This window comes from Phoenix dactylifera, chromosome 5 (assembly GCF_051530095.1).
Source record: "Phoenix dactylifera cultivar Ajwa chromosome 5, Ajwa_hap1_PhDact_Kaust_v1.1, whole genome shotgun sequence".
NCBI lineage: Eukaryota > Viridiplantae > Streptophyta > Magnoliopsida > Arecales > Arecaceae > Phoenix > Phoenix dactylifera.
In genome coordinates this window covers 30,783,977-30,927,569 of record NC_143194.1, presented here as the reverse complement: position 1 = coordinate 30,927,569, position 143,593 = coordinate 30,783,977, and the positions used below count along the sequence as shown (strand labels likewise).

Genomic DNA, 143,593 nt, shown 5'->3' with positions numbered 1-143,593 from the left:
GAGAGTGATGTCTCTTTCTCCTGCCATAATAGCTTGTCCCCATACTACATAGCCATCATCTCTTCTAACACAAATCATATAGGCTTAGCTTAATTTTAAATACATGCTCGATTGCACTATAAACACTGTTTCAGTCAATCATTGTTCTTGACTATAGATATCACTCCCATGAATCTTCTACTTCCATTTCTATTGCATTCTAACACCATTTCTATTCTATAACTATTGGAGCTAGTTGTAATGACTTAATTTTATTAAAAGCATGAAGTACATATATTTTACGGTGCACCAATAAAGGAATATTATAGCTATAAACTCTTGTGATTTTCCTTCAATAAAGGAATTACCACAAAAAAATAAGTAACTCCAATTAGTCGCAGGTCCCGAGCCTCTTCCTCAACCTTTTCCCCCACAGTCATCGACCCTGGTGGTTGTTCCTCTTTTTCTATTCAGAAAAAAAAAAAAGCAAGCTCACTGTCATCATTGCATTGCTAAGAGTATAGGCTGGGGACGATGTAAGACTGGCTCTTGTACCAACCCCAGAGCAATTTGTTCTCTAGCAATTGGGAACTTTCTTCACCATGATGCATCTCGTTCAATTAAAAATACCCCATCTCCCTCTCTTTCCATGGCATGAATGCCTTCCCTTCTCCATGACCATAGGTTTTACAATACGTTCATCCATTTGGACCAAACCTACTGGACCCATGAACTCAGCACAAGGCAGTGGTTCATGAGTTGACTTCGTTAAACCTTGCTTAGAATCAACGGGGAAATGATTGCTAAAGCCTGCCTCGCTTGTCTCATTGAGAAGATCCATCCGCCGAAAGTGCTCAAACTCCCCACCAATCACCTACTGTAACACTTCCCTTCTTTTAATCAGTGTCAAGCTCTACACTCTCAAGAGCTGTGCATGAACAAACACATGAGATATCTTTGAGAAACCATGCAAAAACAATAGTCAAATTTTCTTTTTTAACATGTCATAATTTTTCCCCCCCAGTAGCTAGCTATTCGTCGTAGTTTGGATATACTTTTCAATGTTTCAGAAATAAAATTTCCTGAGAAACATTTATTCGAGGGAAAAATCGATTTTTGAGAACTCGACGATGCTTATATTTGCTGAACAACAAATTTCAACCGACGAGCAACTGACATGCAGCTGAATTTTAGGATGGTAAGCCTATGTGCATGCATATTGATCAGTTTACCCATGATGCATACGTATGGTATACATGCATAAGAAACACACTTGAAACATAAGAGCTCAGGCTGGAGTCGAGGATGTAGCTCCTGTTAACTCATGCCTGGGACAAAGCAGGATGAGTTGGCGGGCAGCTTGTGTCAAGCAAAAGAATGAATTCCGGCATGGTGGCTCCACTCATCGGCATGCAATCTGCCATGTTCGCTGAAAGAGATGCATGATAGTGATTTGATGTGACATGGCTGTTGATGGATTTTATATGGAGTTTTTTCATGAGTCCTTTTTGCCTTTAGTTGCATGTTTAAATTTTTTAGACACCTTGGATTGGTACCAAAAAAAATTCATAGATGCTGCTTGCTTATTTGTGGTCTTGTGACCATTGATGGTGTTCAATGCCTCTTCCTTACCTCTAATATGTCGACATAAGTTTAATTAACCATCAAATTTTTATGGGTTTGTATGCGTAGATTTTTCCCTTTATCTTATGCTATTGCTTCAAAATCTACGATCGTAATCGGACTTGTTTTATATCAATGGTAACGAAGGACTTCTAATACACGCCATGCCGCGGACATCGAACTATATTAGGATAATGTTGATCACTTGAACTCTGGCCCTCCATTTCTTATGCAGATTAGTTCAGTGATGCACTGTTTCTGTGTCAAGGGTTCTTAAAAATTAATTGGCGTCGTAACAAAGTTGTTGTCAGATATCTCCTTCTATGTTAGCAAAACTTTCTTTAGTGTTTTGGACATCCAGAAAAAAATTAAACGTAAATAAAGCAAAGAAGAGAGCCTGACGCTTGAGGTTGGGTTTGTGCAACTCCTTACACAGGAATGGAACTGGACCTGGCGTTTTGGAACCTGTTCAACTTGGGCTTGGGATTGTTTTGACAATGGAGTGAGGCCCTGGTTCATGACTTCATGGTAGCAAGCCGGGCAAGACAACGGGGAGCTATGATCTGTTGTTACTATTTAGGCGTGATTTCTTTGGTTGCAATTTCAATTGCTATTATAAGCTCGTGCAATCTAACAACTTCCAAAAAGAAATTTTAGGCGTGTTTGATTAGCGACCGGAATTGGAATAAAAATCAGACTTCTTCCGATCAAATAGCTGGAAGAGAGTCACTTATTTTTGTTTTTATTCTAGAGTCCAACTTCTTCCAACCAAATATATCTTTACATAAGATTTTTCTCATTGAAATGTATCAAACTATAAGTAGACAACAGGGTCGGCTAGCTGGTGTGACACGTGGAATTATTTTGGATGTTTGATTGCCTCGTGGCCCAAAATGGTCTGAAATGAGTTCCCACCATGGAAAGAATGGGGCTCAAAAAAGTTGAGGCGATTTGAAGCTGGTGAGAGGATGAACTCACTTTAGCAAAGTAGATTCCCTCTCACTCACTTACAATTAACCAAACATACCATACGATACTAAATTTGAAGAAATTATAAATAAATATCGATACAAGGAGCCATAGATAATTTTCTTATTCTTTTATGGAATCCCTCTCCTGTAGACCTTTGCAATTTTTTTTGTCTAACTAGCTTGGCCCTTGATTTTGGACTTGACTCAAGCTGGCAAAAAAATCAGGCAGGTGAATCCAAAATTTAATAAATATACAAAAAAATATTACCTTTTCTTATTTATACATATCCTCTCCTCCCTCTTCTACCATTGTTTAAAATAACAATGCCCGTAACTCTATATTGGCCATTGTAACAGTTATCATGGAAATCATTATTTTAATATTTAATAATTTTTGTGACGGCCGTAGCTAATTACCATCATAAATTGAGTATAACGAGGCGGTTGCTTGCCCAGTTGCTCGATTCAATCCGTTTTCAATCGGGCCGGACCACTCCTGGGCCGAAACATATCAGCCTGGGTCGAGGAGGCCGGGCGGCCCGTCGGGTTTGATATATCCCGGCCTGGATGCCTCCCCCGTTAGTTCCGTTGTCCCTTCCACCCTACCCCCCCGCTCCTCCTGACCTCCCCGGCGGCCGCCGTCTCCGCCCCTGCAGCGTCCAGCTCCAGCAACCGAGCACCGTCGGCGCTCAACCCACTCCTCTCTCAAGTGAGAAACCTGTTCTTCTTGGTCCTCCTCCGCTTCTTCGCCTTCTTGCTCTTCTTGAATCCATTGCGATCACCGCTCGCTCCAAACTCTCTGTCATCTCCGAGCCTAGGACTTCGTCTCTACGTTGTATCGGATAAACCAATCCGAACCCGAACCCTTACTGCCCTTCGCCTCATAAGCCCTAACCCTCTCGCAAGAACCCAATTCCGGGGGAGGACCTCAATCTCCCCAGCAGAAAACTCGCAATTGGTTTTCCTAGACAAGCAATATAGAGCGGTTTGATGATGGAGTAGCAGAAATCTGCTAACTTGGCTCGGTTCCGCGCAGTTGAAGAGCGGTCTTCTCCTTCGAACCTAGAAATCACTTATTGCCTATGACTAGGTTGCAAGATTTTGGCCCTTTTTTTTCAGCCTATCTCCTTGTTGATAGGAACCCTGCCTCAATTCATTGTTAATGTTTTTTTCCCCTGCAATTACGAGATTTATGGTTCTTGTTCTTTTTTTTTTTTTTGTAAAACTAGGATATTTCCACGTCTTTCTTTTGTTTGAATCTTGTAAGTATTAAACCATATTATGCCACATATATGTTGGTGTGAATTTGTAACATCCGACGTCCAGTTGTGAATTCCGGATTGATTGGTAGCAAATTTTTACTGATGTGACCTAAATCTTACGCGCTATTTGTTTTTCAAGCCAATCAATCATATAATGGAGTCACTAAGAGCTTGGGGACATGTGAATGATTTTTGCTGGACATATTCCATATGGAGATAACAGGCAATTTGCACCATCTTTACCTGTCTCGTATAAGAATCTGTAAACTAATGAAGCTCGACTTGAGGATCTAAGCAGTTTGCTGGCCGCAGCACATTTCTTTGTTCGTTATTTCGCTGCTTAAAAGATCATGTTCTTTCCCGTTTTCTTTTGAATTAACAAAATAAGATTTTTGCAGATAAAAAATGGGACAATTTTTACTTCATGGATGGAAGCTGATCTCAAGGGGTTTTTCTTCTTTGACTCCACACCCTCTCCGTGTCTGCATTGTTGGTAGTGGCCCTGCTGGGTTTTACACTGCTGAAAAGGTATTTGAAATGCTTATTGTTAGCTAATTTGGATTCAAACTGTGGAAGTTGGATTCTTGTTCTTGGTTATGTGTAGTAGCATTGTGTACAAAATTCTTGCAAGTTTAGACACTCCGTAGGTTGAGACAAAATTTTCACCTTTACACCAATCTACAACAATTAGCCTTTTCAAATATACCAATTGCACAAGACAGAATTACTTTGATAATGGTTTAACTAACATTTGTTTCAAAAAAGTACAGATCTCATAAAATTCTATGTTTAATTAAATCTAATATATATATATAATTGTTCTTATTTATTTATGCTAGATGTTGAAGGCTCATGAAGGAGCGGAGGTTGATATCCTAGACCGGTTGCCAACACCATTTGGATTAGTTCGTTCAGGTGTGGCACCAGATCATCCAGAAACAAAGGTGAGAGGCAGATTCTCAGTTCAGGAATCCACCCTGTTAGATACTTTGATTTAACATCTTGTTATTTTGAATTTACATGATCCATTGACTATGATCTTTGTGGATTTTGATTAAGAATAACTAACTGAAAAACATGAACAATGAAGGGTGATGTTTCCTCCTCTTTAATTAATGTGAGGAAAGAGAGGTAATGTTTATCTTCTTCCTTTCTTCCTGAAAATGAAGGTTATGCTGGATCTTTCGTGTGGAAGGGATGCGCCATGTGAAGGGGCTACAAATGAAGTATAAGAGGACTGAGAGCTTTTGGTTTTTAGCTGAGAGTTCTGGTACATCTTTGCGATGGGACGTCAAGATGGGATTGGAGAGGGGACGCACAGTCAAATTTAGAAAATTTTGGAACTAAGGGAGAGTTCTGAACTAGTGTTTGACTCAATCTAAAGAGGCAAGTTGGGCCACCAGATTTGCAAATCGTTGCTCTTATCATTGTTGTTCTGGGTGGTCATGTGGGTTAGGTGATTGACAGGCCTCAGAATGCTGGGTTGCCTAGACCATTGCTGTATGGTGATTGCCTGATTTTAGGGCTGTACTGTTAGGTGGTTGGTTAACACCTAGGCTGCAATTTTTTCACCAAAAGGTTGCCTGTTTTTACACATACAGTCATATATCTTTGAATGCATATAGAGACACGCTTATTCAGAGACTCACGTACATGTAATGCCATCTGGTTTACTTTAAGGTCTCAACCTATGCATCTTACTTTACAGCCTTTCTTAATATATATAGAGAAATGGTTGCTAATGTGAAATAGGTACACAATACATTCTTTGAAAGGCTTAAAACTGTCTTTTGTATCATAATAATTTATTTCTAGCACAGAATTGATTATCAAGCCAAATGATTAGGATAAAGCTTGCTGATTCTGCTTGTGCATATTTTTGGTAAATTGTGTTCAATTGTTGTATGCTTATTTCTGAATGTTTCTTAGTAATCTGACTTACCAGAAACTTGGAAACAGATAGTAGTAAACCAATTCTCTCGCGTTGCTGCAAATGAGAGGTGCTCATTCTTTGGAAATGTAAAACTTGGAACTACTGTTTCTCTCTCTGATCTTCGTGAGATGTATGATGTGGTAAGCTTCCAAACTGCAAGCATGAGCACTCCAACCTCCTTATAACTTTATTGTTTGATTTTTTTTTTGAGTCTTTAGTTTGACTGATGTATGTATTCACGAGCAGACCGTGCTTGCTTATGGTGCTGAAAGTGACAGATATCTTGGTGTGCCAGGAGAAGTAAGTTGTCTCAGTTACTTCCATTGCTGTTTCTTGTGATAGACTTTTTAAATGTTGATATGTAGATGTCCTCAGATTGCTTACATCTAATAACAATTTATATATTAACTTAAGGTTGAGTTGTTATCTTAGCTTTCTTTTGTTTGGAATCAAGACCATCACGACAAACATACACAGACTCTGAAAATATAAGAATTTGTCTACTAAATGCTGGATGGAGAGCAGCCCAAAATTTTAAACTTACTGAGACCAGACTTAAGGTCAATTTTTTTTGTTACTGGATTTATTATTACTAGCTATTTGGGAATTAATTTCTGTATTATTTTGGAAAGTTATATTCAAATCAAGAGTTGAGCTGTTCACAACCTAGAGGCAGAAAATTAAAATCTCAACCTTGAAGAGGGGAAAGGGATAAAAGAAACATCCAGTAGCCCAGCTTACAAAATTAAAACGGGTCAAACTGGAGTTATTGCTCGAGTTTTTTAATCTTTTACCCTTAATCCGGTTTTAGGATCATTATCTTTGCGGTTGAGGCTATTGCACCAGTGCATTAGAAATTTTAAATTCTTCAATTATGATTGCTTGGGCAGTCTTGGAGAACCAGTGGTTACCTTTTAGATTCTTTTCTCGTGTTTCATCAGGTATAGGAAAATCTGTTTCTTATCTATTCTGTGCCTTCTTCCTTCTATGTAGGATTTGGGAGGGATATACTCAGCTAGAGAGTTCGTATGGTGGTATAATGGGCATCCGGACTGCTCTAACATGGCACCTGACTTGAAAAGCACAGATACAGCTGTAGTCCTCGGTCAGGTATGTTCATAAGATATATTTGGAAGGATCCACTGAACATATATAGACTTGATAACATTGGTTGCAATGCTAGTTTCAAGAGGATGTCATAATTTTCCATACTTATTTCTTTTTATGAGAATATTGAAGCTGTACTTCTTTTGCTTGATTATATTCTTAGTTTCTCACGCTTTATTTTCAACATATAGTATCAAATCTATATTATTATATAATGATGTTGCTTAATTTGATGCATTTCCGCTTATATTCAAGCCACTTAAAAACTTCGCCTTTATGTAATTGGGTGTAATTCAGATCACTGAAAGAAAAAAATCATGCTGCAATTCTTGACCTGCCACTAACTTGGAGCAGATGATTTTTTTCTCCTATATATCAATTTGCTGCTTTGTTTGTAAGTGACTATGTCAACCATGGACAGCTTTCATCCGTTAAACCAGGCTATTTATCAAAGTAAATCCTTTTATGTATTTTACCTGTATGTGTGCTGATGAAAAAGTTTGCCATGAGTCCACGACAGTGGTTCGGACACTACAGTATGGAGGCTGCTAATGTCTTATCCGTGTTTCCTAGATCTCATGTATTTGTATGTGTTTTGGAAGAACTACCTTATTTTGCATCATTTTTTTTTCCATATAGAAGGAATCTCATATGGCACGTATTTAATAGGACTTTTGAACTCCGAGTCCATGGTTTACCGTTACTCTGATACCTATGACTTACAGGATACCTTCTTATCATTGCACCTACTATGTAAACTACTGAACTGTCAAACAGCTTCATAGATCATAGTACTTAATTTTCTGGTTGATTATGCCTTGCGGTGAACAAAATGAAGCACATGAAGTCAACTTTCTTTGACTTTCTATGTTCGTATTTACTACCACATTTTGTCATAGAGTTATATATAAGCTTCTGAACCTATTCATAGGGTAATCTGGGTAGGAAACCGTGAAATTTGACTAACCTAAATATGTCCTTCCTAGTGGACTGTTGTAAAGTATTTTGTTAATTAACCATCAACTGAAAGTTGATTTTTATTGTTGTAGTGAATAGAAAAGGTCTTAATAAATATTCACTAGAAAGATAGTTTTTTACTTTTCTAATTTCAGCATCTAGCTTTCTTTTCCTTAACCAATGTTACCATTATAGTGAAGTTACAATAGTTTCCAAATAAAGTCACCTTCAGGGTAATGCAGCTATTTTTATTGTTGTAGTGAATAGAAAAGGTCTTAATAAATATTCACTAGAAAGATAGTTTTTCACTTTTCTAATTTCAGCATCTAGCTTTTTTTTCCTTAACCAATGTTACCATTATAATGAAGTTACAACAGTTTCCAAATAAAGTCACCTTCAGGGTAATGCAGCTATTTTTATTGTTGTAGTGAATAGAAAAGGTCTTAATAAGTATTCACTAGAAAGATAGTTTTTTACTTTTCTAATTTCAGCATCTAGCTTTCTTTTCCTTAACCAATGTTACCATTATAATGAAGTTACAACAGTTTCCAAATAAAGTCACCTTCAGGGTAATGTAGCTCTTGATGTTGCTCGTATTCTTTTGCGACCTATAAACGAACTGGAAACAACAGATATCGCTGAGCATGCTTTAACTTCCCTTCGTGAGAGCACCATAAGGTTTGTTGTTTAAACTAGCTAACAATGATTAAATTAGTTTTGTTAATTCTTAGTTCTGCTTTGCTTCTAAAGCACGTCATTTCGATGGTATTTTGATTCTGTTTGTTCTGGCTAAAGGAAGGTGTACTTGGTTGGGAGAAGAGGCCCAGTGCAGGCAGCTTGCACTGCAAAGGAACTTCGTGAAATTCTTGGTATGACTCAACCTGCAGGACTTACTATCATGAAAAAGTATAATTTGAATCCTCTTTTTCGTGATTCAATAACACATCCTGAAAGCATGTATTCTTATTGAAGTTATGTATTGATACTGCCGGGAGTTTCCTTTAAGTATTTTTTTCCACCTACATGAATGTTATTGTCTGATTTATTCAGGTGTCAAAGATCTGCATATTCACATCCAGAAAGCTGACCTAGCGACATCGCCGGCTGATGAGGTTCGTTTATGTTATACTAGGACAATGAAACAAATGTTGTATTTGAGTGAGATTTCAGTTGATTTTTCATTTCACAACATATGTAGTGACGTTTTATTGCTCAATCAGATATGCCAGCCTGTCAACCAACACATTTGTTTGTATTTGGTGATACCATTCTTGTACTCCCAAATGGCTTTATCTGTCAGATTTAATTTCACTTTTCCAGTTTTACTTATTCCATAAATGTCCGGCTTATTAACTCTTCCATCTAAACCAGAATATCATGAAAAAGAATTTTCAACCTTGATTGCTAAATCATTTTCATTGCTCCATTCAAGTATTTTTCTACAATATTTGCTGTCAATGTTGCCAGTTTTCCATCTTATTCGTAACATACATTCCTTAAGATCTTCCATCTAGTTGTTGAAATTGTCAATTTTACAATACCAATGCTTCCCTTCCATTACCAATCACTACTAAACACAGTATTACATGAACTTGCTTTTAATTTTCTCCTCTACTTTGATTTTTTTTTACACTACTTCGAATTGTTTTTGCTAATTCTAGGAAGAATTAAAGAAAAGTAGAATACAACGAAGAGTTTATGAGTTACTCTCCAAAGCAGCAACTTCCCATCAACAACATGATATTGTTGGCCAGCGAGAACTCCACTTCATGTTCTTCAGAAAACCTGACAGATTTTTGCCTTCAGAGAGTGGTGACACTGTTAGCGGTGTGCGCCTTGAGAAGACATGTTTGAAAGGTTGGATCTGCAGAACTAATACGTGGAGCTTTTAATATTTTGTTATGCTTATTTTTGGTGAGAATTTGTTACACTCTTTAAATTGGCTGCTGAGCTCAGTTTCTTTAACAATTTTTGGTGATGCAGAAAATGGTGCTTCTGGCAAACAGGTGGCAGTAGGAACGGGACAGTTTGAAGATCTCAAATGTGGGTGGGTATTTCCCATTCTGTGTGCTGTCATTTTAAGCATGCTACTACCACATCAGCTTTTGTAATTTTGGCTCTCAGTGCCTGTGTTTCTTTTGGCTAACTTCAGGTTTTTAGCTAACTTAACATTCTTAATGTGTTTAGGCTGGTGTTGAAAAGCATTGGTTACAAGTCAGTACCAGTTGATGGATTACCTTTTGATGAATATAGGGGTCAGCTGCAAATTTAAACACTACCGAACCCAGTCAATATTATATCCTACATTAAGCTATCTAACTGAAGTGATTGTTTCATTAATGGCTTTTAACAGGTGTAGTTCCTAACATGAAAGGCAGGGTTCTAAGCTGGGATCAGGCAGGGCATGCAATTGTTGAGCAAGGCTTGTATGTTGCTGGTTGGTTGAAAAGAGGACCAACAGGGATCATTGCTACAAATCTATACTGTGCTGAAGAAACTGTAAGTAATACTGATATGATTCAATCACTCGTGGGTCACCAGAAGTACATAGTAGCAACATTCAGAAAGACTAGAATTTCTACAAGTTAAAAATATACACATGGAATTTTGTGCGTGTGAAATTCTTGGGAGCAGTAAGTTTGCAGCTTTTCATAATGAAAACTGACCTAGATTGACTGACACAATCCATAATAGAAAGTGTCATGGTCATACTATAAGCTCCATTACTGGAAACATCATACAAATGGGAGGCAAAACAAAATTATAACAAAATATGTGTACATGCAAATCCCAGAGCAGAAATTGTTACACACAGAATGATTTGGGTCTTTCTCTTGGGTACAGACCTATAGAGAAGTATTGTGCTTAAATTTTTCATTTATTATTTGGATGGAGAATAGGAATTATTATATAGTACGATTTGACTTTTGTTGCCACAAGTAAAATTACAATAAAAGATGTGATATGCGTATTGGTATATTGGCATGTACATAATAATTACTACTACCTTTTCTATTATTTCTACTACCAAGAAGAATCCGTGGATTCCTTTTTGAACAATCGAAGCGTGCTAAAAAAAAAGGAAATTTTATAGTACTTCTGATTAGTCTTTTATCTCATAAGGAGCAGATTCAATTCCTAATCCATTTATTCTTTTTTACCCAATCTCCTAAGATCAAGGACTTAATGTTTGCTTCTGAAAATTGAATTGGTGGGAAGATTTCGCTGGGTTTTCCTGTTGTGGTCCAACATTTTGACCTGGCATAACTGATATCTGGTGCTAACATGGTAGGTTGCAAGCATCTTGGAAGATTTCAAGAATGGGTTATTGACGCCGGCTTCAGGCTCACCCAAACCAGGAAGACGGGGGCTCCTCCAGGCTCTAGAACATAAGAATGTCAGATTTGTGCCGTTCAGTGGATGGGAAAAGATAGACTCGAAAGAAAGGATGGAGGGTGAACTGAGAAACAAACCGAGAAAGAAGATCACAACATGGGAAGAGCTGCTTCCGGCTGTGGATGGATGACGGGAAGAGAGATATCGAATCGATTTTTTTTCAAGGGTTTCGAAACGAAGCACATGCTGCAGAATACTGGCTGAAACACATGGGCCTCAGCACAAAGCCGGAAAAAAGAATCAAATTTTTATAGTAGGCCGTTTGTTAAAGTTTTTTTGATCCCCCCCCCCCCCCTTCCTTAATTTTTTGGTTTGATGGCCTACACAGTAGGGAGTCATCCCTGGACGAGAGGTTACATAAGTTGGGCAAATAAGCCGAACGTAAAGGCTATTTACTCAAGGTTCATCGATATTTGCTTCATTTATCAGGTGACCTCAAAGTACTAGAGATTGATTCTTGTAGAATTAATAGAATATTGAATGCTTGTTCATTTGACCTTAATTTAATCTTAAATTCCTCAGATTGCATGAGTGCTTTTCATTAGATGATAGTCAAGATTAGTTTTTTTTGTGTGAAAATTATTAGGGAACAATCCAGTGGGAAAACAGATGTAATGGCATGGTATCATAACGGAATTTGCAAGCTAATATGAAATAGATCACACTGTGAAAATTTGGATGCATTTTATTTTCCTCAAAGAAAATATGAAATAGATCACATTATGAAAATTTTGATGCATTTTATGGGCTGAGAGTGCTCAGAGTGAGCTGTTCATATGCCACTCAGTTCCTGGTCCTTTTTCTGGATAGGATTTGTCATCACTAACTAGATGGGGAATGAATAATCAAGCCAGAAATGTAGATGTTTTTTTTCTTCTACAGGGATGTTGTGTTTTTTAGGTATTTTAGATCCTAATTTCTCAATTTAGTACTCAGCCTTGTGGTGTTTTTTTTCCAAAAAATGGAGGAGAAAAAAAAAAGACAGGAACCTACTTGAACAAAATAATACATTTTGGAGACCTTTGATTAACGGAAGTTTAGTCCCTAATAGGGTATAACTATGCCTACTTGTATTGAAGAATGGATTGCTTACACGATACACGGTAACACAGAAAGCAAGCTATGACAAGTATTTTACGGCACATTATGGCAGTGGACGGCACATCTTGATGCAAGCAAGAAATGAGATAAAAATTAGATAAGCCACAGCTTTGAAGGGATGACATGATTTTTTGTTACATTGGCATATATCTTAATGGATATGTTCTTCAGAAATGGATCATTGGAAGATTGGCTTTGGATGAATTTTGTGATATGAAAAGCAGGAATATGGAATTCTCTCACAATAGCAAGTTGTTGTGTCCACTCATGTATTAGCTTTCAAGGATAACTCACCACCATTACTTGGAGATTGAGCGCAATTGAAATAATAATAACAATAATCATGTAAATAGTTGGCATGATTCAAAGTAGGAGTATTAGCATAATTTTAGGGATCACGTAACAACCTACATCATCCATAATTTTTTTTTTATTAGCGTGGCCCTGTATTAACCTATATTAATTTTTTTTTTCTTATGCAAATATTTTAATAAGGGAGGTAAGGATGGAAGTTGTCTTGATAATGCAAACAGCCTTGTCCCTTCACAAGATACTTGAACCTTCCTATTGAACTGAATCTTGTTCTTCTATCAAAAAAAAAAAAAGAAGAAAGAAAAACTATTTTTCTTTTTATTGGAGTTATGTTACAGAAGTTGCAGCAGTCTTTTGTATTTACGAGCTGTATGCTAGCTAACAGAAGTTGCATCATGTTGATGAACTAATTGTTTACAGGCCTAAATTACACACACTCTCCAAGTGGAAGGCCTGCGAGGCATAGTAGCAAACCCCGCCAAATTGGAATCCACCACACCTGTTCTCTGTCATGGAGTTGATATTTTTTTCACCATGAGTGCCCTGTCAAGAACCTATGTGATTCGCTTACAGAAGATTTTAGCTACGCACTTCTGCTCGTCACAGTTATTGCATTGGTTGTTGCTATTTTTATAACATGGATCGATCTTTTCTGAGAAAAAAGGGAGCTGAGATAAAAATGGAGGTGAACGTATCCTCCTATATTTACTGCGATAGAGCTTTGTGTTTCTTGCCAACAGGCCTCTTTCTTGTATCCATCTGTGCCACTACATTCCTGTGAAAGTCTCAATAGAGATCTTGTTTCATTAATTAGATGGCACTGCAACCCACAGATCTTGTCTCACCCCTCTCTTAGCTCCTTTACAGCTCATGAAGAGAATCCGGCAATGACTGCCGCCAGAGAGCACGGAGCAGCTATGACTCACGGGCGGCGACAGGAAGGTGCCCTCTAAATTTGTCTCTCCAGTGTTGCCCTTGGAAGCGCTCTCAGAGTCAGCGTTTCTACCAGATGCTGCTATCAAACTTTGAAAGCCCCAACGCAACCACTCGCCTGCAGTAGTGGCCTGCGCAGCTCTGGAGCTTCTTTGGAGGGTACCCGTTGGAAGTCGGCATCTTTTCCTCGTCTGGCGGACCTACATGCATGCCCCACCGTCACAAACCGGAACGCCGATGACTCGGGTTTCATGGAAGCTGCGGTGGCGCCTCATTTACCATCCCCTCATTCCATCCAGGACATCTACAGAAGCTTTGCCGGCCAGCTGAAATCCCAACCACGGTGCAACACGCCTGTTATGGAAGCAGATGTGAGTTGGCCGCAACCGAGAGGAAAGAAAAGTACTTCAAACCCAATTATAGATTCGGGGGTCAAGTAGTCTCTCGGTGCTCTGCTGCTTTGCTTCTAAATTCTAATCAATGCAGGCAGGCCATTCATAGGAACACCATGCATGGAGGTCTGCCACTTCGCATTCCTCTGCAAGCCATGTGGTATGATGGTGCTTCCACCTCTTTGGAGATATATAACCATGTCCATGCCTACGTGCGGTCCTCATTCGATCCCACCCAACTAATGTGGATCAAACTTTTTTTTTCCTCTCTCTCTCTCTCTCGCTCTCACTCTCACTCACTCGCTTTTCAGTTTTGGATAAATTTAGGAATAGAATACTGGCTGTCATTATGACCCCTATAATGGATGATGATCCTTGAAATAAACCAACTCTCCCAACAGTAGGCCCTCCCCAGCTGCGGTAAAGGCCGTGTGCTGTGAGCCGATCGCAGCTGCTAGTGCTGCTGCCAACTGGGGTCGCCAAAATTCCCCGTGGGCACCGCCGGAAGTCGAGACATCCCAACTTCCGGCACGGTGTCAGAAATTTGACAAGCTTTCGTATTCTTATTCAGAAACAGGCTGACGGCTGCTGTATTCCCAATGTTAGCTTCCAGTGTGACGGTACATTAGCTGGTGAGTGGCGACAAATCGGGCCTTCTTTGCATTATTCAGCCCTGTAGAGTTTATTAACAGTAGCAACCTGTAACAAAAGAACAAGAACATGATGCAGTCCTCCGTAGGCAAATGATTGTCTGCGATGCCGTCAAAAAGTTGGTGAGTCCCTCATCTTAGTACAACTATACTTGCAGAATACCGGTATATACTTACTCATATACATATTTTAGTGTTAACTGGTACCTATAAAATTTACGTGTCTCGTTCTTTTTCCAAGTTTATCTTAAGTGCTAATTATCACCATGACTCATGTAGAGCATAATTGGCAGGCAGGAAGCTAAGTAGAAGTTGGATCTCGCTGCGTCTTTGAGGAGTTTGCGTAAATGACAACAACTTTTCCTTCTCTCCTATGGGAGCTGCAGCGCCCTTTATGTCTACTGGGGCTGGAGTGTGAAGGCGAAAGCGAACTGAATGCCAAAAAAATGTACAATCGGCTGTTGGAAGCCGAAGGAGACACGACCGCACAGCCCTGCCCCTTCGGTTCAATGTATATGTACTGATAATGAACACTACTACAAAAACAGAGTCTTTGGCCCGCCTTTATATCGTCGACCACGAGGAAGAAATAAAGATCCCTCTGCTCTTGGTCCCAAGAGAGCGCCCACTGCTACTACGGCATGGGCTCCAATTTGACTCCAAACGAAAACAGAGGGAGACTACGTGGACTGCTCATCAGTTTTGTTCTGCAGGACCACCTACAAGAAGGCCCCTTCCACCTAAGTCTCACTAGCCAAGTTGGTCCACTTCTCGGATCGCCAAACAAATAGTATAACTCACCATCCCGTACGTTGGATCGAAAAAATCATCCATCGAGTGAATACCCCGTGCTGCATTGTGCTACATGTCTGTCCTTTACATCACGGCCATTTCTCTGCTCAACTTTTTTTTTTATATACCAAGTTGGCTTATAAGCCTCATTAGTTTTAAAGCATATTAAAATTGTCAGCAACAATATGAGCATTGAAAATCAACTTGCCGTTCCTTTGGATTCCGCTGGATCACCTCTTAAATGGTGCTTCTATACTAAGTCAATAATGGCATGTTTCTATAGATATCATGCCTCCCTCTGGTTCTTTTTTTTGGTGCATTGAACTGAAACTCTGAAACGGGAAACCGAGACCGGAAAACGAAGAGAGTCAGAGACTGAAAACAACGAAACAGAACTAATCAGCCATGAGTCTGGGCTCCCTGGTCAACCAAATAAACGTTAACAGGGGCAGGTGGTTTGGACTCCCATCCCATGAAATAAAATAAAATAATGCTATCCATCCGGGAACTGACCGGGCGGTGACGGGATCTCGACTCACGTGGATGTCATGCAGACTTCGCGAAATGACGAAAATACCCTCCCAGCAAACGCCACCGGTCAGGATCCGCCAGCTCAGCTCGTACGATTCTGCGGGCTCAATAATTCGACCCCGCGGCGAATCATGGATGGCATGCCCCGTAATTTTTAAGAAATCCATGGGCATATGACAACAAGTAGCTTCCACCACCCTCCTCCACCCATGTGGGGGCGTTGCGGGATGGCAGATTCGTTGCAGAAAGAGAGAGGCCGAGATGCGGAGGGCTATCGGGTGGGGCCCGGTGTATGGTGGGTTGGGGGGCAGGGGTGGGCCCACGGAGCATCACCCGGGAACAAAAGACGAGCACGGGGGAGCGCGGCCGGGCCCACCCGCCATAACGCCGCACTGGGGCCCACCGTTCTTCCGTGATGGGCCTGCTGGGCCCCGCGGCCACCTCCCCCTCCGTAACTCCCCCTTTTCATCGAGCTGTCGAGGCGTCATCCCACCCAAGCAGCCAAGCTTGGGGTTTTGCGCGCAGCCTAGTGGAGGCACCTACTTAACTCACACTCGTACTTTGTCTCCCCCCTCGGCGCGAAGTAAAGTGGAAATGGATAAATAAGTACTTGGAGATTAGCACTGTCACGTGTTCGAGCTGTGCTGTACGCTCGGGTTTGTCGAACCAACCTCGCTGTGTCAGATCGCATGCAAGTCAAAAATTTATTCACGTACTTTACTGTAAGTTAGGTTTTACCATTCTATTAACTTGCATGAAAGAGTTGATGGAGTTTTTTCTTTTTTAATCCGAAATCCATGTTCAAATCCTATCTTTTCAAAGATTTGGAGAAGATGTCTATGCACAAACTAAATGAACTAGCTATGCTCATTTTATGCTGATCTTGATGTCCCTGGGATGCTTGGATCAATAACAACTTTTTTTTTTTTTCACTGTACTTCAGCAGTTCAGTTTTGAATATTGCACTTGTTATCAATGTTTATAAGGCTGTCTAGTTGTTTGCACGATACCTAAACATTCTCAATGTATTTTAAAAGAAAAAGATTCAAAAACTCTTTTCATCATCTTGTTTGTTAATGGTTTTACTATAAATTTTGCTTATTAAAAACTCATTTTATATATTTTATATCGCAAGGTTGCTTAGAGGCCCTGGTAATGATTCCTTGGAATTATCTATTCATGGTGATGGGTGTGAAGAACAAGTGATCCTTGTGACGGTCGGAAGATCCGAAGAGGTAGAAAATTTTTTATTTATGAATAATTTGATTTTTTTAATCTTGAAAAGAGACTATCATAAATCAAGTTTCAAGTGGAAATGCATAACCTCTATTTTCTCAGGCTCATTTTCATCGAACTTTTCTTCCGAATCAACTTTTTTTTTTTTCTCTCTCTTAAGTTTTCGTTCTGACTGGTAGAATTTAGGACGCATTTTCGGACATCTAAACAGGACGTCATATCATATCACATGCAAGTTTTATTTTAAAGACAGGCACCAAATATCCAATTGGATTGACAGACCCAAAAGAGCTGTTTTGGCACTTGACAATTGACCACAAGACTTTTCTTTTATTTTTTTCCTCTAAGGAGGACGGACTTAGCAACTTCCAATGTCGCCAGCCAAGATCATAAAGTACATGCCCCTGGCCCATTCTGATGCTGCACCCCTCCGATCGTTGCGTCCCGTACATCTCAGCCGCTTGATTGGATATATGTACTAGAGCTAAGCGACATTCCTTAGCTTTAATCGAGGTTATGTTGGGTGTAAAGCGGAGCTTTTTTTTATGACATCTCTCGTGTTATGCACCCTTCATCAAAATGCTCAGATCCAAGGAATTATAAAATATACAATCCACTCCAATTCAAAAGGCTCATGGAATCTATGATTTCACGGCGTGGTGGTGCCCGGGCTCCGTGCGATCGAAACCATACTAAAATGACAAATATAGCTGGTTCGCATGTTACTTAAATTAAATCAATATTCCCTTAGCCCAACTAGGCTTCAATTAAGCTTTTAAGCACCATTTGGTTTTCCTGCGTGCATCTCTAACCCTTCAAATATGATCGACCCGTTCTCGCCGCTTGCGGATCCTTGGACCCATGAGAATATGGGGTGCGCAATTGGGTTTTATTAAGTTTCAGGTCTCTTCTCCCCAGGAAAAAGAGAAGGCTCAGGGGCTTTGCTGCCGCAGTAGTGCCGCCAGCTAGCAGGCGGACGCCGCGGGGCCCACGGATTTTATCAGACCAAATGCACCGCGACTTTAACCCAGCGGGGGACCCACTGCCGTCCGCCTCCAGTCCGGCCAGGCGACGCGATTGCCGTGGCCGCGGGCGACTCCCGCGAACCCCTTGACTCCCACACGTGGGTCGCACGTGCACATTCCCCCAGCTCGCCAATGGAGACCGCATTTATTAACGAATACGTAGAATTTTTCTTTAAACTCTTTTGGGGAAAAAAAAAGGTGAGAAAACGGGCCGGTCGCAGTCTATGTCGGTAGTATAGGGCGACAGGTGCCGGTGGCTGGCTGCCGTCCGGCCGGTCGCTGTCGCGGCGGCGACAGGCCGTAGCCGGTGGCGTGGCGGTCACGATACCAGGTGGCCTGGGTTTGTCTCCCGAACAGCCCGGACGCATGGCGCGGGATCAGGGTCGTCCGTTTCGTGGTCCCACTCAAGGACAGGAACAGTGGATATTTTGGAGAGAAAGGGCGACGTGGCGATTTGTGGATGGAGTACTTGGTGCGCGGATCAGGAGCCGTTTGATTTGGTGGTTCCGCTGTCCGGTAGCGTTCCAAATGACCGGTGGAGGAGGGAACAAAAACATGATATTAAAAAAAAATGTTTTGATTTCTACTATTAAAAGATAAATTGGAAAAAAGAAAAAAAATTTATGGTGCCAATGTACAATTTTTGGACCATCGGGTCTTTAATTTCGCCATCCTTTGCGTTTTTATAACCTTATCGGGAATGTCCTAAATGACCAGTGGTGAAGGCATGATTGAAATAAAGGAGGTGGGAGAAACAATAATATAATATAAAAAAAATCTCTTTATTCTCTTATTAAAAGATAAATAATTTTCCTTTTTCATAGTGCTAAATTTCAATTTTTATACCTTCACGGGAGAGATTTAATTTTATAGTACTTTCTCCTTTTATAGCTTGATATGAAATTAAATTTTTGATTGGAGTGGGCTGTTTAAATGAGGCTAGCTTTTCCTTTCCCCTTGCCATATATATTGGGGATCAGAATAAAGTAACTTTTTAGCATTGAAAGAGAACAAGGCAACAAGCCATATATATATATATATATATATATATATATATATATATATATATATATATATATATATATATATATATATATATATATATATATATATATATATATATATATATAACCCAAGCTTCTCTAGTATTCCTCTTTAGTCGAATTTCTTGTCGGCTTTCACTAGAACGTGCATCAATGAACAAGCATGGTGCCATTGTATTATGGCAATTGCTTCTTATTCTTTTCATTTTATGAAATTTATAAAAAATAAAAAACATGAATCATAAATTATATGATTTTCTAAACATATTATTATAATTTTATATCAAAATTTTTTATTAATCGAGCTCAAAGTAGTTTTCTAAATTTACATCAAAATGAATAGATTTTAACTCATGACGCGCGTATTACTATTAGAAAGTAGCTCTATAGATGTAACATTTATATATATATATATACAATGGCCTCTCACAAATATTGTAAACCTTTAGTATGATATTCTCTCTTATCAGAGTTTTAATGTATACATAGAGATAATTCTTTTATCCTCATTGTCATATCCAAACTATCGCTCCATAATTTTCGAAAATACCAAGATATATGCAAAGTAACTAAAAAAATAAAAAAGTATATTTTTGTTTTAGCAGACATCTAACTCGTTTCATATTTCTTGACTAAGGACATCAAGCGTAAAGTTGTAAAAATAGCTTTACCACTATGAAAAACTTAAATACATAATGTAGAAAAGAGGAAATATAATAAAGATGTTGTTCATCCCATGAAAAAATATAATAATTATTCTAATATTTATTCCGGTCACGTTTTGATTGTTTAATAATAAAGTGACATCATATAAAAAAATTTTAACATAGTATATGCATTTTCTCTGCTTGTAATTATATCTTGAAACGCATGCCTTCTGAAAATAATAGATTGTGATAGTTATTGAAGTGGAAGTCGTGAAGGCTTGTTTCAACCTATTCAATACCAAAAGTTCGTGATTTAAAAGTTTTGTTTCCTTCCTGAACATCCTACCTCCAAGTACTTTTACTTCTTATGAATATGTTTGTCAAGAAGTTACTCTGACGTAAACAAGTAGTGTTTGACATATAATAACCCCCCCAAAAAAATATTTTGTGGCATATAATCCATTGCCGTATCCCAACCCGGATAACTCGGCAAGACAAATCCCATTGAATATTAGGTTGGGTCTCAGATCTCCTCCCCTTCCCTGCTTCCTCCACAGATATTCCATCCTTTACAACCTTTTTCATCACCTCTCTCTCTCTCTCTCTCTCTCTCCCCTCGCCCCGTGCAAGCTTACAGCGCATGTTATCCCCCACTGAACTTTAAAAAGAAAGAAGGAAATGTATATAAAATAAACAAATTTGGGATACGTTATCCGGGACAGTGCCGGTACTCTCTGTGTCACCTGTCGGCGTCGAGTTCGGCCTTTATCGCATAAAAAAGTAATTCTTCTTTTTTCCCATTTTCTCTTTCTTGACCTTTCTATTTTATTCTCTTTTCAACTCCAGCGGTCCACTCTTTTTTCTCCTCTTCAAAACTAAATATCCTTCATTATCTGCAAAACTTGGAAAGAAACAAAGGTTTGGAGAGAGTGAGGTGAAGGTGAAGCCTTTGTTGTTGTTACTGTGTGCTATTTTAAAAAATAAAGAAAAGAGAGAGGCTTCTCTTCGTCAAAGCCCAACCCAAAGGTCTCTCTTTTTTTTTTTTTTTTTTGTCCTAGAGCTTTTTTTCTCCCTTTGGATTTTTTTTTTATTCCTCTCTTCTTCCCTATTTCTCTTCTTCTCTTCATCTCTCAGGGAGTCGCTTCTTAATGTTAGCTGGGGTTTCATAGAGAGAGGGGTTAATGTCACCGCCTCTGGAGCATGACTACATAGGTCTATCGGAGATCTCCACCATGGAAAGCTCCGACAAGTTCTCGTCGTCCGCCTCCTCCTCCGCCACCGTTGCTGAGGACGCCGACGACCGCCGCCGGCAGGCGCTGAACCTCAAGGAGACCGAGCTCAGGCTCGGGCTCCCAGGCTCCGAGTCTCCCGACCGGAAGGAGAAGGTTGGTCTCACGCTCGGGCTTCTCCCGAAGAGCTTCGTGTCCGGCGCCAAGAGGGGGTTCTCGGACACGATCGATGGGCGTGCCGGCGAGTGGGGCTTCGCTGGAGGGGCTGGATCGGAGGGGGAATTGGGGAAAGGCGGGGTCTCGTTCTCGCCCAGAGGGGAAGGCGGCGCCGGAGGGCAGCATTCGGGCCAGGGGAGTGCCGGGAAGGATGCCGTGGCGAAGGCCGCTGGGCAGGAGAAGAAGGCCCCTGCCCCGGCCCAGGCTTCAGGTGGGAGCGACCGTGGGATCGCGCCCGCTGCCAAGTAAGTGCGTCAAAGTGTCTTTTTGGAGAATTTCTGAGGAGAAAGTTATGATTTTGATTTTTATTTTTTTCCCCATCTTTTTGGCAACTCTACGTCTTTGTTTGGATGCTTACAGTTTCCCACAATTTTCTTCCTCCTTTTTCTTGTTTCAAGAGAGTAGTTCTGTTTTGTTCTTAACTGCTGTTGCTTTGGACAAAGGAGAGAAGTTTTTGGTTTGGCCGCTTGAGTCAAAAGCGAACTTACAATGGTGTCTGTGTTTTTGGTTGCTTTATCCGAGTCTCATAATATTTTTTATGCTGCATTTATCTTTCCTAAAAGAAGAGAAAGTTTGATGATATTATTGGGCGAAAAGAGGGTTTTCTTGCAATTTTAGAATTTTCTTGTTCTTTTTGATTGATTTCTGCATGGCTGAAGGAATGAGACCAGAATGTGACTTCCTGGAGTAAGTTTGGTATTGATGCAATTTTGTTGCTTTACTGAAGCTTTTGATGGTTTCGAGTTTGTTATCTGGTGTTACACCTCTTCTCTTCTTTGTGGTGTTTTACTGATCATGTTTTTTTTTTTTCCCCTTCTTGGTACATGGAGCTTAGATAGTTTATCATTTGTCAGTGCTCTGATGTTTCCCATTTATGTTTTTTAGTTGTTTGTTTTTGATTGTCTGAGTCTGGTTTGAACTGTATCTTATTTTCTCATAGTCCAATCTCCATAGTACTCCCATGAGGAGAGGAGAAGAAGAAAAATAGATAATTTTCCTTTTCTCCAATGCTTTGTACCAGTTTACGGTTTATACATTTTGTGGGATGGCATGTACCTTTTATTTTGCTTGCGGAATCCAGGGTCCGATCATGAAACAAGATATCCCTTTTCAATTGCTCTATACTTGTTTATAAATTATGGATTTTGTGATATTGCTTTTTGTCTGTTTTTGAAATCCAGGGATCGGTCATCTTAGTGCCTTTCTCTGTTCTTAGTGATATTTCATTGTTCTATAAGCTAAGGAATGTTTCTTTCCAATTTTTGGCTAGAGTTTCCTGGATTGTTCAGTCATCTTCTCCACGCCAGTAATATCCTTCTGTTAGCTAGTTAGCTTGGAGTTCATGTAACCGAGGCAGAATTTTCACATTGGTGATGCAATCATAAATAGACTAGTTTTTGCATAAATTTGAAAGGAATCCTAATCATGATCATACATGTAATTATGTAACAGGGCACAGGTGGTAGGTTGGCCACCAATCCGTAGTTATCGGAAGAACACGATGGCTACTAACCCATTGAAGAACAAAGAAGATGCTGAAGGGAAACATGGATTTGGTTGTCTGTATGTCAAGGTTAGCATGGATGGAGCCCCGTACCTCAGGAAAGTTGACCTGAAAACGTACAACAACTATAAGGAGCTGTCTTCAGCACTTGAGAAGATGTTCAGCTGCTTTACAATTGGTAGCCTCAGGCCTTTTCCCCATCTCTTGTTGATTTTTTTCTAGATGAAGTTGATTTGAATGCTATTCTTTTGTTTTCTTCATCGAATTATATCCATGGTTTTGAGATATGTTCTGTGCTTGGCATAATTGAGGAAAGCCCTTCTCTTCAGAAACACAATTAATTTATTTCTTATACAACCTGGGCTGAATGATAGATTTTGATGCATGGTGGTTGAAAACATATTTGCTGCACTGGATGCATTTCTTATTACTTTAATATGCCTAGAAGAATTTTTAGAGTACTTTTGACAATACTGTAGTTTCTATGTTATTTTTTTCCCTTTTTCTTTGAAAATTTTGCTGGTTTTATCAGAACTAGTAGAAGGGGACTACTTCTATAATCTTATTAGAATTGCCTATCTTACGGTCTTACAGGAGTTTAGAAACACATCCTTCCATAATTTTTGAACACTGGAAAGAAATATTATGGCAGAGTGCACCTATGTTGCATTAGTTTTATTTGGTTATTTCAGAAATGGAGATCAAGTTGGAAAACTCTGGCTTTTATTTGGAATGTTTTTCAGCTTCTCCTATTATTAGAAATATCAGAAAAAATATTTCACAAGAACATGCATGGCAATATGCTTTTCTGTTCGAAATTAGTAGTGAAGAAGTGTCATGCGAACCAAAAGCATTTTTTTTCTCTGTAATCCCCCGTTTAGTTGATATTTTCATAGCTTCTAATGCTGTGCTAGCATGAGGAGGAGTTTATTTGTTTTTGTGATCTGTGGCATTTCAGGCCAATGTGGTTCTCACGGAATACCAGGCAGAGATGGATTATCTGAGAGCCGGTTGATGGATCTTCTGAATGGATCTGAATTTGTGCTCACTTATGAAGACAAAGATGGAGATTGGATGCTTGTTGGTGATGTTCCATGGGAGTAAGTTCACTATCCAGTAATTCTAATGTGAATGTTGTGGATGTAGTCAAGAAGGAAAGAACCCAAAGATGCATAATAGGCTTATATGAACCCTTAATATGGTATAAATGTATATGAGATTGCACTATTGGTAACAATCAACAGACTAGAAAGAACATTTAATGGATGCTAATTTAGGCACATTTATACCAATTACCTAGTCCCTACATTCCAATCCTCCCGTGGTTCACAGAAGTTTGACTTCATTTCATCTGCAAGTTATTTGCAAACGAACAAACTCTAAGTTTATTGTAAACCATTATTTATCAATTATCTTTTTGCAGGCAGTACCTTTGCCTAGCTCAAATTGTTTTTTTTGTTATTCATTTTGTTTTGGCATCATCATTTGTGTCGTGGACGGTAAATTTTGTTATCGTTCCACTTTTGGCATATTGCATAGCTGGAATGCCACTTGACAACTGGCAATTCGTGTTGTTTTTATTTTTTGGTACGGTAATTGATGTTCTTTGATTGCAGGATGTTCACTGACTCTTGCAGGAGGCTAAGGATCATGAAGGGTTCAGATGCAATTGGCCTTGGTAAGTACAAGTTAGCAAAAGAAACTGTGGCATGACTTGTTAATATTTTGACTTTTAAGATACCCAAGTCTGGGAACCTGAAATGTTTTGATCAATTGACTTAATACAACATTATTTATTCTTTCATTGTTGAGATCCTGATTTTGTCCCTTGCCTTGCTATGTTGTCCAACTTGACAGTAACCTAGTGCATTCGTTTGTTTGCCTACCTCACCAACACACAGTTGCAGGTAAAGGCTCATAGTTCTGTTTGACACTTTGATGGATCTTGTTGAAGTTCACCTCTCATGAATAGAGTAGTAATAGTTCACTCTATGAAGCAAAAACATCTCTTATGTGGCTGATCATCCATTCCACGTCCGGAGTCCTTGCAGTATATTTAACATATCTTGTTTCTTATTCTTAATATTTGTTTATTCTCCCTGAACTGACAGATAGACTTTGTATGGCCTAGCCTATAAAGACCACCATCTTTGTGAATAAGAATATGTTAGGTGGTAAAAGTTCAGCACTGTCGAAGTATTTATACCCCCTGTCTGCATATTGCCTCTAATAGATGTCGTACCCAATACCTAAGCATACCATTTATTTTATTAGACATGTGCTTGCCGCAACAATTATATAGAGTTTCATTATATTTTTTATCTCAGACTTACAGAAATTCGTCGATCTGTTTTCTTGCAGCTCCAACGGCCATGGAGAAATGCAAGAACCGTAGTTAGTCCTTTGCCAAGAAGCCTCAGTGAAAGCACCAGTGAATCAGATGGCTGCAAGGGCCCCTCTCAAAACCAAAAGATTAAAGGGTTATATCTGGAAACTGTTATATATCTATTATATCCTGTGGTTTGCTGCTTCAAATGAACTAAGACTTTCTATTAGCCTCGTAAGATCCCCCAGGGACATAAGCTTTGTTAGATTGTGCCGTCAGTCTTTGTATGCCTGTCATGTTATTCCTATTTGTGTAAATGGTTGGTCTGCTGTTTGCAGCTGTTGTGTTTCGGGCACTGTTCCCTGCTTGCAAATGTTATTTACAAATTCCCTCGTCTCTTGATGGTGTTCATACTGTCTCTGTTTCAATGTTTTTCCAGCATGGAAATCACCTGAGTCCATGGCTTCTAGTGATCAGGGACAAACGATCTACCAGGCCTCCATGGCACGGTAGTAGCCTCAAGGTCAAAAGCTTCTGAATGGTTTGTAGATCATGCGTGTCTTTTGTTGTGTACCCTTCTGATGGTTTTGGGCACCTGATGGGGTGTCCCATGATGGAATGGTGGCCATTAGCACTGTTGCTTTTTTGCTGGAGTTTCGATCTTGTGGTCAGGTCGAGACCATTGCCCTTCATATGAATAATTTTGATATCCAGAACTTGACCCCGTCAACAAGCCAGGTTACTGCTGCATGGTTTCTCCCCGAAGTACATTGTTCCTCCGTTTGATTGCTAGTGTCTTCTTCTTCCAGGAGGCGTGGTTGTGGTAGGTGAATCCATGTCCCTATTCACCTGAAAAACCCCTCATGAATAAATCCTACGTTTCAGACTCTTAAATTGTAGTGATCCTTCCATGCAGGCTTTTTTTTCTTTCAGTACTGGACATGCATGGTAAACCCTGCTCTATAGCCAGCTTTTCCTGTGAAAGCTTGGTGAGAGTGGGGACCTTCACTGCCTAACATTACTTTTTGAGGGCTATGATTTGTTGTCTACAGAAGGGTTCAAAGGCCTTTTCCATCATCATTTCACCTAGAATAAACAAGTATCGAGCAATGGAAATGGGGGGGGGGATTTGTGTTTCCCTGGAAATGATGCTCCGCTTCTCCCTTTCCTTTCTATTCTAACGATGCCTGCCGGTTGGTGTGCATGTGAAACCGGCATTATGACATCGAACTTATTGATTGAAATGCACGGAACTTGGTTGTTCATCGATTCGTATTTTTCTTTTCTCCTCTCCGGTCTGTCTGTCCTGATTCATTGAAAATACTTCGAACGGCGAAATTTATTACTCCGAAATTGCAATAATGCTGATGCCTGTCGGTCAGGGTGGCATTGTTTTTAAATGGATGGCAACGTTTCAGTGGTCCCTCGCTGTGATGTCATATGCTCCAATGTTGATCTGCTCTTTCTTCCCTCGAGCCAAAAAATAACTTCAACCAGTGGTGCAGTTCCTTTGTTAATATCGTTTTTTTTTGTTTGTTTTTGTGGGTTCGCTGTGCATAGCAATCTTCTTTCCTGTACTTCAACCATTAGTTTAATTTTTTAAATCCACACCGGCTGGTCTTATGCCTGAAAGCTCGAGTCACTTTATGGCTAACTTCGGCTTTTCCTTGGAAGTTTTTACGTGGAAAGTGCGGGAGATAATAATACACAGAGGCATCAGTGAATTTTTCATGGAACGACTGGTTGATGCATGAATGTAGTAATGATTCTGCGAGCTCATCCTTCAACGATTGAATCTTTTAAGCCCCACATGATGCAAGTATGAGATAATCTAATTAGCGTTCGGCAACGTTGCTGCATGATGCTCGAAAACTAGTTGCTCGTCAAGGATTTTAGTACGTAGCAAGATGAAAAAATTTTCTGCTAAGAATAATGCCGTTGTAATTGTTCGTGCGACGAAGCTTCTCATTTTCTTCAGATTACAAATACAGAACACACACTGCCATGCTAATTAATTAACTAGCATGATGATGGGGGTTATATTTTATATATATCTGAACGGTGGGGACGAAAGGAATCAATTCGAAAGAGCGTACGAAGCTAAAGAATAAGAATGGATGGTGGAATCGGTGAGAAGAACGTGTGGGAGATCTGCTTTCTGTGGGAATTGGAGGTGGTTGGGGAGACACCCGGCGTTTTGATTTAGATAGACCTGTGGGCGAACAAAGTACATCCCCCCTGTGGCCATGTCGACAGCCCCAATTATACGTTCGGCTGCCTGCAGCTAGTCTTCTAACCCAAGCCAAAGATTGGAACCCGGGATCCATGGGACTTGTCCTCCTACCAAGCCATATGCCTTGTGCCCCAACATTTTCCTTGTGGATTTCTTCAAGCAATTAATCCACCTTTGACGCAGCCACCTCGTTTGGTTGAGTCCTCCTTAAAGAGTTGTAGCCCTGTAGAGGCTTTCATTGTGGTGCCATTTGTATATCATTTCGTTATAAGAAAAAAAAAAGAGAATGAATGGTTTGAGTGTATTATTATTATTATTTGAAAATTTCGGCCTACACAACTAGGATATCTTGAGCGGATAGGACCAAATTATTGATTCTCATGCAACCATCACCATTTGTCTATTTCTTTTGTCCGCATCAATAATGGCATCATGAAAATTTGCTCCGACAAACTTTCTCTCAGTACTTAAGAAATTATATCCTACACAGCATGCATGCACCAGGTCGCCGTGCATGCTGCAGATGATATTCAGTTGTTTCTAAAAAATTATCTATCAAAAGCTTCTCTCGGCACACCATTATGAAAACAAGCAATTGTGATTTATCGTATGCACGAGGTGCATGCCGTGTGGTATATACAACTTCTACCTCTCCTTTAGATAACTTTGATCAGGGGTGAAGGGGTGAGAGGCATGATCATTTAAGTGCTTGGGGGTGTACACAGTACACTCGGCCTAGAACTGCAGTCCGCTGGGTTACACCTCCTTTCTTGGAGCCTTAAGAGAGGATAGTTCTCATAAGATTCAAAAATATACTTCTTCCCTTTTAGAAAAACAGTATTATTTGATCCTTTTTCCGAAAAAAGTGCAAGGAAAACATAACATATTTCAACAGGATCAATTATGATACATCAGCAAAATTTAGTTATTAATACAGAGAATAAGACCTAGGGTGGTTATCTTAAATGCTGACAAAATAATTCTAACAATCTTCAACAACTCCGGCGACAGTTTGACAAAACCAATCTTAATTTATAGGCTGAACAACTGTTGTTATTACTCTCCCAAAATATGTATCCACAAGCCATTGATCGTTTTCATATTTGCCAAAGTTGGCCACTTATTTTGTTTTCATACTCAAACGGTCCATTCTGAATTCTATTGAATCAATATATCCTTATTCTTGTAATAAAAAAATGCATACATTTATTTGATGCAAACGTAATATATGTTGCTATGTAGAAAGAAGAAACCATTTTTGGAATCAATAAGGGAGAAATCAGAAGATAGTATCTCAAAAAGAAAACATAAATGAGAGAGAGAGGGCTTCAAAATGGCCGATGCAGTTGGGTAATTATTTTAGAGATAAGCATAGCGTCATGATTCGCTGAAAACTAACCAAATTGCAAGTTGATTCGAGATAGAGATAGGTGCATAAATAGGGTTCACTTTTATGTGTTTTTGTATCGTTTCTATAACCTATATTTGCAACGCAAGATAGACGTACGTTAGGGTGCATAATGAACAGAGATGTTTTTGTATCATTTCTATATAACCTATATTTGCAACGCTGAAATCTAACCAAATTGCAAGTTGAGCCCCGTTCCCACCCACGGTGGATTCTCAAATAAAAACGACAAGGGCTACAAAACAAGAACGAGGCTTGCGTTTCCTTTGAGGCAATCCTGCTTGGATCCGCTGCCAATGCCTGCCTTGCCTTCCCCAGTCTTTTATTTTTCCTTTTATTATTATTATTATCGTACACCACTTGATTTGATGTCCACCGTCATCAGTGTACTCGCAGCAGCATAAAGGCTAGCTACCTCCCCATTGGCACTCTCAGCACCTGTCAGTCATGGGCAAGTCTACACTGTCCCTCCCGTCAGCTCGGGCGAGCCCAAACCCAAACCCTAATCTCGCGTTAAAGAAGACAAGCAAAATCCTCGTCTCCCACCAATCTTCTAGGTCTCAACGCCTGGTGCTCTCCGATGAGTGGCTGGTCTCGAACTCGTCGAGGCATCGCAGCGGAAAACTGGAGTCAAACGATAATCTCACCCAAAATCTCGACCTATCAGCGAGAGCTTGGAGCTGCTAGAAGCACGCCTTGGCCATGGCAGGGAGAAGCCAGAGAACGCGTATATCATAAGATTAGATTATCAAATAGTATATCATTGATAACTTGAAAGAAAGAAAGAAATACATTGGTATCAGACATGTATATCATTGGCATCTAATAAAGAATACTCGCAAGGCGTTTGGAAGATTAATAAATGTTGATGCTTCTCAGCATAGTGTAAGAGTCGTGAGAACAATAATTCAATCTCATTTACACTTAAATACGTTTAGAGGAATTTTGGCCGAAAACAAAAAGGGATTTTCTATTGTATTCCAGGATTGCCGTTATTCAGATGGACATGATTGGGCTTACGCCTTTAGACTTGCTGCCGAGCAAGAATGCTAAAACTAGCATCACTGCTTACCCTGGAGTTCGGGTCCCCGATGAAAAAACTCGCATCTTTCCTCATGCCTCTATCCAAAACAGACCCATCAAAGTTGATCTTGAGAAAGCTTGGGGGTGTGGGCTCTTAGGTAAAAAATACCGTACGGGGTGCTGCCTGAGCAGAATGGGAATCCCAGATATTCCAAACTGTCAAAGGCTCTTCTGAGAAGGAAACATGACTAATCTCTGCCGCTTATACCTAGGCGCTCTTTACCATGAGCTTCGGTGACATGCTGTGCTCACCAAAAGTTCGAACATTCCTTGCCAGCCAGATCTGATATACTGTGTAAGTCGCTCTAATAGCCTTCTGGCGTGTCAGTGGGTTGCCCGACCACCAGCGGATGATCCGTAAAACCCGCTCTCTCTGACTCCAAGCCTCCCGTAGAATCCCTGCCAACTATCAAGTCACTTTTGCCCACGAACACTCAAATAGCGCATGGTCCACCGTCTCGTCGACACCGCAGACCTCGCACTCTAAAGGAATTGTAACAACTCAGGACCTCACCCAAAGTGGCTAGCCGGAAGGTATTATTTGGGTTCCTTGATCATGTATAAGTACCCAAGATCTACCCAGCAAATAACCGATGTGGGACTAAACACACGCCCCGCACGGGTCCTCACATATTTCCCCCGTTCAAGCCCTGACGTCCTCGTCAGGCTAAGGATTCATATCTATTCAAATCTAATCACAAACACCACGATTGGCCCGTGGTCAGTCCCAATAGATCCGTGCTGTAGTGTCCCCTAGTCCACATAGGTTATGGGCCGGGTACCATTTGTAACAACCCAGGACCTCACCCAAAGTGGCTAGCCGGAAGGTATTATTTGGGTTCCTTGATCCTGTATAAGTACCCAAGATCTACCCAGCGAATAACCGATGTGGGACTAAACACACGCCCGCACGGGTCCTCACAGGAATCCTCAAACCTCGTCCGCTAAATATGGCTCTCATTGGCAGCCGATCCCAGACCACCTTCCATAAAAACAGTGCTACCTTTAGGTGAAGGCCCAAGTGCTAGATTTAAGTACACTCTGGTCCTGCCTCATGCTCCCGTCGGAAAACACAGGAGAGATCCCCCACCCTGACACCGGTTCTGCACGAGGTGCTCCAAATCCGGATATCTGGTCCCGCACACCCTGGTACTGGAAGAGACCGAACCCTCTTAGCAAGACGTATTCCGAAAACTTGACCTAACCTGGCATTGTCCCATGTTGCCCCTCCAGGGTCGAAGATGTCGCATACCTGTAGTCCCTCCACTACCTCGACATTAACCGTAGTTGGCCAGAGCTTCAAGGAGAAGCCATCCACCCATGGGTCGCTGATCACATTGATGCTCCGCCTATCACCTATCAGTCATCTATATTAGCTGAAGCAATTGGCAGATACCTCACGATCTCTCGCAACATGAAGAAACATCTGCGCCTACTTCGGGCCACCTTCTCAGAGCCCTCTCGGCCACTAGCATCTATAATCTAGCCGTCAATAATTTTCTTTCGGCTATTTCTCTGCTGCCATGGATTTACAAGCTCAAAGAAGAAAGTTTATCGTACCCATCCGCCGTTTGGGAGAGGGATGTCAATCAGCTGAGGTAAGGCTGGTTGGCACCTCGGTTTCACCGGTTGGATACCATAAAAATGACACCACTTTACACCACCAACAGACCAAATAATTCAATGCTCCGTCAAATAAGAGGCTTCATCGGTTATTCGCTGGGTAGATCTTGGGTATTTATATAAGATCAAGAAACCCAAACAATACCTTCCGGCTAGTCATTTTGGGTAAGGTCCTGGGTTGTTACAATTGGTATCAAAGCCATGAGGTCTCGAGTTCGAGACCCAGGCATCACGCTGAGGAGAGGGGGGGAATTGTTGGCGGAGGCCTGAAGGGCCGAGTCAGTCTAGCCGCCTGCCAGCGTGGATGCCTGGTGTCTCTGGCGTGTGGATCACACGTGGCGGAGGCCAGTTGGGTGTCGGTCGAGTCGACTCGAGGCGCTTCGTGCTACAAGGGCCCCTGGACGGTTGAGGTATTAGAGTAGTGTGCCTTCACTAATAGTAATTGCTTTTGGTATAATGGTAAGCACTCGTTCCTTAGATTTTTCTTCCATGGAGATCATCTTCTAAGAAAAGGAAAACGAAATAAGAGGCTGATTTGCGACGCACTCACTATAAATAACCTCACTATATTAAATGGAACAAGTAGCAGCACAGCAACTAAACTTGACAATGATCTTAGAAATGTAGCTCACTCATTTCCTCAATCTTAACAAATTTAAAAAAAAAGAACGGGATCTCCAATATAACAACATAACATTCTGCTGTCACGATCGAACACCATGCCGATAAATTGCCCTTGGTGCTCCAAGCCCATAATTGGTGCTACCAATTACATTCAGGTGAATATTTTTGTTCATCTTCTCTGCTCTGATGGCATATAGAATAGAATGCCTCTCTGTGCTACCCTAACTTTTTTCTGATCCTGCCTATCTACTATTCATGTTCACCATTTACCCCTTTCATCTCATTTTAACAGTTGGATACCATTATACTGTCACCATTTTGGACCACACCATGTCCAAATAAACAGAATGATCATCAAAGGTATATATATCATAACAAGCAGAAAAACAACCCTACTTGTCAAAGACAGAGAGGCGTCATTGCTTCCATTAAGACTGTTCATTTGCTAATGACAGGAAATGAAATAGAAGTCTGCAGTCTAGCTGATATCAACACTCTCCTCAATTTCATTTCCTTGCTATGTCAATATTTAAAGTTCAAACATACATTGTGGTACACCACCTCGTAACATGAAACGCCACTAGAGTATACACAAAACAAACAGTAATAAATTAATCAAACTTAAAGTCTGACCTCATAAATGCAGCTTAATCATTGCTTTAATCTTAACCATCAAACAATATCAAATTACCAACTAAAAATAAATTCTTCCTCAAATTTCACAGAAGCCAACAACCATGCATCTGATAGAAAACGAATTACTAGTATGCTGGAAAAAAAAAATGAGGATAGAAATCCAATTACCAGACAAAAGCCTGTTAACTTGCTCACCTTTTGTAAGGAATCTGGAAATGATTGTGGAAGCATATATCTACAGTTGATTTGAACAAATTTTTTTACAGTTACTCAAGAGTAAAGAGATAGGGGCAGATATCTAGATTGAACAAATCTTTGATCCCACTTGCACCTGCATATCCAGCAGAAAAGAAGATATGTACAGTTGATTGGAACAAAATTTTCTACTGTTACTCAACAGTCAAGAGTCGGGATATCTGAAGATAGACCATCTGAGTGTATCCATTGAATACAGCACATTCAAGCCTTGTTAGACCGGGCTTTCGGAACAAGTCAAACCTGCCATCTTCGATGATTGGATCTGGAGCACGGGCAGGGTCATATCTTGTTTGATGAGTGAGTGAGGGACCAGCCACTGGTGGGAGCTCCCAATAGACATCTAATACCGACTCCACAAACATGTTGTTCCGAACATGTTCATAATATGATATGGCCTCGCTGCTGCGATTAAAATCATCATGCATGTGCCCTCTGATGCCCCACCATGCATCACCCGTCCCACATAGATCATCTATGTCTACGGCCTTCTTCCAAAAAAATTTCCTTCTCTCTCTAATCCTTGCTTCATCACAATACCTAGAGCAGCAGTGCCCCCCACCTGGACAAGAGGAAATAGCAGCTGAAATAGGTTATCATAATAACAAAAGAAGCTTCAAGTGGAGATAATATTAATGGTATATATAGATATTGCGCATATTCCATTCCTTGCTGCATATTGCATAGTATGATAGAGTATTTACATATCACAAGTTCACAACAAGAGCCTAGAGCTTTATAATTTACAAAAGCAGAGAAAATTTGAGACCGGACTCCTACAAAATATACTTTGTTTTATGATTTTATTCAGGAACTGGTGTCACATTTCTTTGGAGCTTTTCCATCAGCACAATTAGCCAAAAGTATGACTTTTCATAGTTTACAGATAATGGAAGTTAATGAGAAATATGTTCACAAAACATGACAAACGGATCTCTCATTTTCATAGAGTGGGAAATCTGTGCCCATAAATTATGAGTACTGGAGACAGGCTTTGCACAATATGCCAATATTTTGGTGGAAGTTTGCAGGCAAGGTGCATCTATCTAGTTACGAGGGAGTATGATCCAGACAGTAAGCAGACTGATGAAGCTCCTACTACGCAACAATGGTTGAAATGGTGGTACAAGAAAAGGAGAGAAGATATGAATCTGGATTTGTATGCCGAATAAGGAGGAATCTTTCTCCTAACTGAAGATAGATGAAGTAGTGATCTGGGAGAGAACCTTAATAATTGCATACTTGCATGACAATACTTAGACATTAACATGCTAAAATGGTGGAAGAGAAGAATCGTGGAAGATTGATCCTCAGGACATTAAAGTCCTAACAATATATACTTGCTCAACAGCACAAAAAGTAGTCTTCTTTTATATGATTACACTTTGCCAGAACCCATTCTGGTGGATAATTTATATAACACTCAGTGGAAGATGAAAACTAGAAAAGACAAAATGCTATTTGGGCTTTCTTACGATCATGAGAACCTCTTTAGATGATCACCTCTTGATTACTTCCAGATGAGATCCTAGATGACATTTGCTATCTTTGGCCAACAGTGATGAAGCCTCTCTGGGTCTTTGAGACTCTTCAATGTATCTATTTTGAGCGGCTGAAGATTGCATTTGACCAAAATTCAAGATATTTTGTTGCTTGATGAGACCGTTTGCATCTCAAGTTTCTATAATGCAGAGGTGGCAGATGCTTTTTGGTAATGTTTCAGGAACTAAATGGTCTAACATTAATCAATTCGTATGTCTCAGTCTGCTTTTATTACTTTTTTGGTGTTGTCTGCACATAGAACTGCTGGTGCTGAAATTTTTCATTAATTTGATAAAGAGAGAATCTCATTAGACAAATATATCCCGTATACAAGTTGGTTGAACAAGGTTTAGAGTCTTCAGACACAATGCACAAATTGCCTAATTGTCTTCACTTATCCGAAAGCATTTTATAACAAAAGGGGCAATATTGTAAACTAACATGTGCAATTACATGCACCCAGAAAGTCACTATTGTGGAGGTTGATCAAACAAGTTTCAGAGAGAGAAGAATACTCCTTGGCCCCGACATTTTTAGCTTGTATGACTTCTAAAGCCTCCATTCTTAATGACTGCACATCTGCGCCACCTGCGTTGCATTTACAACTTTTGTTTACTTCCTCCTTCAAGAACCAATACCTCTTTAACCAAACTAGCTCGAACGCCATGTGAAAGATTTAATGCTCAATGTGTTTATGAGTTATAAGCTCTGCACACAACCATGTAAGTCCCACAGCATCTTATGCATTCATGTCTCAACACATCATAGCACACATGCGACTACCTACCACTGATGTTCAGCTTGCAAGCATGGTCAATTGGTCAGTAAGGTCCATGATCATTTGTGCTTGCCTTCATCTATCATGAACTTTGTACTCAAGCATGGATCTGAAGCCCATGTCACCAGCTGCTATTACACCCATCTCTGCAGCAGCCACTCTGACCACTAGCTCAACCATCAGCTCTAGGAATGACATCTGCATCTACCCAGTCTTATTGGTGAATAGCATATTATTGATAAATATATTTGCTCCTATCTAATGCTTAATAACCGGAATCTTCTAGCTAGGGTAACACAGCCACTTTGGAATCCTCCCAAAGCCACACCCCTACCTTAAGCACTTCCATATTAAAAGTGTTGCTAAAATATCTGCTTCCCTACACCCGCTCTAGCATCCGCTCCCAATTTTGGCAACTAAGGTCTGATGACATCTAGCTATGCCTTTCATCCTCACTAGACTTTTCTAGCTTTTGTTTGCAGTAGAGTAAGGCCTGTGGGTCCGAGCTTCTTTTTTGAGAGTCAAGCTTCTCATCAAGATGAGCATGCTATCATGGAGCATCATTATGGGTCTATAATAATTCCCTTTTTTTTGCATATTGGAGATCAAGACTTTATATCACAGTTTCATTATTTCTAGTATTTTCTAAATATTTTCTTTTTTTCCTCATACAAAGCTACTTAGGTTGCTTGTTCTTTGATTTCCTATGCCTCCTACGATTTTTTTCTTGCACTACATCAAATCTCATTAATGCACACAATTTTTTATTGTAAGATTTAATGGTTTGGTCATCATGACTCCTAGAGAAGCAAGTATTATAATAATTTGATGAGCAAGGCACTGCCTGATACCAAGAAAATGAAAGAAAAGAAAGATAAATCAGCAGGAGAAAAGAAAAGAAGAGGCAAGGCAAGCTAAGGAAATTAAGTATTTCCTCATGTTTAATTAAAGTAAGAAAATTGCCAAGAAAGGTGTTGGGAAAGTAGTTAAGACGTGACAAGATTTTCTTGAGCCACTTGCCTACTTTTCTTTTCGACTCAAAAATCACTACCTTTTGGTGAAGAATTAGGCTTGTTAAGAAAAAATTGGCCTTACATTTTCTCTTTAATTTTTCTCGTAATGGATTTTCTCTTGTTTGGAGGTACATCAATTTATGTGGAAATATAAAAATTTAAAATATATTCATTTCCAGTAGTTTTGTATACTTTTATATTTGCTAAAACTTTATTGAGATTTAATTCAGATTTATTGGAAGCTAGTTCAAAGTTAACTAGACTCAGCTGAAAGCAAATTTAGCGGAGATCTGCATTTTTTGAATGCTGAATGTCCCTCTCCAATCATTAGCGTCCAGCATTCAAAATTGAGGCAAAACTCCTATTTCACAAGACGAATAACTTTGTATGTTTTGCCTCTCCATGAGAAACTGCTATAAATTTTTTTTGTAACTTTAAATCTATCACGATAGTGGCCTCAATGGTAAAAGTATATCAAAATAGTAGACAGGCTATCACTGACTGAGTAACTCTCCACAAAAAAGGCAGTAAACTCTTCTCGGTTAACCAAACTGCTATCACTATGCAAGTAGATGTCCATCACGTAGTCCCAATCATGCACTCTTAAATATCTCCCAAGTAAAGGTTAGAATATTAAATAAGAAGCCTCTCTGGATCACAACCTGACAATGCCACACTGACAAATGAGCAGCTAACACACATGCAAACCCTAGATAAACTAAACAAGGATCAAGGCAAAAACTATGAGACAAAAACAAGTTTTGCACAAAACTATTTTCAAAAAGGGTGTAACATGTATACGATGATTATAAGCAATTTAGGCATCCTATTTCCAACCTTAAATCTCATCACCTTGATTAGAAACATCCATGATGACCAGGGATATCAGATACAATTGTCTCAAAGCCTTGCTGCTTATATAATTAGATTGAGAAGAACAAGAACCTTTGACAACCAGCAAGTTATGCAAATATCATCAGGTGAATCAAGTTTGCATATTGCACATAATACCAGAAAATCTAGTCCACTGGCACCACAAGAAGTCTGATAATCTTGCGAGTTAAATCATTTTGACTCTTTACTGTCTCAAGTGTTAAATGGAACTTCTTTTACAGGTGCCACTGACTAGTCAAGCTCGTAGTCAACATGTTCCAAAACATTTAAACTATTTTCTAAATTTTGCTTTCTACAAACGCAGGAAACATAATGTGTAAGTAACAAGTTGCAAGCCTAATTATTTTGTCAAATTCCACATAAAATTAAAATTCCCAAGTAATGATATACAGTCACTCTTTTAGGAAACACAGATCTGAATTCCCAAATCTTCATATTGATGTTTTCCTCACCAAAGTTCTAACCATCCACCTTTTATCTCTTCAATGCAATTTCTTCCTCTCATTCCCCATATATGGAAAATAGTTGAAAATTCTATTCCCTATTTTTATTTGGATCACTCTCGATCTGATTTCATGCCAAAGACCTCATTAAGTCCTCATAATGTCCCTTGCTTTCATCATTTCCCCTTAAATAAACCATCCACTCCCTTTGTTGAAATCGCCAATTTTATCAAAAATCTCATTAATCTATTCAACTTCATTTAACAAGTTTCAACTTTCACACCACATGACTGGTAAAATTTTCATTGTAGCAAATCAACCACAGAATCCAGGGAAAAACAAAGGAAAAAAAGGAGAAAATCCTATTTATGATCAATTCTGAAATCTCAAAATATCCACGAAAAAAGAAAATCCAAAAAGAGAAAATCCTATTTAAGACAATTCATAGAGCTCTATCAGTCTCCATCAACATCCTTCTTTCAAGGTATGTATCCCACTAGGAATGTCTTCTCAAGGGAAATATACACAAAGCAGAGCCCATTGCAAACAAATATAGAAATATTTTTTAAATGGAAAAAACAAAACTGAGAAAGGTGTTTTTCTAAGTATAGACATAATTAATGTGCTTCCGTGCAGGTTGTTGTAGCTCAATAAAGAGGACAAATACAAGGCAGCTTCTAGTGTGAAACTAGGTGATCAAACTTTAGGGCAAAATCTAGCAGCATTGCTATGTTCTTCATCATGGTCGGTAACGATTCAACAGTTTTAGTCCACCGTAACTAAAGAGAGCAAGAATCTATGTTACCAAAAGTCTACAAGAATCACACAAGTAGCAAAACCAAAACCTGTTTTGCAGTATGATATTGTTTATGAAAGGAACAAAGTTGACGAGGTTCAAGACAAACAATTGATTAGAATTGGGAAAAAGGAGGTCCATGCCCAGATATTGACTCTTACGAATTAAAAATGAAAACTTAGGTTTACAAGGACTATTGCATATGTTGTTGAGAATTGAAATGTAAAGTTGACATTGAGGAATCTTAATATGGAATGACCCTATATGTCGTATTGAAATCATGTGTGTTAAAGGAAACTGTACATTTTTTAAGGGAAAAAAAGAACCTTTTTCATGAATCAACAATTCATTTCTAGTTCAATTTTTTAATGAGAAAATAGTCACATGGCTTATATTTTTTTACATCCATTAATAGCATTAAAGTTCTTTTACAGAATTAATTGATGTGGACCCCAATGAAGGTTATAGGAGTTTCTCATATAGCAGTAACCTCGAATTCAGGTTCTTTGTACTTGCAATCTTTTGCTTTTCCCTTTTTGTTTCCTAATGCTGAACTTAGACATTAAAAACATCATTGGGTTTTGTTCGGCTTGCTGTCCTTTTAGAGGAAAACTAGGCCATATGCTCCAGACTTCTGATGTTCATACGTTATCCACTTATAACTTAATAACTTTGTACTAGTCATAACAAGATTAGAGATGGCTTTGTACATTATCCACTTAATAACTTTTTGCTAGCCATAACAAGATCAGAGATGGCTTCGCCATACTTTTTGCTAGCATCAATAGATCTCTTTTTTTTTATAAAAAAAGTACATCCTAACATAACATATCAGGAACGTTGGAAATATACTTGCAAGATTCCTCAGCACTTCTTATACATGGAGGGCAAATAACAACAAGCAAGATTATTCTACCAGAGAATGTGGTCTCTCCTGATTCCTATATCTTAGTTTAACTATATTCTTTAGTTACTTTCTTGTAAGTTAACTTTAACTATCAGTCATCCAAGATAGTACATTATGAGTAAGTCAGTGGAAAAATACTAGAACAAGCAATGCTCAGCCAATGACATAAAAAATGAAAAGACCAAGATCACCTGCTCAGTGGACAGTCATGAAAAAGATCACTCATAAAAAGAAATACGCATGAAGGGTTAAAAGGATAAGAGCAAATAGCAAAAGCAGGTACCTCTTATGTGAAGCTGATCACAAATCTGCCTCAAGGAATAATGGTCACCAGTTCCAGTGTCGTAATTGTCGTCAAATATGACATGCCGAAAGCCAGCTTCCAGAGCCTGCTCCAATCTGTCCAATGGAACTGAGAATGAAAACCCAGATTTGTGGGTGAAATATAAAAGGATAGGATAGAAAAAACTGAGAGAACCTTTGAACCCCATGTCTCGTGGCCCCATGCTTCACATAATATACTGACATATTAAGAATCAGAATGTGTTTGAAAGCACTATGATAAATTACAATGAGGAAAAAAACTACTAAAGATCTACAAGAAGCGGAGAAGAACCTAAAGTAATGCATGCATAACCTCCAAAGAAATTAGAAAAACGAAACAGAGCATCAAAACCATGGAGAAAGGCATGATTTGATAAAAAATTTAGGCCAATATCTTGCATAATAACCAAAACTTGTAAAATGTAAGTAAGGATCAATTGCATCCCTTGAATATGAAATCAGGTTTCAGCAGGAAAGATAGTTACCTTTTCAACGCATTTTGATGATCATCAAAGAAGACGAGAACCCGACTAAGATCCGAAATCCCATGCTTTTCCATGACACATTCCCAATCAACACTCCCAAAATCTGCAAAATCCTTCCCAGCAAAATATGTGCAGTTCTTGTCAACATAGGCTGGTCCTTTCCTCAGATACTTCTCTGGGTGGTGAGGTGATATCGATATGATCGGTTTCTTGGGCATTGCCTGTCGAAGGACCCATGTGGAGTGCCCCTTGAAAGCACCACTCTCTATCATCAGATCTGGTTTGAGCCAGCGTGTCATGAACCATAACCCAAAGCTGTGGTCGAAGCCCATCCCATCCTTGTTGTTCTTGACTGGACGATTTTGATATATCGGCACAAATTCCTCCAAGCCTTTGAGCAGATCCTTTGAAGTCCATTCCACCGTCTTTCCATGTTTCGATCTACCTGTTGCCAGCAACAAGAATTAAGGAACTACATAACAAGAATTTAAGGAGCAAGCTGCAGGATTGATGATCATATCAGTGCCATTTGTTTGTACGATTCCAGACTATGTACAGGTGCATTGTATTCAATCTTTGATGCCTTCGGAACAACCAACAGAATGCTCACCAAATGAGATTCTTACGTGTAGAACTAGAAGAGCATGGACAATCAAAGAAAAGACACAAACCCACTAAATCCAGTACACAGTAGAACAAGTAAAGAAAACTCCGGGAAAACTACCACAAGGACTTATTGATTCAAGAAAAAGAAGTCACAATGATCAAGTAGCAAACTCAAAGAAAGTTTCCGCAAGATAGTTGTTATAAACGTATGTATGTATATTTTGTAATATCATCGAATACTTCGGGAAAAAAAACCTCTCTTAAACGCGAACCAATCCAAGATCCTAAGAAGGTGGCGAGGGGAAATCCAAATCAACCATGGGGTCATGAAACACAAGAAAGAAATCAAGAACTCGTCGGATAACCCACGAAAGAGGGAAAAAAAGAACGTTAAATCAATCAAGAATCAATGCCTTCGGAAACCGAGACAAGTAATCACGCAAAGATCGGGAGGAAAGAAATAAGGGCTTACACCAGGGCACGCCGAGGAATCCGAACTCGGAGGCGAGGCCGTCGATGCTGTCGACCGAAGAAGTTGTGCGGGGGACGGATTCGAAGGAAGGAGAGGCGCAGAAGCGGTGCGGGGAGTGGGAGATGAATTTGGCGAGGTGGAAGAAGAGGAGGAACAAGAAGGCGGAGATGAGGCACCGCCGCGTGCTCACGTTCCTGGCGAGCCTGGCGGCGAGGGAGGCGCGTTTCCTGGTCTTAGACTCGTCGACATCGTCGTCGTCGCCGCCGCCGCCGCCGCCGGGGGCCGCCACGGCCTCTGCCTCGCCCGCCGGGGACCTACGAGACGAGAGGCGGCCCTTCGCCATCGTTCTCTCTTTTTTAGTTCCCTCGTCTGGGCCCCAGAGTGAAGTGAACCGTTAGAAAGGATAAACCGTTGCTTAAATAGGGAAGGATCAACGAACCGGATGGAACGACCAGGGGATGGGGGCCACCGCAACCGTTGTTGATTAGTTGGTAACAGCTGGACGGAGGAAGAGTGTTTTTGAGTTGAGCGGCAATCAAATAATTATTTGTGAGAGAGGAGTGAGAGAGAGCCGCGTCAATAGTCATGCGGTCTTGGGGGGATTTCCTCAAACGGGTGTTGGGTGGCTCTGATGGTCGACAGTAGGGCTAAGGAGAGGGAGACGGGGAGGCCCGGGTAGGGCTAAGGAGAGGGAGACGGGGAGGCCCGGGGGGTTGGGGCGCCAGCCCCTGGGGGCCGACTCGAAGGGCGTATCATGGGCGGCGGTGTCTAGGGGCTCGGCGAATCAAGGTCGATGGACACGCCACCAGATTTCGGAGCGGGAGCTGGGAGCTCTGAAGACCTGCTTCACGGAAGTTCTGGAGATCCCGGAGGAGAGGTTAGAGATGACCAGGAAGGAGTGGAGGAGTACCTCTGTTTTTATGCAAAGTGTGGGGCGGAAGGTTCCGGCGGAGTGGGTTGGGCGTGAGCTGAGAAGGATGGGGAACCTGGACTATAACGTCGAGGTCGTTACAATGGCCGACGACGTCCTGGCGGTCCGCTTCGCCTGTGAGGAGGATCGGGAGGCCATGCTGGTGAGGGGGCCATGTTTAGTGGCCGGACAGCTTCTCACGATGGAACGGTGGAAGCCAAACTTCATCACCGGCTCTGGTGGTGCTGGACGGGTGGTAGCTTGGCTCCGCCTCCCACGGTTGCCGTTGGATTTCTGGGCTAAGGAGACATTGATCCAGATTGCAGCGACGGCGGGGAGACCTTTGGCTTTAGACGCAGCCACCGATCAAGGGAGGAAGAGGGGGTTTGCACGGGTTAAAGTGGAGCTCGACATAAGAGCTCCTCTAAAGCCGGGAATATTCATGAAGGGAGCTAAGGAGGGATTAGAGAGGAAGATATGGCAGGAGTTTGTGTACGAGAACTTACCTGCCTACTGTTACAGGTGCGGCCGAATCGGTCATGAGGAGGCGGCTTGTGAGTTCTCTTCCCCGGCGACGGGTGGAATGGAGGCTGGAACTGGTAGTAATGCTCGATGTCCAGATACTGGGAAGATGTCAAGGGAAGCGGGAGATCCTCTGATCTACGGCCCTTGGCTCTCTATGAGCTGGAACGAGGGCATCGGAGCTCCGAAAGGGGGGAAAGGGAAGATGATGCAGACAGGGGCAAGCACCAGTGTGGGCTCGGCTCCGGCGACGTCTGCGGTGAGTCCGAGTGAGGGAGATGGGGGGCCGCGGCTGCCCGTTTCACCGCAGGATTTGGAAGGTTGGCAAAAGCCAACCAAGGTGGCCAGACGGAAGTCGCCGGAGAAGCTAGCTCAAGGCGGCTCGTCCGTGGAGATGGACGGAGGCTTGAGTCAATCAGGTGAACAGGGTGAACCCAGCTGTGACTCGGTGAGGGGACTCGGTGGGGGGACTCGGCCGCCCTCGTTGGGCCAGGTGGACCTGGGAAGGGCTGGGCCGAGCCCAAGTCCGCTCAAAAGGGCCCGGAGTCCGTCTAAGGTCCACCGGGCGCTGCCAACGCGTGGGCCGAATCCGGCAGCCGGGACGCCATCTGTGACCGGCCCGAATGCTGCACCGAGACGAGATCTTCCCCCCCCGGGGAGATGGGTTCCGCTCGGCCGGAGGTGGCCGCCGGCGGAGCAAGAGTTCGCCGCCACCCCATGTGGCGGCGGACATGGTTACGATGAGGCATGCGGAGGAAGGAGGGGGCCGACGGCAGGGGGAGAGCATACCTTTTAGGCAGGGGCTGGCCCGAGCGGCGTCGGTAGCGGCGGAATTGCTGGCGGCGGTGACCGGTGAACCGGCGGGAGTGGTCGCTGGACCGTCGTCTCAAGTGGGAGTCGGGGAAGCCATTGAACACGAGGAGGTCACTCTTTCCGGTGTGGTACGACCCATGGCCATGGGGGTTTCAGTGGAAAGGGAGGAAGACGACTCGTGCCGTTTGGTACACCAACCAGGCGATAAGAAGGGTGCTGGGAGCTCCCTTTCCTTTGACGCCCTGGTGGGAAGCAGGGTCTGCGGCCCAGGATTGGAGGAGAAGGCATACTGCGGTGCTGGTAATGGGGAAGAATTCAAGTTGATGTCGGTGGAATCTGAGTGCCAAATGGCACAGGTGCTGAGGGGGTCACACCAACAGACTGTTCAGCAGCTGCTGGCCACTGCTAAGGGTGTGATGCACAGTGACTTGGAGCAGGGAGGAGCTGTGCTGTGTAGTAAGGAAATGGAGTTGGAACCTAGAAGCGGCAGCGGCCCGGGGGAGGTGGGCTGTGCCGACGCACCAGGTGCACCATGAGAGCCCTCCTTTGGAATTGTCGGGGTGCAGGTAAGCCCTCCTTTGCCCCGGCTTTCCGCAGGTTGGTGCAACTGCACAAACCTGAAATTTGTGTTTTGTTCGAGACCCGGCTCTCTGGGCAAAACCTTCAGAAGGCCCGTGCGGCGATACCGAGGTCATGGGGTTTTTATGCAGTGGAATCTCAAGGACTGTCGGGAGGTATTATAGTGACTTGGGTACAGGGTGACTACCAAATTGATGTTTTCAATGTTTGTAAACAGGAGGTCATCTTAGTGATATCAGAGGATAATCGGAGCCCGTGGGTTTTAGCAGCTGTGTATGCCAGTACAGACTATAGAGTGCGGAGGCGGTTGTGGGCGGAGGCGTCTCAGCTTATCACTCAGGGTTATCCCATGTTGGTGGCAGGTGACTTCAACTGTATCACGGATCCCCAGGAGAAGATGGGGGGGAGGGCCTTCACTTATAAGAGGGAAATCAGAGAGTTTCAAGATTTTATAGCGTCAAATGGACTGATAGACTTGGAATTTTCGGGACCAACATTCACATGGTGCAATAATCAGCAGGGGCAGACCCGGGTTTGGGAGAGATTGGACAGAGTCTACGCCACAGCGGGGTGGGCCCAGTGTTTTTTTGACTACCATGTCCGTCACTTGCCGAGGATTGCGTCCGACCACTGCCCCTTACTGGTTAGTACCGATGCAGCTGTCTCTTTTCATTCCCCTTTTAGATTTGAGAAGTTCTGGACATGTTATCCTCGGTCCTGGGAGATTGTGAGGGAGGCATGGAATGTACCGGTGAGAGGGGATGCTATGTATCGTGTGTCTCGTCGGTTGGAGCTGACAAAAAGAAGGTTGAGAAGGTGGAACCGTGAGGAGGTAGGGAATATCTTCAGGAGGATTGAGGAGTCTGAGGAGGCTATTGCTGGATTACAGGCTCAGGAGGCCTTGGGAGGGAGTTTGGTAGAGGAGGAGATGGGGGAGCTTAGATCTCTACTATCCTTACATGATTCTCTCTTGAGACAGCAGGAGATCTTTTGGAGACAGAAATCGAGGGTGCAGTGGATCCAGGAGGGGAATCGAAATACTAGGTTTTTCCACCAGTCGGCAGTGATCAGGAGGCATCGGAACAGGATCAGGGTAATTAGGGATGAGGATGGGCAGTTAGTGGAGGATCCAGATTTGATTCGGAGGGTGCGGAGGGTTTCTTCTGGGCCAGATGGTCTGAGCAGATGGGTACTGGGAGCTCAGGGAGTATTGTAGCGCCAGTGGCACGGGTGGCAGAGGAGGATATAGTCGCACTGTCTAGGCCGGTATTGGATTGTGAGATTAGGGAGGTGATGTGGTCCCTTGAGGGGGACAAGGCGCCGGGTCCGGACGGCTTTCCACCGTTATTCTTCCGGAGGTACTGGATGATTGTTGGTCAGGGGGTGACGGCGGCCATACAGCAGTTTTTCAACACAGCAGTGATGTCTACAGATTGGCAGAGGACCCTAGTCACTCTGATACCGAAGCGTCAGGATGCTTCGGAGCCTAGTCACTTTCGCCCGATCAGTCTCTGTACTACCTTGTACAAAGCGACGGCGAAGTTACTAGCTGTCAGATTGAGGATCATACTTCCGAGATTGATCAGTCCGGAGCAGGGGGCTTTTGTGGGAGGACGGAGTATCACAGATAATGTTCTTATTGCCCAGGAGTTTATGTATGATCTTGGCAGGGCGTCGAGTAGGAGGAGTCTGATGGGGGTCAAGCTTGACATGGAGAGGGCATACGATAGGATGAGGTGGGATTTTGTACAGCAGTCCTTGCAGGGGTTTGGATTTTCCGAGGCATGGATCAGATGGATCATGGGGTGTATCAGAGGCCCTTCCTTTGCCATTTTGGTAAATGGAACGCCATCACGGTACTTTGTGTCCTCTGGTGGGCTGCGTCAGGGTTGTCCCCTCTCCCCATTACTGTTTATTATATGTGCAGATGCGCTTTCCAGGACCTTGCGGCAGGCAGTGACCACCCAGGAGCTAGAGGTTTATAGGCCCGTGCCGGATGCCTCCCCGATTTCTCATCTACTATTTGCCGATGATTGTCTTCTGTTAGTCCGTGCGACTAGACAGGCAGCATGGATCATTTGGACGATCTTGCGGGATTATTGCTCTATGTCTGGTCAACGGGTTAATTTATCTAAATCAGCAATTTGTTTTAGCCCGAAGACCAAACCAGATGTGAAGACCGCTATACTGGAGATTCTGGGGGTGGGAGAGCAGGAGGGCACATTAAGGTATTTGGGAGTCCCTATCTCTGGTCAGCGTCTGCGCAGCAGTGATTGCACCTCTCTTGAGATCAGTATCCGGCATAGGCTGGAGGGGTGGCAGATACACTCTCTTTCCATGATGGGCAGGATTATACTGGTACGGTCAGTTCTTTCCTCGATCCCGATTTACTTATTATCTAACTCTCTTATACCGGTAGCTACAGTTAGGAATATTGAGCAGATCTTCAGGGATTTTATTTGGGGAAGGACTGGAGGCAGAAGGGGTATCCATCTTATGGCTTGGAAGGTTGTATGTCAGCCGACGAGATATGGTGGTTTGGGTGTGCAGTCTTTGGTGGCGAGGCGTGAGGTTCTAGCTGCACGACACGCTGCTAGAGTGGTGTTGGAGCCTGATGGCATGTGGTCTTCACTTATGAGGGCCAAGTATGGCGATCCAGTGCCGGGTGCCCGGTCGGGGCGACGCCACTCACCGATATGGAGGGAAATTTGTGCTAGAGCAGGGTTGGTGTTCCCGGAGATTAGATGGGCCATTGGTGATGGTCGATCTATTGATGTGTTAGAGGACCGGTGGGTGACGGAGCAGCCTATGAGTAGACTTCCGATTACAGTGGACACATCGAGGTTAGCCGGTCTCAGGGTCAGTGACTTGATGGAGCCGGAGGGGGACCGCTGGAGGATGGAGCTGATCATGGAGGCTTTCGGGGAGCAGTTGGCAGAGAGGATCCTGGCCCTACCTATTTTTGCCCAGGGAGGGGCGGATAGATTAGTCTGGATGCCGACAGGGCGATCGCAGGTGCGAGCCAGGGATATCCACACATTATTGAGCCGAGAGCCAGCACGACAGATAGAGGGAGGATGGATCTGGAGGATGCGGATTTACCCGCGTGTGGCGCTCTTCATCTGGAAGGTAGCGTGGGGTTGCCTACCGACCAGGAGCTTACTGGCACGGCGAGGGGTGAGGATCACTCAGTGTTGTGATGAGTGTACGGAGACTGAGGAGACGATGGATCATGTTCTTTTGCAGTGCCCCAGAGCTAGGGGCATTTGGAGCCGATCGCCCACATTGCTACCCCATTCAGTCGAGTCGACACAGGATTTGATTCATTGGTTGAGAGTGGCTATGCGGCGGCCTAGCACGGTTGAGGCCGGGATCCGGGGGGCATATTTGGCTCATTCTATCTGGCTGGATAGGAACGCCGGCATTTTTGAAGGCAGGCGGTTTCCCCCGCGGATGGTGGTGGACAGAGCCATGCGTCTTGCTAGGGAGGTTTCTACTGCTGCTTTTACTTTCTCTCCTGAGATGGCCAGGGACACCTGGGGTACTCTTTCTGCTGTCACAGCGCCCAGGTTCGCCCTAGTCTCTTGGGTACCCCCACCCCTTGGTCATCTCAAAGTGAATTTTGATGGTAGTAGGTCGGCTGATGGGGTGTCAGGAGGAGTTGGCTTTGTTATCAGAGACCATCTCGGTAGTTTGATAGCAGCTGGTGGCTGCCGCGCGCCGGGATTTACCGTAGTTGGTGCGGAGCTGCGGGCAGCCTGGGAGGGGATATCCTATGCGAGGCGGGTACTGCGTGCTGAGCACATTTGCCTTGAGGGAGACTCCTCTGTGGTGATAGAGTGGATTCGGGGAGTGGACAGATATGGAGATGATCATCCTCTCATCCGTGAGATTCGGAGATTGGCTCAGGAGTTGAGCGTCTTCCAGGTTTCACATGTTTTTCGGGAGGCGAACAGTGCAGCAGACTGGGTCGCCTCTTTTGCCGCTCGGCACTCCGAAGAGGTCATTTGGACATCGTTAGGAGATATTCCTTCTACGTTGCACTCTTTACTTTATTTTGATATGGCCGGATGTACTCAATTTAGAGCTATATGAATTGCCGTTTTCACCAAAAAAAAAAAAAAAAAAGGAGTTAGGGGTAATAAAGTAGTTACGACTTGGCGGCGTTCCCAAAACATATGTGACATAAACTTATTGCGACAAGTCCAAAAATTAAATTCTTTTTAGATAATTCTATTCCGTCAGTGGAATAGAATTATCCTGTAAAATAGATGAGATTTTCTTTCAATTACATTTAAAATCTTTATCCATTCTTTAATCACACCAAAAATTGATTGAGCAAATTTATTCTTGCAATAAAATATGAACAACCACGAAAATAATTTATTCTGTGAAATATCCTATCCATCCTACAATAAAGGAGATATCTCTCCAAAAGTTATAATCCATACAAAATACAGTCTTAATATAATTCTATATTTTAGTGTTAAGTACCAGTAAAAGTTTTTTTTTGATATACTCGTAACAGCAACATGTATGACTTGAATTGAGTGTTATATTTTTTTTAATATTGGTTTTAGCAAAAAAAATTAATTTAATACTGTAGACAGCTCTTTAAAAAAAAAAAAGAATAAGCCCTTACACTAGCATCGAATAATCGCTATACACATGCTATGCAACTGCCAATTTTATTACTAAAGATTAAAAAAATTGTATTTCTATATCGACTAATATCTTTTTCCTAAACTTCCTGTGCATAGAAAAGTATTTGGATGGTTATCCCCCATTTCTTACTCTTACATATCTAAATTGGAAGAGATTTAACTAATGAAGTTTTTTTGAATCAATTATAAAGATAATAATATGTGCATTATTATCCTTCCCTCTTAGTTATTTGATATGCATGTTGGGGGGCGAATGGGAGATCCGGAACTTTAGTCCCACATTGGAAGAGTAGCGGAAAGTATTGTGTTTTATAAGGAGGGGTCACCCCTTCCCTCGCAAGGCGCCCTCCTAAGAGAGGGACAAAGCCGTGAGGGGCTAATACCTATGCGGACCCCCAAAGCGGACAATACTCATGCTCTAGTTGAGTTGTTTTAGCACTCTCTATCGCTAAGGCACGGACAATACCTTGCACTGGGACGCAGTCACTTTTCCGCTCTAATAGATGGCCCTAGAGGAAGGGCCCTACTGAAACTCCTTCGCAAGAATCCTTCCCGCTGGAGGAGTAGTATTGGGGGCGGATGGGGGACCCGGAACTTTAGTCCCACATTGTAAGAGTAGCGGAAAGGATTATGCCTTATAACGAGGGGTCACCCCTTCCCTCGCAAGGCGAACAATACCGATGCTCTAGCTGAGCTGCTCCAGCACTCTCTATCGCTAAGGCGCCTTTTAAAGGACAAAACCATGAGGGTAGCCCACGACGCGCCCAAGGGGCTAGTACCTATGCAGATAATACCTTACGCTGGGACGCAGTCACTTTTCCGTTCTAACAATGCATCTGCATTTATTTCTATCCTCCGACCCTCCATATCTACAATTAAATTGCTGACTAAATTTTAGCAATTCGACAAAAGTCATAGAAAATTCTTTTTGGATGCTCACAAGGGAGCATAAAGAGTTGCCGTATATAGATGTTGGGTTCCAAAGTGCTCAATTCTCCTTTCCCACATAAAAAGCACACATATTGCAAGCTAATGAAAGAACGACCACGGTAAATAAACCCTAGACCCTAGTTTTGGGGTGTCTTGTTGTGCCAAATCAGGAAATTCTATTGATGTACGTTCGGCCAAAATCTTTTAATTGGAACCATCAGTTGCTGAGCTTGGTTAACATTAGCAAAGTCCAGCCAAAACCGGATGATTTCGTAACTTTTTTTTCCTAGAACTGCATAGTTAGGCCCGCCAGACTCATTTGAAGATCTTTGCTTCATTTTTCAAAGAGGGAAGTTTTTTGGTTTTGCAGTTACTAATTGGGCCTCTAGAAGCAATTTGGTATTATCAAAATCTAAATTTTGCAAAATCTAGGAAGTATTTAAGTTGGGCTATGAGAAATGCAGGTACTGGCATTTTTTTAATAATATTTTGCTAAATTATTTGTTAAACTATCTCATGTTTCAAGAAACCCTAAGTTTTGGGAACATGTTCTGCAAAGATTAAAGGGAAAATCAATTTCAATCATTTGTTAATATTTTTGCTAAAAATTCTAATTTTATTTATTCTTAGCTTTTTACATGTGCATCAACTTTTTACATCTTATGCAATTAAAAAAACAAGAAAGATCTTTGTTATATTCACTTTTTGTGGACAAAAAAATTATTGATTTTCAAGTTTTAACTTTGGTTTATAAATTGTTCGGGATCTAGTTAACACACTAAAAAAGTTCTTGAATCGCATTGTGTAGATCATGCAGGTATTTGTTTAGTCTCATACCGACTATACACTTGATATATCCTAAATATTTATAGAAGACTAATAAACTCAAATAATATCTTTCAACTAGTCCTTTTGGATGAAATCCTTAGTTGTTATAGGTGGTATCGAAGCAGACTTGGCATATAGCTTATGTGATCTAGAAAATAATGCAATGTAGGTCTATTAGAGAGTAAGCACACTGGAGTAGCTCTGCAATCTTTTGGAGTTGTATATGTTTATAGAGAGGCAAATGGTATTACAAATTGGATGGTGATACATGAGGCTAAGCACACTGGATCCATGCTATGGATAACTTTGTCAAATGTTCCTACTAAGCTTGTTAATTAAATTACCAAACTTGTCAATATGTTAATTGCTAATTCCCATGAATGATTTTATTCTGCTGATATGTAATAATTATTCAAGGAAGGAAGTGCATCAGTGATAAATGATAATGAGTGCAGACGAGACTTGGTCAAATTACTTACTTTTCCAGGTTTCATAATGTCACATTTCTTATTTCTGGATTTTTATTTAATCTTGTTCTTGTTATGTGGAAATCAAAATCTAATATACACGATATCCCTGATTTTTATAATAGTTATATGGCTTCATGTATGCAACATATAATTGCTAATTTGATGGACCAGCTGAAAGTGATCAGGCTTCTTTGCCTGATCATTTCCTCAAAAATTAGATGGACGAGTTATCTAAAAGCTTGGTTGATGGGCATCTCACTAGGTGATTTTCTTTCTTGATTTATTTTTTGCGCTTACGAGATGCCAGTTCTATAGTTCTCATTGATTAAAGTTGTAAAGAAAACTATGATATTTTTGCATGAATCCTCTTTTAAAAATTTAAATTTGCGTGAATACTTTTTTAAAATTTATATTTATTTCTGTACCCTCATAAAACACTGCTTTTGCATAAATGCCCCTAATATAACGATTTTTCTAACACCATTTATAAAAACCATATTTATTTTAATTAAAAACAAAATAAAATTTTAAAATTACTTTTTTGTCCCCCATCGCGATTACCTTATAAATATTTTGTTTGCACATCTACACATTAAGGATATTTTAGTCATTTTAATTTGAAATTGTTAAATTTTTAACATCGTTAGATAACATGGGTACATATGCAAAAATAAAAATAAAAAAAAGGATAAAATAGCAAAATAAGTATTTTACGATGGTATATATGCAAAAAATAATTTTGAAACGATATTCATATAAAATTTGATATTTAAGAGGATATTTATAAAAAAATCTTAATTAAAAATATTAAATAAACGTCAATATTGGGCTTGGGTTGGAGACCCAGCCCAAATAGTGCAAGAGTTGACCTATGGCCTGGCCCATTTGCATCCTTAGGCGAGAATGAGGTCCCCGTTCTGAATCTAAGCTCATGCCATCATAAAGAGAACAGCCTTGTAGGATTGCAAGGGAGTTTTCATGTGACATCATCTTAGGAGTTTGCAGTCATTGATCATTCTCGAACTGATCATACATTTGAACTTCATTTTCAGCTTTTTTTAAGATATGAATGTATATCTTAATGGTGCGGCGAAGCATGGGCTCCCTTTTCATTCAATATTTCTCAATAGCACTTGGTGGCACCATTCCTGGTGATGTGTATGTTGATGCCTCTTAATATCCCCTTGTTGCTGGGTTTTGTAGCTTAATTAGGTTTGATGTAATGATGAAGGCTGTTTGAGAAAACTTGTGCCGAAGAAAAGAAACCTGACTTGGTTGCTGTTAAATTTATCATGGGATGATCTTGACCATGCTAAAGAACTTTTAATGGTGGAAGACTGCTGATGCTGTAGTATTGTAGTAATTTCACAACCTAATGTACTTTATAATTGCGAGATTATGTGATAGGATGTCTTGACCAAGAAAAAAAGTTGATCGAGTGTCATGGTCTATATTAAATGCTTTCTGAAATTTGGTGATATTTCTCACGTTCATGAGCCATGACTAGCCGAGTGATAACGTTTTTGATGCACTCATTCATTCATTCATTTTCTCAATAATTTTCCACAGGAAACATCAAAAATTGGAAAGAGAGAAGAACACTCAAATAGCATGAAAGGTGCAATCACAACAAGCTTTTAAGCCAGCGAAGCTTCTTAATTTGATGGTAGCTACACCCATAAAATATTCCGGCAGCTAATTTTCTCAGAACTGCATCTCAAGCCAGAAAGGTGCCGTTTTCTATGCGAGATTTTGTCTCCCATGGAAGCATTAGAAAAATCCCGTTCGGAGGATAATGACAACCTAGTCTCAAGCCTCGGAAATGGAAATGATTCGATAGGTCAATTACCTTGGAAGAAGGAACCCCTAATATATATATATATAGTTTGGTTTCTCTTGTCATCAAGCTAAAAAACAAAGATAGGTTGATTGACCACAGATTGAAAATAGACAGCCTTAATTAGCTCTCAACCAATCAACACATAGTAATTCTGAGGAACCTTAAAACAGGAGTGTGGGATGTATCTCCATTCAACGCCATTTGACAAACAACCAGGAGTTGTTGATTTTGTGGCATCCCAATATGTGAACATGAACTATGTGGTTGGTTATCAGTCCTTTTTCTAATTAATGGCAGTATCCATAGGAATTGTTTCATCAAATTGCTATGCTCTTGGGCTATCACATGCTTGCACATAAACTTAGAATATTTCATACTGACTAAAGATTTCGTGTCCCTTCCCTTTGCCTTCACAGTTCGATGGTGAAATCCGGTGTTGTTTTTATATATTGTCATATTTTCTTCCTTGCTTTTAGTGTAAGAACTCGTAAAGACATGTGTTTAGTTTCACATCGGTTATTCGCCGAAAAGATTTTGGTTACTTACACAAAACTAAGAAACCTAAAGAATACCTTCTGACTAATTATTCTGGGTGAGGTCCTGATTTGTTATAAATAGTATCAAAGTGAACTTGGCTTATAGCGTGTGTGGATTAAAAATGCTGCAGCACGAATTCATAAAAGCTAACCACGGGCCGATTGTGGTGCTTATGATTAGATTTAAATAGATTTGAATTCTTAAGTTGACGAGAATATGAGAATTTGAAAGTTGCTACAAATAGCTAGTTGGAGCATCTATGCTGTAGATCAAAGACATTCTTTTGGAGGTAAGAAAGCAACTGGAGTTATTTTATTTAATATTTTGAGAATCTTTGGAGAATGACATCATTTGGTTTGAATTTTGAACCTATACATAGTATTTGGCACCGAAGAAAGCAAAAAATAATAAAAAAAGGACTATGGAGACCAAAATATATTTTTTTGAAAAAAAAAATCTTTTACAGGTGCTCTCTTTGTCGTCCACTTGGTCCTTGTGAGATGTTTTTTTTTTTTTTTTTGATTGCTTGAAAGTTGGCACCTAACACTCTCAACCGTGACAAAGGCGAGATCTGATATCAAGTACTTGGTACAACCACCAAGATATATACAAGAAGGGAATATCGCGAGCAAGATCTGTATACAGTCTTAATGGTGGAAATGATCGCCAAAATCCTGGACTCTGTCACTAGTTTCCCATATCTGTTATTGATCTCTTACACCCTTGGCGTTGAACTCGACACCTCCAAATAAGTTACAAGGGCCACCGTCCTTAGCGTGTTTCTCGAATTATAGTATGGGGTGCATGCAATATTGCACGTACGAAGAAGAAATGTTGATAAGCTTTGGTCAAAAATTGCTTCTAAATTATTATTTAATCCATGCTAAATTATTAAATGCAATCTCACCAGATTGCAAGATATTTGAGAGCTAGTGCGTAAAGGCTCTTTTCCTTTCATCATCAACTAAGAATTTGCTGAAGCACTTCTAAAAAAGATCATGATAGAACAAAGCATTATATCGGACATAATTAAAATTTCTAAAGTAAGCAAAATAAATGAGTCCGAATTAATTTTAAGTTACTTTCCATGAGATTGAGCCGTGGTGCACTACTGAGGTTTCTCTATTGCAACTCGCAGTTGGTTTAAAGCATGAAAACGGCCTTCCATATAATGTGGGGGGCAAAACTGCATATATTTGACCTTTCTCAAACCCCTTGTTAGCGAGAGTCTCTTAGTCTTGGTTAACAGTTGGGACCCCACTCTTTAGTAAAGAGGTTCCGAGTGCACATTAGGATAAATGATGGCGCTCGCCTATTCCTTCTTCTTTTTAAAAAAAATAATTTTAAAGAAAAGATTATATTAAATGGATGAGATAATAAATGGAATCAATCTTCAATTTGTCTTAAGAAAAAGAGATTTCCTTTATGAGATTAATCATCTCTAATCCTTAGGAAATCGCTTTGAAATTTGAACACAACTTCTCTCCATATAGCAACAGATCCATGTGCAGTATAAACGGGTTACGGTCTAATTATGATAACTTATCAACAATCGAATTGTGTGTGCTACTTAATTTTTGGTTCTAATGTCGGTGTGCATGTGTATGTGCTCGTGGACCAAAAAGAGGAAGAAGAAGAAGAAGAAACGAGTATTCAAACAAGCCCTACATTGTATTGCTTACGCTCCACATGTTTGTGAAAGGTTAGTTTATTGAGTCGAGATCATCTCCCAACCGGGGCTACTAAATCATGGAGAGCAATATTTTCAAGGGGATGCATGGAGACACATTCTACATTCGATATTCTAGGTTTCCTCCCAAATCTTCGTACCTCCACTTTCCTTCATTTGTATTATTATACTCATCATGAAAACCAAACCAACCTTATTTTATATGTAATCATTCTATGTTTCAATGTTCCTTTCTTTGACAGAGAATTAAGGATTGAATTTGGTGCTGCATTGGTCTCTAGAAGGCACTGTGCTTGATAGCCTACCTAGCAAACGAGCATACGTCATAGGGAGGGAGGGCTACCTAATACAATGAACCCTAGCAAATGAGACAAGAATAACTAGTGGAATGTTACGAGGGAGGCAGGAACTAGAAAGATCCTACGTGTAGAAATGTGAAAGAATTATACATAGAACTTCTTCCGGTGGAAGAAGTAAGCACCTGAAAAGAACTAGTCTTAATTTGATTTTAGTGTACAAGTTTAACAAATATCTGTCCGAAGATAAGTTGTTGGTGAACCAAATTGACATGGTTTGGTTAGAGGAACAAAACTGAAAACAGGTAAGCAAGTACGCACACATATCCTTGGTGCAAATAAAACTTGTACAAATAGTTGTAAATGGGTTTATGTAACTAGTCATAGGTACAAATGGATGTAAATATGTGAAATGTGCAAGGAGTGAGACCTAAAACTCCTTCAAGTCAAACCGTTATGTACGATACAAACAAAGTTAGCATGATTCACGAGCAATATGGTATTAATTCCATCCCGTCGTCAACAAGCAAGTATACTAAAGATTTATATGTGTGCATGGAAATAAGAGTGCTTGTTGGTTCTAGATGTATAAATTGTCAAAAAGAGAAAAAAAAAAAAAAAAGAAGAAGAAAAAAAAAGCTGATTACTAAAATATGTAAAGGAATAAAACGTTAGGGTTGCGAGTAATGCTGACTAGCCGGGGAAACCAAGTCTTGTGAAGGCTCTTACAAATTTTATATAAGAAAAAAGAGGCGAAGATGCGTTTGTTGGGTTTCAGCGGCAACTTGGCATGTTGACGTAAAGGGCTACGTCATGGCACAGTAGGTACACTTTCATGAGCTGGAGCTAAATAATAAAGTGTTAGATGTTTGCATGGATTTTGTCCTCTGCCGCTCTTGCTGATGCCTTCCGCCTCAACCAATAAAGCTTGCAGAATGAAGTAACCTATGAGCTTCTTTGACATCACTTTTTTTTCCTTCTTTTTATTTTTAAAAATAGAATAGTCAAGATAAAATGCATGTCTCATGCTAATAGAGTATTTATTAATTTTTTTATTTTTAAAAATAAAAAACTTATATCGTTGTAACCACCATCAGCTCCACCTCCATCAACTCAACCATAAGTGTCATTGTCTTCATCTTTGTCACAACAACCATCAATCGCCACCTTATCATCACTGTTCTACCACAATCATCGCCATTATCTCCACCACCACTATTGTTTTCATCACCATCATCTCCATTGTCTCCACCACCACCAACTAGCACTACTACCATAATAATTACCATTGTTACTCTCACCATATCTACTATACCATTCCTGCCACTAAAATCTCCGACACCGGCTCCACCGCTGCACTATGTTGTCTGTGCCCCCATCATCACTATTGCCACCGCCATCATTTGCATGCTGCCGCTACATCACTAGTATCGCACAGTTACTAGCCACTATCTTCATTGTCTCCACTACTATTGCTACCACCACAGTCGTCATCATCATATCAATATTTGAAACTCAGTCCAAATAATAGTCAGAACTCCCGAGTGATATTTTAGTGCTAAGTGCATAAATATGTCACTCGGAATTAAACCAACCCAATCGAATTTCACGTCATAACGTAAGTTTTGGGCTTCCAAATGCCAACCCAATTTTTGCTAGTTTAGTTGGTCTAGGGTTTACAACTTGTGCAACCCAACTGGTCTAATCCAAGCTAATGCAAAACTCGATACTTAGTTGCCCAAAGCATACGATTACATGTTGTCATTTAAATGAGTTGTATAATATATGTTGGTGGCTTGATAATTATATTCATCATTCGCGATGCAACTTGGCTTGACTTGACTTAAGCTAATTTGGATTGTGCCTGACTTAAGAAATAAAGAGTTGGTTAAATTTACATCAAACACCACATTCGCGTGGTTGGGTTGGTTTGAGTGCGGATCTCGATATTTGATAATGTACATATATGACCTAATCAAATTTGTCCTGTCCACATTCCCAAATTTTTGGACACTTGTGCTCAATAAAAATTAGAAGAGAAAATTATATAATAAGTATTTGTGAGTAAAATGCATGTAAAAAATATATATTATATGTATTCTTTTTAGGAAAACTAATTGGTAAACCGTGTGCACCAACGAGCTAGCATAAGTATTCTGCATGATGGATATTATATATCAACCATGTATGGACATTATAACACAATCCCATGCCCGCGTATTTGTTGTAAATACTCATCAAGCACAACCATGGTAAAAGGTGCAAAAGTTGCGCACGACATGGCTTAGATAACACATTTTTACCAAAATATCAGTTCTCGTGTTTTTTAATATGCGAAGATTCGATGGTTGTCAATATAGATAGTTAGGTATGTTGGGATAGCTTTGGTTGCCATATGATCGAGACTGCTATGATTTGCAATAAGCGCATGGGTCCAAATTTGATCTTTTTTTCGTAACATCTATATCACCTGAATATCAATTTGAAAAAGCTCGATAGTTTTGGCATCTTTGTCTTAAAAGTAGTGAGAACCCGAGCTAATTAGCTATTGAAGGAGGCACCAATAATTTATCTTAACCGTTTGATCTTTTCTCATAACACCTATGATATCTTGGGTTAAGATCTAGATGTTGAAAAAGAGAGTGAAATTACATTATATTTTAAAATCGACATCATTAATTGTGATCTACACATCTTAAAACATACATATTTGGCAATTTTATAGGTTTTAATGTGCATCATGTCATCAAAATCATCTATTTGGTAAATCAAAAAGTTATAATAATTTAAATATTTTCAATATTGAAAATTGTATCACTTTTTAACGCTTGCAAGTTTTGGATACTTAGATAAAATAAAATATTTCTGCAAAATGTTTCCCTTTGAAAGTGGGAAAGAAGGTGGTTGTCCTTAAATCATGCATATTTAAAATATTATGAAGCCTTAACTTCAACATAAAGCAATAATTTTCTTTTATTTATGAATATTTGAGTCTTTCATCTTGTTACTTAGCTACGATATTGTAGATTGCAAATCAACAAAGATTCTTCCTAGGTACTTATTTTTATTGATATTCATATAATACAACACCTTCTTCAGCAAGAAGGCAATTAATAAAGGTCAAATATTTTTTTTGCAGCGGACCCAAATTTGTGGTATTCGAGCCATATCACAAGTCCTGTTAATTTTCTTTTTGTGTATTCTATAAAATTCTTAAAACTAGATACCAACCAATTAAAAATTGAATAACAAAGAAAAAACTGAAAATAATATTAGTCTAGTATATCCTATATGTCTTCAAGATCGAAACTTATCATCACAAAATTATCAAGGCAATGCAATCACAGTTAGCTTCCTTAATGGGAGTTTTACAAATAGCTTCTTGCAGTATATGAAGAATAAGCAAATTGGGCTACAATAGTTGCACCCAACCTTCAATAGGAAAAGGTTCTTTATTTGAATTATGAGATATGTTTTCTCAAATATTTGGTGCAGTTAATTCTTATCTCTTCTTCTTCCTTGAGAGAATACAAACGCATAATTTGGACTTCCTTGAGAGAATACAAACGTAGATCCTCACAACTTCTCCAATTTTTTTCACCATTGCTTACAGTTTTCCCTTTGTTTTTGGGGGTAAGGTGGGAGGTTAGATCACAGTGCCTTTTAAAAAATACAATGGAATCTCACTAGTTTTACCCTTGCTTTAAGTTAATATCCACCCCATTGACTGAAAACGGATCGATATCCTACCATCCTTCCCAGTAACGTAGCCAGCATATGGACAAAATCTGACAAATTAATCTCTTGTAGATCTTTTGCAGATACGACAAATCTTTCAATCCGGTGAATCTAAGTCACCTTTCTGGTCATTTTAGGTTTCCGGGCTCTGTCAGTCCCTCACATTACGGCTAGTAGATTTGTTTTTCCGAAATATTATTGCTATTATTATTATTATTTAACGTCAACTGGCTCGCAACAAGCAACCGACAACAAAATCACGTCAAGTGGCCTGCACTTCATGCATGTAGAATGATACAACCGACCCTTGAACGGAGACGTAAGGGAGGTGAAATAATAAGCCTCACGTCTGGCGTCTTTCACCACCTTATGAAAGTTTTTTTATAGGGGCGACTTAGGATTGAGATTATTTTCTCAAAGAAAGGAGGAGTAAAAAAAGGGCAGGGTTTGTGTCAGACCCGTAGTTTTCGCTGGCCCAGGTCAAATGGAATTAAACCTGGATCGGTTTTAAGCGTCTTTTTTACAAGGAAAATGGGTTTAAAGCATATTAGCATTGATAAAATATTGAAGATTAGACGACGCCACCGATCTAGAACCAATACGAATTAACTTGTATATTACAATGGCTTTCCTGATTAACCCAACCTAATTAGATAGCATAATGTTATCATCAAAATATTATTGAGAAATAACTTCAACTAATCCTGGCTGATATACCAGATTGAAGCTCAATAATCAAAACCATGTTCATCAGGTTAAAGCTGAGTATTTTGTTTGTCGTTTCTTGTATTGTTTTCTCAATTAAATTTCTATCGTGACTCGTGAGCCCAAGTTGATTCGTAAGTCTTGGACTAACTTGCTCCAATGCAACAATCCTTCGTCGTTCCACTACAAGTTGCCTTTTTTTTTTTGGCTTTCCATTCTTGGTGTTTGCATGCACAGGCTAGCTTACAATTATGAATAAAGAAATTAGATTGTATTGACCCCTCGAAAAGATATGCCTAAATATTCCCCACGTGACAAGCCGTGTGGAGATTCCAAGGAAACTTTCATTGTACTATTACTAAATATTGATACATTCAGCCCACGTTTTAAGTGTCTTGATGACAGAAATATTTGCTAGGATCCCTCTAAGATTTCTTTTCCCTACTAGTGAGAGAATGATAGATCTTTTTTTGATAATAAACCATTTGCTATGTTATTCGGGCATTAGTTTTTTGACATGAATCTAGTACCCAGAATCCTTAGTAAATTAAGCTTTTGAGTATTTTTGGACCGTCTTTAACACAAGGCAGCACTACGGGTGAAAGTAGATTGTATAATATTCGTTTTTTTTAGTATCCAAATCTATACGGATATAGATATCAATATGAGTATCGATCCGACCATCCATCTCTTTTGGCCTTATTTCGTTAAGCAATAGGCTAGTACACACATCTATACAATACATAAAGCTTTTTTTAATAATAATTTGGGTGGGTAAACTCCTATTTTATAAAAAAAAATATGCCGATTAATATTCATATCTATATTTCAAAGAAACGGATATAAATATAAATAGACAACTATTATTTGCACTCTTATTTATTCTTATATATCATTTATGAACTTTTAGTGGTGATCAATGATCATATAAATATATTATAAACTTAATTTATATTTTATATAATTGATGCCTTTGATTTTATGGTCACAAAATTTGACTATCTGATATTTACTCATATTTATATTCATATTTTAATATTTAATATTTATTTGTATCTGTTCCAAGTAAATATAAATATGAATTTCTTCAGTATATCCTTGATGGCTTTTGTGACTTCCCAAAAAAGATGTATGATGGAACAAACGAGAAAATCATAGAATATCACACTAAATCTTCATCAAAATTCGGTCCAGCGAAACATTAATTACTTTTAGGAAACGCCTTAAAAAGGAGCCGTGGATGTGTCTCCTTCTTATCGGCTTCCTCTCTCTCTCTCTCTCTCTCTCTAGTCAGCTTGGAGGCCGTTCTTTTCGAGTGGATAGGAGATGGGCGGCAGCCTCTATGGCGAGATGTGCTTGGGAAATGGAAGGTCAGGGTCATCAAGAAGGGGAAAGAAAAGCAATTCAGACCAGCCAAAGCTGCCGCGGAGAGGCCTTGGGGTGGCTCAATTGGAGAAGATCAGATTACACAATCAAATGATGGCTGGCTATCGCGCCTCACTTCATCCTCCATTTCATACCAATCTCAGCGAGGTGTCTCTCTACTCTGTGTCCATGCGTCTGCGTGTGTCACATTTGATGATTATTTTCCAGACTTACAAGCTGTTCTTATCGAAGTCCTGTGTTTTTTATATCCCTTGATGGTTGCAAATTTCTTTATTGCGTTTTTTTTTCAAGCAGGAGGATACAAGAGTACACATGGGATCTCCATCATCTCCTCATGCTTCCTCAATTGCTACTACATCTTACCTCTGCGGTGTTCATCCAAACACCATGGTATGTCAAACTCGATTCCAACAGAAATTCATGGTCTGAACAAGCTAAAAGGTTGTGTGTGCAACCCAAGGATGTCTGACATGCGACACCTCCATGTTTTACACCCTTTTGCTCGGGAAGCCTTCTTACCATGTCATAATTAGTCATAGTTTCCATGTCTTAATTCATGTCTACCAGGACTGCTATAGACAAGGGATGTTGCTCCTAAATCTTTAGGTGGAATACTAGTTTTCTGCTTCAATATAAGATAAATTATACTCTCCATATTCATCAATCACCTTTAATCCCTATATCATATCAAGCTTAATATTCTGCATACTAGATGATAAGGAAACAAAATTAAATTCTAACGTTGCCATAGCCTCATAATGAAACTTTCATATACACTTCCTTGTTTTAATGATACGAGTTCATTCGATTACAGATGAAATTTGGAGGCAGTGACATAACAGATATTAGATTTGGTGATTACCATTCTGGTGCAACAGCTAGGTACTTACCGAGTGCTTTCTATTTGCTTATAATCCCAGCATAGTTTCCGATGAGTATATTGCCATTAAGAATACATCTTTCAACGTTTTTATGAATCCTATCATATCCTTATATCCAGCAGCAATAACATGATGCCGCCCCATCATTTCGTAAAACCAGCTGTGACGCTACCGCTTTTGACGCAAACCATATTGGAGGTTTATTAATTTAGAACCCTACTGTGTCTCTCTCTTGTTTTTTTTTCTTTTCATTTTTATGTTTAGAAAATTTATATTATCAACTAGCTCTGATATTGTAGCTAAAAACTTATGCTTGTAGGATTCGGTGCAAAAGAATATACAACAAGATCAATGTCATTCAATGGGTTCAATCTGTCAGAACTCTGATTCAGGTGACTCTCAAGAGCTAGATTTGGAGCTTAAATTGTCCATATGAGTGATTCCAAGCGGATGGGTTTGTTTCCTATTTGACATGAGTAAGTATCAAACTGGCGGTGTGTTAAATTTTCGGAGTCTGGTATTCTGATGAAGGAATATATGTAAGAGAGAGCTCGCAAAATATTAAAGGTTTTATGATTAATTACACTTCCAACTCTTCGATTACAGAAGGAGTAGTGCTTCTCATATTTTGTGAGTAGTCTGTCTTCCGACAGGTCATGTAACGTAGAACTCAAAATAGCAACCAGCATAACTTCTTAGCCTCTCATTTTGGCAAATATGCACTGGAAGCTTCCTTAAGCATTTAAATGTTCTTAAATAAATCTAGCATGTCCGTGATGCATGCTTCTTCTTGTAATCTAGGTTAATTAGCCAAAGTTCATTTTGTTTTGTGATCCAAATAATAAAGGAGTTTGAACCCGAGCCTCTCGTCATACATATATTGTTCTCTTGAGAAGAAGCTTGTCTGTCTTTCCTAACCTTTTATTTGTACATTTCAGTACTCGCTGTTTCACTGTTTGTTGGAGGAGTTGTTCTTCCGAACACGCTTTCGTATGCTTAAATGCTTATTTATTCTCTTAGAGAATTGATGACGAGAAACCATCTTTCATTCGGGAAAAAAAATGTTGTCTATATAGAAAATTTCATTTTTTCTCCCACGGACATAACCCTTATGAAGAGAGGCAGAAGGATATTGGGTTCAATTTAATATGCATTATCGTATAAGATCAAAGGAAACAATTTCTGCTGGGAGAAAAATCTTCTTCAATAATGTGGGCTGGGAAGTACGATCATATGGTAGTTGACTCTTTACGAGCAAACCACCATGAATGAAGGAAAAGACTTGTATCCTTTCGTTAACAGTTCAATGATTGCTGAATTGCGGGGGAAAAGGTGGGCAAATAGGTAAGGAGCTTGATTAAAGCTAGGTTTGGATGACGATGATGGATAATGTTGCAGGGGTTTGTTTTCGATTGTGCATTATTTTGTTACAAGGAGCTCGATAGTTCTTAAGTTTTGTAGGACTGCATGGAATATATGTTTGCATGAAATGGAAAACGATCAAATTCTACAAGTTATTTTTTGGGCTTGGTGAAGAATACAATGAACTTATGCACATTAGGGCTTCCCTCCCAGCTAGCTCTTTACCACGTCTAACATTGTGACTCCTACAAGAAAAGTTTGCATAGACAACAGCAAGGCTGGAATGTTGCTTGCATACTGCTTTTAAGAGCTAGCTAGAATATTGTTGAGGTCGGGGTTCCCCCCGACCTCAGACTTTGGCCCCCACCGAACTGGAACAGAAAAAGAAGACTGCGTCTCCACAGAAGGTATTGTTCGCTTTGGGGAAGTGCGTACATATCGCGCGACGCGTGTTGTGGGCAGCTTACTCCCCTCACGGTTTTGCCCTTTAAAAGACGCCTCCTGAGGGAAGGGTAATCAAGCCCTCCATTTAATGCACAGACCTTTTCGCTATTCAGTCGATGTGGGACTAAGTCCGAGACCCTTTATTCCCACAATATCAGCCCCCCAGCGGGAAGGTCTGTGCCGAGGTCAAGGGCCCCTACCTGGCGCGCCATTGTTGAGGTCGGGGTTCCTCCGACCTCAAACCTTAGCCCCCATCGAACCGGAATAGGAAAAGAAGACTGCGTCCCCACAGAAGATATTGTCCGCTTTTAAGAAGTGCATACGTATCGCGCGACGCGTATCATAGGCAGCTTACTCCCCTCACGGTTTTGTCCTTTAAAAGACGCCTCCTGAGGGAAGGATAATCGAGCCCTCCATTTAAGGCACAGACCTTTTCGCTATTCAGTCGATATGGGACTAAGTCTGAGACCCTTTATTCCCACAACAAATATATTACAACAACCTCTCCAAAGAAACTCACACACTGTCTCTCTCTCTCACACGCGCATGCATACACATATTTTTTTTTTATGTTTTCTTTATGGTGTTGACCCTTCAATAACTATCAGTAAACCTCTCCATATACTCTTCCAATCTTGATAAAGGTGAAATTTGTTCAAGGCCTCCACTAAACTGTACTACCTTCTTGATGATGTTAAGATAGTGAGAAATCTCAGAATCATCGCATAGGACTCATTTTAGATTTCAGAATCTGCATTATTTTAAGATAATAATGTTTGCCAACTCATACGTAGTATCCTGAAATCTTATAGATTTCTTTCAGTATGCTCCTTTGGCTCGTGACAACCAAGGTTTATTGCAAAATATAAAATAACTCAATTTTGGCATTGGATGTTTAGCATGTCCTTTCTTTCTTTCTTTCTCTGCGCTTCAAATTTGGATGTTTTGATATGCGGTGCACTTGGACGTACATCCGCTATACTTCATAACCCTCCTTGACATTTCACATCATTAAATCATGATAACATCAACGCTGCATGTATACTTCTTGAACTTGTATATGAAAGTTGTCAAGTCTAACATAATAAATAGCGACCATTTCATCAAATTTTATGAATTTAAATAACATAGAACTAACTTATTATTCATTATGCTCTTATGATTATACATAGTTACACATGAACATATATCATGATAATGCGTGCCCTCTTTTCCATTTTTTAGAAGATTCCTATGTCTCTTCTAAATGCTTGGACACTCAACTCCCATGTCATGTGTCCAAATAACATGTTTTCCTTTCTTCCTAGATGAGTTTTCTTTTTCAGTAACATAAATTCTTTTTATACGAATTACCTTTTCATATCAGAGATTTTTTTTTTATATTAAGTTTAGGATTCTCTGTTGGAAGACAACTAAAAATTAATGGAACATATGTTACTAATATTTTTATTCTGCATGTCTATGAGTTGATTTCAAGGAGAATTCTTGTATAAATGTTTGAATAGGCCAATTCTTCTTGTATAGCTTGAATGACCCTGTGATGATTTAAACTGATTGTATTGCCATGCAATCATGCATCTATTATCCGTCATGGGCATCTTTGAGGTTGCGTTTGGAAGGGTGATAAGTAGGGTTATCCCTCCAAGTGGGGATTTATCCCCCCAAACACTCAAAAACAGCAGGGAACGGGACTAGTCAGATAAAATCGACATTGGATAATTCCATCGCATCGAACTTATTCCGTAAAATGGGGAGAACTTGTCTCTCTAGTTACAGTTTTGCTCGAATTCGCTTTTTAAATGCACCAAAAAGTAGGACGACAGTTTTATTTTATATTAAAATCCAAATAATTACTCTCTTATTCCTCTACTTATCCCTTTATTCCATTGGATAGATTATCCCATTTACAGTAGATAGGATAACCCTCCAAAAGTTTTTCATCTCCACCAAATGCAACCTTACTATTTATGTTCCCACATGTTTCATATTTATCATGAAATATATTCTTTCCAAGTCTACATTTATCGCCATCTCAGTAATCTTGTACAGCTCAATTATTTCACAACCAACATTTTAAGAAAATATATTTAAGATTGTGATTCCTATAGATTAGGAACTAATAATTAGAATATAACGTAATAGATTTGGTGTCCCACACAGAAAACGGTGCGAACGTGAGTAGTAAATCGTAGATATGATATGGTGGACATAAATTAAATCGGATTACCGCACGATTACTAAATTTGTATCTTCTTTCCACAGGCCAAGTTAATTTTTGTCGGAGTCCATCCACAGAAACTCGGCCTAGTGTTAAGCTACATAAAAAGCAACCTAGTCAGCTGCCCTATTAACTTTTTTGTACATGTGCCTAACCATTAAGGGCACATTCCCCGGTACTTCTCCAGATATCATGTAGAATTGGATGAATGATGGCCGCTTTTGTCGGCCTCTGAATCCACCCAACTACCATAGCTGAATTACCCTCGACAGCAATACATTTGCTCTCAGCACTCGCCTTACACAGGTGATACATCGTGTGGAGGTAACAACCATTTTTTCTCGGTATGATGTATGAGTTGGATCTTTCCTCTGCAATTGGTGATAAAAAAAATTTGCAGTTCTCCGCTTTTAGAATTTTCTTTAATAATTAATAGGGTGCGCATGTGTAATTTGACAAGTCTATTAAAGGGTGTGGATATTAGTTGGTTGCCTCAAAAATATATTTGGAAAATAAAATTTTTGCAAGTTTTTGATTTTCTAAATATTTAGATAATATAAATTATGATAATATGAAAACAGATTTCCTCAATTTGACTGATTTTTTCAAAGCTTTTTTTGAACAAGCAAGCATAACCCTACAAATTTTGTCCCAGGGGATTGAAATGTTAAAGTTGATAAGGAAGAACCGGATAAAATAACTGCCATGGAGAGAGAAGAAATTAACCATGGAGACAAGACGTCTCCGATTCCACTTCATCACCCTCCTTCTTCTCCTTCTCCTATCCGTCACCCTCGTCGAGTCCACCCTCTTCCCCTTCCTCCCCAATAATAGAGATAGCTTGTTTCTGGATCCCGGCCCGGCCCCAGTAAAGGCCGACTACGATACCAGCTATGGCGGCAAGTGGGAGAACCCAGGCGTGTCAGCCATGCACTTGAACATCACCAAGGAGAACAAGGTCATCATGCTCGACACCGCCATGTTCATGCCCTCCCGAATCCGGATGTCGGCGGGCAATGCCGCCCGGACCCCAGAATTAGCACCTTTTTTTTGTACTACAGTACGTAGCTCACGTCTGTTAACTCCACTGGAATCCCATTCAGACCACTCACGGCAGTACCAGCACATGCAGGCGGTTCTTCCTCAACAAACTCCAACAAACTTTCAGTCCAGAAAGTTCTCAGGAGGATTATAAAACCTCCGTCTCGTCCTCCCCTGTATGAAATGGATTAGATGAAATGAATCAAGACGATATCCTTCATCACTCCTTCTTCTTCCTCTCACTCAAATACGAGTCAGTCTCCCAAGCTTTCGTGCCGGTTACTGTTCATAGTTAGTGCCGGGGTATAATAGTCTTAGAGACTAATTCGTTCATGGTATCAGAGCAGGGGAATCCTCCCTGTGTGTCCGAGTGCTCCAAGCTGCCTTCATCACTCACAGTTCATGTCATACGATTCGATCAATCTTGAAGTGGTCTTACCTCCTCTTCACGAAGAAGCCATGGCATCACCGGGGTCAGCTAACAAACCCAATGAAGCCTATGGAAGCTTTTCCAATTTCGCTATCTCCCCAAACTTGAAATTTCTCATAACTCGGATTCAATCTCTGGTTCCGACTCAGCTTACGGCTGAAAATTATCTTACTTGGAGATCACAAATCACTCGTATCTTCAAGGCGAGTGGTTTTCTTAGCTTCCTTGAAGATAAAATTCCCTCAGCAACCATCACTGATCCAGAGGAATTCGAAACCTGGTCACTCACAGACCAATTTCTATCCACTGCACTATACTCCACCATCTCACCATCTCTTCTTCCTTTTGTGGTCAATTTAGAACATTGTCACCACATCTGGAGGACTCTAGATACCCGGCTGAATTCAGCTACTCGGACTCACATCATCCAACTGAAGAACGAGCTCCATAATATTCGGAAGAACAATCTGTCTATGCAACAATATCTCAATGAAGTTCGGTCAAAGATTGATGCACTGGCAGCCGCCGGTTCCAGTCCAGACACAGAGGATATAATTCTCTATATCCTCAATGGCTTACCAACCAGCTATGATTCCTTTGCCACAGCCATTCGCATTTGTTCTTCCACCATAACTCTTGACGAACTGTATGCCCTTCTCTGTAGTGAAGAAATTATTATGAACTCCAAAGATAGGCAACAATCTTCCTTCGATAGCTCCTTCGCTCTCATGGCAGCCAGGGGACGCGGTCGTGGTCGCTTCTTCTCCTCAACTCGAGGACGGGGTCGCCCAAGACCAGGAGGCTGGTTCCCATCCTCTCAAAACAGGGAGTCCAAATCTCTCATTGAATGTCAGATTTGTCATAAACAAGGTCATTCCGCAGCCCGTTGCTGGTTTAGGATGGATCCTAACTATCACGGGAATGCTCCCTCCTTTCCCCGTCCCCAAGCTCACATCGCCCACTCATCTACTGGATCTTCCTCCGGCGACTGGATCATCGACAGCGGTGCATCCTTACATATGACACCGGATCCGTCTTTAGTTCATCAACCAAGCTCCTACTCTGGCTCAGAAAAGGTTCTCCTTGGTGATGGCTCCTCCACTGAAATCAGTCACACCGGTTCAGGTATCCTTCCCACTCCCTCACACAAATTTCAACTCTCTACATTACTACACACTCCACATATCTCCCACAATCTTCTTTCCGTCCATAAACTGGCTTCAGACAACAATTGTATCCTTATTTTTGACTCTTCTGGTTGTGTCATCAAGGACAAGATTTCGAACAAAATTCTCTTTCAGGGAAGCTGCTCTGATGGTCTCTACAAAATCCCATTCATCTTTCATCAGTCGTCTTCCTCCTCTGCACTTCCCACAGCATACACAGCGTCTACAACTTCCTCTCTCTGGCATCTTCGCTTAGGACATCCTGCCAACCGAGTGCTACGACTACTCTCCAACACTCTCCGCTTCTGCCAGCCGCCTTCCTCCTCGACTCTCTGCCAGTCATGTTGTCTTGCCAAAAGCAGTCGCCTTCCATTTCATTCACACTCAAGGACAACACGATCACCTCTTGAACTCATCCACTCCGACGTCTGGGGCCCCTCTCCTCCAAGCTCCGACAACGTTGCCCGGTTCTATGTACTGTTTGTCGATGACTTCACTCGTTACTCCTGGGTCTTTCCCATAGCCCGTAAATCAGATGTATTTGATACATTTCTACAATTCAAATCCCTTGTTGAACGGCAATTCAATTTCTCTATTAAATGTTTTCGCTCCGATGGCGGGGGAGAATTTGCTAATCATCGTTTTTCCTCCCTCTTCTCCTCCCTTGGCATTGTTCATCAGTTCTCAGCGCCATACACCCCTGAGCAAAACGGGGTAGCAGAACGGAAACATCGCCATTTGCTCGAAATAACTCGTAGCATTCTCATTCATTCTTCTCTTCCCACAAAATTCTGGATCGATGCTCTGCTCACGGCTACTTATCTCATTAACCGGCTGCCAACACCCATTCTCAATTTTAAATCTCCCTTTGAAATGCTGTATACCCACCCACCAGACTACACATTCCTCAAAGCTTTTGGTTGTCGCTGCTATCCTTGGCTACGTCCTCAGTCAAATAGCAAACTTTCCCCTCGTTCCACACCTTGCATTTTCATCGGTTACTCCCCACATCACAGGGCTTACAAGTGCTACAACCCAGCTACTGGAACATCGGTCATCTCCAGGCATGTTCGCTTCGACGAAACTAACTTTCCTCACTCCTCCTCTTGCTCCACAAATTCAACTCAACCACCCCTCCTACCAATTCCCTGTCTTGTTCCGCAATCCTCACTACCCAGCACCTCACCCATACCTTCCTCTTCCCCTCCTCATGCATCACCTCCACCCTCCACAGCCCTTTCTTCTCCCGTCTCCCCACAACCGGCGCCAATTGCCTCCTCCTCCACCTCACCCACCACACCTTCTCCTCCCACTCGTCATCCCATGATCACTCGACTACAAACAGGTTCCCTTAAACCCAGACATATCTTTTCTCTTCTCAGCACCTCACCCGAAAACTCTGAACCTACATGCTACACAAAGGCCGTCACTGATCCACAGTGGAGGACAGCCATGTCAACCGAATTTGATGCTCTGCTCAAACAACAAACCTGGGAGCTGGTACCTCGCCCTCCTTCTCAACAAGTTCTGGGATGTCGGTGGACATACAGAATCAAGAGGAATGCCGACGGCTCCATAGCTCGGTATAAAGCAAGATTAGTAGCCCAAGGATTTAAACAACAACTTGGAATCGACTACTCCGAAACCTTCAGTCCAGTCGCCAAATTTCAAACAATCCGACTTCTCCTTGCTCTATCCATCACCAACCAGTGGCAAGTTCGACAACTGGACGTCTCTAATGCATTCCTTCACGGGAAATTAGAGGAGCTTGTCTACATGGAGCAGCCACAAGGCTTCCACAATCAGCAGCTTCCCGACCACGTCTGCCTTCTTCGGAAAGCCATCTACGGCCTCAAACAAAGTCCCAGGCAGTGGTTTGCTACCTTCTCAGCCTTTCTTCTTCGACATGGTTTCAAATCCAGCGAGGCTGATCCGTCCCTCTTCTTCTCACATCAAGGAACGATCTCCACATATATACTAATCTATGTGGATGACATTTTGCTTACTGGAAATTGTTCTGACTCCTTATCCAACCTATTTCTTCTACTCCAAAGCGAGTTTCAGATGAAAGACCTGGGCCAGCTATCTCACTTCCTCGGCATCCATGCTTCATTTTCTAACCAAGGAGTCACTCTCAACCAAACATCATACGCTCTGAAACTTCTTCAAAAAGCAGGCATGCAGGATTGCAAACCGGTGGCATCACCTCTTCCACTGAAACAGCCTGTCTTCCCCAACGGGTCTCATCCATATTCTGATCCAACACAATACAGATGCCTCACAGGATCACTTCAATACCTGACAATAACCAGACCCGACCTCTCCTTTGCAGTCAATTATCTTTGCCAATTTATGCATAACCCACTACAAATGCACTTTTATCTTCTTAAGAGAGTTTTTCGCTACATCAAAGGTACTGCTAGTCTCAGTCTCTCTTTCAAACCCGGCCCTCTCCAGCTCTCTGCTTTCTCCAACTCAGACTGGGCAGGGGATTCCAACGATCGGCGATCTACCACGGGTTACTGCATTTATCTTGGTCCCAATCTCATTTCCTGGTATGCAAAGAAGCAGCCGACGATCGCTCGCTCCTCCACCGAAGCCGAATATCGAGCCTTAGCAGTCACTGCATCCGAGATTATCTGGCTTCGTCGTTTGCTATCAGAACTTCAAATACCACCTACCAAACCCACTCCATTACACTGTGATAACATCTCCGCCTTGGCTTTGGCCTCTAATCCAGTATTTCATGCTCGGACCAAGCACATCGAAGTAGACTACCACTTCGTCCGGGAGAAAATACATTCCGGTGAAATCCAAACGGCTCACATAGCCTCTGATGACCAGCCAGCTGACATTTTCACAAAGGCTTTGTCCTCTCAACGACATCGCACTCTCTGCAACAAGTTGATGCTGCTCACCTCATCATCACCTTGCCGGGGGATGTTAACTCCACTGGAATCCCATTCAGACCACTCACGGCAGTACCAGCACATGCAGGCGGTTCTTCCTCAACAAACTCCAACAAACTTTCAGTCCAGAAAGTTCTCAGGAGGATTATAAAACCTCCGTCTCGTCCTCCCCTGTATGAAATGGATTAGATGAAATGAATCAAGACGATATCCTTCATCACTCCTTCTTCTTCCTCTCACTCAAATACGAGTCAGTCTCCCAAGCTTTCGTGCCGGTTACTGTTCATAGTTAGTGCCGGGGTATAATAGTCTTAGAGACTAATTCGTTCAACGTCAACCTAGTCAACCTAGCGTGAGTTCTACCATTAGTGTCAAGAGAATAAGAGTACATAAAGATAGGGAAGTAGCATCAGTCCCTGTCCATAAAACCTTTTCTGAGTGGGAGCAACAAAGGAGGCGGCGCAGTTTGCTGTCGTGTTCGTCTCCCGAAACACATGAGCAAACTGAAACAAACTGCAGTCAGCCACCAGGCTCTGGATATCCCTAAGTAGGGGATAGCCATTGCCCTCTCGTCCAACATCACAAATCTACTCAGTCATCTTAGTCGAGTCTCCTTCTAGGATGATGCAGTTAGCCCTTAAGATTCTTCTTGTATAGGTGACTCCCTCCCGCGCCTTCACCGCGCAGGGCTACTGGTACTCAAGTTGGTAGATTGTACTAAAACAACTAATTCAATGGTTCTATATTAAATCAAGTCTGTAATATTCTAAAAAAAACATTTATCTCTCTTGTGTTGATCACTGTCCCTGAAATATTTTTGCATGGCACATCTTGTATGTCTTATAAATGTAAACCATGACATAGAAGAACTACTTCTTCATCATTATATCTTGAGGAACTTGGTTCATCAAGGATGAGTCAGCTGGGGATTTTATTTTGATGAGTGGCTTGTGCATTTTATCAATATATGTCAAAAAACCCAAGTGATGATGATTCTGAGCGACTTAGGTTGCAGAAAGTTTGTTGCCATCTCTGCATTCAGACGTTGATTTGGAACGGGGAACCGGCATTTTATCGATCTTGCCGCAGTTACAAATAAAATGATTAGAGATTCAAAAAAAAAACGATTATGTCCTATGACATGTTTTTTTTGTTATGTATTAACCGTCAACATTTGGATTAGTTTATATGGGTTTTGAATAATAATAAAAGGAGCCATGAGCAAAGTTGGAACCCATACACCATCTCACCAACGCTTCGTCCCTCGCACGACTAAAACCACCAACACGAACACCAGGTGCCAACCCGGATCGAAGGTTACACGACTCCAGTAACGTCAACGGTCAAAACAATTTTAAAACTTCATCCTCTCGTAACAGTGTTATTGGCACCTTTTCATCAAAATATCAGATGCGAAAACCAGAGAAGTAAACATTACATCATCAGCAATACATATATCTATAAATTACTCTCAGAGGACCATTTAGTGCAGAGCACAACACTGAAGCAAAGTCATGGAATTTTTCAAGCAAAGCTGGGCAACAATATTGTATTCCTGAAGAGAAGATGAACCTGTCAAAACACACGCTTTTATTCTTCCAAAAATTTCATACAGACTTGGGAGGAACTAAGGAGGCAAGGATTCCCTTGTTCCCATGGTCAACCACAACGTATTCTCGATCCTACATAAGGGACACTCATGGCCGTCTCCAAGGCACCCAAGCACGGTTCCATAGAGGCAGAGGCAAACCTGGTTGCTGACTGCAAATGGGGAACTTACGCATTCTCCTTGTTGCTCTTGTTTCTCTGGTGGCATTGAACCAAGATCTTGTTCATGCTAATTTTTATACCGACACTGTCTTCACCTGGGGCTCGCAGAACTCAGCAATCTGGGGCAATGGCAACAACCTTGCACTCATGCTCGATAAGGTCTCAGGTACAGAAATAAAGGCTGCTAATTTGTCATTTTTTTTTTCAATTTTTTTCCATCAAAAAATTGCTCCAGTACGATGGGTTTCTGTCATTCTCCTCATCACCTACGCCTTTAAACAGAATTTTTTTTACCATTTAGCTAATAAAAAAAACAAAAAGGAACACTTGCATCACATAAGATTTTAGATTCTGCAATGACAAATATCATATTGACATGTTTGACATTTGCTCATACAAATATCGACATGTTTACTATATAATGAAATTTTGAGAAGGTACGAAGGTGAACAGTGGCCCACAAAGGCTTGCACAAGGGCACCTCTCACCTAAGAGCGTGCCCTCAAGCAGGTCCAGGTTTCAAATCCTGAAGGATTGCTAAAAAAAAAAGAAAGGTGAAGAGCAAATACACATTGAAAGACCTCCACATTCTTTTTGTCCTTAAATTAACCACCTGACTAACATTTAAATCAAACAAAGGTAAACTATCCTTACACTTTTGTTGTATGGTTTGGTAGCTAGTTCATATTTTTCTATATAAGTGATCATGGTCATAAATCAAATGTCATAGTAAATCCTATACCATAGCAACTTGCAGCAAAATATCTAAAGGGTTCTCAAAGAACAGTGCAATCATGTTTTAAAGAACGTGGCAAAGAAGCTAATCTACCAAAAATGTATCAGTTAACAAGTTAAATGACACTAGCACCCATCTGCGAGAACTGTACCTGGGCAATGAAATCTATCAAATGAGTGTGTTTTCTTTCAAAAGTTTGTCCCTGTCTGACCAGTTACATGTTGCATTTCAATTTCATCCCTGCTTACCATAAATAAAATGCAACAGTTGAGAATATAGGGTAATCAAATTCCCATTATCTTAAAAAGTTCTAGAAATATCTCATTAATTGTGCTATAACAATTCATCGTTGATATACGAAATGCAAGATGATACGCAAAGCTAATATGTGTTAGAGAAGAAAAGAAAAATGAGTATATAAAGCTGTTTGTATTGTTAGCTACTTCACTGACGATCACACCCTTCATTGGCCAAATTCAGGTGAAGTCTTGATGGTGTACCAGTCCCATTTAGCATATGCTATGAAGAAGAAAGATTTTCGTCAATAAAAAATAAGAAGAAATGACGTTGAAATAAATTTTTGTACAGAAAACCTAAGGCTCAACTTTTTGATTTAACATTCTTGACCAGCTGCAGTAGCCGATACTAATTCGTTCCGTTTCTTTCTTTTCTCTTTCTTTTTCGTTTATAAGATTTTATGATACTAACTCCCTGTTCACAGCATAGAACAGGAGTAGGTCATCATTATACAAGAATGTAGTCATGTACTAACTTTTTACTTGATTTTCATATTCATATTCAATTTACATGTTGCTGTTTTCAATTTTAGGTTCTGGAATACAAACGAGCAGAGAGTTTCTCTTTGGAAGTATAGAAATGCAAATAAAACTGGTTCCAGGGAATTCAGCTGGTACTGTCACCGCATATTATGTAAGTCCTAATCTACCAGGGTCATGAGAATTCACTCACACAAACTTAACATTGGATTTCCATAGAAAAGCTATAGCTAAAGTATATTCCGCATCCATCTCAGATGTCATCAACAGGAAGCAAGCATGACGAGATAGACTTCGAGTTCCTGGGAAATCTATCCGGACAACCTTACATCATTCACACAAATGTCTTCACTCAAGGTGTAGGAAATAGGGAGCAGCAATTCTACCCTTGGTTTGATCCAACTTCTGATTTCCACAATTACACCATACATTGGAACCCAAGTCAGATTGTGTAAGTTAACTCTGCTAATCTTAATGTTGTTTCCAACCTAAATACATCTCAACATTCTTCCAGAAAGCTCACCATCACTACAGAACTTAACACCATCTGTTTAGATGGGTTCAGACTTCAGCCCTTGGTAACTTCTGAAAGCTTAGTCTACCTGCAACCAAGGTTTAACATGCAATATATAATACTTAAGGAGAAAAAAGAAGGGCAAAGGGAAAAAGGGTATACAGTATCATTGCTGTATCAGTCAGGCTTTGACATGATCACACTATATGTAGTGTTGATTTGTATAAAGATCAGAGGAAAAATAAGTTTCACAGTAAATTACAGCTGCAAACAACTAATGTAAGTTTAGTTTAAATATTTTCTTGGAAAGTGGTACAATACAAGAATAATTGCAGTGCATAAAAGATTAAGTTTGTTTTTACCAACGGATTTGATATTTATCACTGCAAATTGGTTGTTATTTGCACCTGTTGATTCAATGATTTATGAAGCAATACCAACCAATATTTTTTATTACATTGATGCACACCCCTAAAATAATTAAGGGTCAGCATCATATCATGCTATTGAGGCCGACCTCCGCAAATAGAGTATAAACCATAGCCTTGAACCTTGGTTGCCAGACATACCCAGAGCATCAATCTAGTTCTAATGCACATCTATTTCTGTAACAAGATCTAAACTTGCTTTTAAGTGAATGGACCATTCACAACTACATCTTATAAATTTTACATCTTTTGAACAGCTTTTGAAGTTATTTGAACGCCTCTTTTCTGTAATCTAGTTCTAATGCACACCTAGTTCTGATAAAGGATTCATATTATACATGCTTTGAACATCCTTTGAAGTATTTGAATTCCTGGCAACATGGCCACCATCCTCACTGACTAACAAAAGAAAACAATCTATAGCTAAATTTTTTTTAAAAAAAAACAATCAGATTTATGATTGATGTAACTCTAATCTATTGCAGGTGGTTTGTTGATGGGCTCCCAATCCGAGTCTATAGAAATTATGAAAGATATGGGATTCCATTCCCAACAAGCAAGCAATGAGGGCCTACTCAAGCCTATGGAATGCTGATGATTGGGCAACTAGAGGTGGCCTGATAAAGATTGATTGGAGCAATGCACCCTTCATAGCAAGATATCGCCAGCTCCGGCTGAGAGCTTGCGCATGGACTGGACCAAACAGCATCAGCCAATGCGCTCAAACTACCCCTGCTAACTGGTGGACTTCACCTGTATACAGTGAATTGAATAACATGCAGAAGGGCCAGCTGAACTGGGTCAGACAGAACTTCATGATATATGATTACTGCAAAGATACAAAGAGATTCAACGGGCAATTCCACCCTGAGTGTTCTCTGCTGCAATTTTAACAGATGAGTTGATTTTTATAATGAAGTGGTTGTGATGGTACATGTGATGAGGTAAATAAGCCTGTGTTGTTACAGTTGATTTCATTCTTATGTTGTGAACTGAAGAATAAATAATATCAATGTCTGCGTTCCAAGGATTACCAATAACTCTCAATTCTTAGGCCACAGGCCCAATGTAACCCTTTTCTCGGGAACCAAGTTTAGTTTTGAGTTTCACTTTGTATCTGATACATTTTGTTGTTCCATGAATCAGCAACATATGAGACGCAAGCATTTAAGCAGTGTATTGTTTATTTTCTACGTTCAAAGAAAATATTCTATCAATATATGAGTTCTTGTATCCCATTGAAAGGATATCTTAAATTTAGGCACTGTCGAGATTATGAGTGGAGCTGTTAAAATCACAACAACCAACAACCATGACAGGATACAGTTACCCGTCTAAAGGACAAAGACAGAGATTTCTTAGATTTCCTTTGTTATATTAAACAACTAAAAGATGTACTGATGATAAGAAGATGCAGGAAACAACATTAAGATCGTCTGAGATTTGCTGAGAAAAAGGCAAATATGCCAATTTTCACACTTCAAAATGTGCCAAGCAAAGAAAGTTAGAAGCGAGTATTCTCTGGCCTATGCTTGACATGGAAAGGCAAAATCCAAAGAGAAAACATTAGAAGGAAAAAAGAGGATCTCGACTAAACCGAACAAGTGAAATTATTTTTCAGTTCTTAATTTACAAGTTAGGTCTGTTTGCACGTATACCCTCTTATATATACAAATTTACATGAATATCCTCATCAAATTACTATTTGCATATATATCCCCATAAAATACTTGTTTTACATGTTTTTTTTTTTGGCTTATCTATATATACCATCTAACACCATTAAAAATAAATGGCTTAAAATTAAAATGGTTGAAATACCCTTATGGCTAGACATGCAAAAAAAAATATAAATGTATGTAAGTAAATAGAAATTTTTTGCGCACGTGTCTACCCATAAGGGTATTTCAGTCATTTCAAATTTAAACCATTTATTATTTTAACGGCATTAGATGGTATAAGTACATATATATATATATATATATATATATATATATATAAAGAAAATAAATATAAAATAAGTATTTTATGAGGATATACATGCAAACAACAATTTTATAAGAGCATTCATGCAACTTTGTTGAGGATGATAGTGTTATTTTGATGATTAACAAGTTATTATTTAAAGCATGCTATAAGTTAAATTGTTACTTCATTTATAAGGTTATTACTCTCAGTACATATGCTTAAATTGAAAACATATATATGGTCTTGTTCATTTGAATGGATCTAACCTTGAGAATGCAGCAAAGTGTGAATTGAGTCGACCCATAGGTTGATTGGGACGACCCCGGCACTTAAAGGAATCATCTGGCACACTCCTGCAAAAAAACAGCACAAATGAACAGTGAGTTGGGTCGACCCAAGGTAAGCATGAGTCGACCCAACCTCCAAAGAACCTCAAAATGCCAAGGAAAAATGCTCTCTGGAGTTACTGAGAGGGTCGACCCACACAGTGGTTGAGTCGACCCAAGCTTGAGTCGACCCAAACCCTGAGAGGGTCGACCCAAAGGCAAGACAGAAAGACAGACAGAAATCGGTTCTCTGGAATTACTGAGAGGGTCGACCCAAGAAGAAGTTGAGTCGACCCAAGTAAACTTTGAGTCGACCCAAACTCTGAGAGGGTCGACCCAAATTGAAGACAGAAAGACAGACAAAAATTGATCTTCTGGGAATACTGAGAGGGTCGACCCAAGAAGAAGTTGAGTCGACCCAAGCAGACTTTGAGTCGACCCAAAGAATGGTTGGGTCGACCCAAGTGAAGGAAGTTTGAAATTCATGTTTCTGTGTTCTCTGAGAGGGTCGACCCAAGGAATGTTTGAGTCGACCCAAGGTCAAGTTGGGTCGACCCAAGGACAGGATGAGCCGACCCAACCACGGGCTGAACAGTAACGGCTAGTTCTGCAGATGTACTTTTTGTCCTTTCCAAGGCTTGTAACGGCTAGTTTTTCAAATCTGACGGATGGGGCTTGACCAAAGAAGGTGGGAGGCTATTTAAAGGGCACTATTCATCAGAGAGAAATATCTTTTGAGAGGTTTATCAAAGAATACACAAGAATACTAAAGAGCCCTAATCTCCTTCATCAAGAAGCTTCATCCAAGAATCAAAGGAAAGGATTGAGCACATTCAAAGAGGCATCAAGAGCTCCTTCCCCCATTGAAGAGTGAAGCTTCCTTGACAAAGAAGAGCAAAGCAACTTCAAAGCGATAACTTCCTTCTAAACTCTTCTTTGTTGTTCATATTGTCTTATATGCTCATTTAGGAGTTAAATCTTTTATTTTCATTTGCTTAAACACTTTGTAAAGGTTCGTTGGTTAGCCCGCAAAACCAACAAAGGTTTTTGGTGAACCCGTAAAACCAAAGTTGTATAGGTTCGTTGGTGAACCCGCAAAACCAACAAGGTTCTTGGTGAGCCCGCAAAACCAAGTGTATAGGTTCGTTGGTGAGCCCGTAAAACCAACTAGGTTTTTGGATTGTGAGCCCGGAAAACAATCCAACTGTAATCCGTGTGATTATAGTGAAATCCCAAGGGTACGCTTGGGGAGTGGACGTAGGTGCTAAGGAGAGCACCGAACCACTATATATTGTGGTGTTTGTATTGTGCTTGTGTCTCTATTTTCACTTGCTTTACCTTCTATTATTGCATTAGCTTAACTCACTCAAATAGCTTAAGAAAGCATCCACCACACTTAATTAAGAAAGTTTTTAAAAGCACCAAAAGTTTAAAAGAAACCAATTCACCCCCCCCTCTTGGATTGTCACCTTGGGCAACAAGTGGTATCAGAGCAAGGTGCTCTAATAGTGCTCATTGATCTAACCATCAAGAGTTAAAGATCATGGCAACCCAAGTGGGAGGTGCAATGAGTGAGGGGCAATCCACAAATAGACCACCTCTATTTAATGGCACAAACTATGCATATTGGAAAGCTAGAATGAGGATATTCATTCAAGCTTCAGATTATGAGGTATGGCAAATAATCACTAGAGGACCTCACACACCCACACTCAATGTAGAAGGCACTATCATTCCTAAACCAGAAATGGATTGGAATGAAAATGATAGAAGACTTGCACAATTAAATGCAAAAGCAATAAACATACTTTATTGCTCTTTAGATGTAAACGAATTCAATAGAATATCCACTTGCTCCACTGCCAAAGAAATTTGGGATAGACTTGAGGTCACACATGAAGGGACCAACCAAGTCAAGGAATCAAAGATAAACATATTAGTACATAAATATGAATTGTTTAAAATGGATTCTACCGAGTCCATAACTGATATGTTTACTCGTTTTACTGATATTATAAATGGGCTTAAAAGTTTAGGAAAATCTTATTCTAACTCTGATTTGGTGCGAAAAATTCTCAGGTCTCTACCAAGGAATTGGGAGGCCAAGGTAACCGCCATACAAGAAGCAAAGGACCTCAACGCACTGCAGCTAGAGGAGCTTCTAGGGTCACTCATAACCCATGAGTTGACCATGAGGCAAAACTCAGAAGATGAGGTCAAGAGAAGAAAGCCCATAGCACTAAAGACTACCACCCCTAGACAACAATCTGAATCAGAAGATTCAGATGATGATGAAGATATTGATGAGGAAGGGATGGCAGTGCTTGGGAGGAAATTCAGAAAATTCATGAGAGGTAAAAATAGATTCCATAGAAAGAAGCCCTTCTCTAAAGGAAATTCAAGCAAAGAGAGGGGTAAGGATAAAGAAAAGGGTAAGGATAAAGAAAAAGAGAAAGAAACCCCTATTTGCTATGAGTGTAATAAACCCGGGCATTACAAGATAGATTGCCCAGATATGAAGTGGATAGCAAGAAAATTGAAAAAGAAAAATTTTATGGCTGATTGGAGTGAGAGTGAGGAATCAAGTTCAGAGGATGAAGATCATCAAGACACGGCCCAAATATGTCATATGGCCAATGACGATGAGGTAGATTCTGAACTTGACTGTGATTTTACTGTTGATGAATTACATGATGCTTTCTTAGAACTCATGGAAGAACATAAGAAAGTAATTAATAGAAATAGAGCTCTAAAAGAAGAAAATCAATCTCTTATTAAAGATAAAATAAAATTGTCTAATAACTATGAAACGTTAAGTAGGAAATTTGAAAATGAAACCAAAAATCTAATTGCTGAAAATATTAAGTTAAAAGAAGATGCTGAAAAGTATAAATCCTTGGTAGATAAATTTACTCTTAGCTCTACTAAATTGAATTTGATACTTGATAGTCAAAGAGCTGTATATAATAAGGCTGGTTTAGGTTATAGAACAAATACAAAACAAAAACTCTTAAAGAATATTTTTGTGAAAGCTAAAAATGAAAATGTTACTTGTTATTGTTGCAATAAGATAGGACATAGAGCATATGAGTGTAACTTTAGAAAATCTAGTCAAAGCAAATCAAGTAATAAACAAAAGGTTAAGAAAGTTTGGGTTCCAAAAGGAACATGGAGTACTAACCCTAAAGGACCCAACTTAGTTTGGGTACCTAAAGTTTCATCTTGATCTTGATTGCAGGTGTGTCTTACAGCTGATAAAATGGAAAAACGATGGTATCTTGATAGTGGCTGTTCAAGACACATGACCGGTGACGAAGATCAGTTTGTCACTTTGGAACCAAAGAAAGGTGGAGTAGTTACCTATGGAGACAATGGTAAAGGTCATATCATTGGAAAGGGTAAAATTTTCATTGCTCCATCTATTTTTATAGAAAATGTTTTATTGGTTAAAGGTTTGAAACATAATCTTCTTAGTATAAGTCAATTTTGTGATAAAGGATTTAAAGTTACATTTGAAGCATCTGTATGCATTATCACAAATCCTAAGGATAATAGCATTGTACTTGTAGGACAAAGGCAAAGAAACATTTATTTAGTAGATCTTCATGAATTAGGTAAGAAAAATGGTTTATGTTTAATGACTAATGAAGAAAAGAAGAATGAAACTAGTTGGCTTTGGCATAGAAGACTAGGACATGCTAGTATGGAATTAATATCAAAACTAGTTAAGAAGGAATTAATAAAGGATGTGCCAAAATTGATTTTTGAAAAAGACAAAATATGTGGACCATGTTCATTAGGAAAACAAACTAGATCATCCTTTAAATCGAAGAATGTAGTATCAACAACTAGACCATTTGAACTCATACATATGGATTTATTCGGACCTACTAGAACTACAAGTCTAGGAGGAAAGAAATATGGACTAGTTAGTGTTGATGATTTTTCAAGGTATACATGGGTTTCATTTTTGGCACATAAAAATGAAGCATTTTCAGAATTCTTGAAATTATATAATAAAATAATAAATGAAAAGAAATTCACATTGGTAGCAATTCGAAGTGATCATGGCACGGAATTTGAAAATCAACACTTCGAGGAATTCTGCACTAATAACGGAATATCACATCAATTTTCAGCACCTAGAACGCCTCAACAAAATGGGGTTGTTGAAAGGAAAAATAGGACATTGGCAGAAATGGCACGCACAATGTTGTGTGAGTCAAATCTTCCAAAGTACTTTTGGGCTGAAGCTATAAACACCTCTTGCCATATTTTAAATCGAGTTTTAATACGACCTATAACTAAGAAAACTCCTTATGAACTTTGGAAGAATAAGAAACCAACTGCAAAATATTTTAAAGTGTTTGGTTGTAGATGTTTTATCTTAAATAATGGCAAGGAGGACTTAAGTAAATTTGATGCCAAGTCAGATGAAGGTATCTTCTTAGGATACTCCACATCTAGCAAGGCATACAGAGTATTCAACAAAAGAACCTTAGTAGTGGAAGAGTCGGTAAATATCATATTTGATGAGTCTGATAGTGAGTCTGCTAGGAAAGAAAACTCTATTGATGATGATACAGGAATTATCGACTTTGAGAAGTTAAAAATTGATGACGCACCAAATCAAGATAAAGGAGAGGATTGCGTGCCACCACAACCCCAAGACGTGCCAAAAGAATGGAGGTATGTACATGGACATCCCCAAGACTTAATTATTGGTGATCCATCTCAAGGGGTAAGAACTCGATCCTCTCTTAGAAATTTAAATGATTATCTTGCTTTTGTTTCACAATTAGAACCTAAAACATATGAAGAAGCTGAAAAAGACACTAACTGGATAAATGCCATGCAAGAGGAATTAAATCAATTTAAAAGAAGTAATGTATGGACATTAACTGAAAGACCAAAGCATAATTCAGTAATTGGAACAAAATGGGTATTTAGAAATAAATTAGATGAAAATGGAGTAGTTACAAGAAATAAGGCTAGACTCGTAGCTAAGGGATATAATCAGGAAGAAGGAATAGATTATGATGAGACATTTGCTCCTGTAGCTAGATTAGAAGCTATTAGATTACTTCTAGCATTTGCTTGTTTTATGGACTTTAAGTTATATCAAATGGATGTGAAGAGTGCATTCTTAAATGGCATTATTGAGGAGGAAGTATATGTAGAACAACCTCCAGGATTTGAAAATCATGAATTGCCAAATCATGTGTTTAAATTACATAAGGCATTATATGGTTTAAAGCAAGCACCTAGGGCTTGGTATGATAGGCTAAGTAAATTTCTGATTGATAATGATTTCTGTAGAGGAAATGTAGATAAAACTCTATTTCTCAAGAAAAAGGACAAAAATCTATTAGTGGTACAAATATATGTAGATGACATAATCTTTGGTGCCACTAACGATACTCTATGCAAAGAATTTGCTAACTTAATGCATGGAGAATTTGAGATGAGTTTGATGGGAGAACTAAGTTTCTTTTTAGGATTACAAATCAAACAAACCAAAGAAGGGATTTTCATTCATCAAACTAAGTATACAAGGGAAATATTGAAGAAGTTTGGTAATGAAAATCATAAGGGAATTGGCACTCCAATGAATCCCACTAGTAAGCTAGACAAAGATGAAAAAGGGAAAAGTGTGGATATTAAGCTCTATAGAGGACTAATTGGATCCTTGCTCTACCTTACGGCTAGTAGACCCGACATTGTTTTTAGTGTAGGGATATGTGCTAGATATCAATCGGATCCTAAGGAGTCACATTTAAGTGCAGTTAAGAGGATCCTTAGATATTTAAGAGGAACCACCACCATTGGATTATGGTACTCGAGAGACTCATGTCTAGATTTGCTTGCATACTCAGATGCAGATTTTGCCGGATGCAAATTAGATAGAAAGAGCACAAGTGGCACATGCCAATTCTTAGGAAACAATTTAGTATCATGGTTTAGTAAAAAGCAGAATTCAGTAGCACTATCCACAGCCGAAGCTGAATACATAGCTGCTGGTAGTTGCTGTGCTCAAGTATTATGGCTCAAGCAACAACTAGAGGATTATGGAGTTAAACTAGATAATATTCCTATCAAGTGTGATAATACGAGTGCTATCAATCTCACTAAAAACCCAGTTCAGCACTCTAAGGCCAAACACATAGAAATAAGGTACCATTTCATTAGGGATCATGTGCAAAATGGAAATGTATGCATTGAGCATATATGCACGGAAAAACAATTGGCCGATATATTCACAAAACCACTGAGTGAAGATAGATTCTGTATGCTCAGAAGGGAATTAGGTATATGTGATCCTTTTATTGAATGAATATGGAAGGAAGTTAGTAGTCTCATGATACATTCCTCTAACTTCAAAAATCCCATGAAACATGAGTCAAACTTGTTATCTATAGATTCCTTACTCATGTATCATTGTTCCATAAAGAGCTTATAAGAATTGGAAGCAAGAAAAACTTTTTAGAAGCAAAAAGGAAGAGAAAACAAATTTCTGCACTTGGGTCGACCCAACCCAGAACATGGGTCGACCCAACGTTGAGTCGACCCAAGAAAATTCTTGAGTCGACCCAACGTCGGGACCCCACTGTTAAAAGGGGGCCCGAGAGCACATCTAGGGCACTGTTTGCCCTTTGTCTTCTTCCAAAAAGCTTGGTCCCCACTCTCCAATCTCCACCAAACTCCTCCAAACAGTAGATTTCTTTAAGATCTTGGAGAAATGGGTCCCAAACGAGCCGTAGCCAAAAGATCCGGAAGAGTGAGCCGAGTTCAACAAGAGGAAAGGCGCCCTACCGAGCCTTCTCCCGTGTCTCCACCACGTGAGGCACGTGCGGAGGTCCCTCCTCCTCCTTCCCCCTCAGTGCTTCTTGCAAGATTTGCGGGGAGGCCGGTTACTACCGGAAGAAGGATCCATTCGGAGTTTTTCAACCAAGAAGGATTTCGAATTTGGGAATGGATCCAAAGACAAGGATGGGAGTATCTTTGCTCCCTTGATGTGGTGATATACCCCGGATTAGTCCAAGAGTTCTACGCCTTCCTCAAAACTGGTATGGGAGGGCTTGTTTCAGATGTTAGAGGTGTTCGGATCCGGGTATCCGAGGAGAGCTTGAGTGAGCTACTACACCTACCTTGCACAGGAGCTACTCCGGAAAGATCAGATAACAAGATGAGAGCTCTTCAGCTGATCATGGAAAATGAGAACTTCGATTTCTCTCAGAAGGTAATAGCTAGTTCTCTTTCCGCCGAGATGAGGTTGTTGCTAAATATGATAAATAGAATTCTATTTCCGAAGCCCGGTAGATTTGATCTCATCTCAGAGCGAGATCTTGCAGTTATGGAGTGCATGATTAGAGGGATTCCCCTAAATCTTCCGGCCATGATATTGAAGCAAATGAGAAAGGTGATAAGCAGCAACAGGGTATCATTGCCTTATGGCATGATACTTACACTGATCTTCCGTCAGCATGGATTACCTCTCGAGGAGGAAGCATTCAAGAATCTGCACCCCACAGACACGTACACTGCACGGTCACTCATACGCATGGGTTATGAGAAAGTGAACGGGCAGTGGATACATACTGGTGCAGGCATTCAGGGTGAGGCACCAGAGGGAGAGGCACCAGAGCGTGAGGATGAGGAGCCTATGGATCATCCTACTGCACCCTCAGAGGCTGGACCATCGTCATCTGCTCCTCCGACAGATACGGATGACTTCTGGAGCAGGATGACAGAGCTCATGACAGCTCAGGCGAGGACTATTACTGACGGGCTCACGAGCCGATTGGACGCCCGCTTGGATGTCATGTCTGCTGATATCAGTGATCTGAGGCAGCAGATTGGAGCACTCAGGAGAGAGAGAGAGACACATGGACCTTCTGTGCCACAGGCTGCTGAGTCAGAGATATCGGCACAGAGTCATCCAGCTCGACGTGCTCCACGCCAGACCCAGTCTCACCAGGCTCGACCTCCCCTCGCTACTTATGCTAGGCGGATGAGGACTAGATCCCAGCCATTAGATTCTCCCTAGGCTGATCTTAGCATCTATATTTAGAGCCTAGGCTAGAAATCTAGTTCTCAAATGTATCTTGCCTTTTCTTATATGTATCTTGCTTTTTTCCTTATGTATCTTACTTTTCCGTCATATCTTTAATTCTTGATTGAGGAACATTGTACTTATTTTGGGAATTAATGTATGAAAAATGTTCCTATTTTGATCAATGAAGTCTAAAGCTTTTTCGTTATTGCATCTTTTCCCATATCTATGTTTTTGATGATGACAAAAAGGGGGAGAAGAGAAGAGGAAAGAGTATATAAAAGAAGTTATGAAGGAAAGGGTAGTATATAAAGGGAGAAGAGGAAACAGTATATAAAGGAGTATATAAAGGAGAAGAGAAGGAAGAGTATAAAGGGGGAGACGAAAAGATAAAGTATTCACTCTAAGAAAAGAAAGAGTATTTCATTTATGAGAAAGAGTGAGTAAAGAAGTTATGAAAAGAAAAGAGAAATAAATGGGCTAAACAAATTGAAAATCATATAAGAAAGATTATATATCTAAGGGGGAGCAAGTTGTAACAATGAAATTGACTAAATCAAAAATTTCCATCAAAATTCAGAATTTGGCACATATAAATTCAGAATTTGGCACGCACCTCTCGCACCCCGATACATAAGCTGAAACTCACATTTTATCTCAAATTTTTGAAGTTTCATTGCTAATGAATTATAAATGAAAGGGGGAGCAATTCAAAAAGTCAAATTGGCAACATTTGAATGATATAGGGGGAGATTTCACTTATATATATGAAAAGCTGAAATTCTGAAATTCAATCCCTTTCATAAACTGGTTCTAAAGACAAGTATCAATAGGCTTATACTCTTTATTTTGTAATCATCAAAAAGGGGGAGATTGAGGATGATAGTGTTATTTTGATGATTAACAAGTTATTATTTAAAGCATGCTATAAGTTAAATTGATACTTCATTTATAAGGTTATTACTCTCAGTACATATGCTTAAATTGAAAACATATATATGGTCTTGTTCATTTGAATGGATCTAACCTTGAGAATGCAGCAAAGTGTGAATTGAGTCGACCCATAGGTTGATTGGGACGACCCCGGCACTTAAAGGAATCATCTGGCACACTCCTGCAAAAAAACAGCACAAATGAACAGTGAGTTGGGTCGACCCAAGGTAAGCATGAGTCGACCCAACCTCCAAAGAACCTCAAAATGCCAAGGAAAAATGCTCTCTGGAGTTACTGAGAGGGTCGACCCACACAGTGGTTGAGTCGACCCAAGCTTGAGTCGACCCAAACCCTGAGAGGGTCGACCCAAAGGCAAGACAGAAAGACAGACAGAAATCGGTTCTCTGGAATTACTGAGAGGGTCGACCCAAGAAGAAGTTGAGTCGACCCAAGTAAACTTTGAGTCGACCCAAACTCTGAGAGGGTCGACCCAAATTGAAGACAGAAAGACAGACAAAAATTGATCTTCTGGGAATACTGAGAGGGTCGACCCAAGAAGAAGTTGAGTCGACCCAAGCAGACTTTGAGTCGACCCAAAGAATGGTTGGGTCGACCCAAGTGAAGGAAGTTTGAAATTCATGTTTCTGTGTTCTCTGAGAGGGTCGACCCAAGGAATGTTTGAGTCGACCCAAGGTCAAGTTGGGTCGACCCAAGGACAGGATGAGCCGACCCAACCACGGGCTGAACAGTAATGGCTAGTTCTGCAGATGTACTTTTTGTCCTTTCCAAGGCTTGTAACGGCTAGTTTTTCAAATCTGACGGATGGGGCTTGACCAAAGAAGGTGGGAGGCTATTTAAAGGGCACTATTCATCAGAGAGAAATATCTTTTGAGAGGTTTATCAAAGAATACACAAGAATACTAAAGAGCCCTAATCTCCTTCATCAAGAAGCTTCATCCAAGAATCAAAGGAAAGGATTGAGCACATTCAAAGAGGCATCAAGAGCTCCTTCCCCCATTGAAGAGTGAAGCTTCCTTGACAAAGAAGAGCAAAGCAACTTCAAAGCGATAACTTCCTTCTAAACTCTTCTTTGTTGTTCATATTGTCTTATATGCTCATTTAGGAGTTAAATCTTTTATTTTCATTTGCTTAAACACTTTGTAAAGGTTCGTTGGTTAGCCCGCAAAACCAACAAAGGTTTTTGGTGAACCCGTAAAACCAAAGTTGTATAGGTTCGTTGGTGAACCCGCAAAACCAACAAGGTTCTTGGTGAGCCCGCAAAACCAAGTGTATAGGTTCGTTGGTGAGCCCGTAAAACCAACTAGGTTTTTGGATTGTGAGCCCGGAAAACAATCCAACTGTAATCCGTGTGATTATAGTGAAATCCCAAGGGTACGCTTGGGGAGTGGACGTAGGTGCTAAGGAGAGCACCGAACCACTATATATTGTGGTGTTTGTATTGTGCTTGTGTCTCTATTTTCACTTGCTTTACCTTCTATTATTGCATTAGCTTAACTCACTCAAATAGCTTAAGAAAGCATCCACCACACTTAATTAAGAAAGTTTTTAAAAGCACCAAAAGTTTAAAAGAAACCAATTCACCCCCCCCTCTTGGATTGTCACCTTGGGCAACATTTGTTTATTTAGAAGGATATACATGTGAAAAAGTCCTTACAAATTTCTTACAAAATTAGCAGAAAATGCTGAAGATATGACAGGGCACTTAAAGATTCTTAAATGAAACCTGTAAGTTAAGTTAAGAAGATGAAAATATGATCAAGAGAAACATATTTAAGTCATATTATGTAAGTTAAATTCTATTAACCCCTAAATCAGAAAACTCCGAGTCATGAACTGATCATAAGAATATTCTCCTAGATCAAAAAAAAAAAAAAAGGTACTTGGCGGCAGGGCAAACAGTTTTCCTTAGGAGGTTTTACAGGGTACAACCTCTTGGATACAACTTTTACAGTTTTACAGTTTTACAGCTTTGAGGTTTTCCAGTTTTCTTTAGGAGCTAAGGTCGGGGATGTTGATGGATACAACTTTTTGGCTGGATTGTTGGATCATGGACCTCTTGCTTTGCTTCTCCTTTCTTGGTTTTGCAGAGAACCAGAAAAGGAAAGTACTTGATCATGATGTGGAGCCGGGGGACAAAACTGTTCTGAAGCCTGGGTTAGGTATACTTTAACTGATGATGTTGATGCATGATCCTAAGCATGAACGCTGAAATGCTAAAAGAAAACCAAGTGAATGCAAACCACAACTTCATGTAATAATTCGCACAGCATGGGGCTCAAAATCAGGTCGTTAAGCATGGAGCTCAATCTCTTAGCCAAGATCTTAGAGATGATTATAATGAGGCTATGAATTAAACTGATACGTCTATAATCTAGCTATTAGAAGTTACCTTCATAGAGACTCATCATGAAGCGATTCACAAAGTCATTTTCCAAGAAGAAGCCAGGATTTTTGAAAAAACAGCACTGGAGGTCCATCACCCCCTAAGAGAAGATTGCAGTTCGAATTTCCTCTGAGCTGAAAGGTGCAATAAGATTGGAGAAGCTAAGAGCAGAAATCCACAGGGTACAAGAAGGCCCAATCCAAATCAGAGGCACCTCCTGAGAAGAAATTGCTGAAGATAACTTATTCTCTTATGATTCCTTAAAATTCTCTGATAATATGAGGTGTTTCTGTCCCCATGCAACAACTAAGTAATTTTCGACCTTTGTTGCTAGGACTGCACTTGCTGTTATATATTTCCTTTTAGTAAAAATTTATAAATTTACTTGAACACTAGACTGTTAGCGGACTGGGCATATGGAAGCCATTGGACAAGCATATATCAAGACTACCGAGAAATCTCATGCAACTTGCCTATTGACTTCTTCAAAATAGTTGACCGCAACTTTTTTGAGCAATGAGCAACAAAATAAAAAAAAGTCGGCAGGGTTTTTTATATTTCAAATAATATCACGCGTTACAAAAGACCGATTAAAAAATAAAAATGATAAACATCGCGGATCGGACTATGGGTACTATAACACTTGCTGTACTTCTCTTCCTGGCCATTGGATTCTTCATCAAACCATGGGCTTTGGGCTTTTCCACGACAACGAAATAGAAGAAACCAATTGACCGCGTTACGGAGAAGAAGCCGACCGATGAGAGAAGACCGATCCGTCGCTAGATGGGCGGCCGGCGGCCGGAGACCCCCGGCGCACGATAGCGCTGGCTGCGCCCCCACCCCCCCACGAGACCCACGCGGTGCGGAGCGTCGAGAGCGACGCCTGTGGCCTTGGTTTGCATCCGGTGCCGCCGACGACCAAATTACCCTTCAACGCCATCGATGATCGAAAGTTATCCGCATCGGACGGTCGAGATTGACAATACGTCGATCCTTTTGGCTCTTCTTTCGGCACTAACCGGCGGGATCGGATGGAAGCTGCGACACGTGTCGCGCGTGGCTAGGAGTTGGTGCAGAAAGGAAGGTGGGATGGCAGCCACGCCCGGCTGCGTCCCGCCAAAACCCAGAAATAGCGTGACGCCGGACAAAGTGCACGTATACCCTCATACTAGTCCGTTTTAACTTTCTATTCTTGAAGTCCTTTTTGACCGGTACGTACCCTGGCTGAATTGGCTCCGGACAACTTAAAAAAGAAACCGAACCGGCCACTGGACCGGATTGATTTGGAACACAAGCGGCTCCATCATCTCGACCGGCTTGGAGCCAGCTGGGTCGGCCGACACCAACTTTTGGGAGGCAAACAAACATATAAACGAAACGTGGTAAAATTCAACACGCCATCCCTTAATACCTTTCCAGGATGACATTTGACTCAACTGGCTCTATGAGTTTATATCAACATAATTTTCTTGTTTTACCTTTTTCTAACACCATTTTTTCTTGATATGCTTTCAACCTTCTCCACCAATTGATTGATAAAGCCTTTTCTTTTTACAGAATCACGGTTTAGCATAATTGGGTCAAAGAGAGGGCCAACACTCTCTAGAATTGAATCTCTGCCTTTTGCCTATGGATGCAAATCTAATTATCATATATAGTGGGCTCAACTCTTTATGAGATGTAGTTCCTTACATGGTGCCCCTAGATTGCCACCTTTTATGCCGATGATTTTGAAGGATATATATTTTTGGATTAAGTAGGCTATTGAATTTAACAAATCAAGGGTTGTCCTTTCAGCCAGCTTTCCATGCTAGTTGTCAAAAAGTAAATACATTTGCCCCTAAATTGAGTGAAAAAAACCCAATCCATAATCTCTCGTGAGTTCCTTTAGCCATCTCATGCATGTGACTTTGATAAGCTTTTATGTTAGGGGACAAGAAACAAGGACTTGGGTAGAGGAGTAGGATGCTAGCACAGTTAGAGAGGTGGTAAAGCAGCCTATCATCCAAAATGGGAAAGGTGCTCCTACTACGAAGGAGAGTGAAATTATGGTCATAATTATGGGTGATGGGAGATGCTCGTAAGTCGCAATGAGAAGAGAGTTAAGCCTCACCTAACCCCTCTCTAGCATTGTTCATGTGATCCACTAATATGAATGGCTGGAAAACATAATAGTAAAGGAGTATAATCCCTAAACCCTAAAACCTTAACACTAAGAGGATGAGTCATGGTTATATGGGTCTTGGAAAGGACTATAAAGTGCCAGAAGAGAAGAAATTATGCATATACGGAAAACGTGACAAATGTTATTGGAGATGTAGTGGCATAAGATCAAAAAGTCAAGTTTTGATAGAGAATGGTAGTGTTATATTAAAAATCGTGATCACTCACACTTGCTGATGGAGGACCACTGCAGTGAGAATAGAGAAGGAAGAGGAAGAAGAAAAGAGAAGGAGAAGGGAGAAGAAGAGAAGAGGAGGAAAGAGGAGAAAGGGATGTCAATTTTTATTCAATTCTTCAATGCCCTAATTTATAAGAGGGGTGACCTTTATATAGGCCTTACATCAGATCAAATAATTGACGACATACCAAACTTGGGTCCTGAATTAATTGACTAAGTCAACTGATTGATTACATACTAAAATCGATCCAATCACTCGACCCAATTATACGATTCAACAGGTAACCCAATTGACTTGACTAAAATAAGAACAACTAACCAAACTGACTCAATCAATAACAAAAGCAACTAACCAAATTGACTCGACCAATAATAAAAACAACTAATAATGCAATAAAGTAGAGATGACGCTAACTCGAGTGGGCCCAATTTTGGGATCCAACTCAAACTGCTCTGATGGCTCCATCATCTAAATGAAAAGCTCTGATGTCCCTATTACCTGCTTTGTCTGTGGAATTATAGTGATCTCCACCTTTGTCACACCAAGAATACGATTAGATGCGATCATTAATAAGTTGGCTAAAAGTTGTTAAAGAGGTGGCCTTGGGTTATCAATATTGAGATGGATGCCTATAATTCTCATTACCTGATGTGTTAAAATGCAAAATAACAACTTTTGGTTAGTAGGATTTAGCTGTGTAGTCTAGTGAATATGAATTTGTTTTTAATGTGCCCTGAGATAAACCTTAGCCTAATTAGGCTATTGGCTATCTCTTTTTTTGTTCTCCCTCTTTTTTAATGTTCTAGCGGGTCTTCTGATTTTTTCCCAACAAGTACAACACCTTACTCTTGTTCATATAATCAGTTAGGCTTGTAGCCTCTCTAAAAGATTTTTTTGATTAAAAAAATAGATTTAATACCATCTCTTTACATAGATCACATGATAGAACATATGCAAAGGAGGCTAACTATTTGCGGGAGAAAAAGATACATAAGCTACCCTTGATTTTTCAAGAGCTTAACACTTTAAACTCTTTTTCCTACTTTCTAAGGTTCATTTACCTGTTTCAATACAATGGCTATTGCAGTATGTAATCCAACTAGATAAATGTTTTGTGAGAAATGACTCTTGTTCTAGAAAAAATATGCAATGACTTTTTCGAACTTGTCTTGCACTCTCATTTCTTTTTTCTCTTTCTATCCAACTTGAATTTTGGAAATAGATTTCAAAAAAACATACATCATCTTGATAAACGATGCAAAGCGTAGTATATGTAATTGAATTTCTTACATCAAATATTTATCATATAAGCCGTGTTAAATAAACACAAGATACACAAGCTCATCTTACACATTCCTTTCTTGAATATTTTGCACACGCATACAAAATAGATGCAGTGCTATGGTTTCAGCATCAATTGCTCACTCTATAGCCTATTAATATGCATGTTTCAAGTAGGGATGTCATTGGGGATGTCAATGGGGATGGATCCCCAAACCTTTTATACATCTCCGAATCAAATGAGGCTATTTTAATCGAAATTAAATGGGGATAGATTCAGTGATAGTTTTATGAATAAAAAATTATTCAGTCTCGATTTTGGCGAATTCCAACCCGAACCCGATTTGAAATAAAATTCAAGATGGAACCCAACATCAAATATGATGTCAAACCCAAAACTAAACATACTCGATATCTCTTAGTATGCTTTATATATTTATAAATCCTAGCTTTTATCCCATTCAATCTGGACTGTCTATGGACCATGAATGGGTAAATGACTAAATGGATAAATCCTAGATGCTAGAGAGGCAGCTTTTTCCTCCCTTTGGTTTTTTTTCGCGATTATTGTCTTTGTTGGACTTATTTTCTATGACGTAGTTGGATTTATATTTAACTTGGACTATTGTATTGTTATTTTAGAACTATTGAGTTTCTTGAACAGTTGTGATTATTTAAGAATTATTGATTAGTTGGATGGTTGTGTTATTATTTTTGGATATATTTATTAGTTGACTTGGTATGAATCATATGAAAACTATAGATCATATCTTCAATTTGTTTACTTATATATAAAATTTTTGAAATAAATGAAAAAGTTAAACAGTTTGCGGTTTTTTGATTTCAGATTTGATTTTGTGGTTTTTTTTAGTAGCAGTTATGGTTTTTTATTTTAAAAACTATTTGATTTTGATCTCAGTTTCAAGGAGCTGTAGTGGATTTTGAATTCAACTTCAATTTTTTCACTAACTGCACTAAATCCACTCTTTTGATATCCCTAGCTTCAAGCTCATACCACAAAGGATTAAAGGCTCATTATAAATAGAATGGATACATCCAGAATCAAAGCATAACAGGAGACCAAATAATAAATCATAAAAATAATAAGAAAAGTATGGTATTTTATCATGCAATCTTTACATATATAATATTCTCCGGAACGGTGGCAATGAACAAAAGCCTTACCTAACATCTCTTCATAAGAAAAGTGCTTTTGTCCAAATACTTTATGTTATTTCTTCCTCCAAAAAGTTAACCCTAATCCAAAAACTAACCAGATCAAAGCAGGAGATGTAACCCTAAATCGGACATAAACCTGACAAGTTAATCGTGTTTGGGTTTCAGAACGGGTCTAGTCAAACTAGAACGGTCTCGGTCCGGACCAAGCCGGTTCAACCGCGCCGGTTTCTTTGTCGGTTCACTAGACGGATAAGCTCGTTGCTCGAGGGCAGAAAGGGTTCCATTATTTCAATACCGAAAATACCCCTCACAGCTCTTCCCCAGTGTTTTATGGCCCATCCGTCCCCCGTCTTCTCCCACCACCGTCATCCGAGAGCCAGAAGACAACGCACCTAAAGACTTTTCTCTCTCTCTCTCTCTCCTCCTCCCTCCTTTCTCCTCCTTTTCCACTCTTTCTCTCCCTATCTTTTTTTCCTCGATCCTTCTATCGTCCAAACCCTAGTTCTTGATGCGCTTGTGAGGAGGTGGGAGAAGGTATAGGGCATGGAGCGGATCGTGGGCGGAAAGTATAAGCTTGGGCGCAAGATTGGGAGCGGATCCTTCGGTGAGATCTATCTCGGTGAGTCCATGGCCGTCTTCTTCCCTTCGATTCTTGCACCGATCGAAGGTCTCTTCAGTTCTGATCCCTTCTTTCTGTTGGTGTGATCTGTTGCAGCGACACATGTTGATACCTTCGAGATTGTCGCGGTCAAGATCGTGAGTTCAGACCGATTCTTGTGTTTCTTGTTTCTATTTCTATTCTGATCGGGATTTCTTGATGTCGGTGACGAGGAAATAAGGGAATTCACGTCAAGGAGCCTCTTTGTCGAGTAAACAAAAAATGTTTTTTACGTTGAAAATATGACAGTTCTTTACCTGGATTTTTCTTTTTAGGTGATCGACCCTAAGTTGTGCGAAGAGGTAGACAATCTGGGAGGGATTACTGAATGCATGTTTTTGGTTGATTTGATCATTCCGGGTTTAAAAAGCAGAACTTTTTTTGTGGATTTTGATTTTTTTTATTTTTTTGGAGAATCCGCATTATTGAAGTTGTACAAAGTTATAATTACAGTTTCTATTCGCATACTCTTTCAGAATTTTAGTACAGTAGTCTGTCCAGTTTTGTAGCAAGGCTTTTCTTTGCTGGTGTTTCTGGTTGATAGGCCATTAGGCCCTATAGTTCATTTCTGTTGTAGAATGAACGAAGGCTTAACTTATGATTGTTGTGCATAGGAGAACAGCAAGACCAAACACCCGCAGTTGCTTTACGAGGCCAAGCTGTATAACATTCTTCAGAGTGGAAGTATGTTTTAGGTTACGGCAAGACCGTCTGTCATTATGCTGCTAGTTTCTTGGTAGGTGTGATAATTGTGTTCTGATGTCCATGCAGGTGGTATAGCAAACATAAGATGGTGTGGTATAGATGGAGAGGACAACATTCTTGTTCTTGATTTGCTTGGTCCAAGCCTTGAAGATCTATTTGTCTACTGCGGTCGGAAGTTCTCGCTAAAGACAGTTCTAATGTTGGCAGATCAGATGGTAATTAGAAAATTAGCATATATGGAAATCATAATCACCATGTAAAGTTTCTGATGCCTATATTAAAAAAAAGCGTGATTATAAATCAATATATTCTGTTTGAGAACTGATATTTATAGTTTCATGAAGACTAATATTTCCTGAAGTAGTTTATAGAATAGTTGCAACACTATGATTGAAACTTTGTACAATGCCTAGAAATGACAACAGAAGCAGCAAGGGACTAGTCTGTATTCTCTGCATACAAACACAGCAATGAGATATTGGGTAAAACCTCTGTATTTACACGTATAACTATCATCAACCTTTCTTGCTGACCTCGCTAAAATGCATGATGGTGTTGTTCCATGAATGATTTGCCTCTTGTTTTCTGGCCAGCTGTTTTCTAGAATTTATTGTTGTTACCAAGGTTCACCATCTTGGTACCAGACTCCATACTTGTACTATCCTATTGCAGTATTGGCACGTGGCATGGTACAAGATGGCGAAGCGTACCGAGTGTTGATATGGTATGAGACTTTATACCAGTTCGGTATCAGTGCGGTATAGTATGCCCGGTATGGTACGGTACTGACCGGTTCCTCGAATCTTGGTACAAGGATGATACTTTTAAGGAGGATTGCATGTAATTATGTCTTATTTGCTTTTATACCTACTTTCCTGTTTAAGAAATCTATTATTGCTGAATAGCCAAGATGCATGATGGTTTTGTTCCATGCACACTTTGCCTCTCATTTTCAGTCTGCTGTTTTCTTATTACACGGCAATTTAGTTCTTCATTCCTGTAAACAAGCAGCATTGAGAAATGCTTACTCTATATTTGATGTTCAACTACAGATTACGAGAATTGAGTACGTCCATTCAAAAGGGTTTTTACATAGGGATATTAAACCTGATAACTTTCTCATGGGCCTTGGTCGGAAAGCAAACCAGGTAATGACTTCGATTGGCTATAATCAGTTCATGTTTGGCACATGCATGTAATCAAATTTACTCATATCAAAGATATATTCATCTATCTTATTGTGTAGGTATACATCATTGACTTTGGGCTTGCAAAAAGATATCGGGATTCTACCACGAACCGCCATATTCCATACAGGTATGAAGTGTAACTACTAGAGTAAACTATGTATGAGCTGCACATTCTCTCTTATGATGACCAAACCTATACCCTGATCTCTTTTTATGGCCTTTCATCATCTTGAAGTAGAATATTCAATTTAGTCATTATCCCTGGCTGCTAAGTTGAAATATTATGCTGTTTTTGTGGTGAATTGTTTGCACAATACTTCTTTCATGCTCAGACTTTGTAGTATGGACATATTTACTGTTTGCATCAGAACATGATAAGAAATTGTAAATATGCTTTGTGCCTTGGATGGCTGCATCACCTCAAATACACAGACTATGAAGATGTAAACAGAAATTATTTAAGTGATCTGTTGCCATTACAAGTTTTCCTCCATTCTTGTAAATGTCATTCCAATATTTCTTTTGACTTCTTTTGTAGTATTTACATACCCAATTCTTGTAAATCTAATCAAATTTTATGATATGTGTATGTGTATATCTCTACTATATAGGGAATAAATTTTGAAAATTGGGAATATTCCTTCCATAATCTGTTTGCTATTTTTTTGACTTCAAAAATACTCTTCCACTTTTTTCTAGACTATCTATACAATCCTCGCTATATACAAATAATGAAACAAAATTTAAATTTTGGTTTTAGACAAATAAAGAAATTTGACCTAATAACAGTCATAGCAATAAACAAATAAAAAAAATCAAAAATCTCAGTTTTCAACAAAATAAGGGAAAAAAAATAAAAAAGAAACAGTTATAAACATGCAAGGAAAGGATCGTACCAAAACAAATCATGATAGAGAACAAACTAGGAAAAATCGAAAGATACCAATTTTCTTTTTGGTATATTAATAAAATACTTTCTTTTTGGTGAGGTCATACAAAAAATTCCTTTCCTTGTTATTCTCCCATTGGCATTTTGTGAGAATGAATAGATAAAAAATTAAAATTATGTTGTAAGAAATTAGAGAAAAATAACATAATAAATACTTATGGGAGTAAATAGATTAGAAAAAATAGAAATACCAGCTGTAGGTGGATAAGAAATATTTAGCTGCAGTATTTATGAGAGTAGATAAATATAGAAAAGTACAAAAAAGTCTGCAAAGAAATAAGAGAAAAATCTAATTATGTTTAATTTATGGATAGTATGATTCAATGTTTTGAATTGTTTTCCCTCAAGCATGCATTTCATGTGCCATATACTTGTATATGTATGTATATATATTAAATATATTTGATCTTTGTCTTTCTGCCAAACGGCATCATCATGCACATATAGGACTGTGAAAGATTACTCTAGATGGTTCTGAATGCTGGGCTGCATTCTTTTTTCTTTCCCTTTTCTGTTTCAGAGAAAACAAAAATTTAACTGGTACTGCTCGCTATGCAAGTTGCAACACTCATTTGGGCATAGGTAAGTGATGACCTATCAAATGGTTATGACAGTATGATTAATTTTTCTTATCTGACTTACTCTAGCCTTTTGCAATTAGAACAAAGCCGTCGGGATGATTTGGAGTCTCTTGGTTATGTTCTTCTGTATTTTCTGAGAGGAAGGTACATCATTCCCAAAGATATCATTTTGTTATAATATTCCAAGAATAAAGTTGTTACTTATTTCTTAGTTCTTAAAAATCTTCTTGAAACTCAGGAATGGAACACCGGCAATTTTGAAAGTTATTATTTCTAGCTGTTTTCTTTTACATTTAGCTTGACATGTCCTGTTCTATTGTGGATAGAAGATCTTCATGTGTATATAATTAAGACAAATGAATAATGTTCATTGTTTTTTTGAGACTGTTTTTGATAGTCTTCCAGTCCAGTTATATTAGTGATAGTGGTTTTAAGTGATTTTACCTCTTTGTTGTCAAAAATGGAAAACAATATTGTCTTGTTATGTCAAAATAGTAATTATTGTCCCATGAATGCGTGCTAAAATCATTCTTGGAGTGCTCCATTTTCACTGTATTGTAACATTACTTTCCATCTGGTATCTCTGCCAACAGTGTAAGCTTACTTTTTAAGAATTTTTTTATGCATGTTGCTGTTTTTTTTATTGTTGTCTGATTTTCTTGCTGTTCTAATTGACTTGTTATATTATTATTGTATGAAGTCTTCCATGGCAGGGTCTAAAAGCCGCGACCAAAAAGCAGAAATACGATAAGATATGCGAGAAAAAGCTTTCAACTCCTATTGAGGTTTGTATTGACCACTTATATTTTTTTATTATATAAACCATAAAATTCGAGATGATATCTTGATGTATTGATCAAATGAGCTTTTCATAGGTTCTATGCAAGTCTCATCCAGTTGAGTTTGCATCCTACTTTCATTACTGTCATTCATTGACATTTGATCAACGACCTGATTATGGATTCCTGAAGCGCCTATTCCGGGATTTGTTTAGTCGTGAAGGTATGGCTTGACAAATCTTTTTATCATGGCAATTCGTGTTCTGAAACTCTTTCTTTTTATTTCTTCAGTTCTTTGTTTTGATGAATAGTATCCAACTTTGGATTTACTTTGCTTGCTTTTTCTTGGTCATTTTGATATATGATATTTTATTTGTAAATGAAAAGATGCATGCAAGAACTAATTAAATTAAGGGATATGGAAAGGAGTCTGCGTTTGTGAGTCATTTTCCTTAACTGGTATAGGATTCACAGTGTGAGATGCAAGTCTTGAAATTTTTATTTTCCTTGGGATCCATCTTGCATATTATGTTCTGGATCATAAATTGTATAGGATTTATCAACCACGTGTAATTGTGCCATGGTCTACTGAAACATTTGCCCTATTAGTTTGATTGAAATTGTTATTTCCTCTCATTTATGACAGGTTACGAGTTTGATTATATCTTCGACTGGACCATTTTGAAATACCAGCAGTCGCAAAGAACAAAAGCTCAGCCTCGATTTTCGGTTTGTATGCTAATCTCACTAGGGATTCATCTGTACAGCATCTGCTTCCCTTATATTTCTTTTTTACTTTTTCCTTGCTGGGGAACATTGTTCATTCACCTTAAATTTTACGAGCTAGTGTTCCTTTTTCCCCATGTTATTGTTAGGCTGACACTGTGCTTATCCACGAAGCAATTAATGTTGAAACCATCTAGCTTTCTTACAATGTTAACAAAATATGCATGTATTTTTCAATCTTTCCTTGTAGTTGTCATGGTTGAGATGCCACTCTATGTTGGTACTGACTAAGTTTGATGTATAAAATGGCAGCCAGCCTCTGGTGGAATGACTAGCCGAGCAATCCCGATGGATGTCGACAAACATCAAGGTTGCCTCTATTTGCATGAAAGCTTCTAATTTACATATAGTACACCAGTGCAATATAAATGGAAGTGGTTTGACAATGATGATCATCAATAACTGATAGCAATGTGTTAGGAAATGTTCTTATTGTGAATATATATCTGTCATCTTTTGGGGTGAAAATTGCACAAATCTACAGTGTAGCATGGAGTTACTTGGTAAATAATGACCAATTTGATGTTTGAAGAATTTTGCCATCTTCAATTGAGCTCCTGTGTGTGAGACATGTCCTTCCAAATTAATTTGAGTTTAGCAATAGCAATAATTTATAACATAGAAAGTGCTCCCGTACGACGCGGTTCGGCTCGTACCGAGCCGATCCGGTGGGGAACTGGGTCGGTTCATCTATTAAATTCGGTTCTGGCCCTGAACTGGCCGGAACAGGTTCCGAACCGATTGGAACTGGCCGCAAAAGGCCGGAACCGTTCGAAACCGGCCGGTTCCGTTCGAACTCGGTACTGTATCGACCGGTACGGTCCCAGTACCGGTTCGGCGGACCTTGGTCTGGATAGGTTTCAGGAATAAAAAAAGTGGTCAATGCAGATTTAGTGAGATGTTTTTTCTATTCTTCCCTATGTTTGATCTGAGGAAAAAATATTGTAATGGTCAGTTACCGGATCATGCAAGAATGTCATCATAACAAATTACAAGTAATTGAGGATGTGAAATACATGTTTTAGGGAAAAAATGATAAACAGTACATAAATATAGACATTGTTATTATTTGAATTATTCCTCTTAAAATTATGATGTATTTATGTTGGATGCAAACAACAAAAATAAATTGAACGTATAAAGCTGTACGTATGACAAAAGTATAATGATTTGAGAATCAGTTGTGATATCTGGGTGTTCTGATTGGAACAAAGGGAGAGAACAAAGCATATCTTAGGTAAAAGTTGGACGCTCAAAATGGTATGTTGCACAAATTCAAAAATCCTGTTGTTTTAAAATACTATAGATATACATATCTAGTTCCATTTACTTTCATATGTGATTTATCAACCATCAATGCAGTTGGTCCTACATTTATGTTCAAAAAAAATGTAGACCAATATTTTCTAATCCTTAAAGGACTCTGAATCAACATTTTTAATCCAAAGGCTATGCAAATGGGTCTTATCAACTAAGTGATAAAGATTTTCTGAAATAATTTAGTGGGGACATACATCTTGGTGAAACGACTAATTACGAGTTTTTCTAGGCAGTACTACCTGGATTCTCATGTTCTTCCCAAGGTTGTTGAGTTGACTTGAACCTAATCTTGATTAGGGAATTAGAAACATCGTTCTGGACATACTCTTGAAAGACCTTGTTCAACCTCTGTTTACAAATGGATGGTTTTCTAAAAGAACAGCTACTTATGGTTGCGTTAGAAATTTTGTTAAACTGCTTGCTGTCAATGTATTCTTATTCACAATGTGACAGATACTATATTAAAGTTTTCACAAGGTAGTTTTTACTTTTTTAAAAAATTCATGAATGTTAAGAAATTTTGCATTTCTCTACTCCATGGTAGTAACATTTTTGTCTTGGTCAACTGCTCCAATTTAATGTGTAAATGATGTCGCTCATCCAGATGAAAATACAGAGCGCATTGGACCAAGTAATGCAGCACGTCCCACAGTTCGAATGCAGTTCAAATCACCAGCTGATAATAATCTGATTTCCGACAATCAGCGGCTTGAGAAGATGGTAAGTAATAAAGTTATCCATTTTCACAGCTTTGAATTTTTCTGTGAATGTTCAGAAAATAAATGAGTGTCACTCATTTATTTTTATTAGTTTAAAAAGGGCCTTAGTAGTAGTGTCATCATAATGTGCATATTAATTTGAAACTAGCACTGATTTACTAATTACCCTTGCTAAATTGATTAAGTATCCTAAATATAAAAAGGTAACAAATTCCATAAATTTACTTGAAAATTACAAATTATATAAATGGGAAATATTCATGCTGCCATTCACACCATTGACTTTTAGCATGTTTTCATATTCCTTATCATAAAGTTGCAGTCATTGTCTAAAATCACCATCTTGTTGTGTTAAGCCTTATTTTTTGTTTGGTATATGCTGTTTTGTGAATGAAGGTTTTAACAATCCCTTCTACTCGTTGAGGTTTCTCTGGCTCTGATAATATGCTAATTGGAGCTTAGTTTTTTTTAAAAGAAGCAAGCACTTCTTAAATTCCTTCAGCTGGTTAAAAATTAATTTGTGCTTGCCAGACAAAGAGCAAACATAAATTTTCTCAACCTTCTATGGAAGTACAATTTTGAAATTGTACTTCAGCGATTGTTATGGGAAATCTGAAGTGTATGTTAGCTGGACATGTTTTTCCATCTTAAATTATTCCATTGGTATTAAGACTTCATATGAAGAAGAATCTGGTTCTCTCCAGCTTCCTTGGAAGACAGAACGACATTTGATTTGCAATTTCAAAGAGAGATTTTTTGAGAAATTGGTGGAGATCATAAACAATACCAAAGAAACCATCTTAGTTGGGTCTCACTTTTCTACATGTAAGTATGAAGGTAAACTTTGAATAAGGGTGTAAGAGTGACATTTCATGTATGAACAAACCTTATTCCAATTTTTCTTTTTTTGTATTATTATGTTCCTAAGAGATTTCTGTTACCAACTAATAGATCTGTTTTGCATCTTAATCTTCTTTCATCTTGGGCCAAAACTGGTGTTTTTTGTGGTTGGGCCACTTGTTCTTGTTTTTTATGCTCTTTGCTGTTGTTATTACCACTCTGGTTAACTAGTTAATGCGGACTTGTAATGGTAAGCATATTGATTTGACTGGAATTTTCTCTTATCATGGTCTTTGAATTTCAAGTTTCTTGCATAATAACTGGCCTGCACTTCTTGTTAAGTTTTTAAAAGTGATTGGAATTTCTGTTTCAGAGAGTGGGAACAAGTGCTGAAAAAGCGCAGATGCCATCTACATCATTTTCTCTTCCAGGTGCTTCAAAGAGAAATGTTCTAAGCTCAAAACAATCTGGGCCAGCTGATACTTCACACCTAGGTCAGGGTTTGGGAAGCAACTTTGGTTCATCCAGCAGTTGGATTCCTACATTGCAGCGAAATGCTTCAGCCAAATGATTGGTAAGCTAGTATGCCTATCTGTTCACACAGAAGTATTATGCCTTGTATATAAATAACTTCGTCTAGTTGAGCCTGTTCTTGTTGGGTATTCAGGGGCTGATTCAGACAGGAAGGATCTGAAAAACAGTTTACATGTGCTGTTGAAGGTTGCGGCAAAGTCATTATTGCTCAAGTCACTTTCTGGATATCTGGATGCATACTGTATTTTTATTAAGGTGACTACAGACACATTGGATGATGCTAAATGCTGGTTTTCACAAAGCATGGTTGCTGTTGTGTTGAATACTACAACAGTTGACTCGCATTGGTCTAGCATTTTATCATTCCATTTAAGCTGGATAACATGTGAAATGTCTTTTTTCATTATCTTGTTAGTAGATTATATGGTTTTCATTGTGCTTGCTGTATGGATGTGTTGTAACAATTTCGGCTTCGTGGAGCTCATTGGTGCTGGGTTCTGTCAATTTGTATAATTTTGTGTTGCTGTATTCTTTGGTTCAAAACCCTGGACAGTCATCTGAAATAGTTTTAGCATTAGGTACTCAAGTCGCTCGGGATGTGAATAGAGCATCATAATCTAGTTTTCAGGTGCCAGTCTTCTATTCTTTTGTGTAAGAGGCTTTTATCAAGTAGCAGTACATCTTTACCTGTAAGTCGGTTACCACTATCTAGTCTTCTTCAGGTAGAGGTTTCAATTGTGAATTTTACACAATTTATTTCTCTATGAATTAACTTACAGGTGGTGGCTCATCTACTATGTTTTCTACTCTCCAGAGGACGATGCTGTAATGGTTGAAAAGCAGGAGATAGTTTTGAAGATCTCCAGATGGACTGAACGTGTATTATGTAGAGATCTGGCTTCTTTGGTAGCGCACCGTTCTCCCTGCACTATAATGAGCCAATCTTGATAATTCTCTGCAAATTCTGTGCATAGTTCTGCAGATTGAGAAATGTCATAGAATTCCATGCATTTCTGAAAGATCGCCATGGGGGATGAATGATAGTGATCAGGAAAGATTTTCTTGCTAGAAAAAAGATAAGTGAGAAAAGAAGCTAATGATTTGAAGGATTCTGTTCATAAATATCTTTCAAAATGGTCCAGAGAATTGAGGTTCTGCCAGATTTTGCTTTTGTGGAAGCAAAATCATTTAGTCTCAGACGAGTCTTCAGGTGTGCCTGAAATTCATATAATTAAAATACTTTAATCTTGAACATATCAAACTCATATAATTAAAATGCTTTAATCTTGAACATATCAAACATGTTCTGTGGAGTTGGAATGCTATATATAATATATCCGTCATTTAATATCTCAACTTTTGTTTGAGGCTGTTGGCTCTCCACTCCAAGGGTTTTTTGCATGAGGGATGCTTGGGGTAGTTTCTTGTTTGCCTTGATTTTGTAGGTCTGTTCGTGACTCTTTTTATTCACCTCCTTTATTCTTGTCTCTGATGGTATGTGACAGCTGCTTGTCAAATTGCTAGTCAGTACTTTCTGATATTTTCTCTTTTGTATGCCAGAAGTTTGTGATGTATTATAAGGTTTTGTATAGTGATAAGTGATTAAAAAAGTTAGTGTCTGATTATGCAACCGTATTTACAGCTCTAAATATTTGTGTTGGAAAAGGTATAAATGCAGAACTGTGAATGCTGTGTGTGTGTTGCTGTAAATAAATACTACAATTATCAATGATTGTATTATTCGGCTGTCTTCTTTGCATGTGAACACGGTAGATAAGTAATTAGAAAAGGGTACTTATCTAATTATGCAGCAGCACTACTTTTCCAAGACATTGTGTTTGGAAAAGGCGTAAATTCAGACTTGTGGATGTGTGATGCTTCGAGGAAAATGCTGCAATAGTTTGATGATCACGTGGTTCTGCTGTCTTCTTTGCATGTGAACTTACCAGGTTCCTAGTTATTTGGTTTGAAGTTTGAATTCTAACATTATATATCCGTTCAACTGGTTTTACAAAGAGTTCAATTAACGTATTTCAGATTTATTACTTCTAAATCAGTTGTTGAATTTTGTGAATGTCAAATTGGGATTATCCTTCTATTATCATGCTGATGGATACGTATTCCTATGATAAATTTTCTTCACCAGCAAGCCAGAGACATTGTATATGTGCTTTTTATGCGTCCCATGTTTTGTCTATATGGCAGAGATGTTGCTAATTTATAATGATGTGACTTTAACTTGCTACTTTTTCACAATTATGAGGTCTAACATAACCCTAGGAGAGGTAAGTCAAAAACAATTATGAAGGTAGATATAAGCAGGTCTGCAGGGCTGTAGTATTTGTCTATCTTTTAAAGTTGGGCCATCTCATCGTAATGTATGCTCCCCCCCCCCCCTTGTTGGAACTTAATACTAAAAATAGTAATAGTGCTAAAAATAGTAATATTGTTAATAATAGTAATACTACGAATGATAGTAATAGTAAAAATATTAGTAATGGTACTATAATACTAGGAATAGTAATGGTACTAAAAAGTAGTAATTTTTTTAAAAGTACTAATAGCACCAATAGTAGTAATAGTATTAATAGTATTAATATTACTAATAATAGTAATCATACTATAATATTGAAAATAGTAATAGTATTAAAAATAGCAATAGTACTGATAATACTAGTAATAGTAATAGTACCAAAAGTAGTAATAGTAATAAAAGTAGTAATAGCTCCAATAGTAGTAATACTGCTCATGGTAGTAAGAGCATCAATAGTAGTAATATTTCTAATAGTAATGGTAGTACTAACAATAGTAATACTACTAAAAATAGTATTGTTACTACAATAGTAATGTGACCAATAATAGTCATACTACTAAAAATAGTAATATTACCAAAATAGTTATATTTATCTAACATAGTTATATTATAAAAATAGTGATATGATCCAACATAGTAATATCACCAAAAATAGTAATTTTATTAAAAGTAGTAATAATACTCACAATAGTCATAGTACCAAAAATAGCATATTACCAAAAATAGCAATATTACTCAAAACAGCAATATTATGAAAAATAGTAATGTGACTAAAAATAGTAATATTACCAAAAATAATAATATTACCAAAAATAATAATATTACCGAAAATAGTACTATTATCAGAAAATAACAATATTACTAAACATAGCAATATCACCAAAAATAGTAATGGGTGGTAAAAGAAGTAATGTTACTAAAATAGTAATATTATCAGAAATAATAATATTAATTAAAAATAGCAATATCACGAAAAATAGAAATATTACAGAAAATAGCTATATTATCAAAAAAAGCAACATCACCAAAAATAGTAATATTACTAAAAGTAGTAATAATACTCAAAATAGCTATAGTATCAAAAATAACAACATTACCAAAAATAGCAATATTGTCAAAAATAGTAATGGTGCTAAAATAGTAATATTACAAAATAGCATTATTACCAAAAATAGTAATATTGCCAAAAATAGCAATGTTACCAAAAATAGCAATATTACTAAACATAGCATTATTACCAAAAATAGCAATATTACCAAAAATAGTAATGGTGGTAAAATGTAGTAATGTTACAAAAATAGTAATATTATCAGAAAATAACAATATTACTAAAAATAGCAATATCACCAAAAATAGTAATGGGTGGTAAAAGAAGTAATGTTACTAAAATAGTAATATTATCAGAAATAATAATATTAATTAAAAATAGCAATATCACGAAAATAGAAATATTACAGAAAATAGCTATATTATCAAAAAAGCAACATCACCAAAAATAGTAATATTACTAAAAGTAGTAATAATACTAAAAATAGCTATAGTATCAAAAATAACAACAGTACAAAAAATAGCAATATTGCCAAAAATAGTAATGGTGCTAAAAATAGTAATATTACAAAATGGCATTATTACGAAAATAGCAATCTTGCCAAAAATAGCAATGTTGCCAATAATAGCAATGTTGCCAAAACAGCAATATTACCAAAAATAGCATGATTACCAAAAATAGCATTATTACCAAAAATAGTAATGGTGGTAAAAAGTGGTAATGTTACTTAAAATAGTATTGTTACTAAAAATAGTAATGTTACAAAAATAGTAATGTTATCAGAAATAATAATATTACTAAAAATAGCAATATTACAAAAAAACAGTAATATTACCAAAAAAAATAGTAATGGTGGTAATAGTGGTAATACTACGGAATAGTAGTAATAGTACTAAATATAATAACCTTACTAAAAAACCTTACGGAATGGTAGTAATAATAACCTTGCTACATAAAAAAAAACACAATGCTATGCTTCTTGGGTAGTTTTCTTTGCATCTTTGCTTGGTCCATTCAAACATCCAGACTGTTTTATTCTTTCCTCCTGATTGCCTCGGTAATAACCTACAATCTGGATGTAAAGCCTGGGTGTGTGGTACCATGACCATCTCTCTCTTGCCCTGTGTTTATTTATAGGCAGATTATTGATGACTGCCATTCATCAAATAATCCCCCCTTTTATGTTGTCACGTGCAATACATGTGCTGATTTTCAGTGGCTTGTTTGATGAAAATATCTAATTCTTATTTTTCTTTTGCATCGGTTAATGTATGTTTGTTTGATGCTAGTCCTCGCGCTGTATTAGAGTGTGGAATTTCCAAGGATTTGGATGCCCCATTGTCTCATTGTGTCTGCAGTAATTAGAAAAAAGCATAACTGTGGTTTTAGATGGTTGGAAGTGATGTGCTATTTAGCAGAGAGTTTTTTTTTTTCCTTCTTATATTCTTCGATTTTGGATTTCTTTGGCAACCTAAACTAATATGGGTACTGAATTTATTATTTCTTGAGTTATAGTGATTGAGTCAGTAGTTGTTAAGTCTGAAACCAAGACAATTATTAATTCAAGATTCCCTAGTTGAGTCTCTAATTTGATCTGACTAGGTTGTCTTCCGGTGAGAACCTGATTCTGTAGGCCTCGCCACGGAACTGTTCGATTTAAACCAGTTGTACCTAGTGTTTTTTTTCCTTTTTTTTTTATTGACGTATTAGCCTATTAGGTGGTGGTTAACTAAGAGAGGCTCCAGTTACATCCTCTCCGGGTTTTATCTTTGAAGAGGCCAAAAAATAGAAAAGAACCGAGCTCATTTGGGTGAGACTCCGCCCATGCATATGATTCGCCTGGGGCCTCCCCCCGGTGACAGTCTAATCTGCCACGCAATTGGCTTCCAAAAGCATGTAACAGGGATCTTGTCCTCGATAACAATGTTAAAAATATAGAAATATATAAATAAACCTACCTCATTCTATAAACTTAAGTTTTTAGAAAAAGTGGTGATTTCAACATAGCATCAGAACAGAGGTCCTAAGTTCGAACTTTGTCTCCACACTTCTTAACTCCGTTATTAAAAAAATTTACATGATGGGCTTACCAATTTAAGAGGGGGAGTGTAGGAAAGTATACAAATATATAAATAAATTTGAGCTTCAGCTTTTAAAAAAAATGGTGATTTCAACAAACAGCTGAGTCTGGTGATTGGCACTGGCCATAATCAGAGTTTAGTTGTCACTCTCCAAACATACATTTGTATCAACTCTTTCTTTCTTTCTTTCTTATTTTTTTGATATGATATAAGCTCTTTCTTTAGCAACCGTCCGTGATTGCATCACATTGAGCAAAAGCTTGTCACGAAGAGCACAAGCTTCTGCTGCCACAGCCGATGTGGCGTAAACTGGGACCTCTTTAACAGCCAACGAACAAATACCGCAATCCCAGAAACCTGTTCCGTAGAAACAAAAGTATCCAAAGCAGGGACCTGCCATTTCATCGATTTATCCTCGGAAGACTAGCATGGAGAGACCTGGAATTGATAATAATCTATCATCATTACCCAAGCTTTATGAAAGAGGGGAAGAAGAAACATTCTCGAACATTACCCAAAAGCTAGATTTCTATATTTGATGTAGTTAATGTTTAAATAGATATAGGTTTGTCATTTCCTTTTATGTTATATTTTTATCTAACTTCTTGTATTATTAAGTCTTAGCAACCTTGATTCAAGTTTTGGGAAGAATGCTATATATCTTATATTTTCTTAATTTTTTACCTAATTTTGAAATATTTTTAGTGGACTTTGGAGTCCTATATTAGGTAGAGTTATTGAATCTCGGGCAAAAAATGCTATATGCTGTGAAGTTGTGTTTTTAAGTGATTTTTATGTATCTTTATATAAAATTTAAATGTATCATTATATAAAATTAATTAAAAATATGAATCTTACATTTGAATCAGGACTTGTTTCAATGGTGATGTTCTTATGCTTAGTAAAGAACTGATCTAGGTTTGAATCTTATGCAGCGCATCACTAAGTATTGAGGCCTGGATAAATATGGTGGAGATGAGTCTCCCTCCCTTTCTCTCCAAAAAAAAATAAATCTAAAAAGTATTTTTTTTGTCACAATGTTGAGTACTTTTAAAATACTAGAAGTGGGTGGCAGGCGAGTGCTTTATCTATGATGGGCAGAGTCACTCTTGTGCGGTTTGTTCTCAGTTCGATTCCGATTTATCTTCTGTCCAATATTATTGTGCCTCTTGCAGCGCTGAGGACTATAAAGCATCTGTTCAGGAGCTTCATATGGGGTTGGCAAGGGGGAGCGAGCGGCGTTCACCTGCTGGTGTTGGATGTGATCTGGCAGCCAACTCGTAACGGGAGGTTCGGTGTTCACTCTTTGATCAAGTAGCAAGAGGTTCTTGCTACCAGACATGCGGTCAGATATCTCCTACAACTAGAGAGCCTCCGGGGTACTCTGATGAGGCTTATCCAGGCCAAGTATGGAGCTTCGGCCGGTGTGCCCGTTTTTCACACTATGCGTCATAGCTCCTTCATCTGGAGAGAGATCCGCGCTCGTGCCCCATCGGTTTTTTCTGTGATCAGATGGGAGATGGGGACGGGCATGCTATTGACGTCCTGGAGGACAAATGGTTTTCTGAGCAGCCGTTAAGTGGGTGGCCCTCCTTGATTGACCCGAGGTGTCTGGATGGATGCAGAGTCTGTGATCTGATCATCCCAGGAGAGAGAAGGTGGAATGAGGGTCTCATTCGATAAGCTTTTGGAGAGTTGCTAGCTGAGAGAGTCGTGGCACTTCCGATACCCCCATGGGAGGCAGTGGACAAAAGGATTTGGAGTGGGACTGGGAAGTCGAAAGTGAACACCCGAGACTTACATGGCCTGGCTACAAGGGCTTCGATTCGACAGATTAATGGAAGCTGGATCTAAAGGTTGCGCATCCATCCCCATGTCGCCCTGTTCATCTAGAAGGTAACATGGGGGTGTCTGCCAACTAGAGGTGTGCTGGCCGATAGAGGTGTAAGAGTCTCCTTAGCTTGCGAGGTATATTCGGATGTGGAGGAGTCTATCTGTCATGTTCTTCTTAGATGCTTGCAGGTGGCCTAGATTTAGAGGTGCACTATGGTCTTCCCCGGCTCTTGACAGGATATGTCATCCATCAATTGAGGATTTTCTTGGCTTTTTGAAGAAATCCTCACAGAGGCCCAGCACCATGAAGTAGGGGATCAGATGTGCCTACCTGGTCTATCACATATGGCTAGATAGGAATTCTCGGATCTTCGAGGACAAAAGGGTGCACCCGAGGATAATGGTGGACAGGGCATTACTTTATACTGCAAAGATCATAAGTACCATTGGAGTGTTTTCTTTTGTGATAACTAGGGATATCTAGGACTTCCACTTAGTTTTTACAGTTATCAGGGTTGCTTTTGTCTCCTAGGAGTTCCCACACCCTAGTTTTCTTAAGGTGAACTTCAATGGCAGTGTTGTTGAGAGAAAAGATAGTGAGAGAGTGGGCTTTGTTATCAGATACCACAATGCCAGACTTGTGGCGACCGGAGGTGGCGGATCTTCGACACTATTGTTAGTGGAGTAAAGCTTAGAGCTGCGTGGGAGTGCATCACCTATACGAGGGTTGTTCTGGATGCGGTCTGCATTCACCTTGAAGAGGATCAGCTATGGTGATCGAGTGGGTTCGAGACCGTCACAACGATGTTGGCGGGCAGTCGTTGCTTCACGACATATTAAGACTATTGAGAAGCTGTGGCTCCTTCCGAGCTACTCATGTCTACCGGGAGGCGAACAATGTTGCCGACTGGATCGCCTCCTTTGTAGCTCATCATTTTAGAGAGTTTTTTTGGGAGAACCAAGCGTCTGCTCCTTCTCTTTGCCAGCTTCTCTTTTATGATTTTGTTGGCTGCACTCATGCACGTTTTGTGTGAGGTGTCATTGTATCAAAAAAAAAAATACTAGAAGTTTTTATCAGTAAGTAATCTTATTTTTTTAATTAATTATTGATTCGAGTTCTTCATGCAACTTGGATGTCCATTTTTTATTAAAAATATTGCTTTATAGTTTTTAAGAATTCATGAATAGGCATCCACAAGATGTCGGGAGTTTTGTGTTAATCAATTGGTTATTTCAAAGTAGTAACTTTCTTCTTCAAAGATATTTTTTTCTTCTAGTTATTCCTGGGAAAAACTAGGTTCAATCAGACCCTTGAGCTCTGGAAGTCAAAAGAGACAATCTACAGCATCTGGATTCAATCCAACTTTGAATGATCAACATGAACAAAGTAATTGCATATATTGTTTCAACTCGAATCTTGCAAATGACATAGGTTCAGGGCAGCAAACGAAGTGCTTGGTCAGGGTGAGCTCAAGCCAGATCACTCTTAATATTTTAGCAACAATGGACAATGCAAAAGTAGGCTAGTGATGGTAGGATTTTGTATGGTTTACTACAGGCCTTAACCTACAGGATTAGACATAAATGCAATGATGACAAGGGACCGAGCATGTTCGGTGCTCCTGCATTAAAGTTGCAGAACTCTACTACAATAACCAAAGCTACTCTCTCTGTGCTTAGGAAAGTGGACATTGCACCAAGAACCGAGAAAGCCGGTTGGCAGCACCGCATGATTTGGTACCTTCCACCTGTGTTCTTTGTTATAGAATATGGATTGCAGATAGTACTCCATAAATGGATGCTAAAGTGTGCATACTTGGGACACAACTCTCATTGCTGAGTAAGAGTATCATATAAATGCCACTGCCTTGTGAAAACTAGAAGAAAGTAGGGCATACTAATCATGGCCTAGTAGTGCTAATACTTCATTTCTTGCAGTCCCACTTAGACTCTAGTCCAATATATGCATTGGAAACTATTTCATTCGGATGCTCGGTTATGTTCTCATCCTTGACAAGGGAAAAGGAAAAGAAGCCTTACACTGGTTAGCAATCATGGTGTAGGAGTAGTGCAGATACTTTATTATGTTCTCATCCCACTAATAGGACATTCCAAATCTCTTTGCAATCATGCACATTTGTATTAAAATGGTATACAAAATGCTCGAATATGCTAGAACTGATAGCCATGCATGATCATGTGATGTCTATACAAATAACGCCGACCAATGAGTGGGATTATGAGATGGCAACTTGTACGAATATGGAATTCCCTATACTACCCTTTTTGGGGGGGATGTGTACTGCCCTCATTCACTTGTAGGACATCCAAAAAAAAAGAAGGGCCATGGCTTAGCCCCCAAGAGGTTTTGCTGTAGCCAAATGGAGCAGAAGTGATGAAAAGTAAAATTGAGAGAATAAAAATGACAATTGAAATTGAGAAGAATGATTTCATTCATTCAAATTAAATCTGTACAATACTAAAGGAGATATATATAAGGTTGTAGCCAACCAAAGAATAACAGAAAGAATAACAAATGTTGCCAGCGCTACTGCCAGCCATGTACAGAGGAGATTCTAACTAACTATGGACACGTAAGGGTCTTGAGATATATCCAAACTGTTGGCCTTTTGTACAGCTACGCATGAGGAGGAATTCTTATTTGAATTTGGGGAAATTATCTCCTGGATCCTTCAATTCTTGAGAAGAAGCTTGACCGAGATGTACCTCCGAATGCAGCATAACCACAGCAACAATGAATTCGACTTTAGGTCTCTGGCACAAGCAATAAGAGCTCTCGATATAGTTGGTCAATGAGCTAGAATGAATATCATGCCTCGATTTTGATTTTCTATCAAGCAAATAGCACACTGAGCGATTAGTTTCTACACACCTCTCTCTGTCTGTGCGTGGATGTGTTTGTGTGTATAGCTCTAAAATCCACAAGCAAGTACAGCTGCAGGCCACCACCAGCTTGTGGATTGGATGCTCTAATGTGCCATCATCACAATTTCAAATTGAGGCATGGGAACAGACCTTAGGAGGCTGGAAGCACTGCTCTTGTGCTCCTCTAAATATTAGAATAGAGCATTCGTGTGCAAGACCATACAATTTGGATCTGCAGGTCCACCAAACCAACAAATGATGGCGCACGCCGCTCAGGAAACCGGACCGAGCTCTTTAGCGGTTAAAAAAGGGTACATAAAGGGAGGGCCGGCAGACGGGCTTCAGCACCCACTCACCGCACGACCCAGCATATAATAATCCTCACTCCTCCATGCTTTCATCAGTCTCCGCTCATAAAAACCAAGTATTCGCTTCCCACACCCTCGTGCTTGTTCTCAACTTTGTGTTACAGTTTCAATTCGAGGGTGCAGATATAGGAGCATTTAAGCTGGTCGAAAGCCATGGATAGATGTGCATATCTTCGCCAGCATCTTCTCGAGTGCCCATCACAGCAGCTGGAGAACATCGAAGAGGAAGGCCCCTCCATATGCTGGCATTCGTCATCGCTGCGGGCTCCCGAGACTCCTACAGAGACCATGGAGTTCCTCGCAAGGTCATGGAGCCTATCTGCCATGGAGATCTCGAAAGCCCTTGCGATGCTCGAAAGTAAAGATCCTTCGGACTCCCCCTCATGCATGGAGAAACCAAACCATCGCTCACCAGCTCGGCACTCAGCTGAGAACGTTCCAAGTGCACCCACGGTCACGGAAGACGAAAGTTCAGCAGAAAAACCGAATGTTACGCCACAAGCGCCGACCGAAGCAGTTGGCATCGGCCATCCCATTTCTCCACGAGATCATCATATCGATCTCAAGGTACACTAGCTAGCTAGCTAGCTTCTCGAGCTCTTCGAGCTGAAGTGAACTTCCTCATTTTTTTTCATTTTTAACTCTGTCCGAGGACATCCAGCTTCTTAGAGGATTGCCACCGCGAGGGAAAACGATGGGTGGATGGCTGAAGGATCACAAGGAGAAGAGAAGGGCAGAAGCTCGAACCCGCAATGCCGAAGTGTACGCCGCAACTTCGGTGGCAGGGGTAGCGGCTGCGGTTGCTGCTGTCGTAGCCAGCGCCGTCTTCTCGCCTGACGGGTCGAAGACCAGCTCTGGTTCAAAGATTACTGCAGCCATTGCTTCTGCTGCAGCACTGGTGGCATCGCACTGCGTGGAGATTGCTCGAGCATTTGGGGCCAGTCATGAGCAGATCTTAGCCGTCATCCACTCTGCCGTTACTGCACAAACTAGCGGAGATGTCATGGCGTTGACCGCTGGAGCTGCCACAGGTATGTTTTCTTCGAGCAAGTTTGCTCGCTCGCTCTAGGGTTTGATGCAGGATCGATCTAAACAAATAAATATAACCAGCAAGTCTTGCCCAAGCTCAAACTTAGAGATCAAAACATTAGTACTTGAGTAAGTTCGCTCGCTCGCTCAAACTTAGAAATATCATCCAATCACTTTGAAGAAGATGATATATGCTGCTTCTTTTATCTTGGCATCATCAAAAAATGATGCCAAAAACAGCTTACGCAGTTTAAACTTTCAACTTAAGTCATTTGCATAATAACAAACAACTTAGTATTCTCTGAAATAATGTTTTAGTCCAGTATAGTGCACTACTATGGTATGCATCCAGCAAACGAACGTTTGAAAATCCATGAATAGTTGCTCATAAGCATCGCATAAGAGACCGGTAATGCAAGAACTGCAACTCTCAGGCATAATCTCTTTTAATGCAGCCTTAAGGGGAGCAGCAACACTGAGGGCAAGGCTATATAAGGAAATACAGAGTGCAGCATTAGCAGGAGAAAAGAACGAAACAGAGGGATCAGCTTTGACTTTCGTTTCCAGAGGGGGGGATCTTCTTAAACGTACAAGAAAAGGTACATATTTTCAAAGAGAGAAGCATATCCACAATTTATCTTTGCCTCAGCTCGCCGGTGCCTTCTGAAAATATTAGGACATCTATATTTTGTAGGACCTCGAACAGACACATAACCACCAGAAAACAACAAAAGGATTAAATTTACCTGAAAATGTGCCTATGTACTCTATCCAGACACTGGAGCAAGCTGCAAGAATTAAATACATACACAACTCATAGAGTCTCCAAAAAAAAAAAAATCATAAAACAATTTCGTATTAAATTAGTGCAAGGCTTAGTAGCAGAGACTAAATGGACTCTTTGGCAGGTATTCTTCATTGGAAGCAAGTGTCAGCATATATAAACTCTAGTTGGCAGGTAAAACAGGATATACCAAAAGGTTGATAATTATATCATTGGTATTGCTTTAGACCTATCTATATTATTTTTTTATTAAACAAATTACAGGTGATTGTTAAGATGAAAAGCACACATATGGCTGGAACCTTCATGAAGAAGAAAAAGAGTAAGATCAGTAGGATAGTTATACCTAGTGCTTCGGATAGTCCAGTACGTGAAACTAAGTGTTGTTGTTCTTTCAGGTGTTGTTCTTGATGTCTGCTCAAATATCCCAGCATGGCCCGGCAGAGAATTAGAAGATAGCAGCCATCAAAGAGCTTACTTCGGAGTCAAAACACCCGAAAGGATAATTGAATTTGAATGCAAAAACAAACATGACCAACAGATCTGGATTGAAGGCATACGCCTAATGTTAAATTGTCATGCCAACATGAATGTAACCGTGTCAATTTAATAAGCAGCACCAGTACAATAAACATGAGTTGGAGCCAAACTAGATTGATATGATGAATAAATTAAAATTGCATCAAAAGGAATCTCACATCTACACCGCGCTATATTGGGTGACACATGTTACTTGCTATCACTAACAGGGTAGGTTGAATGGCTTATCTACAAACTGAACCGGGCAAAGGCCACATTAAGTGATAGGAGGTCAGATATTCCTTGACAAACTCCGCACTAGAAATTTTGGCACGATGATCGGTTCACTCCAGTTCCTTGGCAAAATCTATGTTGTCGACAAAGACCTGCAGAAGAAAAATGATTTGAATCCATGTCTCACTAGACATTATTCAAGCAGTGATTAATGCATGATTCTACTAATACATTCACAGCAGATAAACAACATGATGCCAAGATGTTAAATTGGAACAGAAAAAATGATAAAAAGCAGAAGAATTGGGGGATTTTAAAAAAATCAACAAATGAAATTATTTGGTTTCTGTTAGACAGTGGCTTATCATCACAGAAATGTTTAGAGCAACTTCATGGTTCCTGTGAAACATCATGTGCTATGTACATCTCATACACTTGATACAAAATAATATAATTGGCCCCGTGATGCAAGATACTCTAGGAGTTGACCTAGTGAACAAAATAAAATATTAGCAAAAGCAATCAATAGCCTACCAAGAGAAAAAAAAGTTGAATGAAAAAGCCAAGTCAACATGGTTTGGCTGGGCTCTAGTACTTAGCTTGGAATTATCTTTTGGCATTTTCCTTAGTCAAGGTAGCCAGTTACCTATAGACAAATGCTGCCATAAGAGTGCAGCATTGTTAAAATTAATTATTCACATAAACAAAGACTGAAATGCAGTTTCAATATTCTTGCTAAAAGAGTTATTACCATGGTTCTAATTCACAACATTTATAAACAACGGCCATCAAATTTGTTTCACAACCATTAATTAACATGGTCACAGCAGCAGTTCTTACATTGTCATTGTTTCAAAATTTTGATACAAATTTTTGAAATCTAGTTCAACATTATTCTAAACAAAAAATAAATATTCAAATCATGGTCTGTCGTACCGGTACTGCCTGGGATCGGTACCGGATCAACGTGGAATCCGATACCGGTAGTTTATTGTTGGAGAACCGGTACGAAACTGGTACGGGACCGGTACGGAACCGGTTCGTACCGGTCCGGACCGCCACCGGTACGCCGACCGATACCGGTACGACGGACCTTGATTCAAATAATACTTATTGCATTGTTATGTCATTGCTATAGGTTGTTATATGCAGTTAGAGTGGCTACAAATTACTGTTCTAACTGAAGTAATTACTTTGGGAGACCCTGAAAGTTATCTCAGTGGTCATACCTCCCCGCTCACTGGCCGGAGGTGCTGGGTTCAAACCCTGAGTACTGTATTCTCAAGAATCCAGCCCAAGTAATTTTCATATATGGGTGGGATTTCCACCGAGTGAAAATCCTGGGTTCAATTTCAGACCAGACCAGGTACTTAAACTACAGGTGGGGCTTCCCAGATGGGACTCTCTCCTAATTGGACAGGGAGGGGGAGGTGGGGCTGGGGGTTGGCTACACTATGATCCATTATATCAGTTCGAAACAGCACTGGGAGCCTATGACAAGGCCATCATACCAACAGAGAAGAGAAGAAATATGGTTGGAACTTGGAACTCTAGGCCTTCCTTATAGGTGCACCTTGATCAGACTACCGAACAGCCAACTCATCTACAATATTCCCTTCCATGATTAGAGAAGGGAAGAGGGCAGAGATCTAGCCAAGCTGCCTCATAGAGAACGTGACTAATAATTGAAAACATTGGATTGAGGAATTAGTAATGTGTGTGCTCACGTCACCAATGTTCTTTTGTTGTCCAATAACATCCAGGCCAGGTGAAAATGCAATGGCATGGAGAAATTTTTTTGAACTGTGTGATATAAGACATAAGACAAAGTGTAGGTAAAAACCAACTTATCACATAAATAGGACTTTTCTGGAGAACTGTAGCCAGTAAAATCCTTTTAAAGCCAAATGCATCAAAAACAAAGTAAAAAGCTGATATCATACCGTTTTCCAACCATCAGGATCCAAGCAGGCAGTGATCTTTGTGTTAATGCCAGGTAAAGGGCCTGGTTCACGAGTAATTTTTCCCCCATACAATTTTATTGCTTCTGCAGTTTTATAAACATCATCTGTACCTATTGCAATCTGACAGGATACCAAAAGTTATTCTCCATCGAGTGTAATTAGGTAAAAATGCACAATGAATTAATATACAAAGACAACTGTAACCATACAGAGAAAATTTGTGATCAAAGTCACAAAAACAGTATCACTGAGCTATCAATGGTAACATGTCACAACTGGAAAATAAACATTACCTGTGCATAGGCATTTCCTTTGTCATATTCTTTAACCCCGTAGTTGTACATCAACTCCAGCACTGCATTTTTATCTTCAGGACCATATCCCATCATTGCTATAGTATACTGAAAATAGGTACAAGCAAATATCAATCACAAAGGTTGACATGGTCCATAACTAATGGGTCAGAAAAAGAAGTATATGCTAATAAATAAATATACCGAGGATCACAGAGACAAAGTATTATTTTAAGATAAATTAAAAAACATAAAAGAGAAGATTAAAAGGATGATATTGATACAAAATAGATAGCGAGAGTATCTGCATCACATAAAATAACCTAGACAACAGTTTAGGCTAGGAAGTTATCAGGATATCAATAAATTCAAAGTTACAGATTAATAGTGGATATAGTTTCAGCCAATGATAGTTAGATCTATGAAAGAAAGTATGTTATCAACGCTGTTGAACAAGACTCCAAGCAAGTTGGAAAAGAATGTACAGAATGTTGAAGATTAAGACACAAAAAGAAGCATTGAGGACTACATAAATAAAAAGGATGATACTGACATAAAATAGATTGTAAGAGTGTGTACTTGACATAAAACAACTTATATAAATGAAATGGCATGATGCATACCCAATATGGCATTGGAAGACGAAGAATCCATGAATACACACACTAATCCACCAATGCACCCATGCCCCAAAGAAGAGGAAGCAAAAAAAAAAAGCATACATCTGAAAGGAAAATCAAATCCACAACTTCCATTATGAGCAACTAGATTGATCAATAATTGATATCGCTGACAAATAATATGTCAGTCCTGACAGAATTTTATATAGATGACATGCGCAAACTAGATCATATATAGCTGGTGCACAAATTAAGAAGATATGCGGTGAATAAAGAGAGTTACCTTGTCCTCAGGATTGTCTTGTTTGTGTAGAAGCTCCATACCAAATGCCTGTTTAAAAGTGATCATGGATTTACAACTTGACAAGTTGAATCAACAAAACTTGATGACAATTGCAAATATGTCTATACAAAATAACCTGAATTCCTCATGGACCAACCAACCTTCTCATAGAAGTTTATAGCACGATCAAGGTCTCCTACACGAAGCATTAATTGACAAAAGGGTTCTGGTGTAGGGCCCCTTTCCAAAAGCTCAAACTTATAACCATCAGGATCTTCAATAGAGGCAACCAGAGTTTTGCCCCCTTTTAAAGGGCTAGGTTCCCTGGTCACCTTTCCTCCCTTGGCTTTTATAAGATCCACCGTCTTGGCAACCTATTATAAAAGATCAACCAAATATGATGACATGTTCTTGTAAATATTATTCTATCTACATATAAACAAACAAATACTTGAAATCCTACTGATATGATATTATTTGTATTCATATTGAAAGACTTGTTGTAACCTATTGATCCAATAAAAAAGAAAATCTTTAAGAGTGCCTCAACATTATGAACAGGGATTAAAATATTCAATATTCATGCATTTCAGCAAGGCACATCAAGAAGGCAGATGAACTTGAACACTTTAATCAGTGTATTTTCATTTTGCATATAGTAATTGCATGGATAAAGCTTAGAGTTTATAAGCTAAAACTATTGATATGATATAATAAGCAAGGCATAGCTAAGATCTATTGGTGTATAGACTCTAGATGAATAAAAGATAGATTTTGATGTTAAAACCTGCCAACTTTTAGTTATGAAATCTATATCAGAATTTCATCATTTTTTCTCTTGTATCATTTGTTCTCTTCATAGATTTGCATATCACTTTTCTCCAAGTTTTCAGCACAGCAAAACATGATATTGGATGAACATTTAGACACTGAAAAAAAAAACAAGCATAAAGCATGATAACACATTAATTTTAATTGAATATAGATTTTAATGGGCATGGACTAACAGAAAATCTAAATCAAGGAAAGAGGTAAAATTTATGGTGGAAATCTGTTCATCAAAGTTTGCCATTTCATTTGATGCCACATCCAATGGAATTGAAACAACTCAAGTGTCCTGATCAACATAACTACGAAGACTTTGTCTAACCAACAAAGAATAAAATGTAAAATAAAATTTTATTTGGCATCACTGATCTAACATCTACTAAGCCCATATGAGTTTGAAGTTATCTATTTCATATTAAGGCTCCTCCATGATTTATAACACAATATTCTCATTAAATGATCATATTTTAAATTAATTGGTCTATGGACTTCTAATTTCAGTTCTAAAGAACTCCATTACATGAACATCCATATCAGTGTCAACGCAAAACACAAGTAGAAGGATTCATATTTTCTAGACCTCAAAATGAAAAGGAGGATTCAGGGATTTGGCTGCATATATACATGTCCATACAAAGAAGTGTTTATAATTTGCAAAATTGCAAGTGCAATAGTTAAAAAAGTGCAAGTTCGTGACATGGTAAAACCCATATATAAAACGTGATAAACTACTTGTAGTATCTCTAGATCATATTTCTATCGAGTATGTAAGTCAAACTCTTTTACAAGTTGAAGTGGCCAGAGCAACCTAGCAGAATGTCACAATGCAACTTATGGATGAGGCATTAGCAATACTGACTTCAAGAGTATTTAAGAAGTAGTCCATGAAACAAAAGTGACACTGGATAATACATAGAGCCATGAAACGTTTGCTAGCTAGAAAATACGAACTCCAAATTGGACTACATTCTGATCAATGAAATATCAATCCTTATGGGAGTAAAACAATAGGTTGAATCAAGGTTGTAAGCAGGAAGAATTGTCAACTCAAGATGTGTCTTTATTTGATATCCAATCTTAAGCTTAAAAGCAAGTATATACTCCTACAAGAACATAAACCACTTGGCATGGTGCTTCAACCTGTATTTGGAATTTAGATAAAGCAAAACTTCTGAGTCAAAATTGAATAAGAACTATCTTTGTAGCAACTCATGCCTCTAGTGTTTTAAATCTTAAGCTGAGTTTGGGCATATGAAGGCAATTCTAGGCTTGAAGCAATATCGAGGCCAGTGTGTGTATTCCTAAGCGGCGGTTAAGCATAACCTAGCTTGAACCAAGCATGGTCAGTTCGTTTAGTATTAACCAATCCACTCATCTTTCCCTAGAGTTACAAAATGCCCCACAAGAACCGTTGATTATAGCATATAATGATTTCTTAGTATTTACATACAACTCCATGCTGTCGAGAACATTCAAGACTTCAGCATATAGATCTTTACACTGGTAATTCATCGAGCCATCTGAAAAGATGACCTTCAATCACCCTTATGTGAAAGGTTTCTCTCTTGCATTTTGCTGTCTTTTACTTTTCCTTTTTTGATGAACATGTGTGTTCTGGTTCTGGCACCTCAAGTTATTTGGTTTCATAGCCATTAATGCTCTAGTATCAAATATTAGAATACAACACAACAGAATGATCATTTTACCTCTCATTTTCCATTATAATTTTCAGATCTGATGGTATTTAGGTCACAGGCTCTCATATTAATGCTCAAATGGCTAACATAAAAGCTGAAAGAAGGAGCCACATGATAATTTTTGTTTATCTAATTTATGCATGTCAACAGTAAAAGGTAGTATATATAGGTCACCAGTTTTACATGGACATGGATACGAGAAAAGGATTCGGACACATTTCCAAGTGCCTGACTCAGAAAGAGGGAAAAAGAGAAATATGGGGACACAAAGGATAACATATACATTTAATTAAATTATATATTTATACCTTTATCTATTTATATATTAAAAAAAGTTAAAAAGATATTGTTTATTGAGTTCTTTCAATATATATGTTTCTCATTCAAAGTTTCCAATTAACTTAAGGATATTAGCAAAACAATATTTTACAAAGTTATGTCAAAACCTTCATAACAAATCTTGAAAAAGTACAAGTACTCACTCCTAATATCAAATCAGAGCATCAAACTCATTGTTGGAAGAGTTCAGCTCACTCATTGTTAGAGGAGTTCAACGAGATCTTCCAATCTTTAAAGTGGCAACCAACGAACTTCATAAATATCCACGTATTCCATATGTATCTGACTTGAATACATATCCAACACAAATTTTTGGTGTTAGACGTGAGCGTCCAGTTAATGTTGCAGGCAGCTATAGATATTTTGGGGGAATTTAGTGAATAACCCTTTGCAAAGAGCCAATTAATCATCTTCAGGGTTTCACAATTATACTCTATATAATTAAATGTCTGTGAGTTAGCATGTATATAACGACAAATAAGCAAGCTCATTTAGCAGCATATTTTTGGTAGGTGTATGTGAAGCTTCAAGTAACAGGCAGAGATTTACATTAGGCATCGTAAGTATGCCAAAGTTTCACTATGGCCCCTCATCAACAACCACATATGATAACATATATTTTAATATCTAAGAAGTAATAGCCAAATTGAACTCAAGCATCCCTAGTAGATGTCACACAAATAAGCCCGAGTTGAGAAAAGTCAAGAGATGATAGGTGATGGCTTGAAAAGGTGCACATGTTGTTTCGCCTTTCATGAGCTTAAAAAGAAGACTAGAGTGGTACTTTCTCTTGCTTTTATGCCAAAACATATGTTAACCAGAATTATTCAATCTTCATTGATACTACTACATGTTTGGTTGTAATATATAATCAATAATCTCATACATCTTACAAATATTTCTATTTTATGAATTATTATAGTGGTTAGTAGATGCAAAATGTTGTATTTGCATTGTTTTAGATGTGTTGTACTCATATACTACATGAGAGGGCTAAAGCTAACTGCGATAGTCGGCGGCAGGGCTGCTGTTCCTGCTTCTAATATCCCATTGCTTTTTGCAAGCCATCTAATTCTAGTTATAGAAGATTTTGGTGTCAAAACATGGAAACATCATTATATGGGCCACCACAAAAAGTTTAAATTCATAAAGTGAACAGATGATGTACCCTCTAGTATTGCATGGACATGGACAAAGGATTCAGACATTTGAACATGTATATAAGCATCTGATTAGGCAACAGGGAAAGATAAAGGGAGACGTGGTGGGAAAAAATATATGTTTAATTTATTTTTAATTTGATAATATTGCATGTTAGGAAGGGTTGGGTCATTCAAAATTGTTGGCTACTGGACTGGATCCAAGTCATTCTTGTCTATTTAGCTGGGCCCAGGTTTGTTTTCATTTTACTATAGCTTAAGGATTTCTATAGATGTATGACTGAGGACTAAGTAAAAGATTACCAAGATTTTGATGCCTTCTGATTTATTTCACTTCCCTTCCTCTTTGAATCCTTTCAAGTTTCAACAGCAGTGGACTGCACTGACTATAATGAGAGAGCAAGAGCAGCTAGCCAATTGTCGTGTCACAGCGATGGCAGACTTCACAGCTTGGTGAAGTTCCCAAAGTAAGTACCTAGCCTTCTCACTCCCTCGTGGCATCATGATGCAGTGGGCTTCACAGCAAGGTGGCATTCTTGTGGTAAGTACCTCAGCTCTTCACCCCCCTCCCTCTGCTATCTATCCATCTTTCCTTTCTCTCTCACCTTACTCTTCACCTTATCACACCCACCAACCCATTGCCCCTCTTTCTCACTACTCTCACCCGAATTGACTAGTGTTGACTTGTCTTTTTGGATCCATACTCACAAATCTTAGTTAAAATTGCCTGCAGATCACATTAAATGAACAGAGAGGTACTTTCATTATATGCATCCATCAAACTATTGTTGTAGCCATTGATTGTCAATCAACCACCGCATATGTCTCCAATCCCCAGAATAAGAGTCAGAATCGCATAGTAGGCTTAAAGTCAATATCAAATCTACCAATAATTATCAGACTTAAGTGAGTTACACAATAACCCTCAACTGGTGAAATTTTGTTCTTTTTTTTGCTAAAAGTGAAATCTTGTTCTTGCCTGCCTTTTTTACTGTTCTTCATGTCCGATTAAGCGCATCCAACACCTGAGACCAGTATCTAGTGATCCTTTTGCACCTGTTTCATCATCTCCTCGGGCCTGCCTTTTTTACTGTTCTTCATGTCCGATTAAGGGCATCCAACACCTGAGACCAGTATCTAGTGATCCTTTTGCACCTGTTTCATCATCTCCTCGGACATTAAAAGCTACCAAGGCTTCAGTTTTGCATAGTCTCACTCTTCACAATCATGAACTGGGTTTACCTCCGAATCCAAACCAATTGTGTTATGTTGTGCCCAATCAGGAGCTAGGTCTTCTTATCCTTCCTCCCTCTCTAGTTGTGCAAGTTTTCCTCTTTCCTTCATATTTCTCTTCATGTTCCCTAAAATTATTTCCCCCCCCACCCTTGACTTATAACATAAATATAATTAACCTTGATAATTTTGACTAATCTTTTTATTTTTCCATCTCCGAACTTTTGGGTGTTTGAAGCTTGATTCTTGGACATATCGGTGTGCAAGTTTTCCTCTTTCCTTCATATTTCTCTTCATGTTCCCTAAAATTATTTTCCCCCACCACCCTTGATTTATAACATGAGTATTATTAACCTTAGTATTATGACTAATCTTTTCATTTTTCTTATTTTTCCATCTACAAACTTTTGAGTGTTTGAACGTTGCTTCTTGGACATATCCCCTAATTGCGTCTCCTTAATTACCATCATCCACTTCCTCATTGTCTTCCAACATTCTCTTTTAAAGTCACATTTTCCTTTAAAGTCTCTAGAGTTCTCTTATTTTGTCTCTCAACTACAAGTCTATCAAGCATATCACACTTCAAGTATCTACCAGATAGTTATCAATGATTAACAATCTAGGTTTAAGGGATGCATCAGACATTTCATTCTATCATATCATAAGGGTGTTATCAAGTTCATAGCATACATTATTTGTACAAGTATTGGATTCATACTATATGACAAGACCATGGCCTGTTGTAGTTGTATGTATAGGATTATTACCAACATTAGAGTTCTTTTAAGCCATTCAAGTCAATTCCACATACATCACAATAACACCAATTAGTTACAAAAATATAAATTAGTTACTAAAATATATATATGTACATATACATAAGTTAGTCAGACATGCTATTATCTAAACTTGCAGTAAGAGTGATTATAAACTATAAAGTTATCCGGATGCACCATATTCGTTAATCAATATTTCACAAATAATTTCGATATACACAGAGTTATTTGCAATTGAGATTTTTTTTTATTAAAAGAAGACCTATAGTTAACAAGCACAAGGACATATAATATGAAGGCATCAATAGTAACATAATCGGTGAGGCACAAAGTACAAATACTGAAAAAAACAAAACCCGATAGTGTATAATGATTTTTATGTGGATCTCAATTCAATCATTCAAAGAGAAATGGATATAACAGAAGTTCAGGATTGCATGCAAACATACATGCATGCCCAAAATCCACTAACAGGATTACAGTGTATAAATTTATGGGAACAGAATCTTACATCCTCCACTGCAATACCGAAGTGACCAAAACCAGTTCCAATATCATACTTGTCAACCCCATAATCTACCAATATTGTAACAAGCAGAATTTTAATCAGATAATGCATAGATATACAGTTGTGCAGAATCAAATAAACAGAAAGGTGATAGGCAATGAACTATTAGAGTACAAAAAAAGAAAGAAGAAAAAGAAGAGGACGAAGAAGAAGACAAAGAAAGAAAGGATTCCTATATAAGAAAAAAATGTCTAAAGGCATCATTAACACTTTAAAGTAGCATGACATCATGAAGATATAACAGAGGTAGCTTACTGTAAGTGAGTTCAACGACAAAATGTGAGTCTTCAGGCCCATATCCAAGAAAAGCATTTGTGTATCTTTCCTCAGGAATGTCACGTTTTCGCAGCAACTTCATTCCCAAGCACTCTGTATAGAACCTGCACCAATCAGGCAGACAAATTTAGCAGAAGCCATCTGCCTGTACATTAAATACATGATCTTCATGGTACAGAGGTATAATTCAGAAAAGGGAAGGATACTTTATGGTCTTGTCCAAGTCCCCAACACGATAAACAACATGAAGAAGCCTCCTCTTGTCCTTTTTCACCCACTCTAAGGCCTCTTCTTGACTAACAGTGGTGCTTGCTTGTGTCGTCATATTTCCAGCAGCACTGGCCTCTATGCCACTCGCTTTTCTTATCAACTTAGAAGGTTTTATTCCAAATAACTGCCCGTGATGCATAGCTGTGCAATCACGGCCAGAAGAGTCAATGGATCAGGGACCAGTAAAGAAGGTAATATAAAAGACTAAGAGCTCCTTCTCTTCAACTTGCCATATAGTTGTTCAAAAAAAAATTCAAGAAAGTAATAAAAACCAATGAAATAAATAAATAAATAAACAGAGTAGATATATAGATACACAGAGCACATGACTTCCAAGTGTGTGTATATATATACATATATATATAATAAGCTAATACTGGATTCAGATAATAAAGAAAAGTTAGGGGCCTGTCTGGTACTGTTCTTGTTTTTGTGTTCTGGCTTCTCTACAAATTAGAGAAATATCTCGTTGAGGTTGATGTTGAAGATGGCATTTGCACAGAACTTCTGCTATTACTTGCTTCTATTTTGATTCCTTTGGTAAACAACAAAAGTTTGCTGCCAATAGCTCTAAAGATTTTACAAACAATTTGAAAAAACGAATGGGTTACATCACATGTCTTTTGGTCTAGTTTATTTTTCTTGTTGTGGTTTGAAAACAAAAACAGAAAACAAAAGCAATACCCAACAGGCGCTAGAAGATCTGTTCTTGTGTTTCGGATGAACTTTTAGATTCACCCCAACTTCAAATTTAGTCAAAGATTATCAACAAGCACCTATTCAGTTCATTCAGTTCAGTTAACAGTTCCACTGGAACCAATTAGACTTGCAAAAGCAGCATTACTTTCTGTATAATATACCTCCCTGCTCTAAAGAAATTGCACATTAAATTCAGTAACCAGTAAATAAAAAATAAACCACGGGTCGAGCTATATCTAACTGTCACTGACGATTCATGTAAAACCCATATATATAATACTAAAAGATGTAACTTTCGCAAGAAAAAGGACAGGATGGATGATCGGATCAGTAGTTCTTGTTTACTAATCAGTCACAGAGAGCATATTTACATCTTACAAATTCCAAAACAAATCGAAACGCCTCAAAACCCTAGAAAAACCATAGCATCGAGCGAATGGAGTCTCATTACATCCTGACCAAGTCGCAAGACCCAAACGATCGCTCACGGATCAGTTGAGGATTTTTAAAGAAAAAGGATCGAAATCGTTCAAGAATCCGCCGGGAAGATTAAGAGGCGATGAGAAAAGCGAATAAGGTGAAGAGTTCTGCAAAAGAATTCCGGTGGGATGGAGGCTTCACCGCTTCCGAGATGGGACAGAGCAAGGCGGCGGAAGGGAGCGGAGTGGAGGCCGAGGCGGGCGTTGGAGGCGAGCCGGACGGCGGCGGAGAAGGGGGAGGGGGGCCGTAGGGCGGCGAGCTGGAGGGAGTAGGAGGCGGCCATCGGGAGGATCCTTGCCATTGGCCGGGGCTACCGGCTTTTTGATTCTCGCTGGGCTGCGTTTGCTTCGCGTTTGCGTCTCTTGCTGCCGCTCGCGGCGATCGAATCCCTCGCCCACTCTATCCGAGCTCCCGGAGCTGTCACGTGTGTGGAGGCCCGCCTCGGCCCGGTCCATTTGACCGGGCCCAGCCTAGTCAGCTGTGGGCGTATCAGCCGTGGAAGCGTATCAGCCGATGAAGACTCCTGATCGCGGGGATGAGTCTTCCTCCTTTCCACTCAGCTATCTCGGCCGCGATGAGGAGTTCTAAAGTTGCGGGGACCCTATGGACTCCTCTAAGAGAGTGAGCCTCTCACCACCGAGTGCCATAGCCCTTTCTCCTCTTTTTCTCTCTTCAAACTCAAGGCATTCCATCATTGGGATTGTCGGAAATCAGGGCTGCCACACATCATTGGAGCTAAGGTAATGCCTTAGCCTTTTTTCTCTTTCTTTCTTTTTCTTCCGATGATTAGGATTCATGGCCGCTGACCAAAAAATCGGGTGGAAACTGCTTGGAGAAAAGAATCTCTTGTTTTGCTCTGTTTCACCTCCTTCTCCCTTTTTCCAACCATCATCGCCGTTGGCGTTCGTCGCCGAGAGCCTCGGCCCCAAGCCGGAGCCACAACCCCAGCCGCCGGCAAGTGGGCTAGGATCTGAGAACAACCGAGCCAATAAATCCCCTTCTCAACCTTATTTTTAGTTTGATTTTTAGACGGTCGACCATCGTCGGTGGCCGCCCGCTACTTTATGTCTCCATCGCCTGCTACCACCTGTCAAAACTAACCACGCACTTGCTTCCAATAATGAAGAAAGAAAGAAGAAGAAGAGGAGAGAGAGAGAGCCATCCCTCTCTTCCTTCTCTCTCATCTCTCTATTTCTCTCTCTAAAAAGATCCATGGACCTATGAACTGAATTCTATCTCCCGGTCTTATGGACCTAAGTGGAACCCTACAAAGAGGCCCTAAATTGCCCTACTGCCTCGACTGTCTACTAGACCAATCACCTCAATTTTGCTGAGTATTCCTAAAATTCATTGATGATGAACCCTATCAAATGATCTTGACCTTAATGTAGTCCATGCCCCATGATTTATTGATCGAGTTGCTTACACCTAACTGCCTGGAGCCGTCGAACAATGTCACTCGACCAACCGCCTCCTTTTTCTTATTGTTTTAATTCGATTAAAATCATCTAACAGAAATTAATTTCACTTTTAATGTTTTTAAATAGGTGTAGCAGATTTGCCTGGTGAAGTTTGACAGTCTAAGACAGTAGAAGTAGGTAGATCTTACACTCATTATTTTTCAAATGATTATGTTTTTAGTGCATAAATTTTGCTTGTGGAAATATTATGCTTTTCTTAAAATTATGGATTGGCATAGGTGCTATGAAAATCATGCTTTCTTATAAAAAAAGGTTTTATGAATATTTTAATGAAAATAGCTTTATTATGAAATATGAATTTGATCATTTAATATATGTATTTTTCATCTATTTATATATATGTTTTAAGAAAAAAAATATAAATTTTCTAAAGAAACCGAGATAGCTATATATGATTCTTAGAATTGAAAAAATCGACATTCCCTCATGGAATTATTAATCATCCCCTTGTTTCGATGTTGGTGGGTAGTGAGCTATTGGTTGAGTGCTTCCTATCCAAATGGATAAATTCCCCTTGCTGGTCTCGCTCAGCGAAGAAAGAGAGGTGCAGCTCTCGCCAAGAGTTCGAGCAAGCAAAGTGATGGAAGATTCTATCCTGGACAAATGGTTCTCTTCCCCTCGTACCCAATATGAGGAGAAGTGCGGTTTCGATCCGACAAGTCCGCCTGCATCTATGCATAGTCATTCCAGGTCCACGCATGTTGGAGATAGTTGTTATAAAATTGATGGAACCTAAAATGGATGAAACACCTGATAGATGAGGACTAGAAATTGCTGAATCAACTGCTCCTCCAGAATGGCTGGTAATACCACTTAAGGGCGGATAGACCATCCACCCAGTGTCGGTACCCACTTCTACTAAGGATGTGCTCTTTTCCTTTTCTGATTAGGAACTCTCACCGGCATTCTCTTTTGCTCACGAGAGATACTTGACTTTAGATTGGATGTCGTACTTTCCTTTATAAAGGATGTCCTACTTCTATTTAATATTTCACCGAACCCTACTTCACTCAATCAATCTCCTAATCTTAATCCTACCGCCCTTACTACAACTAAACCATCCCGGAGCTAGCATCTATACGAACATAGGCCCCACCAACAGGTATAAAGTTGGCAACAAACGTAGGCCTATCACGGGTATACATCGACCGTACCACGATATCTATGAGCAATATTTTGAACTATGATATGGCTATATAGCAGAATGATGATTTATGAATTTATTCGCAAAATGAATTTAGAACCATGTTTACGAAATATGAATGATTTACGCATGCATGATTGCCTCTATGACTTTTTTAATATACTATAATATGAAATACTTTATTTTGTATTATTTGTTATTTTTCTTAAATGGTGCGTTGATATGAAAAAATTTATGCTTAATCCGGTAAGGTAGAGCAAACTTTATTGAGCTGTGTCTCTCATATATCTTTATTTTTATTTTTCTCTCTCCATACGAATAGGATGATATGAACAACGAATTGCTCAGGCTTAGAGTTTGCGCTAGCAATCTTTGCGATTTTGTAGAAGAATTTTAGTATTTTAATTGACTATGAAATTTATAGTTAATGATTTTTTAAATATTGAGGATTATGAGTTTGATCTTTATGTTTGGATTTAGACGTTCTGAACCAATATTGGCTGCATTTAATAGATAATAAAAGTAGATTTTTATTTATTATATTTTATTTGAGATGAATTTGGAAATTAATTAAGAAGTTTGGCTTCATGTTATCATGAGTGTACCTCTTGGTAGCACGGCCAAGTCATGTTCTAGATTTAGGTTGTGACAATATGGCATCAGAGCAATAGGTTTGATCATGGGTAGAAAATTAAGCTTAGGGTTATGATTCATTGGGATAGGTATAGGACGAGTATACAAAAGAGTTGGTTTAGATTAGAGTTGTGCAGCAAAAGTATGATGGAATGTTAGATGAAAAAAGTAAAGAACATTAAATCTTGAGAACGAAATTCTTTTAAGGAAGAAAGAATGCGAAGGCACGTCTAAGTTTGGCTTATTTGACTGGCTCAAGCTTGGCCGGAGGGCGTACCGCAGACTTCTGAGCCGTGACGACGTGAAGGGTCCAAAGACAGTCCCCCAAAGGAAGGAATCGCCCCTGCATTCTAGAAAGAGCATAATTATTATGTAACGAAAGGTTCCCCCCAAGAGGCCAAGACGATGGGTTCCATTTCTTGTTCAATTGATTGTTACGTGGTCACGTCAAGACATAACCATAGCACGGCAATTTTTACTTGGCCCGACTAAAGTTTATGTAAACTGGATAATTCCTTAACCTTGTCCTTTTCAAGCCCCATCAAGGCAAGTACCGAAAAAAGCCCTACAATAAAGAAGGTCTTAATCATCAAGCCCTTTTTTTTTTTGGTGCACATCATCAAGCCCTTTTTGGTTTTTTATTGGTGCACATCATCAAGCCCTTAGCCCATACTCATGATGTCTCTCGGGGTTCATTGGGGCACGGTCCTCGCGAAATGATTTTGTGCATGCATACCTTTGCATTAGGAGCTCGTTTGGTTCGCGGAAAAAAATAAGGGAGAAAAGTATGATCAATCGAAAAGTAATAAGATGCTTCTTATTTGATTGGAATTTTGCAAAAAAAGAGATAGGAAAGTTATATTCCCATAGGAATATGATTCCAACATTTCAGGCTTGTTTGGTTCGCGGAAAAAAAAAGGGAGGAAAGTGTGGTCAACGGGAAGTAATAAGATGCCTCTTGTTTGGTTGGAGTTTTCAAAGGAGAGAGACGGAAAAGTTGTATTCTTATGAGAATATGATTTCCATATTTCATGGGAAAGTCTTCCCATGAGAAATATGGGAAAGTTACTTTTCCTCATACGGAAATCACTCTATTTTTATTCTTTCCCAAAAAGGCCCTTCAGCATTAAAGAAGCATTAAAGAGGCATTAAAAATTTATTTTTTATTAAGGGTATAATAGAAATTATACATAACTTTTTCAAAAAAGTGAATGGTCAATCAAACATAAGCACTTTGAAAATTTGTCATTTTCCCATGATCAACCAAACATGCTAAAAATACTTTTCTAGACATCCTCTTCTTAGGAATCTGCTTCCCAAAAATCATATTTTTGGAAGGAAAAATACTTCCTGCGAACCAAACGAGCCCTTCATGGAAAAGTCTTTCCCATGAGAAACATGGAAAAGTTACTTTTCCATGAGGCAGAAATCGCTCCATCTTTATTTTTTCTCAAAAAAATCCTTTAGCATTAAAGAGATATTAAAGACCTAATTTTTATTAAGGATATAATATGAATTACACATAACTTTCTTAGGAAAGTGGATGGTCAACCAAATACAAGCACTCTGGAAATCTATCATTTTTCCATGTTTAACCAAACATGCCAAAAGTACATTTCCATACATTCTCTTTCTAAAAATTTTCTTCCCAAAAATTATATTCTTAGGAGGAAAAATGCTACCCGTGAACCAAACGAGCCCTAAATCTTTTTAGCTTTAAGTTGAGAAGTAGGAGTTGCACTCTGATGAGAGCACAAAAGTGCGACCTACATGTCACCTAAATTAGTATTATTGCTAACCGATAATGATAAATTCACTGGATTAATATTATATTTGGGTTTGGCACAGATTTTCATAAATTAGAGATAAAATGCACATTAAGTACAAATTTGACTAAAAAAGGATCCCTTCCCAGATCTGACCCGGTTGAAGATCGGGTCGGGTCCGAGTCGGGTTCGGGTCCGAATCGGGTCCAATTTCCTTATGCTTTTAGGAAAGAATTTTGGGCAAATCTAAATTGACCATATCATAACTATGAGGTGCTAGGTGACCCATGACTTGAAAGACTTGCAATTGACCTCCAGTCAGAACAGATGACCCTACAAGCCAAATTTCATATCATACTATTTTTTTTATATGACTAATTGGACGGAACTTGGTGTCTCCCAGCTCCCTCTCAGGAGGGCAAAGAAAGGCCCAGACCTTCTTCCAAAATTCAATTCCATTGCAGAAACTGGCACATGACCCAAGCCATCTTCAAGCATCCACCGCATCCCCAGCTCCTTCCAAATCCTCCACGCCAACGCAGCCAAGCTCCATGTCGGCTCCTCCCCGGCGATCCCGCATCCGTGAAGGAAACCCGAGCCTCCCAAATCGGCAGCCATCAAGGAGCCACCTCACGGATCGCGTCCAAACCTCGGATCCCGCCATCATCCCGCCCGGATTCTTCCGCATCCAAGCATCCGTGCCAGCTCGGCCGTGATCCAAGCCGGATGATCCCACGACAGCTCGTCCCAGCTTCTCAGCCATGCGCCCATTCCGGATTCCCAGCGAGCCCGTGATCCTTCTTCCGCATTCAACGCCCAGCTCCTTCCCAAATCAAGCGTCCACACATCAACCTCCCGTGATCCCAGCAGCGCCCAAAGAAGGAACTCCGCGCCTCCCTTCCGCATCAGGCGTCCGGCGATCTCGCGTCCGTGGCCAAAGAGGGAAGCCGTCCGGAGCACGCCCACCATTTCCTCGTCCATCCCAGCATCCCAGACGACCCATGATTCCATTTCAAGTGCATCCGCGGCTATAAGAGGGGAAGGAGGAAGAGGAAGAAGGTGTGCTCGGTTGGAGGAGAGTCCAAGGAGAAAGAGAGCTCGGCTTGGTGCGGGATTGGGGCCAAGAAACAGAGGATTGGGGGAGAAGAAGCAGTCGGAAAGTAGTGCTCTGTTTTCAGATTTGAAAACAGAGCATTACATTTCTTTTGTTTATTTTTATTGTTTTATTTGTTTTTTTTTAGATGTTATATTTTTAATTTGTGTTTAGTGATTCTGTTCTGAGTATCATGTTGTTCTTATTTTAAGTTTAATTGAGAGCAATATACTTTTTTTTTAGTAAGAGTTTTATCTCGAGACATGTTGTTTTGGGGTTTTTGGTTTTAGTTTAATAGAGAGTTTTATTTATGCTAAAGCTTTAATTTCTGTTGTGTTTAATTTCTGTTGTTTTTAAGCTCTGTTCTTCAACTTTTGGAATTTTTCTTTTTATGCAATACATTAAATCTTCCTCTATGCAATTTGTGTTCGCTTCAATCCTTTTAGTTTCATCCATTTTAATTTATGCAAAAACTTTTCTTTTCCATTAAATATATAAATATTTTTTTTGAATCTAAGTACATGTCTTCTAGTTAATTTTAATTAAAAATCATTCTCCGGTAGACTAGAGAATCTATCAACATCCCCGACGTAATGTTTTACTTTTGTTATTCAAAAATCGCTTTTGAATCCCAGCGAACGTTTTTATTTTTAAGCAACTCCAATCGCCTCCCTGTGGATCGACCTCTTACAACCACTATTCTTCGAGTAGAACAGGTAAGAGTAAAATTAATTTAACTTTTGTTCGTCGGTTCTAACAACGATCTGTCTAGCATATTTTTAGGTAGACAGGAATCGGTCGAACAGAATTTTGGCGCCATTGCCGGGGAGGCAAATCGAGAAGCAAGAACGATCACGAAGATCAAATTGGATTTTGGATGCCCGGAGTAAACGCACTCCGGTAGTAAGTTTTTATTTTTATTAATTTTTCTTATTTTGATTATTTTAGTTAGTAATTTCGTAGTTATTAAATTCTGAAATTTGAAATTCGTAATTAAAGTTTTCTAAAAAAGAAAGTAAAAAAAAATTTAAAAAAAAAAATTTAAAAATTTTTTTCAAGAATTCAAAAATTTAAATTCAAAATTTGAATTCTGTGATTCGAAATTTGAAATTTAAATTTAAAAAAAAAGTAAAAAAAAATTAATTAAATTCAAAAAAAATATTATTTTTGCTAGTAATTGATAGGGTGCAATCCTCCGGGGTGATCATACCTCTATTGGGACTCCTCACGGAGTAATCTCCAGAGCTTATTCAACGGGCATTCGGAGATTGACTGACGCATAAGGACTAGTTTTAGTTTACATTCAAGTTATTCCTATATTAAAAAAAAACATAAAATTAAAAAAAATTAAGAAAAATAAAAAATAAAAAAAAAATTGCTTGCTCATTTAATCAATACAACCTAATGACATTGCATAAACTTTAAAAAATATATTGATTATTTGCTGCATTTAGTATTAAGCATTTGCATAAAGTAATTAAGGGCAAAACCCACTAAAAAGATAAGGTCGGAAAGTCATTACCTGTCCTTAGCCCAAAAATCACCACCTTGCATACTTATCCTAAGCCAAATTAAATTAAAATCAAATTAGACGTTGGCCTTAGGGTTTTCGAGCTCAATTAGGCTCTTGGAAAGAAGCGGCTGAAAGCCACTCCAGTGAGAATTTAGTAATTGGTGATGTCTAGGAAAGTTTTACAACAGTGAGAACTGTTACGGGTATTGTGGTATCGGTGTATCCCTTCTGGCACCACTGCACACCCCGGGACTTTCCTGGTCACTGGTTACTGGATCACTTAACTGGTAAGCTCAAGCTTAATCTGAAAGGGAGATTAGGAGCTGTCTAATCTAGAGAGAATTTCAGGAACTTTTTTAACCTGATAAGTCTCTATGCAACTAGATTTAAAAAGCTACTAAACCTCACTTAGCTCTAAAATTTATAGGGTCAAATTATTGTGTGGTGTTGATTGTGGTCATCTTGGTCTAGCCCTTCTTCTTATCTTTTAGGATTTCGTTTAAAAAAAAAAAATTTGAGTCTAATTAAGTTGTGGAAAATGTATGCATGGTAGAAGGTCATTAAGGGATAAGTTAACCCCATTTGATCCTGAGATTGACAGAACTTTTCATCATAACTTGCGAACTGTAAACCAACTGTCAATCTCTACAATGGGTGAATATATTAGAACCCTGAATGAATTATTCGCTCCTGCATCCGCTAGTCCACCTACATGTATAGTATTGCCAATAAATAATGCAGCCCAATTTGAAATTCGGGCTGCAACAATAAACATGTTACCCAAGTTTCATGGGTTCGAGAGTGAACAACCCTATATTCATCTAAACAAGTTTTTGACAATCTGTCAAACATTTAGAAATCAAAACTTAGATGAAGAGGGTATTAAATTAAGATTGTTTCCCATGACTTTAGAAGATCGTGCTGCTGCATGGCTGTATTCCCTTGCTTCAAATTCCATCACATCATGGGAACAGTTGTCTAGGAAGTTTATGGCTAAGTTCTATCCCATGGTAAAAACTGAAAAAATTAAGGATGCCATCAGAACTTTTAGAGGAAAATCTGAGGAGGAATTTTCCCAACTTTGGGAAAGATTCCATGATCTGTTAGTCAAGTGACCGCACCATGGGCTTGACAAGGCTGATCTAGTACATTTCTTTTACAAAGGACTAACTCCGGCACATAGAAACATGATTGAGTCCATGCACAAGGGTAGGTTCATGAACCAAACCCCGGATCAAGCCTATGAATTTCTTGTTGACTTAGCCGAGAACGCCCAAAATTGGAGTAGCTATGGTGAGGAAGTAAATAGAGATGAGTTCGGGTCTAGAAAACCAGGTAATTATGAAATGAAAACAGACCCAGAACTCAAAAATGTTATGTCCAACCTAGTGAATGGGATGAACAATTTAAGTAAAAAGTTTGATGCTTTTACTGTTTCCACTAGTTCGAGTTCATACAAAGAGTCAAATCCCATCATGAAAGTGGAACACGAGTCATATAGTTTGTGTGTCTTGTGTAACAGTCCGGAGCATCTAGTGGAGTGCTGCCCTAATCTGCCCACCATAAAGGCCGAGCAAGCAAATGCTCTAAATTCATATAGTGCCTTTAAGAAGCCCACTCCCAACTCGTTTAGCCCAGTTTACCACCCTGATAATAGGTTCCACCCAAATTTCTCATACAAGCAGAATGAACCTATTCAGCATCAAGGTGGTCCACCAGGTTTTTAGAACAACTTCCCCAGGATAGGTCCATCACAAATGAACCAGTCATTGGTTCCATCTGTACCTCCTTATAATGCCCCTATCCCACAGCAACCTTCACAATTAGAAACCATGATGGCTAATATGATGAAACAACAACAAGATTTTATTAAGCAACAACAACAGACCAATACAGCCCAAGCCCAGACTAACCAATTCCATGCTCAAGCAATTGCAAAACTTGAGGTTAGTCTAAGCCAAATAGCAAACTCTCTAGGGGATAGGAAGAGAGGAGAACTACCTAGTCAACCAGTGCCTAACCCTAGTAAACAACAAAATCAAGGTCAGATAGGTCAGTATCAAATCAATTCTAATGGAAATCCGACCTATGAAGTCCAGGCAATTACCACTTTAAGGTCTGGCAAGCAAGTGGACAATAAAGTCCAACTTCCTGAACATGAAAAAGAAAGTAAAACTGAATCCGATAAGAATCCTATTCAGAAGAAGGGTCACGAACAGGATAAATCAGACAAAAAGGAAGAACCCATAGAAATATACAAACCTAAGGTTCCCTTTCCTAGTAGACTTCGGGACTCCAAGAAACAATCTAACTTTGATGAAATAATGGAAGTCTTTAAAACTGTTCAAATAAATATACCTTTCCTCGATGCCATACGACAAATTCCCTCCTATACAAAATTCTTGAAAGGCCTTACCACGGTCAAAAGAAAAACAAGTATTCCTAAGCAAGCTGTTATGGCTGCACAAGCCTCATCTCTCATTCAACAACAGATTGCCCCGAAATTCAAAGACCCTGGTTGCCCAACTATTGAAATAAAAATAGGAGAGACGATCATCCAGAGAGCTCTATTAGATTTAGGAGCCAGTGTAAACCTACTTTCCTACTATGTGTACCAAAAATTAGGTTTGGGAGAATTAAAGCCTACAAATATTACCCTTTCCTTAGCAGATAGGACAGTGAAGTACCCCAAGGGGATTGTAGAGGATGTAATAGTGAAAGTAAATGAGTTTTACTATCCTGTGGACTTCGTTATCCTTGAGACTGAACCTGCAATACATCCAGACAGTCACACACCTATAATTTTAGGTAGACCTTTCTTAGCCACAGCAAATGCTGTGATCAACTGTCGAAATGGGATGCTGAAGTTATCTTTTGGCAACATGAAAGTCGAGCTTAATGTCTTCAACATAAGTAAACAACCACCAGACGACAAAGAAATCAATGAAGTTGACATGATTGAAAGTCTGGTTCAGGAGACTTTCTTACAAACTTATAATAAGGACCCTTTAGAAGCTTACCTTGCCCATTCCGAGGAAGGGGTCAAGCATGCGCCTCTTAGTTCTGTTCCCCTTATGAGCATAGATCGTCATCAGCCGACTGTTCTTCATCGGACTCTTCCAAAACCATTCTTAGATAATGGTTGAAAAAGAAAAGGGAGATTTACATTTTGTCTGGCTGAAGACATAAAACTTAGCGCTCTTGGGAGGCAACCCAACATATAAATATCTTCTATAAAAAAAAAAAAAGATTACTAACATGCAGGTTTGGGGGATTTTGCCCCAATTTTCAATTTACCCACCCATATCAGGTAACCTCTCCTCTGTCCTCTTACTGCTTTAAATTTTCTTTAACATTGAGGACAATGTTAGATGGAGGTTTGGGGGTATTTTTAAGCATTTGAAATTTTATAAAAATTAAAAAAAAGAGTTTTTATAAAAATTAAAAAAAAAAGAGTTTTTAGGTAAAATTTTTGAAAAAAAAAAATTTTCAACACACAAGGTATATAAAATCTAAGAGCCCAATGACTAGTTGGAAGTAGTGCAAAGTGAGTTCTTTTTATTAAGTTCCTTTTAGTGAGTTGTAAGCTAATTAGTGCTTTGAATTTCACAACACATCTGGCCTGCATTTTCTAAGGTATAGGTTCGACATTGTGTTGAGAATATGGTAGTAACCTCGAATCCTGATGAACCATCTTTTTCTGATCCAAAAAAAAAAAAAATGGTGGATTTAGTCAGGTACATCGAAAAGGGCTGCCTATTGTCAAAGGTCAGCGGGCTTGTGATGAGGAACCCGAGCATAGGTCCGTAGGAGAGTCTTGATGCCCGACACCTCATGCCAACTGGTGTGAGAATTGTCGACTAATTGCTCGCTACATGGAGGAATCATCACAGGAGTAAAAGTGCACAATATATATACATTATCATTTCTCTTTAATGCAAAAAAAAACACACAAAAAAAAATGAAAAAAAAAATGTATACTGACCTTAAGAAAGACAATAGTGTGAAAGCCGTCGTTGTAAAAATTCGAGTAAACTGGAATATTACAGATAAAACCCATGAGGTATTAAAGTAAACATCCACAGCTCTCGAAATCCTGCAGAAAAGATGATTTTGAATCAGCAAATAGGTTTTGTCCGACCAATTCTTGGAAACTACTAATATTAGCGATATTTTGGAGATCCAAAACCTTAGCTTGTGCATGGTCCAAACTTCACTGAGCACTCAAGTATAAATAAGGCTTACAACTTCCTAACGGAAAACCTAATAACTTCAACTTAAATTGCATACTAACCTAGAAATTGGGCTACTTAGTAATTAAAACCTTGTGTGCTTTTGAAATTCTTATCAGTTATGTACTTGAAATTAGACTTTCATTTCATAAAATAAATTTTATTTTGGGATTGAAGTTTGTGGGTAACTTCACTGCAAACCCTCACGAGACAACACTCGTCCACTAGGGTAACCTAGGGGTTTAAAGGCTTGTTGCACGTGCTAAGTGCAATCGTAATGCTCTACGAAAATGAGTATTTATCTTACTATTTTTAAATAATAAATTACATTTTTGCACTCTCATTTTATCATTTTCACACTAAATTGCTAGAGACTAGCAATAAGCTAGTTGGGGGGTGTGATGAGAGCACAAAAGTGCGACCTACATGTCACCTAAATTAGTATTATTGCTAACCGATAATGATAAATTCACTGGATTAATATTATATTTGGGTTTGGCACAGATTTTCATAAATTAGAGATAAAATGCACATTAAGTACAAATTTGACTAAAAAAGGATCCCTTCCCAGATCTGACTCGGTTGAAGATCAGGTCGGGTCCGAGTCGGGTTCGGGTCCGAATCGGGTCCAATTTCCTTATGCTTTTAGGAAAGAATTTTGGGCAAATCTAAATTGACCATATCATAACTATGAGGTGCTAGGTGACCCATGACTTGAAAGACTTGCAATTGACCTCCAGTCAGAACAGATGACCCTACAAGCCAAATTTCATATCATACTATTTTTTTTATATGACTAATTGGACGGAACTTGGTGTCTCCCAGCTCCCTCTCAGGAGGGCAAAGAAAGGCCCAGACCTTCTTCCAAAATTCAATTCCATTGCAGAAACTGGCACATGACCCAAGCCATCTTCAAGCATCCACCGCATCCCCAGCTCCTTCCAAATCCTCCACGCCAACGCAGCCAAGCTCCATGTCGGCTCCTCCCCGGCGATCCCGCATCCGTGAAGGAAACCCGAGCCTCCCAAATCGGCAGCCATCAAGGAGCCACCTCACGGATCGCGTCCAAACCTCGGATCCCGCCATCATCCCGCCCGGATTCTTCCGCATCCAAGCATCCGTGCCAGCTCGGCCGTGATCCAAGCCGGATGATCCCACGGCAGCTCGTCCCAGCTTCTCAGCCATGCGCCCATTCCGGATTCCCAGCGAGCCCGTGATCCTTCTTCCGCATTCAACGCCCAGCTCCTTCCCAAATCAAGCGTCCACACATCAACCTCCCGTGATCCCAGCAGCGCCCAAAGAAGGAACTCCGCGCCTCCCTTCCGCATCAGGCGTCCGGCGATCTCGCGTCCGTGGCCAAAGAGGGAAGCCGTCCGGAGCACGCCCACCATTTCCTCGTCCATCCCAGCATCCCAGACGACCCATGATTCCATTTCAAGTGCATCCACGGCTATAAGAGGGGAAGGAGGAAGAGGAAGAAGGTGTGCTCGGTTGGAGGAGAGTCCAAGGAGAAAGAGAGCTCGGCTTGGTGCGGGATTGGGGCCAAGAAACAGAGGATTGGGGGAGAAGAAGCAGTCGGAAAGTAGTGCTCTGTTTTCAGATTTGAAAACAGAGCATTACGTTTCTTTTGTTTATTTTTATTGTTTTATTTGTTTTTTTTTAGAGGTTATATTTTTAATTTGTGTTTAGTGATTCTTCTCAAGAATTGAAGGATCCAGGAGATAATTTCCCCAAATTCAAATAAGAATTCCTCCTCATGCGTAGCTGTACAAAAGGCCAACAGTTTGGATATATCTCAAGACCCTTACGTGTCCATAGTTAGTTAGAATCTCCTCTGTACATGGCTGGCAGTAGCGCTGGCAACATTTGTTATTCTTTCTGTTATTCTTTGGTTGGCTACAACCTTATATATATCTCCTTTAGTATTGTACAGATTTAATTTGAATGAATGAAATCATTCTTCTCAATTTCAATTGTCATTTTTATTCTCTCAATTTTACTTTTCATCATGGTATCAGAGCAGGTTGCGTAACCTGCATCTTTTCATCTACCTTCTTGAATCATCTTTCACACCTTTTTCACCTACTCTATTGTTCTTTTCCTAATGGCTGAAGAAGAATCCTCCATTCTTCCCACATCTTCTCATACTAATGCCAATACTTCATCCCATACGAGCTCACCTTCTGAAGATCCCAACAGTCCATTTTTTCTCCACCACAGTGACAATGCCAACACTGTGGTGATTGCACCTCCCTTAACAGGTCCCAACTATCTCTCATGGACCAGGTCATTTACTTTGGCTATATCAATCAAGAATAAGCTAGGTTTTCTTGATGGATCCATACCTACCCCAGATCAAACCAGCTCTCTATACGTGCCATGGTTGAGGTGTAACAACCTCCTGCTGTCTTGGATCCTCAACTCCATATCCAAAGAGATAGCTTCAAATGTGCTATACATCAACTCTGCAAAAAGGGTGTGGGAGAAGCTCAAGGATCGTTTTGCTCAACCTGATAACGTGAGGATATATCACTTGCAGCACCAACTTAGCTCCATTGTCCAAGGGAGCCATTCTGTGAGTGATTACTTTACTAAATTGAATGCTGTTTGGGAAGAATTGAACAGCTATCGTCCTCTACCCCATTGTTCTTGTGGTCACTGCACCTGTCATGCTTTAAGTGATGTTGGTAAGGCTCAGCAAGTAGATTATGTTTTTAAATTTCTGATGGGGTTGAATGATTCGTTTGATAGCATTAGAGGACAGATAATACTTATGAGTCCCATGCCATCTCTGGATAAGACCTTCTCCCTCGTCTTGCAAGAAGAAAGGCAAAGACAAGCTCGCACTCTCATGTCACCTGCACCAGAATCCTCAGCATTGGCAGCTTTTCAAGGTCAAAACAAGAAAAAGGATCGGTATGATGTCACCTGTGGTCACTGTAGGAAGAGTGGACATACCAAGGAAAAGTGTTATAGGCTGATTGGGTTTCCACCCAATTTTAAGTTCACTAAGACTAAATCAGCCTATTCCCCGAATTCCTCAGCAAACCAGGTTGCTTCTCCCAGCCATGGCCAGGAGAAAGAACTTGTTTCATCACAGCTGTCTCTCACTCCAGCACAGATTCAGCAGCTCATATCCCTTGCTAATGCTCAGGCTTCACAACCTCATGATCACTCTTCCATCCCATCCACCGAGAACATCACTGGCAGCACTGCTTGTTCCAACATGGCAGGTATAGGACTCTCCACTCCCACTGATATTCTAAGTACTTCTATTTTCTCTGTCAACCATCATTCATCTCTACATCATACATCTTCTACATCAAATTCCATTGAATGGATTGTTGACACTGGAGCCACAGACCATATGGTCTGTTCTCCTTCCCTTTACACATCTATTACTTGTGAAACACATGCCTATGTCCAACTTCCGAACAAAACTCGGGCTAGAGTTACACATATTGGGAATGTTCGTATCTCAGAGTCTCTCATTCTCACGGGGGTACTTTGTATTCCTTCATTCACCTTCAATCTCATTTCTGCCAGTAAGCTTACTCATGACTCTTCTTTGTGCCTTGTTTTCTTGAAAAATTTCTGTTTTATACAGGCCCTCTTTCCTTGGACGACGATTGGACTTGCTAAAGTTCATCACGGCCTCTATTTTCTCCT

General features: G+C 39.3%; 9 protein-coding genes and 2 long non-coding RNA genes across 19 annotated transcripts; 7 read left to right on the top strand and 4 right to left on the bottom strand.

Annotated features, from left to right (window-relative positions):
• Positions 1–3,135: 3,135 nt before the first annotated feature.
• On the top strand, positions 3,136–15,611 carry LOC103702547 (Pyridine nucleotide-disulfide oxidoreductase family protein). 2 transcript variants are annotated; one of them, XR_015987336.2, is made up of 16 exons: positions 3,136–3,282; positions 4,234–4,363; positions 4,675–4,779; positions 5,795–5,908; positions 6,015–6,068; positions 6,762–6,878; positions 8,401–8,510; positions 8,628–8,701; positions 8,883–8,944; positions 9,494–9,689; positions 9,816–9,879; positions 10,020–10,087; positions 10,186–10,331; positions 11,125–11,657; positions 13,509–14,739; positions 14,910–15,611. XR_015987336.2 is itself a non-coding variant. In XM_008785021.6 (14 exons), exons 2-14 carry the CDS (start codon positions 4,241–4,243, stop codon positions 11,356–11,358), a joined length of 1,467 nt encoding a protein of 488 aa, XP_008783243.4. In that variant the 5' UTR covers positions 3,136–3,282; positions 4,234–4,240; the 3' UTR covers positions 11,359–11,756. The 2 variants fall into 2 exon arrangements, 1 of the variants encoding a protein (XP_008783243.4); XM_008785021.6 differs by lacking the exons at positions 13,509–14,739; positions 14,910–15,611 and having other exon boundaries at positions 11,125–11,756.
• A 5,092-nt stretch (positions 15,612–20,703) lies between these two features.
• On the top strand, positions 20,704–25,561 carry LOC103702546 (auxin-responsive protein IAA17-like). 4 transcript variants are annotated; one of them, XM_088722302.2, is made up of 7 exons: positions 20,704–20,916; positions 21,025–21,580; positions 22,788–23,017; positions 23,798–23,939; positions 24,456–24,517; positions 24,697–24,746; positions 25,201–25,561. In XM_088722302.2, exons 2-6 carry the CDS (start codon positions 21,072–21,074, stop codon positions 24,702–24,704), a joined length of 951 nt encoding a protein of 316 aa, XP_088578428.2. In that variant the 5' UTR covers positions 20,704–20,916; positions 21,025–21,071; the 3' UTR covers positions 24,705–24,746; positions 25,201–25,561. The 4 variants fall into 4 exon arrangements, with proteins under 4 accessions (XP_088578428.2, XP_038985007.3, XP_008783242.4 ...); XM_039129079.3 differs by lacking the exon at positions 24,697–24,746 and having other exon boundaries at positions 20,735–20,916; XM_008785020.6 differs by lacking the exon at positions 20,704–20,916 and having other exon boundaries at positions 20,947–21,580.
• Positions 25,562–32,794: 7,233 nt separating this feature from the next.
• On the bottom strand, positions 32,795–41,669 carry LOC103702544 (uncharacterized). Its single transcript, XM_089930865.1, has 4 exons — positions 41,288–41,669; positions 40,210–40,654; positions 39,684–39,799; positions 32,795–33,589 (listed from the first exon to the last, which is right to left on the bottom strand). The coding sequence occupies exons 1-4, from the start codon at positions 41,628–41,630 to the stop codon at positions 33,162–33,164; spliced, it is 1,332 nt and encodes a 443-aa protein (XP_089786991.1). The 5' UTR covers positions 41,631–41,669; the 3' UTR covers positions 32,795–33,161.
• Positions 41,670–44,064: 2,395 nt separating this feature from the next.
• LOC149753545 (uncharacterized) lies at positions 44,065–45,327 on the top strand. Its single transcript, XM_089923558.1, has one exon. The coding sequence runs from the start codon at positions 44,065–44,067 to the stop codon at positions 45,325–45,327; it is 1,263 nt and encodes a 420-aa protein (XP_089779684.1).
• A 15,688-nt stretch (positions 45,328–61,015) lies between these two features.
• On the top strand, positions 61,016–62,923 carry LOC103702543 (protein SPEAR3). 2 transcript variants are annotated; one of them, XM_088723045.2, is made up of 5 exons: positions 61,016–61,342; positions 61,490–61,585; positions 62,010–62,077; positions 62,196–62,274; positions 62,396–62,923. In XM_088723045.2, exons 1-5 carry the CDS (start codon positions 61,136–61,138, stop codon positions 62,510–62,512), a joined length of 567 nt encoding a protein of 188 aa, XP_088579171.2. In that variant the 5' UTR covers positions 61,016–61,135; the 3' UTR covers positions 62,513–62,923. The 2 variants fall into 2 exon arrangements, with proteins under 2 accessions (XP_088579171.2, XP_026658536.4); XM_026802735.4 differs by having other exon boundaries at positions 61,024–61,342; positions 62,199–62,274.
• A 10,490-nt stretch (positions 62,924–73,413) lies between these two features.
• Positions 73,414–76,887, top strand: LOC103702596 (putative xyloglucan endotransglucosylase/hydrolase protein 26). Its single transcript, XM_008785086.5, is given in 5 exon segments — positions 73,414–73,582; positions 74,982–75,082; positions 75,186–75,379; positions 76,356–76,414; positions 76,417–76,887. Coding segments are annotated over 5 exon segments (870 nt in total). The 3' UTR covers positions 76,764–76,887.
• On the bottom strand, positions 73,516–90,946 carry LOC148703553 (uncharacterized). Its single transcript, XR_015987333.2, has 3 exons — positions 89,561–90,946; positions 74,304–74,392; positions 73,516–73,688 (listed from the first exon to the last, which is right to left on the bottom strand). It is a non-coding gene; the product is annotated as an uncharacterized LOC148703553 (long non-coding RNA).
• A 3,758-nt stretch (positions 90,947–94,704) lies between these two features.
• Positions 94,705–104,830, top strand: LOC103702542 (casein kinase 1-like protein 4). 3 transcript variants are annotated; one of them, XR_015987330.2, is made up of 17 exons: positions 94,729–95,038; positions 95,135–95,175; positions 95,692–95,761; positions 95,849–95,997; positions 96,835–96,930; positions 97,029–97,099; positions 98,442–98,503; positions 98,583–98,646; positions 99,203–99,287; positions 99,378–99,504; positions 99,928–100,010; positions 100,320–100,377; positions 101,992–102,107; positions 103,320–103,520; positions 103,614–103,735; positions 104,059–104,169; positions 104,260–104,830. XR_015987330.2 is itself a non-coding variant. In XM_088722301.2 (15 exons), the coding sequence occupies exons 1-14, from the start codon at positions 94,963–94,965 to the stop codon at positions 103,515–103,517; spliced, it is 1,296 nt and encodes a 431-aa protein (XP_088578427.1). In that variant the 5' UTR covers positions 94,705–94,962; the 3' UTR covers positions 103,518–103,520; positions 103,614–103,984. The 3 variants fall into 3 exon arrangements, 1 of the variants encoding a protein (XP_088578427.1); XR_015987331.2 differs by having other exon boundaries at positions 104,053–104,169; XM_088722301.2 differs by lacking the exons at positions 104,059–104,169; positions 104,260–104,830 and having other exon boundaries at positions 94,705–95,038; positions 103,614–103,984.
• A 9,194-nt stretch (positions 104,831–114,024) lies between these two features.
• Positions 114,025–116,472, top strand: LOC103702540 (phosphoinositide binding protein). Of its 2 annotated transcripts, XM_039129076.3 has the most exons (6): positions 114,025–114,577; positions 114,672–115,041; positions 115,495–115,638; positions 115,948–115,997; positions 116,088–116,145; positions 116,222–116,472. In XM_039129076.3, exons 1-6 carry the CDS (start codon positions 114,164–114,166, stop codon positions 116,431–116,433), a joined length of 1,248 nt encoding a protein of 415 aa, XP_038985004.2. In that variant the 5' UTR covers positions 114,025–114,163; the 3' UTR covers positions 116,434–116,472. The 2 variants fall into 2 exon arrangements, with proteins under 2 accessions (XP_038985004.2, XP_088578426.2); XM_088722300.2 differs by lacking the exon at positions 115,495–115,638.
• LOC148703552 (uncharacterized) lies at positions 115,311–116,310 on the bottom strand. The gene is made up of 3 exons (XR_015987329.2): positions 116,170–116,310; positions 115,786–115,827; positions 115,311–115,702 (listed from the first exon to the last, which is right to left on the bottom strand). It is a non-coding gene; the product is annotated as an uncharacterized LOC148703552 (long non-coding RNA).
• Positions 116,355–128,458, bottom strand: LOC103702541 (putative lactoylglutathione lyase, chloroplastic). Its single transcript, XM_008785014.6, has 9 exons — positions 128,204–128,458; positions 126,820–127,024; positions 126,593–126,717; positions 126,281–126,345; positions 119,898–120,110; positions 119,737–119,784; positions 118,834–118,941; positions 118,520–118,660; positions 116,355–116,728 (listed from the first exon to the last, which is right to left on the bottom strand). Exons 1-9 carry the CDS (start codon positions 128,361–128,363, stop codon positions 116,687–116,689), a joined length of 1,107 nt encoding a protein of 368 aa, XP_008783236.3. The 5' UTR covers positions 128,364–128,458; the 3' UTR covers positions 116,355–116,686.
• Between the last annotated feature and the right edge of the window lie 15,135 nt (positions 128,459–143,593).

Coding starts and splice junctions, on each gene's coding strand:
- LOC103702541 (XM_008785014.6), bottom strand. CDS start 128,363: ATGGCAAGGATCCTCCCGATGGCCGCCTCCTACTCCCTCCAGCTCGCC. Junction 126,718..126,819: donor GACTTGGACAAGACCATAAA/GTATCCTTCCCT, acceptor TGATTGGTGCAG/GTTCTATACAGAGTGCTTGG. Junction 120,111..126,280: donor TCGGTATTGCAGTGGAGGAT/GTAAGATTCTGT, acceptor CTTTTATAATAG/GTTGCCAAGACGGTGGATCT.
- LOC103702542 (XM_088722301.2), top strand. CDS start 94,963: ATGGAGCGGATCGTGGGCGGAAAGTATAAGCTTGGGCGCAAGATTGGG. Junction 95,039..95,134: donor CTTCGGTGAGATCTATCTCG/GTGAGTCCATGG, acceptor GATCTGTTGCAG/CGACACATGTTGATACCTTC. Junction 95,998..96,834: donor TAATGTTGGCAGATCAGATG/GTAATTAGAAAA, acceptor GTTCAACTACAG/ATTACGAGAATTGAGTACGT.
- LOC103702547 (XM_008785021.6), top strand. CDS start 4,241: ATGGGACAATTTTTACTTCATGGATGGAAGCTGATCTCAAGGGGTTTT. Junction 4,364..4,674: donor GGTTTTACACTGCTGAAAAG/GTATTTGAAATG, acceptor TATTTATGCTAG/ATGTTGAAGGCTCATGAAGG. Junction 6,069..6,761: donor ATCTTGGTGTGCCAGGAGAA/GTAAGTTGTCTC, acceptor CCTTCTATGTAG/GATTTGGGAGGGATATACTC.
- LOC103702540 (XM_039129076.3), top strand. CDS start 114,164: ATGGATAGATGTGCATATCTTCGCCAGCATCTTCTCGAGTGCCCATCA. Junction 114,578..114,671: donor ATCATCATATCGATCTCAAG/GTACACTAGCTA, acceptor GAGGACATCCAG/CTTCTTAGAGGATTGCCACC. Junction 115,998..116,087: donor ATATAAACTCTAGTTGGCAG/GTAAAACAGGAT, acceptor AACAAATTACAG/GTGATTGTTAAGATGAAAAG.
- LOC103702544 (XM_089930865.1), bottom strand. CDS start 41,630: ATGGCGAAGGGCCGCCTCTCGTCTCGTAGGTCCCCGGCGGGCGAGGCA. Junction 40,655..41,287: donor ATTCCTCGGCGTGCCCTGGT/GTAAGCCCTTAT, acceptor TGCTGGCAACAG/GTAGATCGAAACATGGAAAG. Junction 39,800..40,209: donor CATCAAAATGCGTTGAAAAG/GTAACTATCTTT, acceptor TCCATTGGACAG/ATTGGAGCAGGCTCTGGAAG.
- LOC103702543 (XM_088723045.2), top strand. CDS start 61,136: ATGGGCGGCAGCCTCTATGGCGAGATGTGCTTGGGAAATGGAAGGTCA. Junction 61,586..62,009: donor GTGTTCATCCAAACACCATG/GTATGTCAAACT, acceptor ATTCGATTACAG/ATGAAATTTGGAGGCAGTGA. Junction 62,078..62,195: donor CATTCTGGTGCAACAGCTAG/GTACTTACCGAG, acceptor CCTTATATCCAG/CAGCAATAACATGATGCCGC.
- LOC103702546 (XM_039129079.3), top strand. CDS start 21,072: ATGTCACCGCCTCTGGAGCATGACTACATAGGTCTATCGGAGATCTCC. Junction 21,581..22,787: donor GGGATCGCGCCCGCTGCCAA/GTAAGTGCGTCA, acceptor ATTATGTAACAG/GGCACAGGTGGTAGGTTGGC. Junction 24,518..25,200: donor TTCAGATGCAATTGGCCTTG/GTAAGTACAAGT, acceptor GTTTTCTTGCAG/CTCCAACGGCCATGGAGAAA.
- LOC149753545 (XM_089923558.1), top strand. CDS start 44,065: ATGAGAGCCCTCCTTTGGAATTGTCGGGGTGCAGGTAAGCCCTCCTTT.